We start from the raw sequence: 122,364 nt of genomic DNA on the forward strand, positions 1-122,364 counted from the left end.
CTTGACTTTCTCTCTCATTCAGCTTCTATTTCTTGAATCTAACTTGATATTCTAGCTCGCCATTGTCTCCTTATTATTTTTCTCTCTTGGAAACTATGGAAATTCTTTTGATTTCTAAGTGAAAATAGTAAATTTTTGGAAAAAGGACCAAATTGTAAAGAAAAGAAAGTTTCTTTCTTTCTTTTCTCCCCATACGTTGGAATGCATGGGAGGTTGATGATGATTCTTCATCTTCCTTTTCTTATATATATAGTAAATAAAATAAAAATAAAATAATAATATATTATTTAAAAATCAATTTAAAATATTAATAAACTAATATTTATTTACTTAATTAATCTAAAATATCTCCAACATCATCATTATCTTCTAGATTTCTCTCTCTTCTAATTGACCATTTTGCCCTTATGATCTTTTAAAATTCCATCATTGAGTCATCACCTAATTTGGTAAAACTGCGATTAGTCCCTCAAAATTTTTCACCTTTTTCAATTTGGTCCTAATCCATCCATTTTCCTTAGTTTCTAGATCATTCCACCCTTAAAATATTTACACCATTGGTCCTTCAAATTTTTCATATTTACACTTCCCTCAAATTTTGAGTATTTACTCTTGGGCAACAAAACTTTTCTTACTTTTACAATTTAATCCTTTCTTGAACTAATATGTCATAATATACTTCCCAATGTTGACATAACTCCAAAATTTCCCCCTTTTTGTCACTTATTTCCTTATATCAAAGATAATATCTTATTGTAAAAAAAAAATTTGGGTATTACACTCTATCTGGCACAGATAAAAGCTGTAGCAAACCAAGTTTGGCTACATTCCCACCTTACATTTTTGGCATGTGGTACATTCTTTAACCCATAGCTTGATGTCTCTAGTCATTCCTTTACAGTAAAGTAAAGAGGAAATATTTTTTCAAGTAGCTTGGCTACCTGAATGTCCTCCTATAGGGCTAGCATGAAAGTGTTGAAATACTTCTTGTCTGAGGCTTGCATCTTGTCCCACAACTATTTTTCCTTTCCTCCTTAAAAACCTTCTATCCCACACATACTTGGGATGTTTATTAGGTTGGATTTGAACTTCCTAACATGATCTGCTAAGCTTGCCATTAGTGTGATACAATGCTTGCACCTTACCTAACAGATATGGTACTATAGTACTTCCAAAAATCTGCCATAGTTGACCCTCAAAGAGTGTCCTATTTCTAGAGAGGGCATCAACTGCTACATTACAAGATCCTTTCCTGTATATGATTTCAAAGCTATATCCTAGCATTTTGCAACCCATTTCTATTGAAAAGGACTTATATCTTTTTGGTCTGACAGAAACCTCAAGCTTTGATGATCAGTCCTTATTTTGAAATGACTTCCCACTAAATAAGCATGTCACTTCCTCCCTGCTAGAAGCACTGCAAGCATCTCCTTATCATAAATTGATAGTGCTTAGTGGTTAACACCCAATCCCTTGTTGAAAAAGGCCACTAGTTGTCCTCTTTGCTAGAGGAAAACTCCCACGCAAAACTAGAAGCATTTGTATCAACAAAAAGTTCCAAGTTTCTGTAGCTTGATCATTCCAGAACCAAGAGTTCTTTTTGAATAGATTGATGAGGGGTCGAGCTAGGATGCCATAATTCCTGATGAAAAGCTTGTAATAGCCAGAGAAACCTAGAAATCCTCTCAATTCCTTAATATAAGTAGGCATTGGGCAGTTGGCTACACATTCAACTTTAGTGTGGTCCATGAGTATTATCCCTTTAGTGATCACATGGCCAAAATATTCTACTTGGTTAGTACCAAAAGAACATTTTCTATACTTAAAAAATAATTGATGCTGCCTCATAATTTGAAAAACGTTCCTCAAGTGCCTCAAATGTTATTACCAACTAGTAGAATACACCAGAGTGTCATAAAAAAAAGACTAAGACTGATCTCCTTAACAAAGTTTTAAATATGGCATTCATAAGGGCCTGAAAACGGGAGAGTGCATTGGTGAGACCAAAGGGCATCACCTAAATTTCGTAATGCCCTACATGTGTGCAATGACCTAGCTTCCAGTGATGCTAGAAATGATGGCTTCAAAACCCCTCTCTCCGATGGTCGAGTCCATAAATATTATTAAATAATATTTATAAGATAGATATAGTGTTATTGTGAATTTTGATTTTATAGATTTTATTAATTGGTCAGTTAGTCAAGGTACAAATGATTTGTACTGAAAGTCAATGGTTTTAAAAAATGAGGTATCGAGATCTCATTTTCATAAACTGAGCTAGTAAATATTTTTATTAAATAATTACAGATTTTTTATATAGGTAAATTGAAGTTTGGTTTAGAAATTTTGATGATTTAATTGTTAATTAAGGAAAATGACTAAATTATAAAGGTAAAAAAAAGTTAATCACTAAGGGATTTTAATTAATTAAGGGACCAATTGAACAATTGGACCCCTCGATATGTGAAAAACGGTAGTGGTGGATAGCTAGGATCCACTAAAAGATGTTAATTGTGATTAAAATTGATTAATTAAGATTATAATAATTAATTAAGTTAATTATAAACTAATGAAAGTATAAAAGGTAAAATAAAAGAAAAAAGAATAAGACATTTATATCATCTTCTTCTACCTCACTATTTTAAGAAGAAAATGTGGGGATTGAAACGACTAAGCTTTGGTCCTTAATTTCTAAGGTAAATTGTCATTTTCTTGTAATTTTTATGTTTTTTAGATCGTTGTAACTTAATCTAGCTAGCCCAAGGACTATTTTGAAATATTGTTAAAGCTTTGAAAAGTAACCATTGAGGTTTTTGAAGCTTTTTAGATGTTAATGGTTAAGTTTGAAGTTCGGTGTTGAAATAGGACTATTTTGTAAGGTGGATTTTGATAGTTTTAAGTTTAGGGATTAAATCGAAAGTACGTTAAATTTGACATGGATTTCTTCTAAAATTTTAGTACTTGAGGGTTGTATAAGGATGATAATGAATTCGAAAATATGGTTTTGGGCTTAATTATGAAAAATAAACTTATTTTAGTTTTAGGGACTAAATTGAATAAAATGCAAATCTTTAGAGAAATTGTGAAAATGTTAATATGAGATCATATGCATCAAATTAAATGTTATAAGGCAATTGGGACTGATAATTGAAATAAATTCATGTATAAATCAAGAACCGATAGATAATAGTGGAAAAGGAAATTTTCAAATTAGTCTCGATACTTCTATCCTTGTTGTTTGTTCTTGGTAAGTTAAATACGAGACTTACTTTATTAATTGATGATATATTTGTGCTATGTTGTTTTGTTTTATAGTTGAATTGTTATTATATAATGTTTTTGGCATCAAAAGGATTAAATCAAAAATATTAAATATCTATATGTGAAATTGATATTAACTAAGTAGTAATTGATTAATGGTATAAAGTGAAAATGTTAATATGAGATCATATGCATCAAATTAAATGTTATAAGGCAATTGGGACTGATAATTGAAATAAATTCATGTATAAATCAAGAACCGATAGATAATAGTGGAAAAAGAAATTTTCAAATTAGTCCCGATACTTCTATCCTTGTTGTTTGTTCTGGTAAGTTCGTACGAGACTTACTTTATTAATTGATGATATATTTGTTGTATGTTGTTTTGTTTTATAGTTGAATTGTTATTATACAATGTTTTTGGCATCAAAAGGATTAAATCGAAAAATATTAAATATCTATATGTGAAATTGATATTAACTAAGTAGTAATTGATTAATGGTATAAAGTAAATACTATGGAATTGAATGTAAATTAGTTGATGCTGACCTTGATTATGAAATTGATATGTATATAATGACATTACATAGTTAAATGTATATGCATAGTTTGAAGCTTACAGTTTATAACTTCATAAATTAATTCATTTAAATGTATATGTATTATTCATTTAAAGTAAGTTGAAAATAATTGATGGGAAATAGTGTATTTGGTGCAAGTATGGAATTGACCTTGTATTAGATTGAAAAATGTTGTTATGAGATGACTTGTTGAATTTTGTTATAAATTTTGGTTGTCGGGATATAATTGAAAATTTTATGGAAAATTCGTTACTTAGTGAATGTAAAGTAATGATTTGGTTTACCCGATGAGGTATTGGGAGCCAATTAAATCGATGAGCGTTGGGCACAATTGGATTACTTTAATTTGTCTGATGAGGCACTAGGTGCCAAATGTATCGATGAGCATCAGGAGTAAATTCTTCATTTTGAAAGACTGGTATGAAATTAGGATATCGTATGCTATTACGATAAAAATAATACATGGTATAATGTTATGTTTAAATAAAACCTTGAAATTCTCTTAAAATATTCTCATATTGATATTGTTTATAGTGATGTCTTTGTATGGATTACCCAACCTTTAGTTGTTTTCATGCACAAGTTAGACTAAGTACATGATACTGTACATCGACTTCAACATCATTTTATTGGTGAAATTTTGTTTAGCTTAATGGCATGTACCTAGGAGAGTTATGTGGTTGTATATGTTATGTTTTGGATGAATATAGCATTTTGAATGTTATGTGAATATGTATAAAACTATAAGTTTGGTTGTGATCTTAGTATTTGGTAATCGTTGTCTATGGTTTAGGTATGTATGTTATAATGCTTATGTGGTGATAAGGTAATATGTTAGAAACATGCTAGGAAATCAATGTGTTAAAGATTTAACATCGGAGTGACTAAAAAACAAATTTAAAAGTTCAATGATTAAATTGAATTTTTAATAGTTGGATAACCAAAAAAAACACTGAAGTTTGAGTGATTAATTAGGTAGTTTACCCCCAAAAATATAATATTTATTTATCCATAAAACATCTATACTATTAATAAAACCCTAACGAGTTGTGTCATGAGTTAACTGGGTCCCAACTCGGTTAATAAATTATGAAAATGCCCTTTCATAATTAAAATAAGTCATATTATTCAAGAGTATTTTAGTCTTTTCTTTTTAACAAAAACCAATAAAAATATACGATGAGATTTAAACCCACGCCAATCAATTAAAAATATTAAATTTACTACTCAACCAAAATTTTGTTTTAATATTTTTATACATCTTTTAATATGCACAATTTATCATTTCCACAGTTATATATATATATATATATATATATATATATATATATATTAATAATGTTAATTGTGTTAGTGTCACAAGTCAACTTGACATTAACTCACAGTTCATGACAAAACTATGATAAATAATTGTATTCCATTTAGTATTGTTTATCTCATGTATTTATGTATTTAAATTTCTTTTTACTCATAATTTATTCTATTTTTTAATATCGTATATATTTCATGTGTTATTATGATTAGTTAGTTTCAAACCATACATTTCATTATTTATTGTATGTTATTTTTAAATACATATGTGTTTTAAATCTGTGATTTCCAAACACATGATAAGATATCTATTAATATATTACATTTTGAGTTTATTTTTAGGCTCCGTTTGTTTCATTGAAAATTGCTTCCGAAAAATGATTTCTGGAAAATGACTTACTTTTTTGAAAAAGCTAATATTTTCTGGTGTTTGGATGAATCTGTGTAAAATATTTTCTTTTGTTTGGCAAGTTCTTTAAAAATATTTCATAAAAGTCGTTTTCAATTAAACAAACATACATTTGAGATTTTTTTTATTTTCATTGTTTAATTAAGTTTATTTTATATCTATAATTTTATATTTTACATTGTTTTTACATATATTAAAAATATTTTGTTAAATTTAGGTTCATTGCAACGATTATTTTTAGTTACATGACTACCAACTGAGTATTTTTTATTTAAAATGTGACATTAACAAAATTGACAAAAAAATCAATAATGTCGTGATTGGACTTGATTTTCAAATGGAAAGTAGAGGACTAAATTCTTGAAAATAAAAGTAAAGAAACTAAATTATAAATTTGTGAAGAGTATATACACTTATAACATATTTTAACATTTATACTACAAAACATTTATTATTAATATATTTATAATTGTAATAAATATTTAGTATTAAAATATTAATATTGGTATTTTCAATAAATAATATTATTTTAAATTATTATTTTAAAATTTACTATTAAAATAGAATTTAAATATTAAATAATTTGTTAAAAATAATAAATTATATTAATAATTTATTATATGACTAAATATAAATAATTAAATACGTATGTTTAATAATATTAAAAATATAATATTTTATATTAATATTTTAAATATTTTTAAAAATAAAAATAAAATTTATTATCAATATAATAATATTAAACTTGATTTAAGTTAATTTTTATATAAAAGTAAAATTATCTTTTGAGGAACTCTTTTCCGGAAAATGACTTACGCTTTTCAAAAGGGTCAGTCATTTTACAAGGAAAAAGGTTTATTTTCCGTTGACCTGTAAGTCATTTTTCATTGACCAAGCTGTTTTCTGTGAAACAAACACAGGAAAATGCAGAAAACATTTTCCGTAAAACCTTTTACATGTAAACAAATAGACCCATAGTTGCTAATTACCACAAAATTATTTTATTCTTTTTATAATATTTTCTATATCAGAAGCATAATGACTCCATGGCCCAATGGATAAGGCGCTGGTCTACGGAACCAGAGATTCTGGGTTCGATCCCCAGTGGAGTCGCTCCATTTCTTTTAGAATCCGTAAACCAAATTCTAGTTTTCCTTTTCCTTTTTTGTATATTTGAATTATATACTGTTTTTATGAATTAATAATATTGTAAAATAAAAAGATAAAATAATTTTAATAAATATATTTGTTTCATACATGAAATCAGATTCCATTTGAAATAAGAAGTACAATTTCATCCCACTTTTGCTATTTTACTTACCAAATTAATCAACTGTAAATATCTTAAATTTATTATATATATATATATATATATATATATATCACATTGATAATGTGGATAAAAATATATAATAATAATTTATTAATAGTTTGTATAAGAACTAAATGAAGCTTTGGCTAAAATATAGGTATAAATATTATTAAAACTATACATGAACTATGATTTTAATGTACAATTGTACACATAAACTTTGATTTTATGCAATTTTATATATGAAATTTTGATTTAATCAAATTCTTGTTAATTATTAATACCATTATTGATAGGACATCATTTTATGTTTATATCTTGCATACATAAATAATTGTATTTATTCAACATAAAATAAATTGATGTATTTATTTCTTTAAATGCATATGTTTAAATCAAAATTAAAGTTTCAAGTATACATTTGAACCACAATTAGAATTTCACGTGTATAATTACACCAAATTAAAGTTCGTGTATGATTTTGAGATTTATTCCTAAAATATAAAGCTGTAAGTTTTAAATTTATGGGTTTAAGTTCAAATTTCATTATATGGATTTTTATTGATTTTATATAAAATATAAACAAATATTTTCATAATAATATAACTTATTTTGTAAAAAGAATTGTATTTTAGTATTTCTCAATTAAATTAGTGCTCAGTTAACTCGTGACACAAATTTAATTGGAGGTTTTATGTATATTATAGATAGATTATAACATGATTGGTTTAATAAACAAGAACATGTGGATTGAACTACAAATGGAGCCGTGGCAAAAGATTTGTGTTTAAGGGTATATTTATTTTCTTGAAAACAACTTTCAAAAATGATTTTCAAAATATGAATTGATTTTTCTAAAAAAATATATTTTATGGTGTTTAGATGCTTCTACATAAACTACTTTTCGTTGTTTGACAAGTTTTATTGAATTTAATTCCTAAGGCTCAAGTTTGGCCCAACCTATTTTTAAGTTTGTAATGTTTTATATTATGCAATTTATAACATATAAAAATTAAATCTATAGTGATATATAATGCTATCATAATGTAAACATTAAAAAATTTAATATGACTATATATAAAACTATAACAAAATAAAAATGTATTAAATTATTAAATATTATATTAAAATAAATATAAATATATTTTTTAAAAAATTAAAAATAATAATATGGGCGGCCTAAAAATGGGCTTGGGCTAGCCATTTATAAATATAGGCGGGCTTGAGCAAAACTTGAGGCTCATATTTTGAATCGGGTTGAACTTGGGTAAGCATAAAGCGTGTTAATATCATGTTTAAACCCAATCTAGATTCGACCCATGAACATCTCTTTGTTTGTGTGTTATATATACACATTTAATATTTTTATATATTCTTTACAAAGTTGTTCATGAACCGGGTTGGGTTGGGCCTAAGCATGATAGTAACATACTTTATGTTTACCTAAGCTTGGTTTGACCTGAAATATGGACCTAAAATTTTTCCCAAACCCGCTGATATTTGCAAGAGACTAACCCAAATCCATTTTAGACTTGCCCATATTATTTTTTTTTATTTTTTAAAAAATATTTATATTATATTATTTTAATATTTAATAATTTTATACATTTTTTATTTACTAAACTTTTTTATAGTCATCTTAATATTATTTTAATATTTACATCAGAGTAATATTATATATTTAGTATAGTTTTTTTTAATAATGTGTTCTAAATTACATAATAAATAAAAATAACATAATATAAAGTATTATAAACTTAAAAATGGGTCGGGACAAGCTTGGTATTGAATGTTCAAGCCCGAGCCAATGCTCATATTTTAAACGGGCCTAACTATTTTTGTCTAAGCCCATTTTTCAGACCTAATATTTTCTCCCAAATCCTCCCAAATTTGGGCAGGTAGCTCAGCCCAGCCAAAAAGTGGAAGCGTTTGGGCAAAAATATAAGCTTGTTTAGAAAACAGGTCGGGTCTTAGGTAAGTTTTTTGGGCCAAACCCAACCCTTCCAACCCGAATTTTTAATAATAAAACACCTAGGGGTGTGCATTCGGTTAACCGACCAGAAATAGCTATAACCGAATTAACCGACCTTCCAAAATTTTTAACTGTTAATCGAACCGAATTCTTTTAAAAAAAATTAACCGAACCGAAATTTTTTCAGTTAATTAGGTCGGTTAACCGAATTAACCGAAAATTGTATGGTTTTTATTTTTGGTTAAAAATTAACCAAATTAACCGAATTACCCGAATTGAATCACTACATAATTAAAAATATTACATAAGTCTTCGAATCACTACATAATTAAAAACATTATATAATTCTTGAAATTAACACATAATTGAAATGCAAGTCTTTAATATTCTCCATTTATATCCATTTCTTCTCTCCAAAAAATCTCCATTTGCATTAAACCTAAAAAAATAAAAACATGTGTAATTGGGTAGATACTTAAGAGTTAGACTTTAGTTTTATTTTTATTGGGTTAGTAATTGGGTAGACTTTAGTTTTAGTTTTATTGGGTTGGATAATTGGGTTGGGTTGGATAATTTTATTTATTAATTTTTTTGGTTAACCGAAAAAATTGGGTTAACCGATCGATTTCGAACCGAATTAACAGTTAACCAAAAAATTATAAAAAAATTAACCGATCCTCGACTGAAAAATTCGGTTAACCGACCGATTAACTGAATTCGATCAGTTAACTGAATTTCTTTCGGTTTTACCTGAATTATGCACACCCCTAAAAACACCCATAGAACCAAATTTTTAACTACACTAAATCAATTCACATAGCGAAAATTTCACAAGAAAATCTAGCTTAATTTAATTTATTTTCAATTAAATCTCTAAACTTAAAATCATACAAAATTATTTAAGAAAATATTTATATTCAACACCTAAGTATAGTAATTCACCATTAAACTTCAAGAACACACTAAACTCATCAATGGCATCTTCCAAAACATTTAACAATTTTATAAATTGATCCCGAATTAATTAAATAGAGTTAAAATGATCTCAAAAACATAAAATTTCGTAAAAAAAAAAAAAGGTGAAACATGGAGTTACAAGTCCATGCAATGGAATGAGCAAGGCCGAAACTTTTTCTTCACTTAACAATGGTGTTTCGGTTCAACCAAAACAAAATGAAGAAGAAGATGGCATCTTACCATTTTCTTTTGTTTAATTATTATGTTAAATTTCAAAAATGCCGCCAACTGCCCTATTTTAATCCAATTTCTCGCACATATTGACCACTAAATAAAGAGATGACTTAATTGTCATATTAAACCATTCTATTTTACTTAATCACCCAATTAGTACTATAACACTAATAACAATTGACTTTCACACTTTTTACAATTTAATCCATTTTCTTATATTAACTATCTAAACGTTAAATTTACTAGACTAAAATTTAATATAACACTCAGATAACTTCATAAATATTAAATAATTAATATTTACAGACTAACATGTCGAAGCTGTGGTTCCCAAGCCACTGAAAAATGGGCTATTACAGGATGATTCTACGTAAATATTAATATTTTAAAATGATTTTTGAAATATGAATTGATTTTTCTAAAAAAAACTTACATTTTATGGTATTTCGATGCGTCTACGTAAACTACTTTTCAGTATTTGACAAGTTTTCCTAAATTTAATTTCTAAGGCTCAAGTTTGGCCTAACTTATTTTTTAAGTTTGTAATGTTTTATATTATGTAATTTATAACATATAAAAATTAAATCTATAGTAATATATAATACTACTATAATTTAAACATTAAAAAATTTAATATGACTATATATAAAACTATAACAAAATAAAAATATATTAAATTATTAAATATTATATTAAAATAAATATAAATATATTTTTAAAAAATTAAAAATAATAATATGGGCGGCACAAAAATGGTCTTGAGCTAGCCATTTACAAATATAGGCTGGCTTGAGCAGAATTTAAGGCTCATATTTTGGATCGGGTTGGGCTTAGGCAAGCATAAAACGTGTTAATATCATGCTTAAGCCCAATCTAGACTCGACCCATGAACACCTCTATGTTTTGTATTATATATTCACATTTAATATTTTTATACATTCTTTATAGAGGTGCTCATGGGTCGGGCCTAATCATGATATTATCATAATTTATATTTGCTCAAGCCCGACCCAGCCCGAAATATGGGCCTAAAATTTTTCCTAAATCCGCTCATATTTGCAAGAGACTAACCCAAGTTCATTTTAGACACAACCATATTATTTTTTTATTTTTTAAATATTTATTTTATTTTATTTTAATATTTAATAATTTTATATATTTTTTATTTATTGAAAATTTTTATATTCATCTTAACATTATTTTAATGTTTACATTAGAGTAGTATTATATATTTAATATAGGTTTATTTTTTTAATGTGTTCTAAATTACATAATATATAAAAATAACATAATATAAAGTATTATAAACTTAAAAATAAATCGGGATGGGCTTGACTTTGCATGTTTAAGCCCGATCCATATTTTAAATGAACCTAATTTTTTTTGTCCAGATCCATTTTTCGGGCCTAATATTTTTATCCAAATCTGGGCGGCTGGCCTGGTTCAATCTGAAGGCCGTTTAAAAAATGGAAATGTTTGGGCAAAAATATAGGCTCGAAAAATGTGCTTGGGTAAAAAAATTGTCGGGTCGGGTCTTAGGTATTTTTTTTTTTGCCATAGCCCAACTCAGCCGAATTTTTAATAATAAAAAAACCCTTCTTGTTTTAACTGTTGTTTTTTCATGTGTTATTGTTGTTTTCCCACTTTTTGCCACAGTTTTACTACTATTTCACTATTATATTGTTACTATTTTGTTAATATTTGGATATTGTATAATACTTGTTTTATTGTTAATTTTACTACTATTTTAGAGACATTTGCTCGTTAAGATGCACTTATCTTAGTGTCATTTAAGTATAAAGACTTTTTAAAAATTTATTTTCAATTTGTTGAGAAATATTTATCTTAATATTTTTAGTGTATTTTTTGTATTATATTTTTAAATTTTTATATAAAAATAAAATTAAAAAAATCAATACAGGTCGAGCCTGAGTTTTAGCATTTTTATCCATTCCAAACTTGGGCAAAAATCTAAGCCCATTTTTCAGGCTGAATTGGGCCCAAGCCTATCAACTGGGCCTAAAATTTTATTAGTGTTAGACCTGAACCTACCCGATCCGACTCATGGACAACTCTAATCCCAAAGATTTCATTTCTAAACAATTTGCGTAAGTAAACTCATTTTTTTTCAATTACTCCTTAATTTAGTGTAAAATAAATTTATTTCCCCACAGTTTGAAAAAATCTACCTACACCCTAATATTTGAAAAGAATAACCAACCCCTTAGATCTATTAACAAAATTATATTAAAAAAATAGTTCTAACCTTGTTATTTACACTTATTTCCTACCTATTTTATTCCTCTTCCTCCATTATTAATTACAAAGTAATGGAAATTTAATTACTTTAAAATTATAATGAAGTAATCTAAAATTAAGGTGTATTTAATTCAAAAAATAATTATTTTAGACTTATATTTAATTGAATTGTATATTAATCCTAAGAAAATTTTATTAAATTATTTTTATTTAAATTTAATTAATTATCATTTCTTAAAAGTTTTAACATAGAATAATTTGATTAGAATATAAAGGCAAATGAAAATTATATATTTCAATGAATTAAATTTTATTTAGAAAAGTGAATTAAAGTTAAAGTTAAATTTTTAACATGTATTTAGATTAAAATTTGTTTTAAAAATAGAAACAAAAGATAGGAATTCTATTTTATATAAGTCATGCTTAAACCCTAAATCCCTAAATATTAAACCCTAAATCTTAATTAACTCCCATTGCCTTCTGATTTCTAATTCCCCTCATTCGTATAAATCAAATTCCCACCCTCTATGTAAATATCAAGAGATGGAAAGGTTTGGGATGGAGAATGATTTTGAAGACGCGGGCAAATCCTTCTACAAAAAGCGCAAAGCAAAACAGACTCAGACAAGAGATGATGTTATTTACGGTGTTTTTGCATCTAATACCGACTCTGAAGACAATGGTTCTTCTTCATCAAGGAAGAGAAGGAAAGTATCTGGGAAAAAAGTCAACTTGACGAAGCTTGTCAACTTTTTTTTCTATAGCTATTGTAATGCCTACCCAAGAAATTTATAAGAGTTCTAAGGTAGAGAATGATAATAGTGTTCCTGATGAGCATGGGAATGATAGCAGGCTTGGACTGTCTGGCATGGGTTTTGGGTTTGGTGGCAATGATAGCTTGCCCAAAAGTGATGGTAAAGGTGTTGTTGATGAGGTTGATGGTTTTGGGAGAAAGATAAAGGAAGGGGCACAGAGGAGAGAGAAAGAGATGGAGATGTTGATAATGGAGAAGAAAAGCTTAAGAGGCAGAAGGGAGGTTGGAGGTGGTAATGAGGATGTTGGGTCTTTCGAGAAGCATACTAAAGGTATTGGGACAAAGTTGCTTGAGAAAATGGGGTATAAAGGAGGTGCTCTTGGAAAGAATGAGCAAGGAAGTGTTGCACCTATTGAGGCAAAGATGATGCCTAAGAATATGGGAATGGGATTTAATGATTTTAAGGATGCTAAGTTACCAGGGTTGCAGCAGTTGGAACAGAGGAAAAGTGTGAGTCAACAGCCTGTTGGGAAAGCAAATGAGAGGCTTCAGTCCAAGATTGCAAAGGGGAGGAAAGAGGAGGAGTATATTACAATGGAAGAGTTGTTAGCAAAGAAGCAAGAAGAGGGTGTTGAGATTGTTCAGAAGGTAATTGATATGAGGGGGCCACAAGTTAGAGTTTTGACCAACTTGGAGAATTTAGATGCCGAAGAGAAGGCAAGAGAGAACGATGTTCCTGTTGGAAAATATGAGTTTGGAAAACACAGAAAAAAATAAATTTAAAGAAAATAGAGTTTTAAAATTTTTCCCAAACAAAATCTTAATTGTGATATCTAGAGTAATAAACATATAATTAAAATTGCACGTTTCTGATTCGTCTAGGATAAGCGCTTCGACCAAGTAGTCTTCTCCGTTATCTTCAAGCTCACATTTGTCGAGTGTGGGCTCATTTCGAATCAGAAAAATTTTCACAAAAATTACTAGTCGGGTACTTTCACAATTTCTCTAAACTTTTGGGTCAAGTTGTAAATCAAAAAAAATATCTCTAGAAATTTTCTCAAATAATTTCTTCAGAGAATTTTCTCTCTACAACTTTCTCTTGAATTCAAGTGTATGAAAAATAATGACCCAAAGCTCTCTTTATATAGGGAGAGTTTAGAGAGTTCAACTATGATTAAACTTAATTACTTTAATATTTAATTAATAAAATACTATTTAGATAAGTATTAAATTAAATTTAATATTAAACTATTAAAATAATATTATTTTTAGAATATTTAATCCGAAATCAATTTTTCTGGTAGAGTCTCAGTAGGAGTGTAACTCTTCCACTACTCAACCACCAAAGATCAACTGCTACCGGCCACCATCATAGTTGTCAGCACCGTCGTGTTTGGTGATGCAGGTGCGACACCTTTACGACACTCAAGCCGATTCGGTTACTGTCAGTTCAGTCTAGGTCAGTGATGACTCGACTGGTCCAGTCCAGCCACCGATTAGACCATTGGCCTGATTTGACCAGTTTTTGGGTTTGGGTCTCGGTTTTGGGGTCTCAGGCCCAATTTACGATCTTAAGTTCAATATTCATATTTAATTACTCATTGGGTCAATTATCTGACTTGAAAATTAATTTCCAAAAATATCATATTAATTTTAATTAATTTGATTAATTTAATTTCATTTGACCAAAATTAATTTTCACAAAAATCACTTAGATTTTCCAAATTAATTTTTTAAGAAAATTCTTTAATAAAATTCTCTAGTTGAACAATTCTCACGACCACCTAATTTAATTCCACATCGAATAAATCGACTTAATTAAATTATTTTCAAATTCATAAAATTTTCTTCTTATTCAAATACAGTCCAATCGAGCTTTTGTTGAGCTAGCAGAGGGACCAATCGAACATATACAATTAGGCTCTAGTAATTACAATTATGTCAAAATTTATTATTCCAATAATTCGCAATTACTTAATCATGGAGTCAGTCCACAAGAAGTACCTTGATTGAAAACTCCTTATCGTATACTTTTTGCGAAAGCAATTCATCCAACTGCTTTGTCCAATGAACTCGTTATGTGTGTGTTACCCTCATATGATATCCTTAATTCCTGTGAGTTGAATCCGTTCACTCAATACAATCATATTTTATCTCATTGTCACCATTGTGTCTTCTTAATGATTAATATGATCACTGTCAACAAATGACTGTGATAAATTGCTCGTTCGAGAACAAACAACCCGTGGTCACATTCCATACTTATCAATCCACATAATGCCAATGAGAGGATTTCATTAACTCTTTAATTGAGTTATGAATTCCACTGTTGCTAGTAAAGCCATGCCATACACAAGTCATGTACCCAACATACCGACTATGGACTCGATCATCTTTGAGTATAAGCATCCACTTATATCAAAGCACATGAGTTGCATATGCATGATCAGTGACTAACTCAGGATTTAGGTAAATCACACCATGAACGTCACAAGTGAATTAATTCACAAACGGATTCATAATTAATTCATCTTGGGTCAAGTCCAATGAATACATCTATATCTCTACCTTTGGAGTCAACTGCTCCGATAGTAAAGACTAGCCATCTCCCCAATTTGAATTGTAGATGACATAATAATCCTTCTTAGTATTTGAATCAAATGGTCACTTTGATTCTTTTACGGGATTACAGACTTATTTAGATTATCTATTGAATTAAGTCGTCTTTCTCACAATGTAAACGTTCTTACAATGCCACTTATCTTCAGTTTGAACTTAGATAATCAATGAGCTAATATTTACTTGTCAGAATTTTTCTATGCATGCAGAATATAAAAGACAGAAATACAAAAGACATAATAGTGAAATGTGAAATTAACTTAATTTATTTATTCATCGTTCAAATAAATAGAAAATATTTACATTTTTACTACAATCACTACACCAAAACAGGCTTTTAGCGGCGCTTTTTTAGGCCTTTAGCGGCGCTTTTTAGCGCCGCAAAAACTTTTAGCGGCGCTTTAATAAGCGCCGCAACAGAAGCCGCTAAAGATTGCGCCGCTAAAGACCCTAGTCTATAGCGGCGCTTATATCACAAACGCCGCTGAAGAGTAAGAGCTTTCTCGGCGCTTTAGTAGAAGCACCATGAAGAGTAATACCTTTAGCGGCGTTTTTGGTATAAGCGCCGCTATAGACTAGGTCTTTTATGCTTTTTGGTAAAAGCGCCGCTATAGATCGAGGTCTTTAGTGGCGTTTGTGACCAAACGCCGCTATAGATCGTGGTCTTTAGCGGCATTTTTCCCATAAACGCCATAATAGATACGATCTATAGCGGCGCTCGGTCACAAACGCCACTAAAGACTCGATCTATAGCGGCGCTTTTACCAAAACGCCACTAAAGACCTAGTCTATAGCGGCGCTTATACCAAAAACGCCGCTAAAGACTAACACCTTTAGTGGCGTTTTTTAAAACGCCACTAAATTTGGCGATTTGTAAAATAAATTTTACATATTTTCATCCTCCGTAAAAAACAAATCAAGAAATCATATCTAAACCAAATTAAAAGTAATAAATCTATATATTAAACAAATAATATAATAAATATCAATAAATATTATAAAATTCAGATTATTCGTACAAAATGTTAAAAGTTAAAATGATAATTCAAAGTAAAATTGAAGTATATTTACACGATAGTCTAAGACAATGGCGGGTTGCATTCTTGAAACATCTTCATCATACTCTGAGTCAGTCATTGAGTTCATCGAACTTTGACGCGCTCGCTTCCTCGCCGCAGACCTCTACTTCCCTCGCTTTAGCCTCTGCTTCCCTCTTAGCACTGTACTTCTCTCTTGCCGCCTCTTCTTTTCTTTGCCGATTCGCTCTAAGTCTCATCGAGTTCTTCATACTTTCGTTGAACCTCGGCTTCTCTCACTGATCTGCTTTAAGTTGTAGCTGGAGTTCTTCATATCTTCTTTGAACATCAGCTTCTCTCGATGTTGCCTCCGCTTTAAGTTGTGTAATTTGCTCAGCTGTTGTCGCTTGCATCTGAGCCATATGGTCTCTTAACCTCTGAACTTCAGCTTCAGCTCGACTCCCCGAAGGCATATATTGTTAAGAGCTAGATCTAAAATATTGGGATGGGTTAACAAAAGATCCTTGAAATCGAACCCGACCATACCTTTCAGAACCCAAAACTTCAGTGATAATCCGGTTATCAATGTCGTCAATATGAACAGAACTATCACCGAAGCAATCGCCAGTATCGCTTTTTATCCTTCAATTTTTCCTAAAAAATAAATCACATAGTTAGGAACGCAATATATATTAAAAAACCGAATGCAACATAACTTAACAATATTTGCATTACAATAAATGAAATAAATAATTAGTAAGTAAACACTATAAATAATTAAAACAAGTGAAATTGTATTAAGCAAACGTACCATAATTTCTGCGACTTCAGGAGTCACAGGGTTACCATCTTTCTTCCTATAGTAATGTCAAAAAGTTGAAGTCGTCCAACTTTTTGACCGGATGACAGTTCCTACAATACAATAGTAAAAATATTAATTGATAGAAAGTATTAAATATCTGCCAATATTAAAAAATTCAAAATACCTCTGCATGAGCTACACACGCAAAACTTTTCGACCCAGCTGTGTGAGTGAATTTTTGTTGATGCCTACTTTGTTTTCCAACTTTTTCACAATCCTACATTATGAAATTATTAGTACGTTAATTAGGAAATACTATACACCAAAATAATTACAAAATTTTATAAGTTACACATATCTCTCCTTTCTTCGAAGTCCAAAATCTAACGACCTCTTCCCACTGGTACCTCAGCATTCCCGGCGGGACATTTTGTAATCTCTCGTCGAGTGTTGTTTTTGTCTTAAAATATTCTTTCTTTAAAGTGCTCTTATGGTCTCTCCATCTTTTTCCCAATGCCTTCTTTACATAAGCATCGGAGACCTCTAGAGCAAATCTCACCTACAAAAAACACAATTTAAGAAAGTAAATGTAAATGAAACTTAAACCCAAGTATTATAAATGACATACACGTTTTGTTACCTTAATGTTATCGAGAGCTTGGTTCTTGTTACTCTCGGGCACTTTATGCCATGACTCGAAGTTAATTGGCAACATATTTGCATTCCGTGCTAGAATGCCCATGTATCCTGCTAAAAGGCCGGCTTCTGATCCAACAGGCTGACCAAAACTATTACTGGATACTTGGACACGCTCGACTGGATCTAGGTCGTATAAATCGCTCAGTACTGTACGTCCACGAACTCTCCGAGTCCCACCAGTTTCATCTGAAAAATAAAAGTATTGTAATATACGAAATTTAAAAAAAACAAAGAAGAAGTCAACACACATGTAAATTAAATGTTAATTACTTTGATCTTCTATAGGTTCCTCGTGTAACCGAACATTCAAGATCCAATAGCGCTTGTTGTTCGGTCTTTGTTTGTTTCATTGAGTTTGGAGTACCTTGAACAATGCGGTGCGATCGCACTTTTCTTCTAGGCATTTTATCGCAATACAAATAAATTAGTTGAAAACATAGTATACAATTACAACAATAATATCACATATAAAATAGTTGAAATATCATCATTCGTAAATATATACATACATAATCGTAAAAGCTTACTACATTATAATTAGTAAATATCTTCATCCGTATCTGGCGGACCCATCCAAATTGTGTACTAGTACTAGGGATGTTTTCGTTTAAGTTCGCTCGAAATGGTAAAGTTTGTGTTCGTCGTCAATGTCATCTCTACTTCCACGCCCATGTCAAACAAGTCTCTAGGGATGTTACGAGTACAACGTACCAACCCTCATCGCTTGGATCTTTTGAGTAAAAACTTGTTTGACTTGAGAAGGAAATACATACTACTCATCAATCAATTGTTGTCTGTGTGAATCAATCGAGCGAAGTTTACCATTGTGAAACCAAACCGATCTTGCTTGATTCCACGTGCAGATAACATCGCCCAATCACCTCGAAATAAGACAACTTTCCATTTGCCGTAGTAATCCAACTCAATTATGTCAGTAAGAAGTCCAAAATATTCCACATTTCCCTCCACAGGATTATTGTCCCTAGCACTAGCATAACTTGTAATTGAGGAATTAACAACTATTCCACAATTTTGCGTTCTCCTCAATCTCTCGCGATATTTTGTATGAAATCTGAATCCGTTTATGAGGAACGCACTATATCTTTTAACCACCCGATTTGGACCTTGGGAAAGCCATTTAACTTCGTCGGTGACGTTCTTCCCACTCCAAACCTATTGAATGGAAAGTAAACTGAGTAATTAAAAATGTTTTGAACAAATATTATTATTTGTCGGTGAAAGCTCCAATTACATACCATTTGGCTTAACCATTCATGAAAAGATTCTGTAAACAACTTATTGATATCTCGATGTTGTGTTCTTCGGGAGCGCGAACGAGATCTCAATATTTGTTTGTACTCACTATGTTAAAAAAATGTTCAATTTGTTAGACTATAAACAATTTTTAAATGATGAATATTTATCAAATTTCTAGAACTTACTTGCGTAAAGGTTCCATTGATTCGTGGTGAAACAGAACATATCGATGTGCTTGTACCCACGATAAATCATCTAATTCTGCAATTTCAACTTTACCGATTGGTTCTCCAAAACTTTGGAACAAATAATTGTCGGCAAAATTATGATCCGTGAGTCCAGCATTTCTATTAGGTCTGTTCAACCGTGTTTAAACATCTTCCAAATATCTTGAACAGAAGGTCATACATTCCTCTGCCAAGTAGCCTTCAGCAATCGATCCTTCTGGGTAACGCTTGTTGCGGCAATAAGACTTTAATTTGGACAGGAACCTAAACACGATATACAACATTATCAAAAGTTGTAACTAAAGTCATAGGTGAACAAAGGAAAATTTTAAAAATTGTAATTAACACCTTTCTATGGGATACATCCATCGATAGAAAACGGGTCCGCCAAGAATTGCTTCACGCGGGAGATGGATTATCAAGTGAACCATAATAGTGAAGAAGGAAGGTGGGAAGATTTTCTCCATGTTGCATAAAGTTAAAGCGGCTCGATCCTGTACCTTCTGAAGTTCTTGAACATCCAAAACTTTGCCACAAATGGCTTTCATTATATTGGATAGTTCAATTATACAAGACGTCACCTTCTTGGAAATACAACATCGTAGAGCAACTGGCAGTAAATCTTGCATCAAGATGTGATAGTCATGTGATTTTAGCGAATATAGTCTTCGATCTTTAACACTAACACATCGAGATATATTTGATGCATACGCATCTGGAACCTTTATATCCTTCAACACCATGCAGAACACTTCTTTCTCTGTCTTCGACATTGAGAAAATAGAAGGTGGCAACTGATATTTACCATTCGGAAGTGGATTCGGATAAAGATCAGGTCGAATTCCCATCTGAACTAAATCAAGTCGACTCTGAAGATTGTCTTTTGATTTTCCGTCTACATTCAAAATTGTACAGACAATGTTCTCGCAGATATTTTTCTCAATATGCATAACATCAAGATTGTGTCGTAAAAGGTGGTGCTCCCAATAAGGCAACTCAAAAAAAATACTTCTTTTCTTCCACAAGTCCGCCTCATTAGGATCATCCTCATCATCGGAGTTATCATCAGCTTCATCATTTGATCTTCTATTTCTTTGCGTGTTTGCCGGTTGATTCATCTTCCCATAACTGAAATTCATATCTTCCAACATTAACAAGATTTTAGATCCACTTGTCTGCGAAGGAGCTTCTCTGAACTCTTCAGTACCGTCAAATGCCGAACTCTGAAATCTAAATCTATGATTTTCCGGTAACCACCGACGATGCCCCATGTAAGAGAACTTCTTCCCATTGTATAACCATTGCGAACATGTTTGTGCAGACAACAAGGGCACGATAACGACCCTTGGTACTCCAACCGGATAAATTGGCATAAGCGGGAAGTCATTAATGGTCCACATCAAAGCGCACATAAATTAAAGTTCTCCTTTCTCAAGACATCGTATGTCTCGACACCACCCATAATTGTTTTAACTCTTCAATAAGTGGTGTAAATAAATGTCGATATCATTCCGGACTCTTTCTCTCCAGGGATAATCATAGATAAGATAAGGGAATATTGCTTCATGCAAATCCACGGAGGCGATTGTAAGGAACAATCACTATCGGCAAAATCGTATGCAAGACTCATGATCTTGTAAGGATTAAATCCATCAGATGCTAGGCCAAGCCTCACACTCCTAGGATCGCTTGCAAAGCTTGGAAATTTATTGTCAAATGATTTCCAAGCTAAAGAATCTGCCGGATGCCTTAATAGTCCATCATCGGTTCGTCCTTCATGGTGCCACGTCATTGACTCCGCTGTCTTCGACGACATGAATAGCCTTTGAAGCCTTGGTATCAGCGAAAAATACCGCAAAATCTTGACCGGCTTCTTTCTTGGCTGTGCATCATTTTCATCGCTGTTCACATCTTCTGTGTTTTTATTCATCCAACGGGATTCGCCGCATACATGACAGCACTGTTGGTTTATCCGATCGCCCCAGTACAACATGCAATCATTCGGGCAACTATGGATTTTGTTGTACCCAAGACCTAAGTCTTTTATCATTTTCTTCATATCTTTGCATGATCGAGGATTTTTGCAAACGAAACATTTCTCTCAAAAACTCTAACAAAGATTGTCAATGAGTTCGGTCCACCCTCCCAAACATTTTAACTGGAAAAGACGAATGCAAAAAGACATTTTTGAAAATTTTGATCCCTCATATAGTTCTTCGTTCATCTCATTAAGTAGCGCGTAGAACTTTGCCGCTTCTCCATTCGGCTCTTCATGATGTACACTTCTTCCGGGTTCGGTAAAAGCATTTCCACCGAGATTACAGTCATTAGATGGCACAAAGTTGGGTGGGAACGTCTGTAAACCATGACTGTGAATATTAAATGCTTCCTGCAACATCCCTTCAATGTTATCCCCTCTAACAGACTGATGGTAAGTAGTACTATCATAAGATACATCCATCCTTGAAGAGGAAGTACTAGGCGGGCATTCTCCATGAAAAAAACCATTGTTTATAACCACGAACAAACCCATCAACAATTAGATGCTCATATACAACTTCACGATAATGCCAGTTTATGTTGACACACTTCTTACACGGGCAAAGAATCATGTTCTCTTGGCTTGCATATTGAAATGCAAAATTTAGAAATGTTTGTACTCCATTTCGATAACCGTCGCTTACCATTGACAAATTCATCCAAGACCGGTCTATTTCTTATTTCTTGAAGCCTAATCTTGACAATAAATTGCACGGGTAAGTTATGTATTGTGTAAGCTATGTAAGTTGTGTATTATGTAAGTTATTATTATGCTTTAAGTTATGTAAGTAATGTATTATGTAAGTTGTGTATAATGTTAGTTATGTAAGTTATGTAAGTTATGTAAGTAAGTTATGTAAGTTATCAAAGTAATGTATGTTATGTAAGTTGTAAGTTATTATGTATTATGTAAGTTAAGATGGATTACGTAAGTTATGTAAGTTATCAAAGTAATGTATGTTATGTAAGTTGTAAGTTATTATGTATTATGTAAGTTAAGATGAATTACGTAAGTTATGTAAGTTAAATGTATTATGTAAGTTGTAAGTTAGATGTATTATGTAAGTTGTAAGTTAGATGTATTATGTAAGTTGTAAGTTATTATGTATTATGTAAGTTATGTAAGTTAAATGTATTATGAAGGTTATGTAAGTTGTGTAAGAGATTTAAGTTATGTGAGTTTTGTATTATGTAAGTTATGTAGGTTATTTAGGTTATGTAAGTTTTGAGTTGTTCAGTGGTAGGTTATTGTTATTAAATATTAATATCTATTATTGTTAAATATTTTTAATAAAAATAAAAATAATTAATTTAATTATATTTTAACATAATTATTGTTAAGTACAATTTAATAAAATAATATATAATTTAATAACATTACTAATATAATTATTAATAATATTTAATAATAATTTTAATATAATTTTATTATTAAGAATATTTCATTGCCTAATATCATTTGCTTCAATCTAGCATCTCACTTGTTCTCTTAAGTCAAAATAGCCAATATTAAAATGAGTTTAACATACTGTATGATAATCCAATAATAACATTTTATTTTAATAGTCAATTTTAATAGAAAACATATATTTTTATATTTTATATTTTATTTTATCTTTTATGATAACATGATAACAAAAATTAATTATAAGGTATACTCTTTATTAAATTATTTATTTATAACCCGAATTGGTGAAATAAAACCTTCAAAATGTCAAAAAATTACCCCATTGTTTATAACATTAGTTCTTTTCATATGTGAAATAAAAATCAAAAGTCATAGTCCTATGTTTTTAAAAAACTCATAGTTCTTTTCAATTAATTATATGATTGCGTTTTTTGCACGAAGCTGCTGCAGAAAAAAACATGATAAATGGAAAATTCTATGTTCATAATCCTTTCTAAGCTAAAAGAACTGTTACCAATCGAAGTTAATTGATTTTCAACAAAGAAAACTGAACACATGAGAATTCAAATGGAGATCAAATATAGTAAGATCACATTATACTTATTCTTCTATCATATTAAATATTCATGACAACTTCAAACAAACAAAAAAGAGGTCTCCTCAAGATTCTTTTGCCTATTACATTGATATGGCCATCAATCCCTGTAGTTTAACAATATTCAAGATTTAGTCCCTACATTTAAATTTAAATAAAGGCTTCTAGCAAAAGTGGAATTACATTGCTTATGAAATCACAATGTTTGACCATTCCAATTACATTGCTTAATGAAATCACAATATTTTATCTTCTTGTAATTTAATTCTAGAATAATATTTTTTATTATAATGTAAGCGTTAGAAAATATGTTAATTTATCTATGTTTAAAACTTTAATGAAATAAAAATATAAACAATTATTAAATATCAAACTAAAATACCATAAAATATTTTTAAAATATGGATAAATCTAAAACGAGCTTAAATTAACCATTTACGATATAAGTATACTTAAACAAACATAAAAATTATTAAACCATACAGAGCTTATTGTACCTTTTAAAGCATGACAAGTATTTTATGGTTTTCTAGCTTATTGTACCTTAAAGCTTGGAGTTAGCCTTCTTCTTGCTCAACATAACTGTTGTCTTGAACTATTGTTTTCGTTTTATTTTGATTATTAAATTTTCTTCTCTTCTTTCTTTTAAATTTATTCATTAATCTCTTCAAAATTGAATATTTCGATCATTCTCTCATTAGTTGCGTTAGATAAGTGACAATAAGTTGATGTCAACTTTTTATTAGTCTAATAATAAATTTAACCTCAAATATTTATACATTCTATCAATTTAATCCTAAATAGAAAATATTTAACAAATTCAGTTATTACTATTTACAAAATTTTGATGAAAGTTCAAACCGTATTACTTTTTCACTATGAAAAGAATGGTGATATTTCCATAAATAAAGTAGTAAAGACATGAGGCAACATCTATTGAACAAAAAAATTCCCAGCCCAGGTGATAACATGAGAAGTGCTACAATTTTGTTTCTATTTATTTTGTTTCTATAATTAGTCTTAACGCAAAAATTATGTTGATATTTAGAGTTTATTTCATTTTATAAGAGGCTGAACGAGGAACTCAATAATAGGATAATTGAATGGAGAAAGAATTAGATGGAAAACGGGCATTAGAAATGGAACTTCAAAGAACTAAGAAAGAGATTGACAGCTTTGAAGCGAGTTGAGGCAAGTATTAAGAAGTTGAGAGAAATGGATATTAAACTTGCATTTTCATCAGCTTTTACTCCAAACCAATGAAAGCATTCCCAGTATAAAAGAAGTGAAAGCTATAGTGTACCTTCAAGAACGATGAAGAAAAATGAAACGATTGAAAACCCTATACACAGAGAAGACGATTTCAAGACATTTCAGGGTCATCAACAAATAACAAACAAAAAAATTAAGCTAGACAAGAAAACCCAATGTTTAAATGCGCAGAATCGGGAAATCTTACCTTAAATACTATTTCCCCCGACGACAGAATCCGAATGTTTGCCCACCTTCTCCGTCTTCTTTGACTGGTTTATGTGAGTTAGCAAGAATCCGAAACAATGAAGGTAAATAATCCTTATAAATTTGCAAGAAACCGAACAACGGAAAACTGAAGCTTTTCAATTGAAGAATCGCATGTAAGAAATTGCGATAGAAAAAGGATTAGGATTTGACAGATTGGGGATTTGGTGTCAGGCGGGATTTAGTTGAAAATCGAAATATGTTTAAAACGACACCGTTGTCGATTCCAACTTTTACGGCGCTTACAATCAAACGCCACTAATTTTACAACATTTACGGCGTTTTGAGAATAAACGCCACTAATATTTAATTAAATCAATGAAACGGTATTGTTTCGTTCAATTTATATTAAAGATACTGCAGCGTTTATTCGCAAAACGACACTAATATTTAGATTGTGTGGCGTTTTTCAAAAAACGCCACTAATTATTCACTTTTAAAAATATATTAATAAGTTTATAAGTTTTCAAATTATTTTTCAGCAGGTACATTGTTATGACTTTGTTAATATTATTTCAATAACATTATATAAAAATATGTTACATATTTAATACATTAATTTTAAATGTTAAAATTTAATAAATTTTATAAATCATCTGATTTCATTTCATGAAACAACTCGCTTTTATTCAATTTATGGATATTATTCATATTTATGGCGTTTTAGTAGAAAACGCCACTAAAATTTCATGTACGTAATCGACGGTGCCGTTTTATTAAAACATAAGTAAACTTTCGGCGTTTTCATAAAAACGCCACAAATGATTAATGAAGTTTAAAGATAATTTTCTGCGTTTTAAAAACGCCACAAATAAAAATGCCATAAATATTTGCTAAAATTTGAATAAATTTTATTATTTATTTATTTATCTCTTGTATATTTAATTTAAATTTTACATAAATAATTGTTAAAATTTTAAGTAATATTTAAAAGTATTTAATATAAAAATTAATAACCCCTAATTCCCAAATTCCTAACCCATAACCCCTAAACCCTTAAAGCATAAACCATAAACCCCTAAATCTCCCTAACCCCTAAAGCATAACCCCTAAACCATTCCAATTATATAATTTTACTATTTAAATTTTACGTGAATAAATATTAAAATTTTATCAACATTCGAATTTATAAATTATTGATATTATTCAAATAATGTATTACAATTTAAAATTTATGCTCTATTTTTAAGTTAAATTAGGTTGATGGAGATATGCCAGGATTCATTTCATGAAGCGCGCTAAAGAAAACGCCACTAATCTTACAAATTTTGAGGGTCAATCGAACTTGTCAATGAAACGGCTCCGTTTTATTCAATTTTTCAAATATTATTTGCGGTTTTTCACAAAACGCCACTAAATTATTTATATTTATTTATAAGTATTTATGGATATTATTCATATTTGCGGCGTTTTAGTAGAAAACGCCACTAAAATTTCATGTCTGTAATCGACGGTGCCGCTTTTATTAAAACATAAGTAAACTTTCTGGTGTTTTCATAAAAAACGCCACAAATGATTAACTGAAACAACGCCGTTTTGAGTTTAAAGATAATTTACGGCGTTTTTCTAAAAACGCCACAAATAAAAATGCAATCGAGATATATTTGCTAAAATTTGAATAAATTTTGTTATTTATTTATTTATCTCTTGTACATTTAATTTAAATTTTACATAAATACTTGTTAAAATTTTAAGTAATATTTAAAAGTATTTAATATAAAAATTAATTAATAACCCCTAATTCCCAAATTCCTAACCCATATATAACCCCTAAATCCCCTTTAACCCTTAAAGCATAAACCCTAAACTCCTCTAACCCCTAAACCATAACCCCTAAAAAATTTTATTATATAATTTTACTATTTAAATTTTACGTAAATAAATATTATTTAAAAATATTAAGTAATATTTAAAAGTATTTGATACATGTATCAATATCTACATGCATAAAGTGATCGATCATCTATCTATTATATATCTCTTAAATAATATAAACTATATACTCATAATTTAAATTCATCCAAATTTCTTATTAACTTAAATAACATATTTGATATAAAAATTAATAAAAACTATTTAATCTAAACTTAAACTCTAACCTTACCGTTCAAACCCTAAACCAGAAATTGCTAAACCCCTAAACCCTAAATCTTAACTCTTAACTCCCCCTAACCCCAAAAGTATAACACCTAATCCTTAAACCCTAAATTCATACCCTGACCTACTCCTTAAACTCTAAACCATATACTATAATGATAATTAATTCAATATTTTAAATTTAATACTACCTCTTTTACGATTATATAAGAAATTATTTAATATATAAACTAAAAAAATCAGTAATGTATCCAAAAAACTTTAAAAATATTTTAAATAATAGTTTTTTAATTTTTCAATTTTTAAGAAATACTTTAAATTATTTTAAATCCCTGATCATTAGCGGCGCTTTTCTAAAAACGCCGCAAAATCCCTCAAAAGCACAGAAAACGACGACGTTGCGCTTAGTTTTTTTTGCGGCGCTTTCCAAAAAACGCCGCTAAAGACTGAACATTAGCGGCGCTTTAACAAAAACGCCGCTAAAATCCCCGAAAGCCAGAAAACGGCGTCGTTGGGCTTAGGTTTTTTGCGGCGCTTTAACAAAAACGCCGCTAAAGACTTCAGCATTAGCGGCGCTTTCTGTAAAAGCGCCGCTCAATCCCTGAAAGCTCGGGAGACGACGTCGTTGCGCTAGTTTTAAGTAGCGGCGCTTTTCCAGAAACGCTGCTAAAGACCTAACCATTAGCGGCGCTTTATAGAAAGCGCCGCTAAATCCCTGAAAGCTCGGGAAACGACATCGTTGGGCTTAGTTATTTTGCGGCGCTTTTAGAAACGCCGCTAAAGCCTTGAGCATTAGCGGCGATTACTGAAAAACGCCGCTAAATCACCGAATGCTGGGGAAACGGCGTCGTTGCGCTAGGTTTTTTGCGGCGCTTTCTCAAAAACGCCGGGAATGATTATTTTCAGCGGCGTTTTTTATAATGCGCCGCTAATGATTGATCTTTAGCGGCGTTTGTTATCCAAACGCCGCGAAAAACGACGCTAAAAGCCTGTTTTGGTGTAGTGAATATGGGCACATTTCCCAATAGTTTCGATGCTCAAGATGCAACATAACTTGAAGTTAATTGTTGACTTGGCAGAGCTTGATACTCAAAAGATTGAGGTTGAGGTTTCACATTAGAAGAAACTTTAGGCTAATAAGGAGCAAATTGTTAGTGTGCTTGTCCAGATTGTTATATATCTTAAAGTGCGTGAGCAGAGGCAATTTGAGGCTCAGCAGAGAGCATGATTTCACCTATGATTATGCTTAATCAACCAACTAAAATTAGATTTTTTTTCTATTTATAGAGTTTGACAAATTCACAATCTGACTTTTTTAATCAACCACTGATTCTGTAATTTTTCAATATGACCCCTTTCCTTACTTTTTGTTCCAGTTCAGTCCCTTTTGCTTGATTTTGAATTTCGATACTTCAATTTCATCCCTGACAAAACTAAAACAAGAAACACAACCTTAGTAACATTCTATTCAAGGTTTGACCACAAATAACTATATTAAACACACAAAATTAGCTTGCTATCACTTATAATATCATCTCGATATTATAATCTTAATTAACCCCACTATGTCGGGGTTTTCCATTTTTTATTTTATAAATTATATATAATAATAATAAAATTTAATTTTCATACAATTTAATAACTTAATTCTTTTATTAATTTTAAAATTTAAATTTACTATTTATTTACAATTTATCGGATGCAAATATATAATTTTAAAATAAATAAAAATTTTAACAAATGAAAGTACATAACAATTTTAATAACTCATTTTAAACTTCTTTCTTTCCAAATCCAACAACAACACTTAATTAGAGATCGAGTCGAATTATTGTTAGAGACAAATTCTAATATTAAGATCTTTTTAATAAATGTATTTACCCTTATTCTCAAATCACCAAATTAATTCCTATTTTCAACAAAAATCTACACCATTGTGCCGCTCACCAACCGCTACTCGTTGACAGCCATCTCCATTCCGGATATAGCTATCTCTAAACCTCCATTATGTGGGATAATTTTGAGCCAATGCATGAATTTTTTTTTTCTTTTTATGTTTTTAGATGAACCTTTTTCTCACTCTCATACATTTGGAAGTATTAGTTCAATTGAAAAAAATATATGTTTCGTAATTTTATAATATAATTTTTCAATTTAATTTATAATATAATTGTATAATTTAATTGGTCATTAAATTTAAATCACAAAATATATATATTTTTATTGGAGAGTAAAGGAATAATCGTTTTACAAATAAATTTTTGTTGAGAAGATAAATTAAGTTGAGAGTTCCTTGAACTTTAAGAGATTCTCTTAAATAAAATGAATCATACTTTTACTGCAAAATTATATCCATTACTCAATTGAATAGAGGAATTGGGAATAATTAAGATGTGATTACAAGAAAGAGGCATAAAATATCTTGAAAATGAGAGTATATATTGTAGCAACCTAAAAATTTGGGCACGGGTGCTAGTCGAAGTGATTATTGAAAAGTTGAAAGTAGAATCTCGATTTTATTTTAAAAAGGAGTCGCCACCGATCTTTTTTCTAGGTGTGATCGGACACCTAATAAATTCTCCTTTTTAAAGGAAAAAATATTTTTCAAATTTTCTAAAAAAAGAGTCAATTTTAGGTCCACGTCAAATTCCAGAGAAAATTAGGGTTTGGGAGTCGGTTACGCGCGAGGAAGGTATTAGCACCCTCGCGACGCCCAAAATTGGTATCTTGTTAAACGTGTGTTGTCTTAATTTTCAAAAATACGAGTTCAATTTAATATTTAATCGTGATCCGATTGAAACACGAGAATTTCTTATTTTGAAAACACGAGAATTTTGAGACAATATTTTTTTGAAAATACAAATTTTTTTTTGAAACACGAGAATTTTTTTTAAAACACGGAAAATTTTTGAAATACGAGAATTTTAGAAACACGAAAACTTTTGAAAACCCGAAAATTCTTAAAACACAAAAATTTGCGAAACACGAGAATTTTTGAAACACGAGAATTTTTTTGAGAACACGAAAATTTTAAAACACGAGAATTTTTTTTAAAACACACAATTTTAAAAATTTTAGAGGTCAAAATATAATTTTTATTTTTATATTTTTTAAATTTAAAAAAAAACACGAAATAGAGCCGGACAAAATTCAATGATTACATATATAATAAAATAAGATACAGAAACAAATTAAGAAATAATGTAAGTAGCATCACAAGATTACAATAAGTGGACACATTTTATGACTTAACACCTTATCTTTTATACTTTAGTATAATTGTTGAGCCACATCTTAATCAATAAATAATATTTCATTTAATTTAAAATAAATATAAATATTTTCTTTATATTTAAAATAACTTTCTCAAATTTGAAACCAGTTTTATTTACAATGCATTTAAGGTTTTTCTTAAAATAAGAAATTTTATTAATGATTAAAATTATCTTTAAACTTTTAAAAACTTGGTTTTTCTTAAATTAACTTGTTTCTAATTTAATTAGAATATCTCATATTCATAACTTATTTTTATAAATTGTTACAAAACTTTTAAATTGTTAAAATAAATTAAAAACATTATAATTAACTAGAAACTCTATCAAATGTGTATGTGTGTGGAAACCACATATTTAAATTATAGACATATGTTTAAAAACAACATACAACAAATAATTAAACATAAAATTGGAAACTAATAATAATAACACATAAGATATGTATGAAATTAAAATAAAAATAATTTAAATGGAGTAGTGGCAAAATATTTGTGTTTAATGGTATATTTATTTCATTGAAAATAACTTTTAGAAAATGATTTTTGAAATATGAATTGATTTTTCTAAAAATTTTATATTTTATGGTGTTTGGATGCTTATCGTAATCTACTTTTCATTATTTGACAAATTTTCCTAAACTTAATTTCCAAGGCACAAGCTTGACCCAATCTATTTTTAAGTTTGCAATATTTTATATTATGTAATTTATAACATATAAAAATTAAATCTATAGTTATATATAATGCTACTATAATGTAAATATTAAAATTTTAATATGACTATATATAAAACTATAACAAAATAAAAATATATTAAATTATTAAATATTATATTAAAATAAATATAAATATATTTTTAAAAAAATTAAAAATAATAATATGTGTGGCCTAAAAATGAGCTTGAGCTAGCCACTTACAAAAATAGGCAGACTTGAGCAAAATTTAAGGCTCATTTTTTGGATCGGGTTGGGCTTGGGCAATCATAAAGCGTGTTAATATCATGCTTAAGCCCAATCTAAACTCGACTCATGAACACCTCTATGTTTGTGTATTATATATACACATTTAATATTTTTATATATTCTTTATAGAGGTGCTCATCGGTCGGCCCAGGTCGAGCCTAAGCATGATATTAACATAATTTATATTTGCCCAAGCTTGGTCCAACCCGAAAATATGGGCCTAAAATTTTGTCCAAATCTGCCCATATTTGCAAGAGACAAACCCAAGTCCATTTTAGGCCCGCCATTTTATTTTTAAATTTTTTTAATAATATTTATTTTATTTTATATTTAATAATTTTATACATTTTTTTATTTATTGAAAATTTTTATAGTCATCTTAACATTATTTTAACGTTTACATTATAGTAGTATTATATATTTAGTATATATTTATTTTTTAATGTGATCTAAATTATATAATATATAAAAATGGCATAATATAAAGTATTATAGACTTAAATTTGGGTTGGGTCGAACTTGGGCCTTGAATGTTCGAGCCTGAGCCCAACCCATATTTTAAATGGGCCTTGTTTTTTGTCCATACCCATTTTTTGGGCCTAATAGTTTTGCCTAAACCCTCCCAAACGTGACAGGTAGTCCAGCCCGGCCCAAAGACCTACCCAAAATTTGGGAGGGTTTGGGAAAAAATATAAACTCGAAAAATGGGCTTAGACAAAAAAAAAGGCCCATTTAGAAAATGAATTGAGTCTCAGGTAAGGTTTTTTTGCCTGAGCTCGACCCAGCCTAGCCCAAATTTTTAATAATGATAAAAAACCCTTGCTATTTTTGTTGTTGTTTTTACATGTTTTCATGTTGTTTTCCCACTTTTAGCCATTGTTTTACTACTATTTAACTATTATGTTGCTACTATTTTATTGTTAATATTTGGATATTATATAACACTTGTTTTATTGTTAATTTTACTAATATTTTAAAGGCATTTGCTTGTTAAGTTGCACTTATGTTAGTGTTATTTAAGTATAAATTTTTTTAATTTATTTTCAATTTGTTGGGAAATATTTATTTTAATATTTTTAGATCTATTTTAATTTATTATATAACATTTATTTTAAGTATAAAGAATTACCTACCCCCTTAGATCATGGGGAGCTGCTTGGATTTTTGGAATCATGGTAAAAGTTGCTTCCGTCACCTATTCTTCAGACCATATTGGATGCTGTGGTAATGCCGAAATTGTCAAGAGTAGTTGACTCATGGAATCCCCGTAAGGAAACTGTTCCAATCCATGCTTAGGTTCATCCACCAATGTTGGGGCCAAAGTTGGAGGATTTGTATCAAACCATACATATGAAGTTGAGTAATGTTTTTTATGCTTGGCACCCAAGTGATCCATCTACTTATGCTATACCATCACCTTGGGAGACTGTATTTGATTCAGTGAGTTAGGGACAACTTATGCACCAATATATAATCCTCAAGTTACAGATTGCTCTGCAGGAGTTCCAAATAAACCTTGCAGATCAGAAGGTTGATTAGTTTTAATGGGTTACTGTTGAAAGTTGGCAACAATGCAGCAGCATACAAATGTCCAATGTGCAATTTGGTTGTTAAAACTTTTTGTAACATGTGACTTATTTTTAGTATGATTGTAACTTTTGTTTTGCTAAGGTTAGTTATGTACTTAGCTGATTTAGTAACTCTTAACTTACCATTAAGTTGATTTTACAGCTTAGATACTAGCACAAGCAATGTTTTGTTTTCTTCCAATGTAATGAAGCTACTTATGTATATTGTAATGTTGCTTATTGTAGTAATTAAGAGTTGTCAATTTTTCTCTCAACCAACTTGTGTTTTTGCTTCTGTTTTTCATCTTTCAAACATAAATTTTCTTTGTTTTGATATTTGAGTGTTGATATAACTCAACAAATGGTATCAAGAGCCTGTCATCTTTGAGGGTCTTTTGCTGTGTGTTGTTCATTTGTGTGTTCTGTGCTTGAAAGAAAAGAAACAGAAGTTGTTTTGTTGGTTTTTTGGTTGCTGCAAAAGAATAAAGTTTCTCTCAACCACCATCACATATTTTTGCTGGTGAAAACTACAACATTTGGGATGTGAAAATGAAAACATACTTGCAGGCTCATGATCTGTAGAGTGTTGTTCAAACTGACACGGAGCCACCACCTTTGAGAGTTAATCCTACCATAGCTCAGATTAGGCAGCACAATGAGGACTGTTCCAAAAAGTATAAGGCTATGTCATGCCTTCAAAATGGAGTTCCAGATGTAATTTTCACAAGGATAATGGCTTGTGACTCTACAAAGTAGGCCTGGGACAAACTCAAAGAAGAGTTTTAAGGGTCAAAGAAAACCAGACAACAGCAGTTGATTAACTTGAGGAGGGACTTTAAGAAGCTGAAGATGAAAGAGACTGAATCCGTTAAGTAGTACTCTGATAGGATAATGGCTACAGTTAATAACATTAGGCTTTTTGGGGATTAATTTAGTGATAAAAATATAGTTGAAAAGTTCATTACAACCCTTCTGAAGAAATATGAGTAAAAAATTTCTTCCTTGGAGGACTCTAGAGACTTGTCAACCATATCCTTGACAGAGCCGATAAATGTTCTTTATGCATAAGAGCAGAGAAGGGCAAACAGGATAGATGAGCATTCTTAAGGAACCTTTTAGGCTAGAAGTAAAGAAAGCTCAAGCTCGAGCTTAAGCTCAAGCTACAAGGGAAAAAAACCTTGGTTTGAAAAGAAAGAGAAGCCAAAGAAGGATGCTAGAAAAAGAAAGTTTCCACCATGCACTCATTACAAAAAATCCACTCATTTGGAAAAATATTGTTGGTATAGGCCTAATATTCAATGTAGAAGTTGCAACCAACTTGGTCACATAGAAAAAGTTTGTAAAAACAAAGCAAAAACACAACCACAATAGCAGAATCAAGCTCAAGCTGTTGAGGATGTTCAAGCTCAAGAGGAGCATGTTTTTACTACTTCTTGTTTTGCAAGTTCGCTCAAGGTCAGAAAGAATTGGTTGATTTATAGTGGCTGCACTTATCATATGGCATCAAATGAAGGCATGTTTAGGGAACTGGATACTAGCTTTGTGTCCAACGTCAAAATTGGAAATGGTGAGTTCATTGAGGCCAAAGGCAAAGGTAAAGTTGTGATATGCACTCAATCAGGTAACAAAACAATTTCAGAAGTTCTTTTTGTACCTGGTATTGACCATAATTTACTTAGTATTAGTCAGTTGTTAGAAAATGGTTACTCCCTTATCTTTGAAGATAAAACTTGTGTGATTAAGGATCTTTATGGTCAAGAGCTAGTGACAGTAGCTATGCATGACAGATCATTTACTTTAAATGTGAATTAGTAAGAAGTAAAGGCATATACTGCTCTGACTGATGAATCATGTTTATGGCACAAGAGGTTGGGGCATGTGAACTACAAGTCACTTAGCTTGCTGCATAAGATGAGTCTAGTTGAAAACATGTCTAAGATTGAACCTAAAAATTAAGTATGTGAAGTCTGTTAGCTTGGCAAGCAGACCAGACTACCTTTTCCAGTTAACAAAGCTTGGATAGCTTAAGAGAGGCTTCAACTGGTCCATACTGATATTTGTGGACCTATGAAGACCTCTTCATTGAATGGCAGCAAGTATTTTGTGTTGTTCATTGATGATTGCACCAGATTTTGTTAGGTGATTTTTTGAAACAAAAGTCAAAAGTGGCTAATTTTTTTTTTGTAAGTTTAAGGCCTTAGCTAAGAATCAAGAAAGTTGTATGCTGAAGGTATTGAGGTCAAACAATGGGACTAAATATGTGTCTCAAAAGTTTTAGAAGATTTGTGATGAAGCTGGACTTTAGCATCAGTTAACCACCATCTACACACTATAGCAAAATGGTGTTTGTGAGAGAAAGAACAAAACTGTCCTTGATATGGCCAGGTGTTTATTGTTTGAAGGGAAAATGCCTAATATTTTTTGGGCAGAGGCAGTAAATACTTCAGTGTATTTACTCAACAGAATGCCAACAAATGCAGTCAAAGGCAAAACACCATTTGAAGCTTGGTTTGGACACAAGCCTACTGTCTCACACTTGAAGGTGTTTGGTTGTATATGCTACACACTTGTGCCAACTGAAAAAAGAACCAAGTTAGAAAGAAGGTTCATGCCTGGAGTTTTTGTTGGCTATAGCAACACAAAGAAAGGGTATAGGGTTTTTAATCCATCCACTAAAAGGATTGTTGTAAGTAGAGATGTGAAATTTAATGAGGGTAGCTGTTAGAAATAGGATGGAACATATGCAAGCTTGTCTGAGCAAGACCAACGAGATCTTGATTTGTAGCATGTTGAGAATGAAGCTAAAATTGAGGGAGAATATGATGATGTACCTATCAAAGGCACAAGAACTATCACAAACAGTTACCAAAGATGTTATATGACATTTTTTAGCCTTCTAACTTTGATGGGGCCGTAAAAGAGGACTGCTGGAAAGAAGTAATGGAGGCAGAAATGGAAATGACTCATAAGAATGGTACATTTGAGCTGGTTGATAGGCCAGCACACATAAAATTATTGGTGTGAAATGGGTGTTCAAGACCAAGCACAATGCAGATAGGTCCCTAAAAAAGCATAAAGCAAGGCTAGTTGTGAAGGGGTATAGCCAACAGTATGGCATTGATTTTTTAGAAACCTTTGCACCAGTTGCAAGGTTGGGCACCATAAGGCTGCTATTTGCCTTAGATGCTCAAAAGCTGCAAAAAGTGCACCAGCTGGATGTCAAATCTACTTTCTTGAATGGATTTCTCAAAGAAGAAATCTTTGTTGAGAAGCCAGATGGTTTCAAGGTATGGGGTGAAGAACATAAGGTTTACAAGCTTAAAAAGGCCTTGTATGGCTTAAAGCAAGCTCCAAGGGCCTGGTATGACAAAATTGACACATATCTGTCAAAGCTTGACTTTGAGAAAAGTGTCAGTAAATCTACTCTTTATGTCAAAAAGGATGAGAATGAGACCTTATTGATTGTATTATTATATGTGGATGATTTTCTAGTTATTGGTAGCAAAAGTAAACTGATTGAAGAGTTTAAAAAATAGATGCAAGATGTTTTTGAGATAACTGATCTAGGCTTGATGACTTACTTTCTTGGCATGAAAGTGAATCAGAATGAGCATGGCATTTTTATAAGTCAACAACCATTTGCATTGAAGATTCTAAGCAAATTTTGCATGACAATTTGCAAACCTGCTAGCACTCCTGTGGCACAAGGAGAAAAATTTTCCAGCAAAAGTGACCATGAACGAGTAGATGACAAGGGATATAGAAGTCTTGTAGGTTGTTTGGTTTATTTGACAGCAACAAGACCAGACATCATGTATGGAGTGAACTTTCTATCAAGGTTTATGCATTGCAGCAGTACTGCTCACTTCAAAGCAGCTAAGAGAGTTCTAAGATATGTCAAAAGAACTCTAAACTTTAGAGTGAAATTTAAGAAGGCTGAAGAATTGAAACTGCTTGGTTACTCAGACAGTGATTGGGCAAGATAAGTTGATGATATGAAAAGCACATCGGGGTATTTTTCACTCTAGGTTCAGGGGTCTTTTGTTGGAATTCTAAGAAACAACAAATAGTAGCACAATCCACTGAGAAACAGGGTATATTACAGCTGCTACTGCTGTTAATCACGCCATTTGGTTTAGAAAACTTTTGAGTGACTTGAATGTTGATCAAAAGGAAGCAACAGAGATCAAGGTGGACAACCAGTCAGCTTTTGCTATTGCCAAAAATCCTGGGTTTCATGGCAAGACCAAGCACTTCAAGATCAAGTGTCATTTTGTAAGGGAGGTAGAACTATCAAGGGAAGTCAATTTGATTCATTGCAGTTCTGAGGTTCAGTTTGTAGACATTCTAACTAAGCCACTCGCTAATGCAAGGTTTGAATATTTGAGAAAAACTATTGGTGTCTGCTACTTAATAGCCAATGAGGAGTGTTGAAAGTTGGCAACAATGCAGCAGCATGCAAATGTCCAATGTGCAATTTGGTTGTTAAAACTTTTTGTAACATGTGACTTATTTTTAGTTTGATTGTAATTTTTGTTTAGCTAAGGTTAGTTATGTACTTAGCTGATTTAGTAGCCTCTTAGCTTATCATTAAGATGATTTTACAGCTTGGATACTAGCACAAGCAATGTTTTGTTTTCTTCAATGTAATGAAGCTGCTTATGTATATGGTAATGTTGCTTATTGTAGTAATTAAGAGTTGTCAATTTTTCTCTCAACCAACTTGTGTTTTTGCTTCTATTTTTCATCTTTCAAACATAAATTTTTCTTTGTTTTGATCTTTGAGTGCTAATATAACTCAACAGTTATGTATTGGGCCTCTGTAATTCACAGTCATCTCATGGTTGATTTGTTAGAGAAAATTTTCTTTGTAAAGTGGTTGCAGGTTTTGCATCATTGGTTGTGTTCAAAACCCAACTTTGAGGAGATAAAAACTTGGTACATGGGTTGGAAGGGACTTCTGCCATAGGAGCTTTTGGCTAATGAAAGCATCCGTAATCAACTTTACTGTGGTCTTGAGATGATGGTTCAGGTTGCTGACCATGTACCAGTAATGCAGCCTGGTTTGAGAGAGAATGTTACATATCTTAAGGTGCGTGAGCAGAGGCAGTTTGAGGCTCAGCAGAGAGCAGCTGCACATGCACAACAGCCAGCTGCAGCCCCGGTGGATGGTGTTCTCGAGATGAGTTTGAATGAGGTAGTTGAGGCCTATGCACATCATTATGAGTTAGTATTCAATCCCAAGCTTGGAAGGATACCTAATGGTCAACAGGTTTATGGCTTGGGTAACATAAGTGTAATAGTTGATTCATTTCACCAAAAAGTTTTTGCGTGAAAGGATAATGGTTGGTCCCCGGTCTCACTTGATGATTTGTTGGAAATGCACTATAATTATCTTGCAAGGAGACGTTGAGTTTTAGGTAGTTTACTAGGAAAGATGCTGCAGTGAGAAGTGTTTTTGAGTTTTAAACTGTCCTTTGAAAGGAGGTCGGTCGTTTTTTTGGTTATGGAGGTCTAATGTATTGAACTATAATTCAATAGAAAATCATCGTACAAATATAAATCGATTCATAAAATTCTTTAATTTGAAATCTTTTATTTATTTCCTTTGTAAAGAATGTATTGAACTATAATGCACTTTAATTTATAATACTTCAATATAACTTTTAAAGTAATTAAATTTTCATTACTAAGTCAAAATTATATATAAAAGAACGAATCATTAAAAATAATGATTCTTGAAAGAAATGTCAAATCATTTTGAACAACAACGACAATAGAAATATAAAATTATTTTAATGCTAATGAGTTTATTCAATATGATGATTTAAAAAAAGAAGAAAATTTTATGTTATTTATACTACGTGAAGCATGCACTCCTAAAATCATTTTTATCTACTTGTTATTTGTTTCATGTAAGTAAAACATATTTTGTGAATTTATTTTGAAAAGGAAGTTAAATTTCAACAATTATTTTTAATTATTTTTACTAATATAATTAAAATCTCAAAGTAACGAGTGTCGCATTAAAACTAATGTTTTAAAAAGTGAAATTTAATGTATTTTTATAATACTTAATATTAAACTAATTTTTTATTTGATATAAATTCATAACATATAAACAAATTTATTCAAACTTAATTTTCTTTTGGCAAAAAAAAATTCATTTTTAAGAGTCACATCTAGGACCATTCCAAAAGTGGGAGAGTTTAGATAAAAAAAAAAGCCCAAAAAATGAGTTTGGGTAAAAAAATAAAGCCGTTTAAAAATGGGTCTTGCCTCGGGTAAAGCTTTTTTGGCTCAAGCCCGGCCCAAATTTGCAAAAAAATTATTTTTTGGCTTTTTCTTACTGTTTTGCTGCTATTTTCTTGTTGTTTTCTTACTATTTTGTCACCATTTCACTATTATATTGTTATTGTTTGGATATTGTATAACTATTGTTTTATTGTAAATTTTGTTATTATTTTAGAGACATTTGTTTGTTAAGTTGCACCTATTTTAGTGTTATTTAAGTATACATATTCTTTTTAATTTGTTTTCAATTTGTTGAGAAACATTTATTTTAATGTTTTTAGTATTTTTTATGCATTTATTTTTTTTAAAATTATATAAAAATAATATATATTTTTTAATACAGGGGGCTGGACCAAGCTCAAGTTTTAACATTTTTATCTTGATCGGATTCGAACAAAATTTTAGGCCTATTTTAGGGCTAGACCCAAACCTAACAAACGGATCTAAAATTTTAGTTAGACCTGGCCCAGCCAATGGATACCTCTAATCACATCATCAACTGCCAACTCAAAGTCATCCTCTTCGAATCCAAAATCAGTATTATTGCTTTTAGAATTGTATATAAACATGTCTTTGAAAGAAGCTTTAGGTTCCTCCTCCTCTACCATCTCAAGGTCATTGGTAGGTCAAATCATCACCCTTTTTATTCTGTCGCTCGTTCAAGCTCCATGGGGATAGGTGAGCCAGGGCGGTCATGGTTGGGAGGTGAGAGAAAAAGATTCTCCCTTTGTTAATCATTGCATTTGTTTTCCTAAAAATTCTAAGGTGCATTTAGCACATGTTTTCCTAAAAATGGAGGCTTCATTACATAAAATCCTCCAAAAAGAAGAAAAACCTTAAGACTAAATAAATGTTATAACATGAAATATCCAACACGACAACAGGCAAGGAACATTAGTGTTATTCTTAGGTCTCACCAGTTTAGCAGTGACTGAAACCTCTTAACCTGTGTTGCAATGTCACCAACCACCGTCACAACTCTCCCCGCAATACTTTTCAGTCGATCCTATCTCTCATCCGAAAAATATCAGGTTGTTTCGAAGACGGGAAAGTATCAAACTTTTCGTCCAATTCATCGGCTATTACAGATCCGACAACCGATAGGTTCCCATCGATATGAGTTGGATGCCTCGGTCACTTACTCCATTGGAGGATCATAACTCGATACTATATAAAGTCATTGTTGGCAATAATCAAATCTGGTTTAAGAACTATAATGCAATAGATCGCAAAGACTAAAACGGTTGCTGTCAAATTATTCCATTTGCAGATTTCATTGAACCAATGCTGAGCATCGAAAAAGCACTTCAAAGTGGCCAAAACTCTTTGAAAAATAGGGCTATTTTACCCATCTAACCCCAAAAAAATTTAATATTCACAAAAATGACCCTGGTTCAAAAATATTTACCAAAATGACCTAAAATGAACAATAAATTTGGGTTTTGGGAACCCAAAGGTCGGCACCACATTATGTTTTGGCCCAATCATTACCTAATGATTGTGTCAGGTTTTAAAAAAATGAATTTTTTGAGTTTGGGACATGAATGGCCGGCACCAGGGTATTTTTTTAAATCGTATCATACTGGTATACAAAAATACTAATATTTGAAAAGCAAAGATTTTTTGGCTCTGCCCATGTAATGGCCGGCACCAGAGTCATTTAAAAAAAATTTTGGGTGCTGGCCAGTAGACGGTCGGCACCAAGTATATGTTTCGGGTCCCAATGCACTTTTTTTTTTACTTTGGGACACTGATGGCCGGCACAAGTGTCATTTAAAAAAATTGGATGCTGGTCAGTAGATGGCCGGCACCAAGTACATTTTTCAGGTCCCAAGGTACTTTTTTTTTTACTTTGGGACATTGATGGCCGACGCACTTTTTCGAGTCCTAAATTTTTTTTTTTTGGTTTTGGGACACTGATGGCCGACACCAACTTTATCAGATTAAAAAAATTAGTTTTCTTAATTTTAGGAATCAGAGGCCGGCACCAAATTTATCATATATATAGGTATTTTGTCTTCCATTTGAGTTTTTATTTGCTTTATTAGTTGAAAATCGAGATTAAAAATATCAATTTTTTTTTTGTTGAGAAGGAAGCAAAAATTTTTTAAGATGGGTTTCCAGATTTTTTTTGTTTATGTTTATTTCAATGGAGAAATGATAAATACAACTGAAGAAGGCTGTGTATTTCAAAGTCGGAAAAAAATAGGAATGAGATTCAACAAGCATGTTTCACTGGCGGATTTAAAACAAAAAATCAGTATAAAGATAGCAACCCATTGCAGGAAGCAAATGTTGAGACTGTTTTACAAATTTTCAGTTTCAACAGATTCGCTCAAGTTCTCAAAAATGGAGCTTGAAGATGATGACGATCTAGCGACAATGATAGCAATTTATTGCCCCCTTGAGATGGATAATCCCAGCCTGGTTGAGTTGTTCGCAGAAATAGCTAAACTAGATCCCATTCAAGTTGTAATTCCAGCAAGCTAGCGTTCTAAAATTGATTTTGATATTAACGTCTCCTAGGAAGATCAGTCGGGTTGTGGACGGTCAATGCCAACTCCTAAAAATCCAAACACCAAGGGATGTTCGTATAACATCTCAAACTCGTGTACTCGTCTAGAGATCCATCTAGAGGTGTTGGCCACAATAGAAGATGGTGATGAAGGGTCCGATAATGATGATCAGTCTCACCGTGATCCCAATGATAATTTCAGTAGCCCCGATTTGGATGACATCCCTAAAGACATAAACGAGGAAGGCCTGGTGGAGGGTGAAAATACAAACCCCTATTAGGCCAAGAACATTGGCCCTGGTATAGTTATAAGAAATAATCTAGGGCCCTTCATGACCGACGTAGATCTTGATGCTGCTCTTGCACGCGAGTTCCTGGAATATACAAACATTGTGCCGGCTCACCTACTTGATGATGAATTTCACGATGAAGAGTTGTTCTTAGGACAACAATTCAATAACAAGAAAGACTATTTATATGCTATAAAACAACTTAGCTTGAAATTAGGTGTGGATTATAAAGTAACGAAGTTGACGCAGTCTTTGAACGTAGAAGAATGTTGGAAAGCCTCAAGTGGGTGTAATTGGCGTGTTCGGCCGTGTTAATGCAGCGGACATAAATGTGGATGATAAGGAAACTAGAAGGTCCACACACATGTACGTCTGCTCGTATGTCGCAAGACCATCGAAAGTTAGGTGCAAAAAGTATATGCAACTGCATCATCCCTTCGGTGAAAAAGTCGTCCACCATTCAGGTGTCAGTCCTTATTGCAGACATGCAAGCTCGATTCAAGTATAAAGTGTCGTACCAAAAGGTATGGTGGGCAAAGCAAATGGCGATGCAAGAGTTGTATGGTGACTGAGATGCATCATACAACGAGCTTTAAGGGTGGATAGCCAAGATGCAGAAGTATATGCCCGGGACGATAGCTGATTTGCAAACACTGCCATATAAAAGCCCGGATTGGGAGATATAATGAGGGAAACAAGTTTTTCACTGATTGTTTTGGACGTTCAAATCGTATGTTAGAGCCTTCCTTCACAACAAGCCAATGGTGCAGGTGGACGGGACCTGGTTGTATGGTAAATACACGTAAATACATCTGATTAATGTTGCACAAGACAACAACTAAAATGTACTCCTAATCACTTTTTCCATTGTGGAGCATGAGTGCTTCGAGTCTTGAGAATTTTTCCTCAGAAATCTGCGGAGGCACATTGTCAAAGAAGATAACATTTACCTTATATCAGATAGATCAAAATGACTACTTGCTACGATAACGCGATCGGGGGTTTTGTGGAGGTCTGTTTATTATATTCGGTACATCGCGGCAAACTTTCACAGAGATTATAAGAATAAATAATGGAAAAAAGAACTCGTGAACATGGGTAAAAAATATTGTTTGTATTTATTTCAAAAATTCCTTTTCAAATTTTATCAGCCTGTAAGTTTTTAAAATACTGATTTCAAATTGCATATGCAGCTCATGACTTAGAACCGTGAAGATTCAGGCAGAGGTTCACGAGGCTTGAATATTAGATGTCATCTTTACCAACAGATCTCAGATGTCAATGGACTCAAAGTTACGATGAGAGGTTTCGGTATGGGCAGATGACGATCAACCTGGTAGAAGCGATTAACTCTGTATTGAGGCGCACACGTCATCTGCAAATTTCTACTGTTTCTCGGTAACATTCTATAGGTTGGTCATATTGATGCCTAGGAGAGGTTGAGACAAGGTAAGCAAATCGAGGTCGGGAACGTGTACGTTGAGGCCGTCCAAAATGCCTTGGCGGTAAATAGTCGAAGGGCACAAACAATGAACGCAAAATTGTATTCGCGAAACTTGAAGACTTTTCGAGTTCAAGAATACATCAGCCATCGCGCGAGTCTTCCACCTAGGTCGTACGCAGTTGATCTGCGAAACAGGCGTTGCAAGTGCGGGATATTTTAGACTCTCTGATATCTGTGTGCGCATGTTCATACATCGTGTGCAAGAGCAAACTTAAATGTTGAACAATTCATAAACGAGATCTACACGTTGCAACGCACATTGCGTATATAGGGGAACGAATTTCCTGTAATCCCCGATGTCTCAAACTGGGAAGTTCCACCATCTGCTTTCGAGATAGTGCCTAACCGTAGTCTCCATAGACATCCTAAAGGTCGACCACAATCGACGAGAATTCGAAATGACATGGACGTCAAGGAGACGGGCGAACCCAAACTGTGTACTGCGTGTCGAACATCCGGACACAACCGATCAACTTGCCCATATCGTGTCTATGTTTCCAGTCAATCATCTCGTAATGATATATTATTGACCGCATGTTCTTGTAAAAACATTGTAAAAATATGAAAAATTATACAAATGATATACTTTATTAAAATTATACAATTGATTAAATATAATAATTAATACATGTTTTTTCTTATTCCTAATTTAAAACACGTTAAATTATAATACAATATACATGCATATTTAATTTAAAACACATTAAATTATAATACAATATACATACATATTTAATTTAAAACACATTAAATTATAATACAATATACATACATGTTTATTTTAAAACACATTAAATATATTAATTCAACTGAAAATCAAATAAAGTAAAAAGTGAAATAAAAATTAAATTAAATTAGGGAATGAAATGAAATAAAATTCAAATTTAATAGAAATTAAAGAAGGAAAAAAGAGATTGATTTGAGGTGACAAGCCTACCAAAAAAATTTTTGAATGGCCGGCACCAAGGCCTGCCAGGGATGGTCTTACATTGGCCGGCACCAAGCCTGCCACAGATGGCCTTACATTGGTCGGCACCAAGCTGAAGCCCGTTTACCAAGGCCTGACATGAGAAAAAGATAAAATATATAAATTAAATTTAAGTTTTTAATTAAAATGTGAATAAAGTGAAATGAATATGAAATGAAATGAATTTGAAATGAAAATAAAATATTAAATGAAATATGAAATGAAATGAAATATGAAATATGAAATGAAAATAAAGTATAAATTGAAATGAAATAAATTACAATCAGCCAAAAATTAATATGAAAAAAATGCAAATTAAAATGGAAATGAAATAAATTTAAATGGAAAAAAAAAATTTTAGATGAAATGAAATGAGAAATGAAAGTGAAATGAATTTAGAAATGAAAGTTGAAAATTCAAAATTGAAATGAAAAAAGAAAATTTTTACAAGACATGATAGTGCAGGCCTATGTCAGGCTTGCGGCAGGCCTAGCAAATAAGCTTTCAGTGGCTAGCACCAGTAGACGGCTTGGCCAATAGGTCAAGCCTATTGTATAGTTCCATTTTGCCATCTGTTTTTTAATTGTATAGTATAATATACTCATTTTTGTATAGAAAAAATAATTTGATGATTTAATTTTTTTTTAGATGGGTAACTGTATCAGGAATTGGGCGATCGTTCACCGTACCCATGTACCATATGATGATCGAAACTCATTCTGGGATGGCGTAAAATACACTTCTGAATCTTTCTTTTTTAAATATAATAATTACACAAAAAATAACTAATAACGTGTTGTCTATATTATGCAGTTTCTATGGATGCCATATGTCGAGGAAGGGATCACGACGCTCATACCATCATGGGTCACCGAGCAGCAACAACTAATTGTGTCAAATGTCCTGTTGATTCATTTCCATATGGTGGAGTGACACAATGGAGGTTGGGTATTCAGGCAATTCAGTTGCGTACAACCTATCTCAAACCCTCCCGTCGACATCAAAGAAATCCACAGAATGAACAAAAAGGGTTCGGGTCGGGACGCTTTAAATTAGGCGGAAAAACATGAACCGTATATCTTTCTATGGAATGATTGACATTCGAGGCGCCCTCCATTGTATGTCTTAAAGGGAGGGTTCTCTCCTACGCGCAAGTGTCACGGGCCGCAGTTCAAAACCCGTGACCATCGCACCAAATGCATCCAATGGGGGTCTATTGCTTAGATAGGGATCATTTGGCCCACGAGAACTGGCCCGATTCAAAGAGCTACTTGATAAGCCTGTCAGATTGAAGCCTGGTTGGCCCGATAACAAGGAGATGGCAACTTAGGCTAATATGGTAACTAATCTTAGAAGATAGAGGGAATCATATCTTGTAAAGATTAGATTAGATTTGATATGGCATATCTTGTAAATCTCTAAAATAAAGGGATATGGTTAATCTCGTACGTCGATGTATTTGTATCTTAACCGTCGGTTTTAAGGGAGCTCAACTATAAATAGAGAGCCTCCCTCTCATTGTACTCACTCCTGAATTGTTTCATTATTCTTTGTGAATAAGAATTGAGAGCATTTACTCAAACACTTTGCGAGCACTCTTTCTGTTGTTCTTTGGCTTAGCTTCTTTTGGCACAATCGCTTCTGCTATACAAGTTGGTGCCTTGGAGGAATTCTAAGGAATCCTCACTTTTGGGCGTAAAGGCTGACTTAGGCGAGTTTGGAGCAAACGGATCGCCTAAGGCCGCACGGTTTGCGAGACGAAAGGTCTAGCCCCGTGACAAGTGGTATCCGAGCCAAGGTTTGAACTAAGTAATATTCGAGTTGTTGGTTCAAAGGCACCGTTAGAATGTCAAAAGAAGAGTTCGAACAAAGGTGGGCGAGGAAGTCTTTGAGGGAGACATTATCGGCAGTAGAGGAATATGTGGGAAAACTCGAGGGATCCATGTAGGATGTAAATGAGGCACTCGATGGGGTCGAGAATCCTATAGCAAACTGGAAGGAGCAGTCCAGAGACTATGTAAAGATGTCTCTTGGTTCCACCATGGATAAGGTAAACGAGTTGTTTAATTTACACAGGGATAAGCTGTCGGATAGGAACGATGCTCTCGAGGCCATGATGATGGCTTTGAAGGAGGAAACAATGGCCACGACGAGGGCTCTGAGCACAAGAATAGAGGAGCTCGAGGGAGAGCTGGCCTTGTGTCGAGCAGCCGTGGGGAAAAGAGTGGCAAATGCAGCACTCAGTAACGAGGATGTCCCGAAGCCGAAAGAGTTTGTGGGGAAAAGGTCTGCATGTGAGGTGGACAATTTCTTATGGAGGATGGAAAACTACTTCCGTACCAAAGGCATCATGGAGGATGCGGTTAAGGTAAACACTGCTTCAATGTTTCTTACTGACATTGCGCTTTTATGGTGGCGAGGTAGGACCACAGATAAAAGGCATGGTGAGATTGGGAAGTGGCAAGAGTTCCAATGCGAATTGAAGGGACAGTTTTACCCAGAGTTTGCCGAGGAAGAAGCTCGGGCAAAGTTGCAAGGGATAACGCAACGGGGCACAGTGGGGGAGTATGTTCGAGAGTTCAAGGAACTCATGCTCCAAGTTTCAGATGTGGCCAATGAAGAAGCATTGCTTGCTTTTCAAAAGGGATTGAAGCCGTGGGTCAGACAGGAGGTGGAACAAAGAGGTGTCCAAAAGCTGTCGGAAGCCATGACGGTAGTTGAGTCCGTGGGCAAGCTTGGTCTAGGGAAAGACAAGCTTGGGTCTTCCAAGTCCGAGAAAAGGGGCGTATGTGAAATGGATCACAAGGAAGACATTTTTGATGGCAATGACAACGGTGTCAATGGTGGTAATGGGAAACCACGAGTTGGGAAGAAGAAACCCAAGAGGAAAAGGGACAAGCTGAAATGCTTTCTCTGCGACGGTCCACACTTGTTAAAGAAATGTCCAAAGAAATTCACGCTTAAGGAGAAGCCGGTGGGTAAGGCCTTGGTACTTGGTTCGAGCGCAAGGGGTGTCGAAGCTAAGGAGGCCGAAAGCGAGAAGAAGCCAGTGGAGTGCTTCTTGTGTCAGGGTCCGCATAGGTTGCAGAAGTGTACGATAAAGTCTGTCATTGAGGGGAACGATGGAGCAGACAAGGAGCCCAATAAGCTTGGTTCGAGCAAGGGAAAAGCCGAAGCCAAGAGGGCAAAGAGGAGCAAAAAGAAGCTAGTAAAGTGCTTCTTGTGCCGTGGTCCGCATGAGTTGCGGAACTGTCCAAAGTAAGCCGGAGTCAAAAGAAAGGGAACGTCTGAGCTTGGTGAGTCGTCGGAGGGACTTCCACCCAAGGAAGAGGTGAGTTTGTCATCGAACTTAGTGGAGAAAGTTGCGATGAAAACAGTGAAGTTGGGACCAATGAGGCTCAAGTTGAGTGAAGCGTCAGAGTTGGCCGAGTCATCGACAAGGCTTCCACCTATGGGAGAGGTGGGTGATGCATCGGACTTCAAGGGAAAAGAAGTGATGCATGAGGGACAGTTGACCAGAGTAAATGCGAAGGTACATTCCGAACACTGTGATAGTGTTTTGCATTCTAACTTGTTGACTTGGCGAAAACGTAGGGGCCCTTTCGAAGTTCTTGAGCAAAGAGGCCGAGAGACTATGGGCAAAGCGAAGCCAAGTGTGGCGAATCAAGAGGATTCTGTTCGAGCAAAGTTAGAATGTGGGCAAGAGAGCGACATAGCTTCTTGTCATTGAGATGTACAAACGAGTAGGACGAATCGAGTTAAGAAGCGACGTAAGCTGAGGCAAAAGTCCCGAAAGAAGGGAAAGGCTAAGGCGTTGAGACGAGACCGAGGTGAATCCAGTCAGTGCCATTCGGAAGTCGCAACGAGAACGTTGCAAGAATGGATGGGGGAGAATGTCACGGGCCGCAGTTCAAAGCCCGTGACCATCGCACCAAATGCATCCAATGGGGGTCTATTGCTTAGATGGGGATCATTTGGCCCACGAGAACTGGCCCGATTCAAAGAGCTACTTGATAAGCCTGTCAGATTGAAGCCTGGTTGGCCCGATAACGAGGAGATGGCAACTTAGGCTAATATGGTAACTAATATTAGAAGATAGAGGGAATCATATCTTGTAAAGATTAGATTAGATTTGATATGGCATATCTTGTAAATCCCTAAAATAAAGGGATATGGTTAATCTCGTCCATCGATGTATTTGTATCTTAACCGTCGGTTTTGGGGGAGCTCAACTATAAATAGAGAGCCTCCCCCTCATTTGTACTCACTCCTGAATTGTTTCATTATTCTTTGTGAATAAGAATTGAGAGCATTTACTCAAACACTTTGCGAGCACTCTTTCTGTTGTTCTTTGGCTTAGCTTCTTTTGGCACAATCGCTTCCGCTATACAAGTTGGTGCCTTGGAGGAATTCTAAGGAATCCTCACTTTTGGGCGTAAAGGCTGACTTAGGCGAGTTTGGAGCAAACGGATCGCCTAAGGCCGCACGGTTTGCGAGACGAAAGGTCTAGCCCCGTGACACAAGTACGTAGAATGGTATATGGTACACGGGAAACCATTTATATTCTAAGGTCGTTATATGCTGATCTTGGAAGACGCACAACCGAAATCTTTTCGATGGCAATAGAGGAATGCATAACCGTGCCGTAACCGAGTTCCGCCATTTGGGAACACCGAAACTAATTCTGCCTCAAACCTCGATCCTGAGCCCCAATATGAAGCATCCGGCTTGTCATCATACCACTCGGAGCCCGAGCCCGAACCTCAATTTTCTCCATCGTTCAAGGATATTTTTAGTGACGACTCTGAGCCTCAACATTCAACACGATCCAGATCATCCTCATACCACCCGGAGCTCGATCGGGAAGCACATACACCTACTACTGAGGATATTTTTCCATCGGCACCTCCGGTCACGCAATACCCCTTAACTCCCGATTATGGTATATATAATTATACTACTTTTCTAAGTACACCGGACGGGACACCAGAGGCCGGACCAACCAACTATCAAATGCCTCAACAAGGTGGACGGCATCGCCGACAGAGGCAACCGGATCGTTCCACGCCAACATTGAGGACGTCACCGAGATCACGACAATTTTGATTTTTATCTGTAAATATTTACTTTATTTTGTAATTATTATGTTTTTAATATTAATTTAATTTGTCTAAAATAATTATTTGTTTGAATAATTGACTTTGAAATATTTAATAAAAAATATAATTCGTATAAGTAGTACACAACAAATTAAATTTACAAATACAATAAAATACAAGCATTCTAGAATATTAGTACACAAAATATAAAATTCAAAAAAATAATATGAGACTAAATTAAATTTAAACACCCAACAAACTACAAACAGATGGGTAAAATTAATACACAAAAATTTTAAATTTAAACACTCATCAAACTACAAATAGATGGGTAAAATTAATGTAAGAAAATTTTAAATTCAAACTATATATAATACAAAATAAATTAAATTTAAACACCCAACAAACTACAAGCAGATAGGTAAAATTAATACACAAAATTTTAAATTCAAACTACATATAATCTGAGACTAAATTAAATTTACAGATACAAAAAATATAAACATTCTAAGAAATTAATACACGAAAATATAAAAATGAAACCTTAAACCTTAAACAACTATATTAAATTTACAGATATAAAAAAATACAAACATTCTAAAGAAATAATACAATTATTTTAAATAGTAACTTCTTCACAATTAGTCGTCTTCTGCTTGAATCAGGTATATATTGCATCAGTACCCCACTTATAAGTCGCGGAATAAACGCGCTTGCACCATAGATAATGTCCATCTGCGTTGGACATCTCGGTTAGCCATCTATGGCGCAAAAAGTCATCCTACCATTAATGACATAACCTTTACGGTTGACATGACAGTATATAATTCAACTCCATTAAAACATGACAGTATATAATTCAACCCCAAAATTCGGTTGTACACTACAAAAAACTCCTATCTGCAATCCACTACAAAAAAGAAACTCATTTGATGATACACTACAAAACACTCTCATTTTGATGGCTCTCTCAAAAAAAAATTATCATCCATTTACACTATCAGAACCCAAACCACCCCCTATATATAGAGTGAGGGGAGGTTCCAACCATCTAATTCCAAAATTAAGAAAACTAATTTTTTAATACTTGGTGCTGGTCAACAGTATTCTAAGATAAAAAAGATAATTTTTTTAATCTAATAAAGTTTGTGCCGTCTATTGGTGACCCAAAACCAAAATATATATATTTTCGGGACCCAAAAAAGGTGGTGCCAGCCATCAGTGTCTCAAAGTAAAAAAAATGCATTGGGACCCAAAAAATGTACTTGGTGCAGGTCATTACATGGGCAGAACCAAATTTTTTTTTCAAATACTAGTATTTTTGTATACCAGTATGATACGATTTAAAAAAAATTCCCTGATGCTAGCCATTCATGTCCCAAACTCAAAAATTTCATTTTTTTAAAGCTTGACACAATCATCAGGTAATGATGGGGCCAAAACACAAGGTGGTGCCGGCCATTGGGTTCCCAAAACCCAAATTTGATGCTCATTTCAGGTCACTTTGGTAAATGTTTTTGAACCAGGGTTAATTTTGTAAATATTAAATTTTTTAGGTTAGATAGGTAAAATAGCCGAAAAATAGCTTTGGCTTTCCTTAGGCTCCACATTTGGGAACCTCCATCCAACATGTACTCCACAACTTCTTGCCTTAATGGTGGTTCAGTCCAGCATAGACTCGAACAAAGAATACTAATGACTTGTTTCCTTAAAATAGCGAGTTGATATATCGAAATAGGGTAAATATGATGCATGTGAGGCAACAAAGGATTAATGGTGTAAACCAGAAATAAATTCAAGTAAGATGAGCAAGTAAATCTTATTGCTAGCCGAAGTTCCCTCATTTTTTTCGCTCCTTTAGGTTGCAACACAAAAAATGGGATAAGAATATGTGTAAAGTCAAATTTGTACCTTTCTGAGACTCGTATCTTTTCCATCTCCAACTGCATCACCACCATGCAAGAGACAATAATCAAAAACTCCTATGGTAAGCACGGTATACGGATCATAAACATCCCAACTATACTGTTTGTTCCATTTCGGATCAAAACTGTCAACAACCGTTCGAGTCCTGACCCACTTAGGCCCATATTTGGCCACGCAATAAGCATCACGTTTCACGACCATCTCTTAATTTAATTGGTAGGCCTATTCTTGACATTTTTGGGCCCTAGACAAAACAATAAATCGGACCCTTTTAAAAATTATAAAATGTAAAAAAATAAAATAAAACCATATACTAATAATTTCATTAAAATAATACGTTTTATGACATTAAGTGAATAATATATTTTTCTAACAAAATTTAAAAAAAACATTTTCATTCAATCTACTCCTATGTCAACAATTACAAAACACAAAAATCATTAAAAAATGAGTTTTACGAGCATTTTGAGATGCAAAATCATTAATGATAACATCAACATCAATGTTTTCCAAAAATCATTCTCGATTTTTGTTTTAAAATTAGTTACTACTAATAAAGGGACAAAACTCAAAATTACGCATTTAATTTTGGTCTAATGTATAATGTTATATGACTATTAAGTGAGTATCTTTTTATTTTAAAATATCATATTAGTGAACTTATTAGAAAAATTGGACGGAGTTAACAATTAAACCCGAATTTTAAAACATGAAATATAAAAGGATTAAATTTCAAATATGCAAAAGTATAAGGATTTAAAAGTATATTTTAAGCTATTATATATATAGTATCTATTTTAGTTACACCTAGGTCATCGTTGTACAAATCCGTAGATTAGATTTTTATATAAAAACCAATTATGAGTGGATATGTCGTGATGGTTATCACAATAAATCATAATCTTGATTTTAATGCATCAAAAAACATAAATTTTGTATTCAAGTAAGAAGAAAATATCTATTCGTACTATTATTATTTAAGAATTTTATTTAACTATACGATGAATTAATCCAACCTCAAGTTAATTGTGAATTTATTAAAAAGATACTTATTTTCTATATTGTTCTTGGAGTAAAAAAATCTATCTAGATTGATATCATTTGTTTTAGAGTATAATAAAATAATAATTAAAAACACTTGGCATTAGTTTAGACATGCTTGTTGAGTTTTTTTACTCCATTAATATTGGACAGAATAATTACCCTACTAAAATCTATTATTTGTAGCAAACAACAAATAATATTTAAGAATCTTTTTATCTGAAATAAATATTAATTTTAAAGATATTTTTATCTTTTGGGCCCCTTTTATCTTTGGGACCTAGGCAGCTGCACCTCAAATTATCCCCCAGGGTTGGCCCTGTTCATTGGTTTCAAACCGGAAGCGTTTATGATCCCTAACTCCAAAACTTCGATCATAGTTTTCCACAACACTTTTGTTGTAAGCCGATAATCGCTTCCAATGGGAATAGATTCATCGAACACATGATATCCGCCTTCAAGACTCACACTCATGTTAAGCTTACTAAAGAAATTCACCTTTTTCTCCATTCCTTCTTCAAATACAATTTTACCAAGATTGTACCACAACGGGTCAGCTGGTAATGGTAGCATCCTTTGTTCGATATGGAATAAATGAATTACGCACTTCCTTAAACATTGGTCCTACTTTCGAGTCTATCCTCGACTATTACAACCAAAGGATTGGAAAATGGCTCAACAACAACGAACATCAAATCTTCATTCCATTTAGGATTCACATTCTTATCTGGAGAAACTCTAGTCCTCAATATCACATCCTCAACGATAGCCTTAACATAAACTTTAAGATTTCGATCCTTACTCTAGGGACTAAATCTCATGCTTGAATTGCGTTAACTCGAAGGTACCAAAGTCTCAGTAAAATATATGCCTTTGAATAAGTATTCAAAAGGCTTTCACCGTTTACAATTGCCGAATCCGAATGCCAAGCATCGGGACACATGATCAGCTTGTGTGTTATACCACATAGCCAACATCAATTCACCTTTTCTTAAATTGAAATCATTTTTATCCTTCAATATATCATTTTGAAGCAAGGGTGTCATACCCCTAACCCGAATCCATCTCTGGAATAGGGTTACAGAGCATTACCATACAAACAGAACATTTAAACATACAATTCATACATTATCATAAACATATTAATAAACATTCATTCACATACATATTGTCCCTATATCAAGCCCTTGAGGCCTTAATTATACTTTAGAAAAAAATTGGGATTAAATTGAAATCATTTGGAAAGTCTAGGAAAAAGATACAAAAATTTAGATATAGGGGTCACATGGCCGTGTCCCAACTCGTGTCCTTACTAGTGTAACTTGCTGAATAAGGTCACACGACTGTGTCACATGCCCGTGTGCTAGGTCGTGTAACTCTCAGAATTACCTCATACGCCTGTGTGCCAGTCCGTGTAACTCACTGACTTGCATGCAAAGGACCCTTCAGGAGACATATGACCGTGTCGCCAAGCCGTGTGTCACACACGGCTGAGTTACACGCCCGTGTCTCAGGCCGTGTGGGTCTAAAATTTGCCTAAAATTGAGTCATTCCCAACACCAATTCATGCATAATCCTTAAAGCCTTTTGTACATCTAATCAAGGCATCAAAACCCTATTACAACATACATATAATAACCAATTCAAAAGTCCTAAATCAATTAAACAATATGTCATTCAAGGAACCTCAAATGCAATCATCAAGACCTACCTAAACATGAATATTTTACCACTTATCAATCATCAATTACTAGTTCCAAAAACTTACTAAATATACCTCAATTTGACCATTACTAAACCATCACAAAACATGTCATTTGAGCCATTCAAAATATACAACATGAGGTAGCTCAATGAAACAAACCATCAAATGATACTAATAAATCATTCTCATCTATTATCAAAAGTGACCAAAAGTACTTTCTAAAGTAAGCATTATAACCTATTATGCATACATAACACCAAAACACAAACACATTTAGCTACTATTTACATATTCATCAAATACCATTTTAAAACATTCTATACATTTCAAACATAAATTCATCTACATAAGTCTATACATGCCACTACCCTAGGAGACACAAAAATTACCAGCATTGATGGATGTGTGAGTCGTTTGATTGATCCATCCAAAATGTCAGCAACAAAGATCTACAAAACAATCCACATGAATTGATAAGCTTTTAGAGGTTAGTAAAAACACAATATAGCATTTAATCTATAAATAATTAAATACGATTCATATACTATTTGATTCCAAGTTACTGAAGTGTAAACAAGGGCATGAAAGTGCATTCAGGAGTACCGAAGTACAAACAGGGGCACGCATGTGCAATTTACAATATTCTTCTAAAAACATAATACTTAAAGCATCATAATATAAGTACACAAGTAAAAATTCATTTACATATTGAAATACTATGAACTTACCTTGACGACTAGGGCGTAGAAATATGATCGAGTTAATCCGTAACTTTTGCTTTTCCTCGATTTAAATCCAGTTGAAGTTTATCTTGATCTAAATAAATAATTATATTCAATTAATTATTTCAATTAATCATAAACATTCAATTCAATCCATAATTCACATTTATGCATAATTACCATTTTTCCCTTAATGTTTTTAACTTTTTACAATTTAGTCCTTAAACTCATAAATTGAAATTTAAACATTTTAATCCTCCATTCAAGCTAATCGAAACTATAAGGGTCTTATATTAACTCATACAAAACCATCATTTAAAAAATTTAACATGAAATTTTACTATTTTTACTAATTAATCCCTATATGTAAATTTCATCAAAAATCACTTTATAGAACTTGTTTATTTAACAACAAAGATCCATAATCTACCATTAAACATCAAGAACCATTTAAAAACATTCATGGAATAACCCTCAACCTTTAAAATTTTTGCAAATTGACCCTCGAGATAGCTAGATTAAGCTAAAACGACCTCAAAAACATAAAAATCATTAAAAACGAGATTCAAATCACATACCATGCAAATGGATGAGCTAGCCGAAACTTCAAAGAGAATAAATGGAGTCTTCCTTCTCTAATTTCAGGGGGAGAAATGCATCCAAGAAGATGATACTAAATTTTTACCTTATTTTACTTTACTTAATTATTAAATTACCTTTTAAACCTTACTTATTAACCTTAAAAACCACTTAAATTACGTCCATAGTTGTCCACTAACCTTATGAATGGTAAAATTACGATTTAAGTCCACCCACTTTAAAGTTTCATAGCCATATGACCCTCTTAGCAATTAAAACTCCACTTTTACACTTTATACAATTTAGTCCTTTTTACTTAATTAATCATGCAAACATCAAAATTTCTTAACGAAATTTTAATACGACCTTACTAACATACCATAGACATTAAAATAATAATAAAATAGAAAATTTACTCGTCGGATTTGTAGTCCTGAAACTACTGTTCCAATTTCACTGAAAATGGGTTGTTACAAAGGGGACTTGTACAAGCCCAATAATGCCCGGGCCCAAGCAAACAAATATGCCCGGGCCCAAATTAATATACAAAACCCAACAACCCGTATGGCCCAATAAAAATTAACCCTAGCCTAATAGCCAAATCAGCCCAAAACTAAAAAACAAGAAACAGAAACCCTAATCTTCATTTTAGTCAGACGACAATGACCTTCAAGACTTGCCTCCGCAACAAGATAGCGCCATTCACGCTGAAGTTGCGCCTCCACGCATCGCGCGCACTCAACAGCCCCCACACCTGCGAAAAAGAAGCATATGGCGCAGCAATAGCAGAGTAGTAGCAAAAATCGCAACTAATATTGAAGGGAGATATGATTTTGTTGCTTACTTTATTGTTATTTTCGGGCTATATAAAGCCGCTTGATTTTGTAAAAAGGGTGGGGGGATTTTTTCAGTGTAAAAGACATACAAATATAGAGAGAAAAATATACTGAGACTAAGATATTTTTCGAAGGTGAATCGTTTTTAGTTTTTCTATTCTTTTATTTATTTTTCATTTAAAATAAAAAAGAAAAAGAAGGGAAACTTACCTCACCCTCAGGTCTGCTCCAAAAGGGGGTTGAAAACCCAGTTCTCCGGCCACTAGTTGCGTCGAAACCATGGCGGATGAACGGCGGCGGCGAGGGGGGCGCGAAACCCTAGCAGAGAGCAAAAAGGGGGGCAACATTGTTTGTATTTTTAAAAATGGGTTATAAAATTTTAAAAGGGAAGTTTTGGTTTTTATTGAAATTGCGAAACGGCGCCGTTTTAAGAGAGCAGGATCCGCGCGTCGACCCGGCCCGACCCGAGGGATCCGCGTGTTCCGTCGAATTTGGAAATTTGCGCAATAGATCCCTCGCTTTTGCAGCGCACTCCAATTAGACATGTTTTACCTTTTTTAAATTCGGCCGCATATTCTTTTTGTGTTTTGATTTGGTCCTTCAATACACAGCGTTTTGGAGGGTGGGATTATTTTCCCTTTTAGTTCCCCATTGTTGCTCGCGCGTTTAATTTGGTCCTTTTTTGTTTTATTGCGAATTCGCCCCCTTTTTTTCCGTTTTAATTCAATTTAGTCTTTTTTATATTATTTTTATCATTATTTTTCTTATTATTATTGTCATTGTTTTTATATATATGCATGCATCGTCTATATATGTATATATATGTTGTTTTATATATAGACATGTATACTTGTACGTATATTGTACATAGTTTTGTATTTTTAACTTTTTTAAATACATATATATATTTTATATATTCAATTTTTTATTTCATAAATATGTATATACATGAGATCTTTATATATATATTTTTAAAACATGCATATATGTAAGCATACACATTTTAAAATCCACATGTTTCCCATATATATACATATTTTGAGTCCTTTTAAGCAGCTTTTTTATATACTCCCATGCATATTTTTAGAAATTATTGCAAGTTGGTTTTATATGTTTCCTTGCTTTCCTTTTATATATACACTTGTATTTATGTATTAAGCATACGCATACTCATATTTGCAAATTTACTTGTATATTGTACTTATATATATATATATATATATGTAGTTGTAAATATTTATTCATATTTGTCTTAAAGTAAAGTTTTGTATCATATTATACATTAACTTTTAACATACCTTGTGGAAAATATATTTTGATTTTGTCAAAGTATTTAAATCATCCTATTTTATAAATTCTTAAATATTTGGCATCCATGATTCTCGAGAAAGATCGTGTCCTAACTTACTGGATTGTGATTATTTTCAATGAACTTAGAGAGCCAAGTATTTATTTTTCAATAAAATCACACAAATTTCAAATAAAAGCTAGTTCTTCGGAATCTAAAAATGTTGGGTCCTAACTTACTGGTCCTGATATTTTGACTCCTCGAGATAAGAATTTTCAAAAGCAAAAGGCAATATTCGGGTATTTTGAAGATTTAAAAACATTGTGCCCTAACTCACTGGGTGTGGTGTTTTATTTCTTTGAAATAAGAATGTCTTATTATTTTGATGCATTCATGAGATAAAAAGTTTCCTTTTAAAATCTTTTCAAACTTTCGACACCTAGACATTAAAGAATCAATTTGGTACCGATTTTGGGCGTTACGAGGGTGCTAATCCTTCCTCGTGCGTAACTGACTCCCGGACTCATTTTCTTAAATTTCGTAGACCAAAATCATTTTAAGGTGAGCCGATCACACCTTAATAAAGGATCGGTGGCGACTCCAGTTTTGTTTTTAAAGTCGACAACTAAAATTTTTGTTTTTCAAAAACGGTTTCGACAGGACTATCAGGAGGAAGAGAAGTAGAAACCTCATGCAAAGCAACAGTGGTTTTTCCAATCATATTGTCATCAATCATATAGGTGGGCTTGAGCAAAATTTAAGGCTCATATTTTGGATCGAGTTGGAGTTGAGCAAGTATAAAGCGTGTTGATATCATGCTTAAGCCCAATCTAGACTCGACCCATAAACGGATAAGTGATTTAGAATAAATTGTCAAATGTTGACAGTTTTCTTAAGGAAACGTATAAGTGATTTCTAGTGACATTTTTTAAGTACTACTTAATCTTGGACTGATAATATGGTTTATAGTTTATGGTTTACGACTTAACAGAATAGGTCATAGGTTAAATATTAACTTGGTGATTAATGAAACTCTGAAAAATAGTTGTTCAAATAAGAAATCGCTGGTATTTTTTAAACTCTAAAATGTTCAAATTTAGAATAAAGTTGACCGTTTTCTAAAGGAAACAACATAAATGGTCTTTGGTGACCTTTTTTAGGGTTCAAGAATTAAAATAACAATATTCAACATCAGACTAATAATATGTCATAGGTTAAATGTGAACCTGGTGATTGATGAATCTATGAATAATTGTTCGAATAAGAAATCACTTACTATTTTCAAAAACTAAAATGTTCAAATTTAGAATAAAATTGTTGACAATTTTCTTAATGAAACATATAAGTGATTTTAGTGACTTATTTAGAGTTTAGAGTTTAGGAATTAACATAACATAATTTAACAACAGAGGTTAAATATTAACTGGGTGATTAAATTCGAATAGGAAATCATTTGTTATTTTCGAAATTCAAAAGGTTCTAACTTAGAACAAAATTATGAAATGTTGATAGTTTTCTTAATGAAATGTATAAGTCGACGAATTTCACCTAAATTTGATCAAGATACAACCCCAATTTGATCCCTTAAATCTTAATAATAATAAAAACCTATTTTGTCTTGCTCCCAACCACAATATTAAAAAAAAAATTGTTGTCTAAATTGGTGCAGACTGGTTGAGTTAAGAATTGATCAAAATATCAATTGATTAATTTATAGATAATTGAATTGAATTAAAAAATCTATTTAACTCATTACTATTATATTTTAATTTTTTAAATAATTTATTTACTTGAAACCTCCCCACCGATTAAACAATTAATCAAAAACCGATTAATTCCACCATCAGTTATAAAACATGGAAAAGGATGTCCTCACCAAGTATTCATCGATTCTTTTCTACCAAACCTAAACCCAAAGCTCGCCAAAGCATGGGTTAAACTAGTGGGATCTAATACTCCTATTCGGATTTTATTTATTTTATGAAAAAAAAATTAAATTAAAGATGCGTAGAGAAAAGATAGTATGAAACACAAATATTATTTGTAATTTTATCTTGAATTTTAAATCTTTTATTTAAATTTAATTTTTATGTAACATTAAACCATGAATAATTTTTCTCGCCGACTTTCCATTTCATTTCAAAATCATAAATATCTATTTTTTTAATAATGCCTACGTGTGCGTAGAACCCACAGATAAATTTCCCTCCTCTCCACGTTTATTTTCAACCTTTAAAAACAAAATAAAAAACATTAAAAAAGGACTCTCTTTTTCCTTTGTATTTTCTCGAGAAATTGCTCTCTCCCTTCCAATCCAATTCCCAAACCCAAACCCAAACACACGCACTCTCACTCTCTCTAATTTTAAATTCTCCGGCCCCATTTCTGTCATATTTTCCCTTAAAAATCTAAAAATGGAAAAGAAAAAAAAGGAACGTTCGTCCATTTATTTTTAAAATTTTACCATTTTCTTCCTCTCTTGATTTCGGACCGTCTCCTCTTGTATTTGTTCTCTTCTTTATTCAAATGGGTTTTTGAGTTTGAATTCAAGGTAGGTTTTCTGAGTTTTCATTTCTTTCTTTTTTCTCGGGTGTTTTTTGGGATTTTCTTCGGTTGGTTATAAAGTTCCCTTTTTTAGAACATTCTAGATCCTTCTTGATTCCTTTTAGGAGTTTTATTTTTGGGAATTTTAAAATTTTCTTTTCTCTTTTTTAGGGTTTCTTTTGATGTTTATTTTAGTAAACAAATTGTCCATTATTTCCACCTACATTGTCGTAATTTGTAACAGTTATGATTTATTTAGTTGGATATTTTCGAAAACAAACGTTTTTAACTGAATATCTGTTCCCTTTTTGGATGATTAGGAGGAATTCGGAGCCAGTCGGTGAATTTAAGAGAGAAAGGGAGAAAGGATTGGGAGTTTAAAAGATTTGGGTGGTAAGAACATTTATCCCGTATGATTATTATTTTTTTCTGAGTTATGGTAATTTTCTTTATCAGTATTTTTTCTTCTTCTTTTAATTGTATATTAATCTTGACGATATGCATTGAGGGATAAGTTGGTTTAATTCAAATAATCAAATTGTCTAATTACATTTATGTTGTTGATTCATTCATGACTTGTTAAATAGTAAACGTAGCCGTTGATCTTTGTGTTTTCGGGGATTGCATCAGACAGTTGCTATGGATGATCAAATATTTGTTCAATCATATGCTTTTTGAAGGAAGAACACTTGTTTTTAGTTTTACCTATTAGTTGTAAATAGTGGAATAGTGTTTCATTAGGGTTTAGTCATAATGGATGGAAAAATTAAGCTGAAGTATTAGAAGTATGTTTACTTGTTGGCATTTAAATGAAAGTATTACTTTCCAATTATCAATTCTGACTAACCATTTAAGATGATAGAATCTCTTGAAATTCGATTCAGATAAAACATTTTTATAGCAAGCATAATTTGAACGGATTTTGTGCTGTTTTTGTTTGGCTTTTCAGTTTAAATCGTGCGTGGATACTAGCATGGCATCTGGGAATCCTTTTTTTGATGACTTGCGGAGCAAGCCTGAGGTTATTGATCTTCCACAGAACGAAGACCATTTGGATAGTGAGTCCGTGAATGAACCTACTCAAACTGCAACAAAACCAAATTTGATTGTGTCTAGCAATGTTCGTGAGCTGTTGGAATGCCCTGTTTGCTTAAATGCAATGTACCCACCAATTCATCAGGTTTGTTCATATGACTCCTTATAGTTGATGAAACCTTCAAGAAATTGTTTGACTTGTACATACTATTATTTGTGTCCGGGGGAGTGTCAGATATGGGTATGCATCTGACATGGGTATGGTTAGATTTTTCTGTGTTTCTCTATGTATTTGGACGATTCGTTGAGGTCATATACCCTTATCCATTTGTCAAGAAAAATGAAGAGTCCAAGCATCATAGCACAGTTGTACTTGTCATTATAGATATCTTTAGCCAACCCTGTATATGTACTAGATTAATCTATTTAGCACGTACTTGCCATTGAGCATATTCACACCTTAACTGGTCACAAGGGCTGAATGTATTGTGTTTTGATTATCTTGTGTGCTTGATCTTTTTGTTGTTTTACTTCTAGTTATTGATTATTACTTTACCTTTAAGCTATTTGTAGTTTTGAATCATGTAATTAATCTGTTTAGATAAATGTCTAAAATGTAGTTTCTGTTGATTTGATATGAAAAAGGGAAAGGGAAATTTCAATCAATGTTGATGTTAATACTCACTGAAAATCAAAGCTTCACACTGGAGCATGATGCTATATTGCATGTTTGAAATTACTGTATTAGCATGCTCTTTTTGGTTGTAAATATATATATATATATATATATATCATATTCTGTTGTTTTTAGGTAGTGAACATGAACACTGTAAACTTACTGTTGGTTTCCTTGCTTGGTGCAGTGCCTAAATGGGCACACGTTGTGTTCTGGTTGCAAGCCAAGAGTGCACAATCGGTGCCCCACATGCAGGCATGAGCTTGGGAATATTAGATGTCTTGCATTGGAGAAGGTCGCTGCATCTCTTGAGCTTCCCTGTAAATATCAAAGTTATGGGTGCGTAGGCATATATCCCTATTACAGCAAACTAAAACATGAGTCCCAGTGTTCATATAGACCATATAGTTGCCCTTACGCTGGGTCAGAATGCACAGTCGTTGGTGATATTCCTTTTCTTGTGGCTCACCTGAAAGATGATCACAAAGTTGACATGCACAGTGGCAGCACCTTCAACCATCGTTATGTCAAATCAAATCCGCATGAGGTTGAAAATGCTACATGGATGTTGACGGTATTATTACTTTCTTCTTGCTTCGTACTTCTTGTCATATTTCATTTCTCTCAGAACCTTCTAGAAGAGGAATTATTCTACCATTTCTGCAAAGACAAGAACTGGAAATTTGTTCTCTGCATGTCCATACAGTTCATAAAGGATGAAGGATTTTCTAATGTTCATTACCAATGTGTTGTCATATTGTTCAACCATTGAAAACAGTTATAGAGGGGATCCGAAGCTACCAAAGCGGCTTCGATATACAAAATTGAAGATTGTTATGACATTGATTTCCACTTTGAATGGCCATGATTTTTTCAATAGACTGAATGTTGTTATTTAGAAGATTTGATTTAACGATTTTGTGAGAGGTAGGGGACTGATTTTTGGATATCTTCTCGATTTTCAGGTTTTCAGTTGCTTTGGTCAGTACTTTTGCCTGCATTTCGAAGCCTTCCAACTTGGGATGGCTCCTGTTTATATAGCATTCTTGCGGTTTATGGGTGATGATAACGAGGCAAAGAACTACAGCTACAGCCTTGAGGTGGGTGGGAATGGGAGGAAGTTGATTTGGCAAGGGGTTCCAAGGAGCATACGAGACAGTCATCGAAAGGTTCGTGACAGTTTCGATGGTCTCATCATCCAACGCAACATGGCATTGTTCTTCTCGGGAGGAGACAGAAAGGAGTTGAAGCTTAGAGTAACAGGAAGGATATGGAAAGAGCAGTGATTGGGGTTGTTTCCTTGATTCTATTTTGTGGTGATAGCCAGTAGATCGGTTACCTTGGGTACGTTTTACGGGTCTTCTGGTCATGTATTTCTTTTTTGGGGGCAAGCTCTCTTTGCTTATCCATGCATCAAATACATGAATTGAAAGATGTTAAGTTTAATGCCTGAAAATCTAGTTTCTACCTACAATCAATTTAGAGATTAGAAATTGCAGATTCACATCTTACAAAGTGCCTTCTTTCTTTATACCTCTTGTTATTATGGAATTTCTGATTATTTAATTCAACTATCGGTGATCAACGCTCACAAATATCCATCGTTTTGTTACATAATCGCAGCTTTCTTATGATTCTGGAAAGATTTGGGTAGTTGTTTGAGCTAAGCCACAAATTATTCAGTTATGCTTTTTTTCTATAAAAAAAATCCTATTGGCTGAAAGTCTTCACAAAACCCTTAAATTAGCTAAAAATAACTAATTATTCAGTTTTAGCTGAATTAACCTCTGAAATAAAATTTAATTCGCTTTAACTGATTAATAAAAAATTTTCTGGTTTGATTAATGGTAAAAATAAATAAATTACACCCGTAGTCATTCAACTTTGATTAAAATAACAAAACAGCCATTAACGTTATCAAAAAATAACAAATTAATCATCCACTAACATAGAGAGAAATTTTTTAAAGGAACGTTGGAAACTTAGGATCAAGAAATTAAAATGAGAAAAAGGAAATAAAACCAAGATACGGACTTGCTTGGCAGATTCGATCTTCATCAATTTATGACAAACCCGTTATTTAAACAAAGCAAAATAGAAACAAATTCTTATGACCAACATCACAATTTCCCAGCAAATCACAAGAATAAACTAGACAATATTTTTTTCAAAATTTCCTTTCCCTTCCTTCTAGAAAATTAAACACAGAAAATCAACAGAATATACCCACACATATGAATGCACAAAGAAAAGGGAAAAGAGAACACTATTTCTGGGAGTGAGTTAAGGTTTTTCTTTTGGGATTTGAATATTGTTGTCAAATTTGAGAATTTTCTAAGCTTACTGACAATTGTGAACAGTGATTGTCGCAATGGACCGCTGAAGCTACAATGACATAATCACTGTCGACATCTTCATTTCTTCTCTTCTTCTTTTACTGCTCAGCCCAGCTCAGCTAGGGTTCTTAAACTGGGGCCGTTTACACCGTGAGATGATAGGTCAGCTTTCCGTTACAGACGTAACCAAAATGGTAATTAGTTACAGGTTTGTTATTTTTCTAAAGTTTGGTGATTGAATTGTAACTTTTCAAAGTTTAATGTCTGTTTTGTTATTTTAATCAAAGTTGACTTTACCCTAAAAAAATTATAAAAGGTTAAATTACTAAAACAAACCATATATATAAGCCCACATGAACTTAACATGTAATAAAAAAGCTTTCTAAAAAAATAAAAGCCCATTTAGGTATGAATTTAAAAAAAAAGAGGTTAACTTGGATATAAGTTGAAGTTAAGAATTTATTAAAGTAAAAATTAAAATATTAAAGGTTTACGGCAAATTTTAAAAATTATCTAAATAAAATAATAAAGTTTAGGAATTTTTAGTATATAAAAAATATATTATGTAAAATTTTCTACCATTGGTTAATTCAATGGTAGAAGAATCAGCTTAACCCAAATCCCCAAATCCCCAAAGGCCCAGCCCATATTATAAGCCCTAATTTGATTTTAATTTCGCTCTCTTGTAAATAAAGTTTCTCCCCAGAAAACTGAAAAATCCCAATTTCAAACGCTCTCCAAAATCCCCCCAATTTCCTCTTCTCTGAAAATTAAAAATAAAATAAAAATTGAAGTGCAGTGCAGTGCTGTTAAGTGACACACTTCCAATTCATCAAAGAAGAAGACGAGTGAAAACGAAAGACACATGCTTTAAAATGGCAGCCTCATCGCCATCGGCGTCGAAAAGCACCTCCGACGCAACCATCACCACGACAACTACGACTGCTGCAGCGACGACTCCGCTGCCTCATCCTCCTCCGCCGTTTCAGCGTATGGATACGCTGCCTAAGACACAACGTGGGCTTAATAAGCCTAAATGTATTCAATGTGGCAATGTTGCCCGTTCCAGGTAAAAGGAGAAAATATCTTTCGTTCTCCTTTTATTTCTTTGTTTAAAATTTATCTTCATGTGTAGTTATGGGATTTCGTTCTTTTTTGTTTCATTTCTTTTTGTGGCAAATTTCCCCCCAAAAGAACAAATGTTATAATTATCCAAGAAATAGCAGGATACATTTAGTTCGAATTTAGACTCCAAATTTATTATAATTTGCATGTCAATTGTTGTTATCTGGTTTTTGTTTGGTCAAAAGTTCCCGGGAAATATATGCTATAAACCGTGGTAAATTTTGTAAACTCTGTAAATAAGTTTAGATATTTGATTAGTTTAATCCATTTGAGGAAGTTCTAAAAACTTCATTGCTGGTGTTTGAAAACAGTACTTCCTTTTAGTGGTTCATTGAGCTTGAAAAGTTCTCCCATCAAATCAATCTTATTATTTTGATTTCTTATGCAGGTGCCCCTATCGTTCGTGCAAGAGTTGTTGCTCAAAAGCGCAAAATCCGTGTCATATTCATGGTATGCCGAGCAAACTTGAAAGATGAGAGTTTATTTCAGTTAAATGTTAGTCGTTTTGGTAATCAAATGATATCCCATTTTGTGGTTACTTATAAAGAAGTGGGAGTTTTAATGTGGGTGATATAAACTAAATTTCATGTTGGACTTGGCTAGAATGGATTTTATCTTGAAAATGAGTTTTGCTCTGGTTATTGTCGAAAATGTCAGTCATTTTAGTAATAGAGTGATATTTGATTTTGTGGTCACTTACAAAGAAGTGAAAGTTTTAATATCATTGGGTGATATAAAGTAAAAATGTATAATTCATGTTGGACATGTTTAGAATGGAATTTATCTTGAAAATGAGCTTAATTTGGTTATTGTTAAATGTCAGTCATTTTGGTAACCGGATGATAACCCTTTTTGTAATTACTTATAAAGAAGAAACTAGAGTTTTAAGGTTAGTGGGTAATATGAAGTAAATTTCATGTTGGACATGTTTAGAATGGATATGATCTCGAAAATGGGCTTACTTTGGCTATTGTCAAATGTCAGTCATTTGAGTAACCAGATGATACCTGGATTTGTGGTTACTTGTAAAGAAGAGTTTTAAGGCCAGTGGGTGATTTTTAAGTAAATTTCATGTTGGACATGTTTACTACGGATATGATCTTGAAAACGAGTCTACTTTGGTTATCGTCAAATTTCAGTTATTTTGGTAACCTGACGATATCTAATTTTGTGGTTACGTATAAAGAAGTGGAAGTTTTAATGTCAATGGGTGATATAAAGTAAATTTTATGTTGGCCATAGTTAGAATGGACATCATCTTGAAACACATTATAAAGATCTCAGGATTCTCGGTAATCGTGTAGTTGATTCACTCCTTTTGGGCATGTTGCGATTCCAGGTGGTGACTTTCAGTATTATGAGTTGCTTATTTCACAAGATAAAATGTTTTAATTTTGTTGGAATGGTTATTTATTCTATTGAAAGGTTAACAATATGCTGAGCTTAGGTTTAAGTTTGTTCTAGAAGCATGCTTAGTTAAGGTGTTCATTGACCAGATCATGAAACCCAGTCCATAACTTAAAAGGAAAATGGAATATTTTTTATGTGGGAATTGTCACTGAAGGGGTTTAGTAGTTTCCTTTGATCGGGATAAAAACGCAGAATTTGTTCTCAATACTTGAGAGTATGTATTGTTAAGGAATGAAGCAATGAACAAAATAAATGACTCAATTCCTGATTTATATTGTAATTGCAGTTTTAAAGTCAAATTCAGCCTTTCCAGAGAAGTCACCAACTTCAAGCACTCCTTCATCAGACCAGAAGTCAACACAGGCGTCTTCTCAAGTGTAAGTTGCAAAAATCAGATGTTCAAAATGTGCATTTCCTTTTGTATCTGTCTGGACAACTTCAGTTTCCATGCGAAACTGTCACTGCAAGGAAGCCTACAGTTCCTGAACTTTGGTATTGCATGCATGTAATATTCCTTGCAGGAAAACGTGGCTGTGTCATGTTGGTCAAAATGAGCCTAGCTGGAGATATATTCTCATGTTTTATGTATTGCTATTCTACCATCCCAACACTGTTTTGAGAATTTTTAACTAGCATAAGTTCTTAAAACCAACTGATAATTGATTATTTAAGGCCCCTTGGAAATCAAATTGGCTCTAGAATTCCTTTTGTTTCCTATCCATTCAAAACCTTTTCATTTTTGTTTTCCTAAAATATTCAGGGTTCCCACTTTGTTTCATTTGACTTGTTGCTGATTCCTTCCCTGTTGAATATTATTCAGGACTCCCTTAAGGGTTCCCTCATTTAAGCAGCTTTCAAATGCTTTCGCACAATTTGACAATCTGCAGGTCCGATCAAAGAAACACCTGACCCGAAAGGTACAAGTTTAGTTCACAGTAAACAGATACTCTTGTTCAAGTTTCTGTTCATTACCGTATAAGCCTTAACAGGTATGCCATTTCAGGATGCTATAGCCTTAAACGACTGGAGGTTTTCCAAGTTGAAGGAATTCAAGGATAGAAATATCAGAATTGAAAATGATGCTTTTGATCGGTACATACAGAATATTAGTTTACTTGAGGAAGTCTTTTCTATAAAATCTATAGATGAAGGGTCTGAAGAGGATGAAGGATCTAAGCCTAGCTCAACTTTGAAGGAAGATGAGACTTCGGTGATGATTTCAGGTCTGAAGTTGACACTAAAATCTGATCCGGTGAGAACTGATAATGCCAGAAAGAGGATAAAACAAATTGTTGATCAGGGAATAGAAAAGCTTCATAAAGCTGAAGCAAATGATGATGATAATGATCCAGATGACCAAAATAAACTCGACAGTAGGTTGAACAAGGTAAAAAGCTCACGGATTGAAAGAGCTTTAGTTTTATGTGATATTGTTGACAAGTTGAGCAAAGCTCGAAATGAAGAGGATCTAAAATCATGTTTGGAACTGAAAGCGCAGCTTTATAACCAGAGCATTATGTCCACCGATACAGAAATAGAAGATCCCGGAGCATTAAACAAAGAAAGTACAGGGACTACGATAATTTCCAGGCAAGTAGCTTATCATCCATCGCCAAAAATGCTTACACAAATTGAAATTGATCAAGAAACACTCAACAAAATTGAGGCACATTTCACCTCCCAAGAGCAAATTGAAGATTTATAACTGTTAGCTGGATTACGGCGGTGGTTCAAATTCCCCCTCCCCTTTTTTCGGCTTAGTAACAGTGGCTAAAATTTATTGTTGGAAGTTATCCTTTGCTGTTTGGGTTATGGCCTTATTCAAACACAATTTTTTTAGGAAAAATGAAGAATCCTGGTACCATAATAGCTTAGTTGATTTCAGTTACTCGAATGTTAACATAAAAATTCATTACCTGCATTCATTTTGTTCAATTTTGTTCTATTCGCTTTATCATCAAGTAGTTTTTCTGGAGGAAAAGACTGATCAGAGTTTTCAGAAGGATAAAAACTACAAACATGTTATCAAGTTTTAGGAGCCAAATTAACGAATAAAAGTGTAACCGAGTCAAGCTGAGCTTATATCATGTTCTTAGTAGGAGTATAGATTTAATATTTCGATCAGGGAGACAAAAGTGATCGGTTCACAGCAAACTGAAGTTGCCCTAAACTTCAAGTATCTGTGTCCAACACATTTGGGCAGGGTATGAGGATATAATCCCATGAATGTATGTAAAAACTAGCAAAAAAAGAATGTGTCAGAAAAATATGTCTCCGACGCTTGGGCAATATATACTTGCAAATTTTGCAAGTTACTACTTAAAATCACCACCCACCGATCAAGCAATATCTGTAGAACATTGAACGGACATGCCTACTTGCATATAGAACATTGAACGGGCCGTTAAGAAAAGTGGATTGTAAACTACTTAAAATCACCACCCACCGATCAAGCAATATCTATTACACTAATTCTTATCAATTTCGAAACAGCAGAGATGGGACAATTGGTAGGGCAGGACATGTATGTAAATCCTGCTCATGAAATAACATGCGACTCAAGAATCATGTTATAAAAAGTTTAACCAATCCTCAGAACCTTGTTCTTCCACAACAAGTTTTCCATACAAAAGAACCAACAAAAATTTGAATCCAAAACATTTTCACTACATTCCACCCTTAGTCATATGGAATTTGGATGTATGCAGCATCACAGGCAAAAGGAATGTCGGCATACATACCAGCAAGAGCACACCGAATACACTCCAAAACAGTAAATAAGTAGGCGAATGCCACAGCTGTCCAAAAGTGCATACCAATCTTACCCCAGTATATTGCAAGTGGCATCCAGCGGCTCACAGTCCCAATCACCTGTAAGGCAATTTCCAATAGCATTCCCATCACCACATGAAATCTGAAAAAGTGAGGCCACTCCTTTCTCCTTACCACTCCAAGATATGCAACAAAGAAATATGCCATCAAGAACCAGCTTGGCAACCTCCCAATGGCACCAAGGAACGGGTACGTCAAAAACTCAAAGTCTTCCAAGAAAGGGTGTAAATGATATGCTGTCTCTGCATACATCCATGTTTCATGGAGAGGCATTAAATAAGGGAGACATGCTAAACTCCTCCACCACCATTTAGGCTTCTTAGTCATAGGGGGATAGCGGAAACTGTATGGCACATCCTTTGATGCTCGAGGCACCAAAGAAGAGCTCCTACGCCTAGGAAACGAGGGTACTGTAAGAGCCAAACCACCTAAATCCCCACTTAATAGAGGGGTTGATGCAGCAGAAAGGTGCAAGGGAGGCAAACCTATAAATCAAAGATCACAAATTAGACAAATAACAAATCATTTTGAGGCAATTCTGAAGCAAACTAGCATCAACCATACATATATGCTGAGTTTTGTAGGAAAACATTGTTTGGTTTTGCCATAAGTGATGATCACGTACCTTTAACTTGCCAGGACTTTGAATCCTGATCTTGCTTCCAAGAACTCCGGGTATATAATGCATCTGTTATAGAAAAACGAGGAATTGATGCAAAAACAGAAGTACATGGAAAAGGCTTAGACAACCTTGAACTCATCGAAACACCCCCAAAGGGCATGCAGGATCCATGCAGAATCATGGCCAGCTACATTTAAGAATAATGTAGGAAATTGATTAATGTCGAGCAAGGGAAAAACAAAATGGCAAATCATCCTGGGAACTAAGCAGGTACTCTGTTTCTCACACTATTACATGAATAAATTTCAGTTTACAAGCTTTTTTTTAAGTTCAGCTGATGCAACATCAAAACCAGAATTAGTGGGAAAAAGCCCTTAGACAATCATGCGACTTTTTCTCCTTATGATTAGAACGATGGAAGCAACAGGCTAATATCAGTGAAATAATAAACCAAGACATCCTAAGAAAGAAAAGATATCTATCTCGCCTATATTATATTTGCCCGAAAATGGGAGGTCCTCTGGCTCACTCTGCCAACATCAAGATTCTTGAGACCTCCAACATGAAATTTCAAGTTTCAAAATAAGGGACAAATGTGCTCTTAGTATATGGACAAGTCCATCTTTTATTTTCTTTAGATTTTCAAAGCCTTCGTTATTTGGACTCAAAAGGGAGTGTCAAATATTGGTATGCTATCTTCATATATTTGGAGGATCATACCCCCATATCCGAATGTGTGTCACACACAGAAAGTGTACTTTAGACCCGAGTAACATGGTTCAAAATATAGGCTAGAAATTACAGCTAGACAGTTTTCTAAAGAGCATCATCAATAAACAATTCCAACATAACTACTTCAAAACCATCAGAAATATTGAGCTTAAAGGAATTGCCGTAACCCACTAATTATTACTAAGCATTTCCTTACTTAAGGCTGTGTTTCCTTGGTTGATAGTCTTGCTATTAGCATATCGATTCCTAAAAGAACAAATAATTAAAAATAAATAAAAACTGTACATGTAAATAAAAGTTAGAACTTTTTTAATCATTTTAAAACTTTATAGTGCCAATTTTGAATTATTAAAAAATATCATAACTTAACCAAACTACACCATTGTTCTTGCTTTCTTGGTTCCTAAATTAAAAAAAAAAAAAACAGTTTAAAAAACAATGAAAGGACTCTGAAAATAATGATAAGAACAGGAAAAGAATTGCATAAACTAAACCATACTTTTTTGTTTCACCTGATGATTTTCCGAAAGAAAGGCAAACCCACCTGGCGGCGGAACGCGCCCTAGAGGCCCACCGTGCTACGGAGGTCCTTCCTCTACGAGATTGCCCGGCGACTCAAAAGGCAGTTGTTCGAAAGGGATAAAAAGAGAGGAGAAAGGGAAGAGATCAATTTGGGGAATTTGGGTTTAGAGGGTTTTGCCGTCTTTTGAAATTAGAATAACCAGCGTTAACCTTACAATTTTTTGCAATAATTTATTTAATTTAATAATAATTAATTTTAAATTATTATTCTAAGTAATTATTTTTGGAATAATATTACTAATATATTACATTTTTAATTATAAAAAAATTAAATTTATTTTAAATGAAACTTTAAAGAGACTTACAAAAGAAATATTAATTTTTTGAAAACTGTAAACAAATTATGTATAAATTAAAAATATTACTACTAATATTATTATATTTTGTTAATTGTTAAAATTAAATTTATGATAGTTTATAAAATTGCAAACAAATGTAAAATACTTGTTTCTGTATATTATCTTTTACACATTGGACAAAAAAATGCACGTACTAAATTAAAAAATGTTAAACTCCATAATAAATTATATATTAAGCCATTAAAAGGTTAATAATTAATTAAAATATATATTTTATATTTTAATATTGTATGTAGATAATTCAAAATTATATAATAAATTTTGCAAAAATATGAAATAAATTGACATATGAAGGAATTAAAAATGACACTATGTTGAATGTGTAGATAAAACCATTTAAATAACATGATTTAATATTAAAATTAAAATAATTAAGTAATATATTTGTTTTAAATTTTAATTACTAAGATGCCAATTGAGTTTTAATTTGTTGGCATTGACGTTATTGTCAATGTAAGAATTAGTGGATTTGAGTGTAAAATATATTCATCTTCCTATTTAGGGTTAGGGAGAAATATGAATAATTTTAGGTTTTGTATAAAAATTTAATTACTAAAATAAATTATTTAAATAATTTAAGATCAAATCATTATAAGTGACAAACACGAACGAAATAACTTTTCTTTAAATTAAATCAGGATAACATATTAAATGAAATGTTAATTAATACATACCTTAAACACAACTCTTAATAGATAAAAGAAATCATATATATTATATAAAAGAATTTATGAGAGTATACATAAACACTTTTTTTTTTGAGTTCTAGATAAAATTTCACAATATTTATTTTAATTATTTAAAGGGGTCTCAAATTAAGTTTAAATATTATTTTATTGACATTAATAATAATAATTTAAATCATAAATAATTTTAAAATTGTGCATTAAATTATAATTAAAATGTAAAATTAAAATTTCAATATATTTGCCCGTGAATTTTATATATTTAATAACATATTTAAATACTTAAAATTAAAATTATTATATTTGTTTCTATAATAGGTTTTAAACCAATAAAAATATTGTTATAAATTTAAAACAAAATAAATAAATCGAAATAATTAAGAATATCACTAACCCATACAATCATAAAATTTATTCATATTATTTATAAAATTTATTGAAAATATAAAATATTTTAATATATTTTAATTTACACGTGCAAATAATCTTATGCATCGCACCAATTAAAAAACTTAATTGTATATATAAAACAATAAATTTATAATATTTTAAACCTATTAAATATAATACAAAATATTTTTCTTTTCTTTTTTTTTCCTTCTTTTTCTCTCTCCTTCCCTCACCCAAAGTCCCAACACAACTAGACATTCTCTTTAAGTAAAGATGAATATCAAGATTATTTACGCAATTCAACTTCAATCTATATTTGCGGGGTCTTGCCCAGAACTCATAAATTATTTAAGTCCTAACACTGGTCTAGAATTCACCAATTTAGCAACCTCACTATTGTACAAAGACTATATCATTCTTCCATTAAGCTTCCCCCTTGAAACCTTAGTTTTGCAATTCAATAGACTCCCTTGATTGCTTACAAAAACAATCACATATACGTTTCTAACTTTAACAAATTTATGCTCTCTCAAGTTCTAAGTCTCTCAGTTACTTTAAACTAAACAAAACTTAAGTTTAATACTACTTAAGTTTTGCTTACATAAGAGTCATCGGCTAATCACTTTTCTTAGAAAGTAAAGTTAAATATCAGTATAGGATAATAATTCCATAACATCACAGTCTAATTATTTTTCTTATAAAGTAAAGTTAAAATCAACATATGATAATAATTCCATAAGAGTCTTGATCTAATCGACTTAATTGAAAGAAATCAATCATGAAGTCTTCAATTTCAACTCAATCGATTTTATTCTTCATACATTTTATGATCTATATTTAGAGTTTATAACTGTCACTTTTAATAAAGTCGTGTCTAATATTTGAATTTTTAACTTTTAATTTTAGTTGAAGAACTTTTCATACATAAATTTAAATTAAATAATCTTTCTTTTTTAAAAGGAAAATTAAATAATCTTTATCATTCTATTAAAAATTTGTTTTTTAAAAAGCAAGCCTTAATTATTTGATTTTATTCCTACATAGGCTATTATTTCAAGTGAAATAGTGATATATGTTAAAGATTTATTAAGATATAAATTAAAGGTTAAGATTTTCAGACATGGAGTGGGGTTATGCGCATAAGGGTTGAAGTGCTGGCTGCTGGTTTCAAGTTCAAACGACCAAATGAATCGCTATGAGAGGCTCATAGAATTTTGCTACAGATGTGGAAGATTGGACTGTACTGTATCTTCAGAGACGTCAAGACTCCCTTGGCTTAGGGCCGATGGAGGATCCAAAGGTGATGATCCCTCTTCCAATTTCACTATTAGAGGGATTGGTTTTCGATCTTCTTTTGGTGCTTGGGATGCCTCTTTGTTATTTTGCCACCATGATGTTCTTTTCAGTGTTGTACTGCTGGACATTTTGTATCTTGCAATGACAAAAGAAAAAGAGTTTTGAATCCACACATAAACAGATTCATAATTACTTATACATCACATCACATTCAAAAGAGATGAACAAGAGACTTGAATCTGCACATAAACAAATTCATAATTATTTATACTTCACATTACATTCAAAGAGAAAAGACCCAACCTCGACTCTGGTGCCAACATATAAATTATAGCCATCGAACGAATAGCTTGTTGGCATTATTCATATAATTAATATATATATGAGGGATAGACTTAATGGTAGATATTAAAAAACTAAACAAGTTTTATGTAATTAGCACCATCATGACTGAAATTGTATTTCACAGCATCCGTCCCTCCAGCACCACCAGGTAAAAAGATGTAGGCAGTTTCCTTATTGCAAGTTCTACTCCCCACCCAATTGGGGCAATCCATAGCTTCGTTTATGTTGTTTCTCTTGTTTCTGTAACAGAAACGAATTTCCCGCAACTGACTTTCGCTGTTACATACAATTTGAGGCACTTTATACTTATTGTCCCGCAGATTTTTCAGAATGTCGCCCACTTTGCTACGAGGTTTAAATCCCAAATCTGGTTGGAGGCCCAAAAACCAAACCTCTAATCACTAATCTCTTTTAATTTGAGGGTAAACTATCAAAATAGTTTTTTTTTACTCGGGTTATAGTTTAGTCACTTATGTTTAAAGTGGTCACTTATGTTATCGTGTTGCAACATTTTAGTCAACGAAAATTTTAGGTTAAATTATTGGTCTCTATTTTTTTTTGAACAATTTAATTTTTTTCTTTTATGTTCTTTTAACTTTTTTTTCATTCTCTTCTGTTTCCTCCTCTATTTTTCTCCTTTCTTCATTTTTTTAGCGTAGTTTTTCTATATTTTCCATTTGTTAAAACTAGTCCACAAGCTTATCTCAATTGAAAAAAATTAAATTGTTCAAAAAAATAAAAAAAAATAAGGACTAGTTTTAACAAATGAAAAACATAAAAAAAAACTACGTTAAAGGAAATAGAGAAGGAAGAAAAATAGAGGAAGAAGCAGAAGATAATGTAAACTAAAGAAAAAAAAAAGGAAAGTTAGAAAAACATAAAAGAAAAAAATTAAATTGTTCGAAACGAAAAAAATATGAAGATCGGTTGCATAAATTAACCTAAAATTTTTGTTTGAAATGATTATTTATCATGCCACGTCAGCTTACCGTTACACCGTTAATGGCAATTAACGACTCAGTAACTAAAATATTACAACACGATTACGTAAATTACTAAAACGTAACATTTCACACACAAATAACTAAAAAGTAACTTAAAGTATTTTGATTACCTCGTCTTAAATTCTTGAAATTTGGTAGGAGAGTTAAGGTATCCTTGAAAATGAAATACTCATAAGGCTTGTTGGCATCATCCGAACACATTCCATGTTTTCTCCATTCGTATTTCCAAAATTCCAAATTATCCTCTTCTTTTTTTATTTGCCTTGCATAAAGATTTGGCCAATCCTTCATTAACTCTTTTTTCAATGGGCTGTCCTTCAATATTTTCTACAAGTTCAATTATGAATTTAAAAATTAAAAAAAGGGGGTCAAATACGAAAACATGCATGTTTATAAATTCATTTAAGTGAATCTTTAACCAAAAAAAAAAAAATCAAACAATGTATACAAGTATTTCAAAATTGGATTATAATTAGACTTGATTATGGGTCGGGTTGATGTCAAATTTTAGGTCCAAACCTAGTTCAACTTGACCCCGACCCGGACGGCCCGTATTAATTTTTTTATATTATTTCTTTTATTAAAAATAAATTTTAAAAAATATAATACATAAAATACACTAAAAACATTAAAATAAATATTTCCCAACAAATTAAAAATACATTAAGTAAAGTCTTACTACAATTCTAATATTTAATATGTCAAAAAACTTAACTAAAATAATTCGATATTCAATTAAGCTTTCAACTGAAAATAGCATTCAACTCTTAATTGAAAAAAAAATTAATTAAGCCATCAAAAAATTAATTTTCATGTAATTCTTGGCTAATTTACCAAAAAAAGCCACTTTTTTTCAAAAATTACCGAAATGGGCCAGTTTTTTAATTATTTACCGGAATGGGTCATTTTCCCCGAAATCGCGTCCACGTCGGTAGCGATGTCGAGTGCGTGATGAGACATCGCGTCCACGCCCGTGAGCCGCGACCGACGTGGACGCGATGTCCGTCACGCACTCGACATCGCTACCGACGTGACGCGATTTTGACGCTGATTTTACGTTTGGGTTTTATGGCTTTTAGGGTTTAGGGTGCAGGCTTTTTAGGGGTTAGGGGTGTCGGAAAATTTTTTTTCGAGTTGACGTATCTGGTCAAATAGTGGGAAATCGCTTCTACCAGGATGCTATTTGAGAAAAAATTGTGAAATAGTGGCCTCGTGGATGCGATTTCGCTACAGTGGTCATGTAAGAAATAATTTTTTTTTGACTTTTACTGAGCAAATAGTATAAAATCGCCGATACCGAGGATGCTATATGAGAAGAATTGTGAAATCGCCTACCGTGGACGCGATATCGCTTCTGATTGGTCATGTAGGAAATAATTTTTTGACGTTTCGAGCAAATAGTGTCAAATTGCCCTCGTGGACGCGATTTTGCTACAGTAGCAAGTTTGGGCTGAGGCTATAAATTAGACAGAAAATGTTCTTAGAATGCATAACTCACAGCAGAAACATTTTAGAGAGGCTAAGAAAGTTAGAGTTTCAAAATGAGTGAACGTATTAGTGCTGTTATTTACTACGATGGTGAGGTTTGCCACACCGAGAATGGTGTTGTTTTTTTGTCGGAGAATACGGTGCGACTGTCATTTAGCCAAAACATAGATTTGACAGAACTCCGTAAAAGAATTAGGCGTCAAATCTTCGGAACCACGTCAATGAAAGTTCTGTCAATGACGTATCGATTTTGTTCTTCTGTTGATCCGGTGACATATGACTCGTTCGACATAAAAGGTGCTCGTAGCTTGGAGGCAATGGTGCAGACTCATCTTGCTAGCGGAGCAACTTCTATTGAGTTATATGTACAATTTACGTCGCCAACTGATGTACTTCCGTCCGGTGTTCGAGATGTATACACGACCCCTGACCGACACTCGGTTAGCGTGTTACAAAATACGGAACAGCCCATGTTCGGTAGCGGTGTCGAATGCACATCCCCCCAAGACACTCTGTTGGTGGATAGGACATGTACGTCGGTGGCTCGACGTTTGACGCTGGAAATACGAGCTGGAGAACTGCATCAAGTTCTACTGGATGGCAATCTACATCCAATTGGGGACGTTATCAAATGCCCAGAAGAAGGGATGACGTACTACCTACGACATCAATCGGTGAGGGGACGTCGACGCAGCTGCAGATGATTGTGGGTTAGAAGGTGACTCCGATGTGGATCCACCTCGAGAGCCCGGTCCGGATGGTGCAGAGGTGGGATTATTTTCTGAACCAGAGCCTATTCCAACAGAAGGTAAAGATGGTGATATGAGTGCAGATGATGAAGAAAATCCACGATTCAGAGTATACTCACCTCCAGCCCACATGCATAATGTCGATCTGTCAGCAGATGATGCATTAGAGTTTCCAGATCTACCACACCGGGTGCGCGATCGTACAAGTTCGGGGGTAGATCTCGGTGAACTTGAAGTTGGTAATCAGTTTACCAATAAGGATAGTTTTATTGGTGCTTTGAAACAGCATAGCATCAAAAACGGCGTTAATTACCACGTCGTTAAATCAAAATCTGATAAGTTTGAGGCGAAGTGTGCGGTGCAAGACGGCACATGTTCATGGAAAATCGTTGCCTCGTTAAGGAAGAGGACAGGGTTGTGGGAGATCAAAAAGTACAAAGGTCCACATACATGTGCTGCAGGTACAGTATTGAATGTGTCTGAATAATATTTTTATTTTCCAATGTTGCATTACTTAATGTACTCCCTCCCTCTGTAGGTGTTTCAGAAGATCATCCGAAAATGGATTCAGCTATGTTGGCTAGCTTGATACTGCCCACGATAAAAGCAGATCCTCGGACTTCAGTGCCGGTGATAATTGCCAATATCCGTAGCCAAATGGGGTACACGCCCTCTTACCGCAAGGCTTGGATAGCTAAGCAAAAGGCATTGGAGAAGATGCATAGTGGGTGGGACGCCTCATATAATGAAATATGCCAATGGTGTCAGGTGCTAGAGAGATACGTCCCAAGTGCCATTACAGACCTTGAAACAGAACATGCGTACGACAACGACCGATTGCTACGTGGATGACAAGTGTTCAAACGCCTATTTTGGACTTTTAAGCAATGCCGAGACGCATTTCCGTACTGCAAGCCGTTGGTACAAATTGACGGTACCTTCATGTTTGGTAGGTACACTCATCGGCTATTGGTTGCAGTGGCACAGGACGACGGTGGGAGAATTCTTCCAATTGCATATGCAATAACACCGGGGGAGTCGTCTGATGACTGGGATTTCTTTCTCTCTAGGTTAAGGAGGCATGTGTGCCCCCAACCTGATATCTGTGTTATTTTAGATCGGGGCGCCGGTATACTAGCTGCATTTGATCGAGAGGGAAGCTTGTGGCAGTGTACACACCATAGATATTGCCTGAGACACGTTGCTTCGAACTACTACAGGCAATATCCATCTAAGACGGAACGACGACAAGTGACCAACATGGGTACTTACTGTATAACTGTATTATTTCGTTTGTCAAATTGAATTAGTTTTATTGGTAGAAGGGGTATAAAATATTCGCTATGTTATTATATTGGTAGGGTATGAAATGAATAAAGATCGTTTTCACGAGATGTTGGCAATCTTGCGATCCCAAAATGGAGAAGGGGCGGACTACCTATGCAACATACGTTTCGAACAGTGGGCACAAGCATACGACGGAGGCCTACGATATGGCCATATGACGTCGAACCTGACAGAATGCATAAATTCTGTTTAAAGGAACGCGCCATCTACCGATAATGGTGCGTGCGAGACATATTTCCGTTTGGCGGCGCTATTTCCAAAGCGAGCAACAACTTATGCAGCGATGCGTGGTGGGCATGTATGGTGCGAAGAAGATAGTTCAAGAAATTAACAAGCGGCGAGGGCAAATATCATACACGCTGTGTGTCACGATCGAGACAATCTATGGTTTCGCGTGACGGAGTTCGACATACCGCACTAAGGCGTTCTTTGGCGGGCAATATCGTGTACACTTGAGAAACAGGACTTGTGGTGTGGGAAGTTCGATGCACCGTTATCCATGCGCTCATGTTATTGCGACTGTCGAAACTTCGTGCGGATCCGCCGAGTTATGTGGACGAAGTGTACAAATTAGAAAACATGTACAACGATGGAGACACGTTTTCCCACCGGTCCCAGATGAACGAATCGCCACCAGATCTGTTGCTCCTTTTAAGTCATTATGGATAGAGAATTGCGTCATGGCAGGAAGGGTCGACCTTTCTCCACTAAAATACGGAACAATATGGATATCCAGAAACAAACGATCAACGAAATTGTGCGGATGGTGTAGGAACCCGAGCCATACAAGTCGATCATGCCCTAATCGCAATAGTTGAATGTAATTATAGAAGAAATTACCTTTTATTCAATTATTAATTGATAATTGTATTAATTGTTGGTAAAATTATCAAATTACTACAATTTCTTAAATGTTACTACCAGTCAAAACATTTTACTTAAATCTAACATTATGTAAAACTACAATTTCTTAAATGGTTAGTAAGATTGTCAAATCCATTGAGTTATGTTGGTAAAATTATTACATTAATTCAAATAGGTTAGGGTTGGGGTTTTAATTAAATTAGGTTAGCTTAGGGATTTCAATTAAGTTAGGTTACGGTTTTTAATTAAGTTAGGTTAGGGTTTTTAATTAAAATATGTTAGGGTTAGGGTTTTCATGTAAAATAGGTTAGGGTTAGGGTTTTAATTAAATTAAGTTAGGTTAGGGTTTTAATTAAATTAAGTTAAGTTAGGGTTTTAATTAAATTAGGTTAGGGTTAGGGTTTTAATTAAATTAAATTAGGGTAGGGTTTTTAATTAAATTAGGTTAGGGTTAGGGTTTTAATTAAATTAAATAAGATTAGGGTTTTTAATTAAATTAGGTTAGGGTTTTTAATTAAATTAGGTTAGGTTAGGTTTTTAATTAAATTAAATTAGGTTAGGGTTTTTAATTAAATTAGGTTAGGGTTAGGGTTTTAATTAAATTAAATAAGGTTAGGGTTTTTAATTAAATTAGGTTAGGTTTTTAATTAAATTAGGTTAGGGTTAGGTTTTTAATTAAATTAAATTAGGTAGGGTTTTTAATTAAATTAGGTTAGGTTAGGTTTTTAATTAAATTAGGTTAGGGTTTTAATTAAATTAGGTTAGGGTTAGGTTTTTAATTAAATTAAATTAGGGTAGAGTTTTTAATTAAATTAGGTTAGGTTAGGGTTTTAATTAAATTAGGTTAGGGTTTTAATTAAATTAGGTTAGGGTTAGGGTTTTTAATTAAATTAGGTTAGGATTAGGGTTTTAATTAAATTAAATTAGGTTAGGGTTTTTAATTAAATTAGGTTAGGGTTAGGGTTTTAATTAAATTAAATTAGGTTAGGGTTTTTAATTAAATTAGGTTAGGTTAGGGTTTTAATTAAATTAAGTTAGGTTAGGTTAGGGTTTTAATTAAATTAAATTAGGTTAGGTTTTTAATTAAATTAGGTTAGGGTTAGGGTTTTAATTAAATTAAGTTAGGTTAGGGTTTTAATTAAATTAAGTTAGGTTAGGGTTTTAATTAAATTAGGTTAGGTTAGGGTTTTAATCAAATAATGTCAAAATAACTCGGAAAAATTTCTATGTGTATTACATCGTCATAAACTTCTATTTCATTACATCAAAGGATAATTTTTAATACGGTAATCAATGTCTATGACCGGGGGATTCGGTTCCACATGGCGGCCGTCGACGGTTACGCGCTGGATTCCTCCTTCCTCTAGCTTCCGGCGGCGGTTGTTCTTCCTCGGGTGGTGATTGTTGCTCTTCCGGTTCGGCATCTGCTTGTCGGACTTGGGACGATGATCCACCTTCAAAGAATAGTGTATGTGGAGGTGTTTGCATCATGAACGGCGACGGAGTTTGAAAGCCATGTGTTACTGGCGATTGGTAAAAATGAGAGCTCCCCGACGGCCCCCCTTGGGACCCCTCCTGCGCCGATAGCCTACTTATCGGTGGTCCGCTCGGCATTACAGGAAATGGAGCTGATCCGGGCATTTGGCTTCAACCTGCCATAGGATTCGGAAAAGGATACATGTACGGGTTAGGGTACATATAAGGGCTAGGAAACATATCTGGCATCATAGGGAAAGGTGAATGCGTGGGTATCATCTGTTGAATTGCTGCGTCAGGTGACTGCGTCGGTGCTCTCGTTGGGGACGGTGATTGCATGGCCGCTGATGATGAACCGGGTGAATGTTTGGGCCTCGTTGGGGGGCTGGCCTCGTGGTCTTGTCCCCTTGGATTTAGAGGCCCGCGCCTTTCCCTTCCAACACGTAATTGCCGCTGCCTCTCCTCCAGCGTAAGTAAATACGGCTTCCCATTGGCCCTAAACCATGTCATGTATTCTGGAACGCACGCTAACTTGGGAACGATGATTGGTTCCCGAGTAGGTAGATATTCATTACGATTTTCCCACATTTCCATGTACACTGACCAGTATCTACGCCAATCCGTACCTAACAACCGAAGGTCGATTTTGTGGTGCTCGTCAAACTCCTCAGGGTCCGCAGGGATCGGTTGTCTACATCCAAACTGTCGTAGGACTCTGTCTGTCTGGTGGGGCTCCACGGTTGCATAGTTGATCAACACCACTTTCACGTGCCAAGCGTTCGGATTTTGTAAAAACTCTTCCGGGATTACTGCCCGGACTGCCGGATCCTCGTATGGTGTCCATTGAAACTACATGAACATGATAGAAATATTACATATATACATAATACTAAATACTAAATATCAATTCACTAGCGAATGGATGGAAATATCTATTTGCAATAATACTTACTTCTGCTTCCGACCGTTGCTCCAATAGAAGCCGTATATCTTCAAGTTCAGTCGGTAATCCACGATAACTTCCCGGATGGTTCCACCTAATTAAATAAATTTTTAGCATACTTTTATTCTTACAAAATCTACATAACAATTTCAAAATGTAATATAAAATTTACCTCGTTACGAGTGGGAATGTATATGGGTGGTTCACTCGAGGACGTAGAAATGGAAAGCGAAACCGTGCCCATGATTGCAGTAGTGACAGGCAACCTCCGATTTTTGCTTTCCTCGATTTGGTCACCCCGCACATCTCCCGATATAATGTTGCCAAGACGGCAGACCCCCAACTAAATTCACCGGCTGCTCTAAAATCAACGAGTTTTAGCAGCCACCTTAGATGTACACGGCTCCGTGACGTGTCGGCCATGAGATAGCCTCCAATTATTTGAAGAATGTATGCTCGAGCATATCGGATTCTTTCAATTTCGGTTGAATTTTGATTCAGACCGGGGAAGGTGGCACGTAACCAACCCATCTCCACCTTACCTCCATTCATTTTATCCGGAACGGCACCCAAAAGCTCGTAGCACACCGCCTCCCAATTGCTAGATTGGGCAGACCCGGTCACTGGGTGCCCGTCCACCGGCAATCCCAAATGCAGATGGACATCTTCTAGAGTGATAGTGCACTCTCCACATGGAAGATGAAATGTGTGCGTCTCAGGTCTCCACCTCTCGATCAACGCACTGATCAGTTTCGGCTCCAACTTGCATCCCCGGCCTACCATCGCCACGTGCCAAAATCCCGCTTCCCGCAAGTAGTTCTCTACTAACGGTGATGGAGGAGCATGCATATTCCGAATATTGCATGTCAATACCCGATCTTCAGCCTTTTATAACAAAAAATAAATTAATAAATATCTAAAAATACATAAATAAAAATATCTTAAATAAAATTTAAAATTTAAATTTAATACTTACCATGTTCATTTGCTCCACCGATATGTGATTCCTATCAAGACGAATCAATGATCCGCCATTGTTGAAAATATTAAAATTTTAAAATTATTTTAAAAAATAAAAATTTTAAAATTTTCTTAAAAATGAAATTTAATGGGAAAAATTTTAATATGGATTTGGAGATTTTTGAAGGAAATTGAGAGGATTTTGGAAGGAATTTGAGAGTTTGAAAGAATTTTGGAAGAAAATTGAGAGAATTTTTGAAGGGAATTGAGAGAATTTGTGAAGGAAATTGATATTGAATTTGTTTGTGAAAATAAAAGGGGTTGGGGGTTTATATAGTAAAAAAAAAATTTTACCGTTGGGGGGGCAACGGTCAATTTTTTGACCGTTGAGCACTGTTCACGCTCGCGACCACATCACGTCACGTCGGTAGCGACTGCCGACGTGGAGGGAAATCGCTTCCTCAAGGACGCGATTTCCCTCCACGCCGCCAGTCGCTACCGACGTGACGCGATGTCCTGTCACGTTCCCTAACATCGCGCTGACGTGGACACGATTTCGGGAAAAATGACCCATTCCGGTAAATAATTAAAAAACCGGCCCATTTCGATAATTTTTTAAAAAAAGTGGCTTTTTTTGGTAAATTAACCGTAATTCTTTACCACAATTTAAGTTAATCACTTGGTTCATTAAGATTATGTTATGTGGCGAAATTAAGTAAATTCATAAAAAGATTTATAATTTTCACAAAATTAAAAAGATTAGAATTTTAAAATTCTAAAGAAATTGTCAAAAAAATGGTAACACCTTTGGTCCAATTAAAAAAATAAATATTTAATAAAACATATATTTTATTAAATTGTACAAATTTTTATATAGATTCAAATTGTTATAATTTAATAATTTACAAAACTAAAAGAAAATTTAATAATTGAAAATAGCAACTTTAACTCAAATTAGTTGAAAATATCCAAAGCTTAATATAAATATGCAACATGAACAGATCCATTATTTTATTTATATATATATTACATGTCATTCAAATAAAGGGAGACATGAATCTCCACACAAATTATAACAAAATTATAATTCGATATTCAATTGAGCTTTCACATCATCCGTCCCTCCAGCACCACCAGGTAAAAAGATGTCGGCAGTTTCTTTATTGCAAGTTTTACTCCCCACCCAATTGGGGCAGTCAATAGCTATGTTTCTGTAACAGAAACGAATCTCCAGCAGCTGACTATTACTGTTACATACAATTTGAGGCACTTTATAGTTTTTGTCCCGCAGATTTTTCAGAATGTCGCCCACTTTGCTACGAGGTTTAAATCCCAAATCTGGTTGGAGGCCCAAAAACCAAACCTCTAATCACTTGTTCGACTCGGGTTATATTTTAGTCACTTATGTTATCATGTTGTAACATTTTAGTCAACGATAATTTTAGGTTAAATTATTGGTCCCTATTTTTTTTCATTTTGAACAATTTAAATTTTTTCTTTTATGTTCTTTTAACTTTCTTTTTTTTTTCATTCTCTTTTGCTTCCTCCTCTATTTTTTTCCATTCTTCATTTCTTTTAACGTAGTTTTTCTATATTTTCCATTTGTTAAAACTAGTCCACAAGCTTATCTCACTCGAAAAAATTAAATTGTTCAAAATAATAATAATGATAAATAGAGACTAGTTTTAACAAATAGCACAAAAAAACTACGTTAAAAGAAATAGAGAATGGAGAAAAATTGAGGGAGAAGCGAAGATAATGTAAACTAAAGAAAAAAAAAAGAAAAGTTAGAAAAACATAAGAGAAAAAAATTAAATTGCTCGAAACGAAAAAAATATGAAGATCGATTATATAAATTAATCTAAAATTTTTATTTGAAATGATTATTTATCATGCCACGTCAGCTTACCGTTACACCGTTAATAGCAATTAACGACTAAGTGACTAAAATGTTACAACGCGATTACGTAAATGACTAAAACGTAACATTTCAAACATAAATAACTAAAAAGTAACTTAAAGTAAACAAAAGTGATTATTTTGATAGTTTACCTTAACGAAATTGAAACATTGTATATGGTAAGTAATTACCTTGTTTTAGATTCTTGAAATTTGGTAGGAGAGTTAAGGAATTCCTGAAATACTCAGAAGGCTTGTTGGCGTCATCCGAACACATTCCATGTTTTCTCCATTCGTATTTCCAGAATTCCAAATTATCCTCTTCTTTTCTTCTTTGCCTTGCATAAAGATTTGGCCAATCCTTCATTAAGTCTTTTTTCAATGGGCTCTTCTCCAATATTCCCTACGAGTTTAATTATGAATTAAAAAAAAAAAGGTGTCAAATACGAAAACATGCATGTTTATAAATTCATTTAAGTGAATGTTTAACCAAAAAAAATAAAAAATCAAACAATGTATAAAAGTATTTCAAAATTGGATTATAATTAGACCTCATTATGGGTCGGGTTGATGTCAAATTTTAGGTCCAGACCTAGTCCAACTTAAAAATAAATTTAACATTTTGTCCAAGTCCGATCCAGATAGAAAATGTTAAACTTGACCCCGACCCGGACGACCAATATTAATTTTTTTATATTATTTGTTTTATGTAAAAATAAATTTAAAAATATATAATACATAAAATACACTAAAAACATTAAAATAAATATTTTTCAACAAATTAAAAATACATTAAATAAAGTCTTTATACTAAAATAACATTAAGATAGTTGCAACTTAACAAGCAAATGTCTCCAAAATAGTAGCAAAATTAACAATAAAACAAAAGTTATATAATATCCAAACAATAACAAGATAATAGTATCAAAACACAATAAAATGATAGCAAAACAATAGCAAGAGAAAAGATTTCTAGGCAAATTCTGGTCAGGCCGAACTCGAGTAAAAAAATCTTAATTGAGATCTGCTTTGTTTAAAAATGGGTTTTAATTTTTATCCAAACCCATTTTTTGAGCTTATATATTTGCTCAAATCCTCAGGTCTATTTATAATACAATAAAAATATAAAATGCACGAATTGTCAATCTAAGCTCCAAGCGTTGGTTTATGAGTTTGAGTGAATTGCCTACTTGTGCATAATATAGTAATATAATATTATCGAGGGTGCAGGGACGAATCCAAAATTCTTTATAGGATAATCAAAATAAAATTATAAATTTGTAAGAGTTGAAAATATAATTTTATTATGTATTAATTTACTAGAGAAATTAATTTTTTATTATAAATTTTAAACATTTTGAAGGGCCTGCATAACAATTTTTACTATTTTTGGGACCCCTACTTCCCCCTTAAATTCGTCCTCGAGTTGCAAAAAGTTATATCTCTGTATCCGACACTCGTGTGTAAAAAATCAAGAAATCGAAAGCAAAATGGGTTGCTTACCACAACATCATTTGCTGAAGTAGGTTTGGTGTTGGTGCATCTAAGATCATCACAGTACGGAGGCACCGGTGTATCCTTATTATATTGTGGCCAATAACCATGGATGGTAAACCTCGCTTCGTGTCTCACTTCACACTTCTTTCCCGGAGGAGGCAGCGTGCAAGCAGATGGTGGCCATTGCAGACTGTATTTGTAGAAATCCAAGGGTTTCACATCCTCGTCTGAAACTACCAAGCTTACTCCGGCTAACACTACAACTACCACCAATATTTGCCTCTTTTGCATTTTCTCCTACTTTTGCTAATGACTTCTCAAGTTTTTTCTTCTTGTATTTGTTTCGTATTCATGCAAGGGTTTTTATAGGAAATTTGGAGTTTTTGTCTTGTAATGCCACTTTTCTTTTTCTTTTTCTTTTTTAAAATAACCGAATTAATTGAGGAGCTAGAGCCAAATATGTTTATTTTCTTCGCAAGTTGAAAAGACACCCAATTTTTTTTACAAAAAAAAATCTTACTACAATACTAATATTTAATATGTCAAAAACTTCACTAAAATAATTTGATATTCAATTCAGCTTTCAACCGAAAATACCATTCAGCTCTTAATTGAAAAAAATCAATTTCCACACCATTTAAGTTTGTCACTTAGTTCATTAAGATTATGTTATGTGACGAAATTAAGTAAATTCTTTTAAAATATTTAAAAATTCAAAAAGATTTATAATTTTACAAAATTAAAAAGATTAGAATTTTAAAATTACAAAGAAATTGTCTAAAAAATTGGTAACACCTTCATTTATTGGTCCAATTAAAATAATAAATATTTAATAAAACATATATTTTATTAAATTGTACAATTTTTTATATAGATTCAAATTGTTATATTTTAATAATTTACTAAAACTAAAAGAAAAGTTAATAATTAAAATAGCTACTTTAACTCAAATTAGTTGAAAATATTCAAAGCTTTGCAACATAAATTGGTCCATAATTATTTAAATGTTACATTACATTCAAAAGTAAGAGGAACCTAAACCTTATGTCAACATAACTTATACCAATACTAACATATATTCGGATTACTTTGATGTAATTAGGGTCATAACTCTTGGAGAAGAAGGGAAAGTAATTTGATCATTTTCTTTGTTACAATAATTATTACCCTCCAGTTTGTTGGGGCAGTCTTTGTAGAAAGCATATCCTTCAAGAAAGAAGCAGAAACGGATCTCCTGTAGCTCATGCTTTTGGTTGCATGCAATTTGAGGATATACTCCATAGTTTTTCAACTTTGTAAGGACATCGCCTACTCGATACTTAGAGTTTCCGGATGTAATTCCAATATCTATAGATACTATAGCGATACTGTAACATAAAATAAAAAATAAGCTAAACATACCGCACCGTCCATCTAAACCCACACTAAATTAATTACCTCTCTATATATCACGAAACAATTTGCACTACACCAAAACAGGTCTTTAGCGGCATTTTTTTAGACCTTTAGCGGCGCTTTTTAACGCCACTAAAGGTATTTGCGGCGCTTCCACAAGCGCCGCAAAAAAGGCCACTAACGAAAACGTCGCAAACATTTGCAGCTTTTACAAACAAAAACGCCGCTAAAGACCATGTTCTGTAGCGGCGCTTAGAAAAAAACGCTAAAGACCATGTTCTTTAGAGGCGCTTAGAAAACGCTAAAGATCATGTTCTTTAGCGGCGTTTTTTAAGCTACCGCTAAAGAACATGGTCTTTAGCGGCATTTTTTTCTAAGCTCCTCTAAAGAACATGGTCTTTAGCGGCGTTTCTTTCTAAGCGCCGCTAAAGACGTTCTTTAGCGGTGTTTTTTTCTAAGCGTCGCTAAAGAACATTATCTTTAGCTGCGTTTTTTCTAAGCGCCGCTAAAGAACATGCTCTTTAGCGGCGCTTTTATACAAAAACGCCACTATTTTTGGGATTTTTTTATACTAATTTTTTCATTTTTCAGCCCTCCTGTAGCAACAAATCAAAAGCAACCAGATCTAAACCAGCCAAAAGCAATAAATTTATATAATATTTCAAATTAAACGAATAAAATAATATTAATATCAATAAATAAAAGTGAATTCATATTATTTTTGCAAAAATGTTAAATGTTAAAATGATAAAAATATTTATGCAATACACTATGACGGCGGAAGTTACGACTGAAACATCTTCATCATAGTCTGAAGCTGCTGCTGGAGTTCGTCGTACTATTTGCTCTGCTCTGCTTCTCTCGCTGCAGCCTCTGCTTCCCTCGCCGCAGCTGCTACTTCCCTCGCTGCCGTCTCTGCTTTAAGTTGTAGCTGGAGTTCTTCATATTTCCTTTGAACTTCAACTGTGGTCGCTTGCATCTGAGCCATCTGGTCTTTTAACCTTTGAACTTTAGCTTGAGCCTGACTCCCCGAAGCCATGTATTGTCATGAAATGGATCCAAAATATTGGGTTGGGCTAACAAAAGATCCTTGAAATCGAACCCGACCATACCTTTCAGGACCCAAAACTTCAGTAATAATCCGGTTATCAAAGTCTTCAAGATGAACAGAACTATCACTAGAAGCAATCGCTTCATACTCTGCCTTTTTATCCTTTAGTTTTTCCTAATAAATAAATCACATAGTTAGGAACACAATATATATTAAAAAAACATATGCGACATAACAATAGTCGCATTACAAGCAATGAATTAAACCATTAGAAAATAAACCCTATAAATAATAAAAACAAGTCAAATCGTATTAAGTAAACGTACCATTATTTCACCAGCTTCAGGAGTCATGGGAGATCCATCTTTCTTCCTATGTGTAATTTCAAAAAGTTGAAGGCATCCAACTTTTTGACCGGACGACAGTTCCTACAATATAATAGTAAAAATATTATTTAATGGAAAGTTATACATATTTGACAATATTAAAAAATTAAAAATACCTCCACCTCAGCTATACATGCAAAACTTCTAACCCTTTTGTGTGAGTAAATTTTGTTTCACTTTCTTTTTTTTCCAATTTGTTCACGATCCTACGTTATGAAATTTTTAGTACGTAAATAGCAAATACTATAAACCAAAATAATTACAATAGTTTGGAAGTACGTCATACCTCGCCTTTCTTCAAATGCCAAAATCTAACTGCATCTTCCCATTGGTACCTCAACATACCCGGCGGGACATTTTGCAATTTCTCATCAAGGGTTGTTTTTGTCTTATAATAATTTTTCTTCAAAGTACTTTTATTGTCTCTCCATCTTTTTCCCAATGCCTTCTTTACATAAGCATCCGAGACCTCTAAAGCAAACCTCGCCTACAAAAAACACAAGTTAATAAAGTAAATATAAATGAAACTATTTCCCAAGCATTACAGATGACATTAAGTAGCGCGTTACCTTAATATTATCGAGGGCTTGGTTTTTGTTGCTATCGGGCATTTGATGCCATGACTCGTAGTTGATAGGCAATATATTCGTATTTCGTGCTAAAATGCCCATGTATCCCGCTAAAAGTCGAGCTTCGATCCAACAGTGACCAAAACTGTTTCGTCCAACTTTGACACGCCGATTGAATCTAACTCAGATAACTCTCTAAGCAACAGACGTTCTCGACCTCTGCGCGTCCCACCATTTTTAGCTACAAATGGTATACTATAATATAAGAATTTGAAAAATAAATCAATTATAAGTCAACACGCAAGTAAATTAAATGTAAAATTACTTTGAACTTCTCTAGGATCCTCAGGTGTAATCGAACATTCAAGATCCAATTGTCATTCGTTGTTTAGTACTATTTGTTTCTATCGAGTTTGGATCATTTTGAACAATGCTTCCCTTAGAATTTTTCTTCTAGGCATTTTATCTGCAATACACATAAAATAGTTGAAAACTTAACAACTAATTACAACAACAACAGCACATATAAAATAGTTGAAATATATAATGAGACCAAGATTTAAATTATGATATTACATATAATTAAACAATCGTAAAATCTTACTACATCATTATTCGTAAATATCTTCATCCGTATCCTGACGAACCCATTGAAATTGTGCACTAGTATTAGGGATATTATCGTTTAAGTTTTGTTCTGGAAAGGGCAAAGTTTCTGATCTGTTGTCGATGTTATCTCTACTTCCACTGCCCATGTCAAACAAGTCTCTAGGGATGTTACGGAGTACAACGTACCAACCCTCATCAGTTGGATCTTTTAAGTAAAAAACTTGTTTGACTTGATATGAGAATACATACGGCTCATCTATCAGTTGTTGTCCTGTGTGAATCAATCGGTCAAAGTTCACCATTGTAAAACCAAATTGATCTTGCTTAATTCCACGAGCTGTATTAACATCGGCCCAATCACCTCGAAATAAGACAACTTTCCATTTGCCGTAGTAATCCAACTCAATTATGTCAGTAAGATGTCCGAAATATTCCACATTTCCCTCGACAGGATTATTGTCCCTAGCACTAACATAACTTGTAATTGCAGAATTAACAATTATTCCACAATTTTGCGTTCTCCTCAACCTCTCGCGATATTTTGTATGAAATCTGAATCCGTTGATGAGGAACACACTATATCTTTTAACCACTCGATTTGGACCTTGGGAGAGCCATTTAACTTCGTCGTGTTCTTTCCACTCCAAACCTATTGAATGGAAAGTAAACTGAGTAATTGAAAATGTTATGAGAAAACATTATTTGTAAGCGGAAGCTCCAATTTAAAATAATTTGACAAAAAATACAAATTTAAGGAATAATTATTTTTGTCATTCCTTGAAACTTCATTGAAATAAAAACTAAGAAAAAGAACATTATCATTATATTTTCAATTAACCGACTGGAAATTAAGTCGTTGAAAAAAAAATTCTATCCGATAATGGTTAAGAAATCTAAAATTTCAATTAATTGTAGTTTAGTTCGAGTAAACACTCCTAGAAATATGATTATGGTTGCAATTTCTTCCTATGATCATATTGTAATTAGTAAGCAGCAGTCCAAAAAATAATCATGATAAGTGACCATCAAATATCAATGAATTGCCCTAATAAATAATGATGATGACGAAGAATTACTGAAATCTGAGGCAAGGTAACCAAATCACAATCAAAGGCAGCAATTCAGTCAACAAACTCGAAATTACTCCAACCTAAAACCAATCCGATTATAAACATGTAATAACTTGAATTTAATAATTGAACTCGTAACAATTTGAAAAACTCCAAATCCACCCAATAGATACCTTTAAACATCTACAAATCTAGAATCCCAGATTAGTTTAAAGCTCTAAAAGCATCTATAAGTTTAAAGGAGCTAATCAAAGGTATCCATAGCTTGTGAAAGGGAAGGCCATAAGCTATAAATGAACAACTTTGAAACAAACCTGGTATAGTTTGTTAAAAGCATCCCAATCCTACTTTTTTTTTTTTGCTTCCCTAATGGAGCCTTATTCCACAAAGTCCAGGAAGCACACTAAACATCTGAGATAATTTATCATCACATTTGTTCTGTCATTGCATGTTCAAATGAATCAAAGCAAACAACACTTGCACTAGGATGTAAAGTAGCCATAACCAAAGCACAGAATTTGGCAATAAATTAATGATAGAAGATTTTGCTGCCCTGAAAACCAGAGGGCGCTAGTATTTTCTATTTTGGACTAGTTCCAGTTCAATAAAATAGCATGTTTAAAAGGTCTGTTGAGTTAGAATGAAAAAAAGGACACCAGATGCAGGCATGACCCTGAAATTGTTACAGTTGATATACATACCAGGCTATGCTTCATTTTCATACATATAATTTTTCATTCGTACATGGACTAAACATATTCAACATTCAAAGGTCTTTTTAGTTGTGTTATCAAAATCATCGATTTTAGTAAAGTATATATTCCAGCAAGTGGAATATATTCCAGCAAGTATATATTTGGCCATATATTCCAGCAAGTATATTCCAGCAAGTATATATTTCAAAGTTATAAGTAATTATTTTGATCCCTTTGCAGTGTTTAACAATGATATTTAATATTTAGTTTAATCTACTAATTGAGGCAGGAAGAAGAAGAAGCAAGTACGGACGGAGATTGTTGCAGCAGAGGATATCACGAAAACTTGCCGATTGTTGCGACAGAGGAGACTGACGAACGAAGACGGTGATACGACAGAGGAAACGGCAACGTTGCAAGAGGTCGGGTTTGGGGAAATCTGGATTAGGGGAAATTTTAGGGATTTGGGGGAGAATAGGATTTTGGGGGATAAGTCACGATAGTTGGGGATTTGGGGGAGAATGGGAATTTTGGGATAAGTTTCGGTAATATGTATGAGAAAAAAACGACGACGTTTTTTTATGAAAATGAAATCATTTGCGGCACTTATAAATAAGCGCCACTAATATCAGTACAAACGCAGCCGTTTTACACACATTAAGCTAAAACTTGTGGCGCTTAGAGCAAAAATGTCATAAATACCATGGACAAAACGACACCGTTATTAGATAACCATAAACATTTTTACGGCGTTTTATCAAAAGCGCCACTAAAAAAAATAGGAAACGGCGTCGTTACCTTAACCACTAATAAATATTTGTGACGTTTGCAGTAAAAACGCCACTAATAACATGGACAAAACGACACTGTTATCAGATAACCTTAAACATTTTTGCGGCGCTTTAGCTGAAGCGCCACTAATAAAAGTTGGAAACAGCGCCGTTTCCTCAACTCGTAGTAAATATTTACGGCCTTTTTAAAATTCGCCACTAAAAGAAAACAAAAAACGGCACCGTCTTTGTTACACTTAAAGGAAATTTGCGGCGTTTCTTCATTAAACGCCGGTAATACATCACCTTTCGCGGCGTTTTTGCTAAAGCGCCGCTAATGCCTTCCTCCAAGATTGAAGTCAAATTGATCCAAAATTAAAACAAAATTTATAAAATGAAATTATTAATTAATAAAAAATGGGAGAATAATGCATTTTTAAAAATTAATTTCATGTTCTATAAAAAATTTTACATCAATATATTTTTATATTGAATAAATATAAATATAAATATTTATGTATGCAATATATAAATGAAAATTGATGTTAATTATATCAATAATTGTGTTAATATTTTACAAGATTTAGATCAAATTAAAGTTCATGTATACAATTGAACATTAAACCGTTGTTCATGTACGCTTTTGGGATTTAACCCTAAACCTTAAACCCCTAAACCCTAAAATCCTAAGCCACTAAACTCGTAAACCCTAAATCTTAAATCTTAAAACCAACAACCAAACCCCAAAATCTAACCACCAATATACCATAAACCTTAAATCATAATTCCTAAACCCCAAACCTGAAACTCTAAACTCTAAACCGTAAACCCCAAACCGTAATCCTAACGCCACTAATATTAAGGTTTTTTATATATTTTATACATTGTTCTAGACATTATTTTTATTGATACATTAAAATTATGACATTATTAATATTATAAATAATAATTAAAAAACAATACGTATTTGTCATTTTTTTGAAATTGGCACCAAAAAAGTCATTAAACCTTAAATTGCCCAAACCTCAAAACCATGCATTGTAAACCTTAAATTATAAACTGCAAACTTTAACCACAAGCATCAAGCCCTAAAACACTAATTAACCTCTTAACATGACTAAAGCGGCCTAAACCCCAAACCCTAAACCCAAAAACTTAAACCCCAAACTCTTAACCCCTAAACCCAAAACACCAAAACCTACATCATAAACCCTAAACTCAAAACTCTAATATTCACAAAATAATAAACATTATATAATGATTAACCCTAAAACCTTAAACTATATACGATAAACTTTTTAACTTATAATAATCACTGAACCTTAATCACCAAACTCTCAAACCCTAAACCGAAAACACTAAACCTACATCGTAAGCTTGAAACCTTAAACTGTAATCCAAAAATACTAAACATTATATAATGAACCCTAATACCCTAAACCTAAACCAAATATGATAAACTAAATATATAATAACCTACATTATATAATGCATGGTTAAGACCAAAACTCTGTTAAGATATTTTGCGGCGCTTTCAAAACAGCGCCGCTAACAATATGCTTTCGCGGCGGTTTCCCGTAAGCGCCACAAATTTTAGTATACATCAAGACTAAAACGCTGCGTTTTGGTTAAGGTATTTTGCGGCGCTAGCCACAAATTACCGCTAACACTATGCTTTAGCGGCGTTTCACTGTAAGCGCCAATAATTCAAGTATACATCCAGACCAAAACGCTGCGTTTTGGTTCAGATATTTTGCGGCGCATCTAAAAAGTGCCGCTAATACTATCCTTTAGCAGCGTTTTCCAATAAGCGCCACTAACGCTAACGTACCTCAAGACAAAAACTCTGCGTTTTGGTTAAGATATTTTTCGGTGCTTTTACCAAAGCGCCGCTAATACTATCCTTTAACGGAGTTTTACTATAAGCGCCACTAATTCTAGTATACATCAAGACCAAAACGCTGTGTTTTGGTTAAGATATTTTGCGGCGCCAACCACAACTCCCCGCTAATACTATGCTTTAGCGACGTTTTCGGTAAACACCACTAATTCTAGTATAAGCAAGACCAAAATGATGTGTTTTGGTTTAGATATTTCGCGGTGCTTTTAAAAAGCGCCGCTAATACTATCTATTTGCGGCGTTTTCCTATAAGCGCCACTAATTCTAACATACCTCAAGACCAAACTCTGCGTTTTGGTTAAGATATTTTGCGGCGCTATGCTTTAACGACATTTTCCCTTAAGCGCCACTAATTCTAGGATACATCAAGACCAAAACGATGCGTTTCGGTTAAGATATTTTTGCGGCGCATTTCGCAAAACGCCGCTAATACGCTTTAGCGGCGTTTTCTCATAATCGCCACTAATTCTAGTATACATTAAGACAAAAACGCTGCGTTTTGGTTAAGAGATTTTGCGGCGCTTTGTGGTAAACGCAGCTAATTATGTTCTTTTACGGCATTTATTTTGAAAACGCCACTGTTTGCCCGACTTTTAGCGGCATTTTTCGAGAAGCGCCGCTATTGCTAGATCTTTAGCGGCGTTTAGTTCTTTGCGCCGCTAATGCTCGATTTTTAGCGGCATTTGTAGTCCAAACGCCACAAAATATGCCGCTAAAAGCCTGTTTTGGTGTAGTGTTGTAGAGAATCATGTTAGCCCCGAAATAGAAATGAGGATATATAATTGGGAATGGTATACATTCCATGCATGTTGTTTCTATATATGTTTCCAGAATTCCAAATGGTTGGGGATTTCTTCATTTTTCTTCACATAAAGGTTGGGCCAATTCTTCGTTAAATTGTCTTTGATGTCCTTCAATTCACCCTACCAGTTTAATTAAAAAAAAAGTCGTCAAAAAAACATGCTGTGGGGATATCATGTATACATGATGAAGCAATTGAAGAAAAGCAATATTTGGTTTCCTCAAGTAGATTAGCTGAAGTAGGCTTGATTTCGGTGCATGTAAAATCATCACAGTAGGGGCTGACCGGCTTGTCATCGGGAAGATGTGGCGATACAGTACGAATGGTGAACCTTTCTGGTATGTCTTTACACTCCATTCCGGGCGGCGGAGCATTACAAGCAGAAGGTGGCCATTGGAGGGAACAGTATAAAAACCATTACACTAAAACAGTCCATCATTCCAAGTAGTCAATATCCGACTTGAGTAATTTTTTTTGCTAAAATTGGAACTTTAGTAAAAACATGCATCTCATTATAATTTGAATTTACAATTTTAACCATATGATCAACAATTTTATTGTGACCCTTAAAAATATGTCGAAAACGTACTTTCAATAACCACTCAAGAAATATTATCTTTTATTTTACTAATGCTACATACATCAAATATATCATATTTAATGTTTCATTTCTATATATGTATCATGCATGTTAAGTTTGACATAAATTAAAATTTTCTAACTATTAATTTTAGGTAAAAAAAAGCTTTATAACGGTGTAAAACTTAAGTAATTTTACATTGTTCTATAACTTTTATACAATTAATATTTTAACAATCCAACTGTTAAATATATATTAATTGGAAGGATCCACTTATACCGATGTAAAACATAAGTAATTTTACATTGTTCGTAACTTTTATACAATTAATATTTTAACAATCTAACCATTGAATTTATCAAGATATTTGTAATTGTCATGAGTGTAAATTTTAATCAATATGATATCTCTATCATATCTATCTAAAATATTATTTATATTAATATATATTTAATGGTTGAAAGTTTTTTACCCAAAAAATAGTTAGAATTTTTAATTTATACTAAACTTAACATGTATGATCTACATGAATGGAGAATAAAATATGACAGTTAGATTGTTAAAATGTTAATATCGTATAAAAGTTATGAAAGAGTATAAAACTACTAAAGTTTTTATACCGTGTAAGTGGTTCCTTCCCCTATATTAGTATAGACAATATTTAATATCAATATGATAGAGATATTGGATCAATTCAAAAATTTGCACACATGACTAGGAGTGAGCAAAACTCGATTCGATTCGAAAAAATAAAAAAATTCGAGTTAATCGAATCAAGTTATTCAAGTCAACTCGAATAAGTAATTCGAGTTTCGAGTTCGAGTTGAGTTGAATTTTACAATTCGAATAACTCGAATAATTCAAATAGTTTCAATAACAGATTGATGTAAATACCCTTTTGGTCCCTGTTAATTTTGAAAATGATCAAATTGGTCTCTCTCTCAATAAAAGTTACAAAATAATTCAAAATAATTTTTAAAATTAAAAATATTTATAAAAATTCCAAAATTTATATTTATAAAATTCTAAAATTCTAAAAATATATATAAAACTTAAAATTTAAAAAAATTAAAATAATAATTTTGGGAGCTAAATAAGTTAATTAGTTATCCAAGTTTATCATACTAAAGTATCATTTTATCATTATTTTACTTTGTAAAAGTTTTCAAATATATATGGTTTCAAATTTATATACTCTAATATAAAATTATTTATAGTGTAACAATATGTTAATTTGACGTATTTAATTTTTAATTTAACTTGAACAATTTCACTCGATTTGATTCAACTCAATTTTATTTCACTAGACTAAATTAGAAAAAAATTCAAATCGAGTTAGGATGATAAAATAAGACTCGTCAACTCGATTAACTTGAAATTTTTTCACTCGATTTGATATGCATGACAAATACAAATATCTTGATAAATTTAATGGTTGAATTGTTAAAATATTTATCATATAAAAAATTACGAAAGAATATAAAATCATTTAAATTTTACAGATAAATTCTTTTCCTTTTATTATATTAAATAAAAGATGTCATATTGTGAAAATAGAAAAAAAATAGATGTAGTCATGTAGATATTGAAATTATGATTTTTCTTTGGCCTAATTAAATTGTGCATATTTATAATTTGAACACCAGATACTCGTTATCAGATTAATCTATAACACAATCCTTATATTGTTCACTTTCAACCTACTTAACAACTTAAAGAAAAAAAACTGTGTCGATTGAGTCTCAGCTCGATTGACATTAGTATTGTTACTAGTACCGGAGGATATGGGTTAGAGTCTACTGAAACTTATTTAAGAGTTGAGTAGGGGTTATAATAAGATTGTTAAAAAAGAAGAAGCATAAAAGTAATTTATTTACCACAACAATATGTCTATAATTATATTTAACTCCTTGACTGAATTTGAACTCGAGTTAACAGGGCATTAATTCAATTGGAAATTACTAAAAGACCTTTTTATATATAAAAGCAAGTATGGATGTGTTTTTGCCTTTTATATTTTAATATAAAATCAATAAAATTAATCATGATAATATTTGAATATAATAGATAATGAATTTTAACATTTAACTTGATAAAATGATAAAAGCTAACATTATGATAAGTGAAAACTAAGATATCTTAAGTTCAAATTTCATAATTCTTATTATGTGGCTGTATTTTTATTTTTATTTGAATAATTTCATTATAAATTTTGATCATATCTGCTATTTGTTGACACAATGTTTAGAACTACCCATAGTTCCTCCCAACCCATAAATAGGAGAATAATGCACTTCAACGCACTCTAACTTACATCCCCCTACATTGGCAACAAAAAAAATGTTTTGAGAATATTTATTCTTTTATAAAAGAAATAATCTTTTAATAATTTCATATTAAATTAGAATCTGGTGAATGATAACTCAATTAAAATTTTAATAATAGTCTAAATCAAACCTTTAATAATAACTACATATAAAAGATAAGGCATCCGTCTGTCTTCATCTCCCACGTGATTCTCGTTGGGCCTCACTCCACGTCCTATCCATATCAAAGGAAAAACGAAAAGTTCTATATAATTATATCACTGTAAGAGACAAATAAATTATAAAAATTAATCTAAAAAAGAAAATAATTTTGTTTGTTTTAGGTTTGTAGACTTGTGAAGAAACTATTACACTGAAATGCAAATTAAGGGTCAGCGTTTGATCGAATCAAGTGTAAAAAATTTATTGACGAGTCATATTTTATCATCCTAATTTGATTCGAATTTTTTTTCGAATCCACTCACCCCTTTTTGCATCCATTTTACGTGAAACAAATCGATTCAAAATCCACCTTACGATTTGGACTTTACCATCCCTAATTGAAAAAGTTTTATTTGCATCTATTTTCAATTCAAACAAAATTAAATTCAAACCATAAAATCAATCAACATATAAAAAAAACTTAAATTCAAACCATAAAATCAATCGACATATAAAAAAAATTAAATTCAACCTTGAAATAAGAAAATGAAAAACAAAACAAATAAGCGGGCATGGGTAGGCATGGAAGGGAGGAGGAGAACCAGACAAAGGGGGACGAGACTCGCAAGGAGGATAAGGACGAAAACAGAAGGCGGTAGACTTTTTTTGTCTTTAAGGAAGGAAGATGGTAGACTTATCTCATGGGTTGTTAGGGAACAAGTGTATAGAACATATGTGGTAGCTGGTTTTACACTATAAAATCAAATTATTTTAGATTAGTTACTACACATTTAAGACGTGGGAAAAAAGTTAGGTATCAACTATTATTTCTTAATTAAAATTATTTCTTAAGTTTTGGGTCGAAATTAAATTATATACTTTTACGATAATATAAATACAATTTTATTATTTTAATAGTTTATATTTTTATAATTTATAAAAAAATTAAATTAAATTTTTATCATTTTCTAGGAGGTCAAAGTACAAATTTACTATTATTAATTTAAAATTTTATAAACTACAAAAGAGCCTAAATAAAAAATTTTCCATAAGAGAGAAACCCCTACCAGTTCCTCAAATGCGCCTCTGATACTATCAGATTGTGGCATGGTGAAAACATTCATGAAATATATATTTTTAAAAAGTTAATATAAAAATTAAATATAATTTTGATTGAAATAATAATATTGTGATGGGTGAAAAGTATATTAACTTGAGATCAAATCCTTCCTTTTCTGTGAATTAATTACTCAATGCATTAATAAAATTTGAAAGGACTAAACAGGTACCCTAATACCTTGCACTGTGTCCATCCGTCACTCATCCAACGCTTGGGATGGGTGGTGCCTCGGGGACCCTAATCACATTTACACAACTTTTAGGGGGGACTGAAATGAAATTTGAATTTTTAATAGTCTATATTTTTATAGTTTTTAATGGATCAAATCAAATTTTTATAATTTTAAGGGGGCAAAGTGCACTTTTACATTTACTAATTTAAATTTTTAAAAATTTCTAAATGACCTAAATAGTAATTTTTCATTTTAGGGGGGCTGGGGCCCTTGCCAGGCCTCCTGATTCGCCTCTGCCTGAAGGGGCAATACCTTCCATTATTGAGGAATCGAGTCAGCGTCCCCAAAGACAATATTACGAAGACTTTTTCCGGAGGTGTTGATCCCTCCTCAACAATATTAAAAACATTTTTTTTTTAAATTCATCAAACTTTTATTAAATTTATCACAAATAATTTTATTAGGTATAGATTGTCTTAAATTAAATTATATTTATAAAATTTATTATTTATTTTAAATTTGATTCTTTATTTTATAATATTATTAGTTAGTCCAAGTAATCAAGATGTTGAGATATTTTTTTAAAACCCATTCCAACTTATTAGATTAAAATAGATTTTTATTAGAAAATTATTTTTAAAAATTCAGATTAACAGAATAATTAAAAATTAACTAATATTATTGTAAAAAGAAATGACTAAATTATGCAAATTAAAATATAAAAATAAAATCAGAAATGTTAACCTAATAAAAGAATTAAACTTTTTCTTATAACGAGTAAAACAAGTAAACTTGATAGGTTAGGGCCTGCCATTTTATATACATAACTGTAGACTTTGTCCCCATATGTATAGCTATCTAAAACGGTTATTGCTTGAATTGCTGAGGAAGGGCTTATGGTCAATTAATTGATATATAAAAACTTTAATTAAATGTATAAATTAATAGGTGAATTATCATAATCCACACCTAATAACATCATAAACTTTTATTAAGTATGTAATTTAATACAGGATGACCAATTTTAATCAAAAGAATTTAAATTTAAAAAACTCTAGCTCAAATTCAATATATTTTCTTTTTTAACATTTGAACTAACATTGTTGAAAATAGGGATAGGAATGGAGCGGCTTAAAGGTGGATATTGTTAAATCCACCATCACTCCACGTTTGACATGCTTTGCTTCACCACTCGTTTCGCTCCACTATAAATGTATAATCTTGAAATTTACTACCACCTCCATGGATGTTAGATGCATTCATCCCCGCCCCGCCCCACCCCAATCCATTTCCGTTTAATTTTACTATTTATCTTTAATATTTCTAATATTTTTAAAGTCAATTAGATATTTAAATATAATTCAATTCAAACAAATATTTAAGCATAAAATATATGAAATTTTTCTACAATGCATTATTACATTTTTACTCTTTTAATAATTATATATATACAAAAACAAAATGGTAATTTTATATAGTAGAGCAGGGCAAGGTAAGATAAGTAATTACCATAACCGCACTATACCCACTATGCAAAAGAAAAAAATCCACCCACCCCTCTTTGCATCCACTTTATGTAAAACAAATCGATTCAAAATCCACCTCACGATTTGGACTTTACCATCCCTAATTGAAAAAGTTTTATTTGCATATATTTTCAGTTCAAACAAAATTAAATTCAAATCATAAAATCAATCAACATATAAAAAAAATTAAATTCAATCTTGAAAGAAGAAAATGAAAAACAAAACAAATAAGCGGGCATGTGTAGTGTAGACATGGAAGGGAGGAGGAGAACCAGACAAAGGGGGGAGACACTCACAAGGAGGATAAGGACGAAAACAGAAGGCGGTAGACTTTTTTTTGTTTTTAAGGAAGGAAAGTGGTAGACTTATCTCATGGGTTGTTAGGGAACAAGTGTATAGAACATATGTGGTAGTTGGTTTTACACTATCAAATCAAATTATTTTAGATTAGATTACTACACATTTAAGACGTGGGAAAAAGTTAGGTACCAACTATTATTTCTTAATTAAAATTATTTTTTAAGTTTTAGGTCGAAATTAAATTATATATTTTACGATAATATAAATATAATTTTATTATTTTAATAGTTTATATTTTTATAATTTATAAATAATTAAATCAAATTTTTATCATTTTCTAAGAGATCAAAATATAAATTTACTATTATTGATTTAAAATTTTATAAACTACAAAAAAACCTAAATAAAAAATTATATTTTAAGGAGACGAGACCTCTACCAGTTCCTTGGGATTGAAATAATAATATTGGGATTGGTGAAAAGCATATTAACTTGGGATCAAATCCTTCTTCTTCTTTTTTTGAATTAATTACTCAATGCATTAATAAAATTTGAAAGGACTAAACAGGTACCCTAATACCTTGCACTGTGTCCATCTGTCACTCACCCAACGTTTGGGATGGGTGGTGCCTCGGGGACCCAAATCACTTTTACATAACTTTTCCTAAAAGCTAAAACAAACAGGCTATTGAAAAAAGAAAGAAAATCTTAAGAGATAGATAACCCTAGTGAACAGTTTAGTCCTCCCCTAATCGTCATTTTCCTCTGCATCAGAAACTGCTAAGGTGAGATCTCGGTATCCTCAAACCGGTTCTATCTATTTTTCTATCAAATCTGTAAGCTTCACACAATACATGAACTCATAACAGAATTTCACATATATAAAAATACTTCTAAACAAATTTATTATAACATAACATGACAAAAATACACCAATATGAATTGTAAACCTAACAATTATCTTGTTGAATATATGCTCGTATCTAACACTCGTAAAAGGAAGATAACTTCCTTTAGTAGGGTTAGTTTTGGTGCATGAAGGATCTTTTGCGTAGGCTTTGACTGGGAGTTGTGGCCATAATGTTACAATTAGAAGGCGGCCATTGGAGACTGAGTTTGTAGAAACTAAAGCATGGCTGACCTGAAACTACAATGCTTACTGTCGAAACTATTTTTTTGTAAAAAGGGGTTGACTTTAATTTTGAAAATGAAAACGAACACGGGAGTCGCCATTGATAATTTTTATGAGGTGTGATCGGGTCACCTCATAATGATTTAATTTATTAAAATAACAATTTTGGTCTACAAAATTTAGAAAAACGGGTTCGGGAGTCGATTACGTGCTAGGAAGGATTAGCACCCTCATAACACCCAAAATTGGTACCTAATTGATTAATTAATGTCTTAATGTCGAAAATTAAAAATTAAAAATAATTTAAAATACGATCCCTCTTTTTATTAATGTTAATTTTACTTAAAAGAAAACCGCTTGAATAAATCGAAACAAACATTAAAGAACCTCTCGTCTCGAGATAACAAAATGTCACATCCTGTGAGTTAGGACACAACTTTTTGAAACCTCAAGAATACGCTTGCCTTTTAAGTTTTTTATACTTAACTTTCTTGTATTTAATTTTAAAAGGATATTTGGCTATTTAGGTTTATAGAGAAAATCGAAACCCCGTAAGTTAGGTTACAGTTTCTCGAATCTCCAAAATGCGAAATATTGCCTATTTTTAAAAGTTTTCTTTTTTGAATTTGGGTGAAAATTAACACAATATTAAAAATGATATACACGTATAAAAAGGTAAAATGTAAAAATATAACAATCTTTGAATATTAAAAAAAACAAGTTGTAAATAAATAAATAGTAGTAGTAAGAAAATAATATGAAAAACAAATATATAAATAAAGAAAATATAAACATTAAATATTTTAACATATATAAAGAGTATGAGATAACAAATAGATAAATAAACACAACACATAAAACATATATATATATAGGGTTGAAATTAAATAATTAAATAACCAAGGGTTAGATTGCAATTTAAACAAAACTTTGGGATAGATTTTAAAATAAAGAAAGGATAGGTCAGCTAGAAGGGTTGAAATAAAATGCGCAGAAAGGTGCAGGGACTAGATGGAAAATTAGTCCCAGTCTTCAGAGTGCACCGTTTCAATGTGGACCAAAATGAAACATAGATAAAATTATGCGGCAAAATTAAAAGAAAAAAAAAGAAAGAAAAAGAACTAAATTGCAACGTATTGCAAAAGCGAAAGGACCACACGCGCAAATAACCCATACATTAGAAAACATGCGGATCCTAGCCTTGCGGGTTAGGCTAGCCCGTTTCGCTTCAAAACGACGTCGTTTAGCGTCTGGGGGCATTAGTTCAAAACGACGTCATTTTGCTATGGCTATTTAAGTTAATTTTTTTAAAAAAAAATCATTCCAGCCCATCTTTTTAAAAAAAAAACTTTAAAACCTTTCAAAATTCTCTCCCCTCTTTCCTCTTCCAGCCAAGGGTCTGGCCATCGGCCTTCGTGCCGGCCACCGGTCACAGGCCACGGCGCCGCCGTCCGCGATGGCAAAAAAAAACCAAAAAATCTTGTTTTGCTATTTTGACCCTCTTAAACCTAAATTCGGGCCCGAAATTCCCAAAACCTTCACGAAACGACCCGAAAGTTAAAAAACCCTTCGATTTTCGGCCACTTTTCATCGGAAGTGACTACCTCAGCCGTTCCCGTCGACGAAGTGCGAAGGTTGGTTTGTTCTAACCCTTTTTTTATTTTTTTTACAAAATAAATTTATTCAAGAAATAAAGAAAAAAAGAGTCACCTTTTTCAAATTTCTATTCTGTTTTTTATTGATATTTTTGTGTCTGGAAAAATTACAAAGAAATTGGTGTGGCTTTTATTTTTGTTGTTGCATGTAGCAGGTGGTGGTAGTAATGCGCGTGGAGAGGGTGCTGACATGAGAGGAGCAACTACAGCTCTTAGGCTAGGGTTTCATCATTTTTTTTAAAGTTAAGGTTGTGGGCTAAATGGGCTTTAGGGTTTTTTATTATTGGGTCGTTTAGGCTCGTTTTATAATTGGATATTAGTAATTGGATTTTTGTTTTTTTTTTTGTTTTATATTTTGTATGTTTTGGGTTTGTTGGGCCTGGGCAAATTTGGGCTTTTACAGCTGCCCCTCTTTGCTCGTTGTCGTGTAACGAGAATAGAGCAAAGACTTTAAGAAAGATCAAATTTTCCCGGTCTCGCCGAATCTCAACTTCTTTGGTGCTTCTCTTATTGAAGTAGCCTCGTTCTAACCCACTACATCTTCAAGGGTATAGGGATTAGTGCTTTAATCTACTCCACTGTAACTTTAAGGAGATTAGACTCGCATCTACAATCTGCTCCACTGCAACTTTCGGGAGATAATATTTGAAATTCGTAGCTTTAATCTGTTTCACTGCAACTTTAAGGAAATAATATTCACATCTTCAATCTGCTCCACTGCAACTTCAAGGAGATTAGATTTGTAACTCGTAGCTTTGATCTGTTCCACTGCAACTTCAGGGAAATAAGATTCGCATATTCAATCTGCTACACTGCAACTTTAGGGAGATAAGACTTGTAACTTCAACCTGCCCCACTGTAACTTCAGGGATATAAGGTTTATAGCTTTAATCTGCTCTACTGCAACTTCAGAAAGATAAGATTTACTATCTTCAGTCTGCTCCACTGCAACTTCAAGGAGATAAGATTTGCCATAATGACTTCAATCTATCCCACTGCAACTTCAGGGGTATAGGATTTGTGATTTGTAGCTTTAATCTATTCCGCTGTAACTTCAGGGAAATGAGATTCGCATATTCAATCTGCTCCACTGAAACTTCAAGGAGATAAGATTTGTAACTTCAATCTGCCCCACTACAACTTCAGGAGGATCCGATTTGTAATTTGTAGCCTTAATATGTTCCACAACAACTTCAGGAAAATAAGATTCGCTATCTTCAGTCTGCTCCACTGTAACTTCAAGGAGATAAGATTTATAGCTTTAATCTACAACTTCAATCTGCTCCACTGTAACTTTAGGGAGATAAGATCTATAACTTCAATTTGCTCTACTGCAACTTCAAAGAAATAAGATTTGTGGCTTTAATCTGCTCCACTGTAACTTCAAAGAGATAAGATTCACCATGATGACTATAATCCATCCCACTGCAACTTCAGGGGTATAGGATTTGTGGTTTTACTGATTTGTTCTCTGGGGAACATGATCTGTAGAATCCATTTCACGGACCTATTTATGCCTAGTGATGAGGATGCCATGATCAGAATGAATTAAATGCTCCTAACTAGATGTGTATGAATGATATTTGCATGAATGTAGAATGTCATTTTTTGAAAATAATCCCTTTTTAATGCTTAGGTTGTCATTGCTCGTTGTTCGTCAAGGTTTTATCACTGATGTGTTACCATGCCTTCTTGTTCAGCTGGTATCTTTAACAGAAAATCCAAAGAAATAGTCATAATTTAGACTATTCTTTCTCAAATGTTTCCAACCCTTAAGTTTTGTTAGTTCTGAATAGTGGTTCTGTTTTCAGATCCTTGTACTATTTAAAAAACTTTTCAGAGCAATATGCAAAACTCCTTTTACTTGAATATTATTAGTCCATTAATCGTTATTTTAATGAAAAATACTTGAAAAAGATTGTAACAATAGAAAATATTGAAATTGATTAGGACCAGAGCTCGAAATGAATAAATTAATCAAAGATAAAAAAATACTGCTAAAATACAATATGAGTAAGATGAAAACTAGGTGCCCTAGATATCACAGCGTGAGCTTCTCTGCACAAACTTCTCAAGGACCATTTTGAGTTTGATATGTATCTAGGAGATCCAGAATATTTTGTTGATGCCCTAAGATGTGATGTTCCTCCTCCTTGTTAATTCTGAGAAGACAAGACTACCACATGCCCCATCTTCGATCAAAATTTGAATTGCCCTTTCTTGGATTTTCAACTCAAAACCCCTTTGGTCTCAAAACGCCTTTTGCGGGTTTTTGCCTTGGCCTCTCCTCTTTTTTTTAGGTGAAGTACTTCTTGTCTGAATCTGAATTCACAAGATTAGGCAAGTTTTTGTCATCCAGCTTAGTCAACATCAGCGCTTCTCTAGAAAAGGTCTTCTTTATCACATAAGGTCCTTCCCAATTTGGCATTCATTTCCCTCGGAAATCCTTTTGTATGAGCAGGATCTTTTTCAATACTAGGTCCCCCTCATGAAATTCTCTAGGGCGAACCTTTTTTTCATAAGTTCACATCATTCATTTTTGGTACATTTGACCATGACGGATAGCCCTTAGCCTCTTTTCTTCAATTAAGTTCAGCTGATCATATCGAGACCGGATCCATTCTGATTCATCTAACTTGAGTTCTGACAAAAACTCAGAGAGAGGGAATCTCAACCTTAATAAGCAAAACCGTCTCCATTCCATAAACCAAAGAGAAAGGCGTTGCCACGATGGAGGTTCTAACAGACGTTTGATAAGCATAAAGGGCAAATGGCAACTTCCCATGCGAATCTCTATAAGCCTCAGTCATTTTCCCTACGATCTCCTTAATATTATTATTAGTTGCTTCCACTGCACCATTCATTTTTGGGCGATATGGTGATGAGTTGTGGTGCTTGATCTTGATTTGGCTACAGACCTTCGTTATCGTGCTGTTGTTCAAATTCAATCCATTGTCAGATATAATCCTTTCTGGCATCCCATACCGATATATGATCTCTTTTTTTAAGAATTTGTTGACTGCCGACTTTGTGACGTTGGCATAAGAAGTGACTTCTACCCACTTGGTAAAGTAATCAAGTACTACGAAGATGAATCGATGCCCATTAGAAGCTTTTGGCGATATCGGTCTAATGACATCCATGCCTCACATGGAAAAAGGTCATGGAGAAGTCATGACATGAAGAGGTGAGGGAGGCACATGAGTTTTGTTTCCATAAATTTGGCACTTATGACATCTCTTGGCGTAACTAATACAATCTCCTTCTATGGTGGACCAATAATACCTGAATCTCATGATTTGCCTGGCCATTGTAAAACTATTAGCGTGTGTTCTGCAGACGCCCTCATAGACTTCTTCCAAGATTTACTTGCCTCAACAGCGTTCACACATCTTAATAGTACCTGATCCTTCATTCTTTTGTATAAGATCTCCCCATCTAAAACATAGTCACTGGCCAGTCTTCTCAACGTCCTCTTATCATTCTCGGTTGCTTGGTCAGGGTACTCACGATTCTTCACATATCGCAGTATATCGGGGTACCAAGGGAGGTTATCATTTTCCTTTTCTTCGATGTTGTAACAATGACCTGGAGCCTCATAAATGCTAATCTGGATAGGTTTCACATCCTCTTATTTGTTTACTATGATCATAGAAGCTAAAGTAGTCAAGGCGTCGGCCATCTGGTTTTTATCTCGCGGGAGGTAGCAGAAGGTGATGTCATCAAACTTCTAAATTAATTCGAGAACTAGCTTTCGATAACTGATCAATTTAGGGTATCTCGTCTCTCATTCACCTTTGAATTGATATATCACTAATGTCGAATCCCCATAAACCTTTAGTACTTTGATCTTGCGTTCTATGGCTACACAAATGCCCATGATGCATGCTTCGTATTCTGCCATGTTGTTTGTGTAATCAAAATCCAATTTACTAGTAAAAGGATAATGATCTCTATTTGGGGATACTAAGACTATCCCAATTCTGTTACCCACAGCGTTTGAGGCTCCGTCAAAGTTTAATTTCCAATGATGACCTTTTTGAGAGTTTTCTTCAGTGGTTGCCACATACATTAGGTCCTCATTTGGGAAATTAAGGTTCAAGGGCTCATAATCTTCTAGAACTCTGCTAGCCAGAAAATCGACTATTGCACTCCCTTTTATAGCTTTCTAATTCACATAGGCTATATCAAATTCAGAAAGTAGAATTTGCTATCGGGTCATCCTTCCATTCAAAGCAGTCGATTCCATCATGTACTTTAGAGTGTCCAGTTTCGAGATGAGCCAAGTTGTGTGGTACAACATGTATTGTCTCAATCTCCGAACAGTCCAGATTAAGGCACAACACAAATTTTCAATCGACGAATATCTTGTCTCGCGTTCAGTAAACTTCTTACTGAGGTAATATATCGCTCTTTCTTTTCTCCCTGACTCATTATATTAGCCCAGTATGCATCTCATAGAATTTTCAAATATTGCCAAGTACAGTATCAACGGCTTATCTGGGCTAAGTGGCATCAGTACTGGGGCATTGGGCAGGTAATGCTTGACCTTTTCAAAAGTTTTCTGGCACTCTTCATCCCATACACCTGGATTGTGTTATTTAAGGAGACGAAATATGATGTTACATTTCTCAGTTAGCTGTGAAATGAACTGGGTGATGTAATTTACTCTTCTTGGAAAACCTTGAACTTCTTTTTGAGTGCGCGGCAGAGACAATTCCTGTATAGCCTTGACTTTGTCTGGGTCAATCTCAATCCCCTTTCCACTGACTACGAATCCTAGCAGATTTCCTGACCTAGCCTCGAAAGTGCATTTTGTTAGATTGAGCTTTAGCTGGAACTTTCTTAACCTTAAGAACAATTTTCTCAGGACTTGCACATGCTCCTTTTCTGTTCTGGATTTTGCAATCATATTATTGATATAAACTTCGATTTCTTTATGCATCATATTATGGAACAGGGTTACCACGGCTCTCTGATATGTTGCTCCCACATTTTTCAGTCTAAATGACATTACTTTGTAGCAGAATGTTCCCCACATAGTTTCGAAGGTGGTCTTCTCCATATCTTCAGGATGTATCTTTATCTGATTATATCTCGAGAAGCCATCCATAAAGGAGAAAAGTGAGTAACCTATCGTGTTATCCACTAAAGTATCAATGTGAGGCAACGGGAACTTGTCGTTTGAGCTGGCTTTGTTCAAATCCCTGTAGTCCATGCCATTCGTACTTTCTCATCTTTCTTAGAAACGAGGACTATATTGGCTACCCATTCTAAATATTTAACCACTCGTAAGAAACCGGCATCGAATTGATTCTTGACCTCCTCTTTTATTTTCAACAAAACGTCGGGCCTCATCCTTCGAAGCTTCTGTTGAACTGGCTTGCACTCTTCTTTTATGGGGAGTCGGTATACCACGATATTAGTACTTAGACCAAGCATGTCTTGATATGACCATGCGAAGATATCTTTGAATTCTTGGAGTAACTCAATGAGGTCCCGCTTTGTCTCTATAGTAATGCAAGCTCCGATCTTCACTTCTTTCTTTTCTTGTCTGTTTCCCAAGTTCACAATTTCTACTCATTCTTTATGAGGTAGAATATGTTTCTCCTCTTGTTCTACCATCCTTAACAAATTAGGAGATAGGTTACAGTCTCTGTCATCTCCAAAGTCCTGAGGTTCCTCTAGATACATATTTCGCTCAAAAGGAGATTCTGAGTCAGTAGTAGCGTCGCTCATATCATTAATATCTGGAGACCTGTTATTGGGGTGAAGGAAGATCCAAAGAATAAAAAAATCTAAGAATAATTATATGTATAGTATGATTATGAATGGAATGGAAAGAATAAAAAAATATTTGCTCAAAATGATGCAGAAACATACATTTTTATTGAAATAAAGATATTAGACATATGTCTTTTCACAAAAAGATTCTTATTACTCCCAGGCTTGGAGCAATAAGTGTGTTTTGAACATTACTCTGAATTAGCTCTAAAAATTACAGGAATATCTTCTGCAGTCCAACTGTCCAAAACACTTCCAGGTTCATAAGGGCAAATGCCTGATAAATTCTCTTCTTCAATTCCTTCTTCGAATATGGCATTGAGGTTTAGGTTTCCTAACATTTCCTCCGCAGTTTCCCTCATTGACATCTTCTGTTCAGGGTAAATAGTTCCTCCTGATATGAATGTTCTAGATATATAAGGAAAGGTCATTGGTTCCCATTTGACCTGTTTTCCGCTCAGTCGCGCTCTTCTTCTTTCTTATTTTTTCTTCAACTCATTCTTTCTTTGTTTCTTATTTGGCTTAAATCTAAAGTCGAAGCGTCTCGTTTATCTTTCAGCATTGGTGCTTCAACCCTTCCTTGAAGGTATCTTCCGAGTCCTCTACGTGGTAAGGCTCATTTTTCGACCGTCAGTTGCAAGCCCATCCTTGTAGCTTTTGATACTTTGGGCATCAAGGTTTTGTTTCCCTCGATGATGAAAGTGGCATTCACAAATTCCAGCGATCGAAAGGAATATTTTATCGCTTCATCGTCCGTCCCTATATATGGCGCGTCACTGGTAACGAATGTAATAATGTCTTCTTCCGTGCTTATCGTTACTAGTCTACCCTCAGTTACCAACTTTAACTTTTGGTGCAATGATGATGATACTGCCCCTGCTGAGTGAATCCAAGGCCTTCCCAACAAGCAATTATAAGAAGGTTTGATGTCCATCACTAAAAAGTCTACTTCATACGTGTTTGAACCAATTAAATGAGGTATATCGATCCTTCCCATTACCTTCCTTTCCATACCGTCGACTGCTCTCACTATGTTTTGGCATGTTTTCATATGAGAGCTATCCACATGCAACCTATTCAGTGTGGATAGGGGTAAGATATTCAGGGTCAATCCATTATCAATTAACACCCCTGGCAATTTGTATCCTTTACAGCAGGTGGTAATGTGCAGAGCCTTTGTAGATCTCATACCCCTTAGCGGTATTTTATCATCATTAAAGAAGATGAAGTTGTCAGTAGTTATATTGTTAACTAGGCGATCGAGCTTGTTTACAGAGATATCGTTAGCGATATAAGTTTTGTTTAGTACTTTCATCAACGCACTACGATGTGTCTCCGAACTTAAGAGTAAAGTTAGCACTAAGATACGAGCCGATTACTTATGTAGCTATTCTACAATGCTGTACTCGCTATGCTTTAAGAATTTCAGGAATTCCCTAGCCTCGTTCTCAATTACTGGCTCGTTAACAGGCGATTCAAGTCTAACTGCCTTTTCTTTCTTTTGTTCAACCGCCAAGGCTTTTTCTTTTGCAGGCTCAACTTTTGTATTTGATGGGTCGTAGCACATCCCACTGTGCGTGTAGAAACCCACATCCTGGTCCTCTTTTGAAGCGCCAACTGGGTTCTCCACTCCCGGAATCGTCACGTTGCAATCATAATTCCAGGGAACCCTTTTGCTGTCTTTAAAAGAAAAGGCCGCAGGTTTGTGGATTATGACCATCGGTGTCATTTGTAATTCAACTTCATTGCTTATTGGTCGTGAAATAATGACCACTGGGTAGTTGACCTTCTGGACCTTCTCCGTCGATCCTTCTTCCGATGTGCACACATTTTCTTCTTCTGGGCATTTAACATCTTCATAAAATTCAATTTCTTTATTATCCATAGAGTTTTGCACTAGGGCCCTAAATATCTAAAGGTTTCGGCTAGGATTGTCGGGACGGGCATGACCCTTTTGTCAAGCTGATCGAATAAGTCTGAAACTGTCTCATCTATATGCTCTAGTGTTTTGGGGAAGACGACCAAACCATAAATGCTTAAAGCGAAAACATCAACCCTTTTCTTCATATCAGGATGTGCCAAGATCAAATCTCTCAAATTGTTCCAAGGTATGCATTTACTATCTCCTTTTTGCTTGATCTGGGTCACGACCCATTGCTCACTCATCCCCGTGATACTCATTAGCTTCTTTAAGAACGTCGGGACATTGATGGCTCTCGAATAGGCTTTGTCAGCTTGAATCTTCGGGCAACGAAGTAAGGTCGTGTACTCTTCTACGGTGGGTACCAAATCAACTTTCCCAAAGGTAAAGCAACTGTAGGCAGGATTCCAATACTGAGCGAGAGCTCGGAATAAGTGCTTGTCCACTTTCATATCGAGTAGATAGGGCAGGTCTCTATAGTTACAGTAAAATAGCTGCTTGATCTTGTCATCCCATTGGTCCCATATCTCTTTCAATTCTTGGAGATTATTCTGAGTCACGCTGATGCTTGTGAAGTCCCACAACTCTGACACATACCCCTCCGTAATACTATCGCTTTTCTCTTGTTGTATTTTCTCAAACCAAATTCGGACGGTCGCATTATCCTCCACTTTATCAAGAAACTCATTTTTCATGATAAGCTCTCTATTTACATACTAAACGTGAATCAACACCCTTTTATGATGAAAATACCATGCAATTAAATTCAAAGCAAAACACAGCAAGTCAGCATTATACACAAAGCTAGAATTCAAAGCATACGAGAAATAACAAATAAAGCACCTATTCGGGTAACCACTAGGGTTTGGTGTAGTTCTACCTAAGGTAGGCTCTTAGGGCTCATTATATTCGGTTTAGTTCTAAAGCAAAGGTACTTGAACCAGCAGATTCCTAGATCCTCACCCATTATAGGCTCATATGGACCGAGTTCAGTTCAGATGAATACATTTTCCTATGGCTATACGAAGAAGAAAATCTTACGAAGACATAGGTACGGATGTATCCCGAAAGCGATCCACTATCCTATACGGAGGTGAAGACCTCACGAAGGAATAGTTTCTCACTCCCACTTAAAAGGGTAAAATCGACTGATTTATGCAATGCAATATGCGGAGATATATCAAAAGGCTCAATCCAATAAATCAAACATATTATGACAAAGACCACAACAATGACAGATGAAATGTAACGAAATGATCATAAATTTAAATCGAACTTTTCAATTTTCGACAAAAAGACAGAAAATAATCAATTTACGGCTTGACTCTCTTATTAAGATTCCCCAGTGAAGTCGCTAAGCTGTCGAAACCTTTTTTTTTGTAAAAGGGGGTCGACTTTAATTTTGAAAATGAAAATGAACACGGGAGTCGCCACCGATCATTTTTATGTGTGATCGAGTCACCTCATAATGATTTAATTTATTAAAATAACAATTTTGGTCTACAAAATTCAGAAAAATGGGTTCGGGAGTTGGTTATGTACGAGGAAGGATTAGCACCCTCATAACTCCCAAAATTGGTACATAATTGATTAATTAATATCTTAATGTCGAAAATTGAAAAATAAAAAAAAATTAAAATACGATCCCTCTTTTTATTAATGTTAATTTTACTTAAAATAAAACCGCTTGAATAAATCGAAACAAACATTAAAGAACCTCTCGTCTCGAGATAACAAAATGTCACATCCCGTGAGTCATCCCGTGAGTTAGGACACAACTTTTTGAAACCTCAAGAATAAGCTTGCCTATTAATTTTTTTTATACTTAACTTTCATGTATTTTAATTTTAAAAGGATATTTGGCTATTTAGGTTTATAGAGAAAATCGAAACCTCGTAAGTTAGGGTATGATTTCTCGAATCTCCAAAATGCAAAATATTGTCTATTTTTTAAAGTTTTCATTTTGAATTTGGGTGAAAATTAACGTAATATTTAAAATGATATACACGTATAAAAAGGTAAATGTAAAATTATAAAAATCTTTCAACATAAAAAAAGACAAGTTGTAAATAAATAAATAAATAATATTAGTGAGAAAATAATACGAACAACAAATATTTAAATAAAGAAAATATAAACATTAAATCTTTTAACATATATAAAGAGTATGAGATAGCAAATAGATAAATAAACACAACACATAAAATATATATATAGGGTTGAAATTAAATAATTAAATAACCAAGGGTTAGATTGCAATTTAAACAAAACTTTAGGATAGATTTTGAAATAAAGAAAGGAAAGGTCAGCTTGAAGAGTTGAAATAAAACGCGCGTAAAGGTGCAGGGACTAGGTGGAAAATTATTCCCAGTCATCAGAATGCACCATTTCAATATGGACCAAAATGAAACAGAGATAAAATTATGCGGCAAAATTAAAAGAAAAAAAAAGAAAGAAAAATAACTAAATTGCAACGCGTTGCAAAAACTGAAGGACCGCACGCGCAAATAACCAATGCATTAGAAAACACGCGGATCGTAGCCTTGCGGGTTGGGTCAGCCCGTTTCGTGTCAAAACGATGCCATTTAGCGTCTGGGGGCATTAGTTCAAAACGACGTCGTTTTGCTATGGCTATTTAAGTTAAATTAAAAAAAAATCATTTCAACACATCTTTTTTTTTTAAACTTTAAAACCTTTCAAAACTCTCTCCCCTCTTTCCTCTTCTGGCCAAGGGTCCGGCCATCGGCCGTCATGCCGGCCACCGGTCACCGGTCACCGGCGACAGCGCCGCCATCCGCGATGGCCGAAAAACATCAAAAAACCCCGTTTTTCTATTTTGACCCTCCTAAACCTAAATTCGGGCTCGAAATTCCAGAAACCCTCACGAAAACAACTCGAGAGTTAAAAAAACCCTTCAGTTTCCGGCCATTTTTCATCGAAAGTGGCTACCTCAGTCGTTCCCGTCGACGAAGCACGAAGGTTGGTTTGTTCTAACCCTTTCTTTTGCTTTTTTTTCCTACAAAATAAATCTATTCGAGAAATAAAGAAAAAAAAGTCACCTTTTTCAAATTTCTATTTTGTTTTTTATTGATATTTTTGTGTCCGGAAAAAATTACAAAGAAATTGGTGTGGCTTTTATAGCCAATATTACAACTTTTAGTTTCTGTCTTTTTTGTTTTTTTCTTGGTTGTTCTGTTCTTTGTTGTCTTTTCTTGCTCTTTTTTTTTTCTTTTTTGCTGTTGCGTGTTGCAGGTGGTGGTAGCAGTGCACGTGGAGAGGGTTTCATCATATTTTTTTTTGAAAGTTAAGGTTGTGGGCTAAATGGGCTTGAGGATTTTTTTTATTATTGGGCTGTTTGGGCTCATTTTGTAATTGGATTTTTGTTTTTTTGGTTTTATATTTTGTATGTTCTGGGTTTGTTGGCCTGGACAAATTTGGGCTTTTACACTTACCATGGCTAACACCTACCAATATTTGTCTCATTTGCATTTTTGTACTAAGCTTTGCTATAATTATATTCTATCACAAAGTTTTGATATTAGTTTTCAGCTACACTTTGTGACATAATTTATTGTATAAAATAATACAATTATATGAAAAAAAAAATCTCATCGGAAGATTTTTTCCATTATTTATATCTAATTTTCTGCTTGAAGTATAACTTTTTTTTAAAGTACAGTAAAGAATATTAATATTTTTTTTATGGTAAACTACAAAAATAGTTAATTTTATTTGTTTCGGATTACATTTTAGTCAATTATGTTTGAAATTTTACGTTTGAATCACTTACATTATTGTTTTGTTACGAAGTGGTTACTCTACAGTTAAACTCCGTTACCTTTCTAACGGCAGTCCTACGTGGCAGTCCAAATGGGTTTTAAATGCCAACTTGAATGTCCTACGTGGCAGTCCAAATTAAATTTATTTAATTAAAAACCTATTTTTATTTCAACAACTAAACATCCAAGTTGTCATTTAAAATCTATTTGGCTTGCCACGTAAGACTGCTGTTAGGGAAGTAACGGAGTTTAACGATAGAGTGGCCACTTCGTAACAAAACGATAACGTAAGTGACTAAAATGTAATATTTTAAATATAAATTATTAAAATGTAACCTGAGGCAAATAAAAATAACTATTTTCATAGTTTACCCTAATTATTATTCCATAAGCAAAATTTTATTTTGATAATTTCAAGGTAATATCATTCTTGGCATAAACTTATTCCTAAACTTTATTTTTTTATATGAACGATTGAGAATATTTGTTTCATTTTCAACTTTCATATATGTATGTGTGTATGTATGTATTTTGAATCCATCATGTTTTGTGGACCTATCATTTGGTATCATGAACTTTGTTGAAATCTCTGTCTAACATGTTGAAAACTATTAATTTTTATTATTAAAATTGAAATAAGCTTAGGGTTCTTCAATTGATTTGGTGGATGTTTTGAATTTTCGATAATATTGTTATTGAGTTGTTTTATGTGATTATATGATTTTTTTAATGATTTTTCAGTATCATTAAGTATTTTTCCGGCTTTGAGTAATCGGAAAATTGCAAAAATTTGTGAAATTTCAGATTTTATGACCCATTTTCGTTTTAATTGGAAAACCCAATAAAAATTTGTCTATTTTATCAAAATTGATTCAAATAAATTAATTATTTACAAAAATAATTTAGATGCAAAATCTTGTACAAAAATGATATGTTTTCTACAATGCATGTTAGTGCTGACCATCTCACTGTCGGCACCACCCTCCATCATCCCCTAATGTAGGGGTGTGCATAATTCGGGTAAAACCGAAAAAATTTGGTTAACCGACCGAATTCGGTTAATCGGTCGGTTAACGAATTTTTCGTCGGGTCGGTTAATTTTTTATGATTTTTCGTTAACGGTTAATTGGTTCGAAACCGTCGTGAAAAAATTAATAAATAAAATTATCCAACCCAACAAACTCAATTACCCAACCCAATAAAACTAAAACTAAAGTTTACCCAATTACCCAATCCAATAAAACTAAAACTAAAAGACAACCCAATTTACTAAAGTCTAAAACCCAATTTACTTTAATAATTTATAAATTTTTTAAATTTTAAAAATAAAAAATAAAAAAAATTCGGGTAATTCGGGTATTTTTCGGTAATTCGGTTAATTCGGGTAATTCGGGTAATTTGGGTAATTCGGGTAATTCGGGTAATTTTTAACCAAAAATAAAAAATACATAATTTTCGGTTAATTCGGTTAACCGACCTTATTAACCGAAAAAATTTCGGTTCGGTTAAATTTTTTTTTAAAAAAATCGGTTCGGTTAACGGTTAAAATTTTTTGAAGGTCGGTTAATTCGGTTATAGTAATTTCGGGTCGGTTAACCGAATGAACACCCCTACCCTAATGACTGTCTGATCTATAAAAAATAATTTTTTTGTGTCGGCACTGTGTTTGCTAGTACCGGTATTTTTTTTTCAAATTCACTTTAAAAGTACTAGTATTTGAGGATTTAAAAAAATAATATTTTAATAGGTGTCAACATTCACATTGCCAACACCGATTTAAATTTTTTAAAAAATAAATTTTTGTTTTTTTGGTGTTGATGTTCTCATCGCCGGCACCGATGTGCTTTTCGAATTTTTTCCCTGACAATTCAAACTCTTCAATTCCTTAAACTTTACATCCCAAACAATTTTTTCCCTGAGAAAAAAAAAAGAATTTACTTCCTTGACACTGGTGCCAGCAACGAGAACACCGACATTCAAAAAGCAAAAAATTAATTTTTGAAAATTTAAACCGGTGCGGGCAACACAAATGCCGGCACCTATTAAAATATATATTTTTGAAGTTCCAAAATAGTAGTACTTTTAAAGTGTAATTAAAAAAATACATATCGGTATCAGCGAATACAATACCGGCACCAAAAATTCAGTGTAATCTGCTAGTGTTCAGCCGAGAATTAGTTATGTATTGTTAGACCTAATTTTTGCTGATACTCTAGCTGTTCTTGTATAAACATCAGACTTGGTTCCCTTTGGGATTATTAGAGCCAATTTAATAAAATAAGTAGACCTTTTGGGATTATTAGAGGAAGTTTAATCAAATAAGTAGACCTTTCTGTTATTTTCTTTCTGTTTCTTGCTGTTCGTTGGTTGATTTCAACGCAAAGTTTTTGTTTCTGAAGCAATTTAAAAACAGAGCATCATCAGGCAAAATCAAAATGAATTTTTTTGGTGAATTATAATAATAACATGACTCAAATTCAGGTCACGCTTAGAGCACATGAGGTTCAAAACCAAAAATAAAATTAAATTGAACATAACATGACATGTCTAGAAAATAAATAAATTGGAACTAAGTGTAAGAGATAAGGAAACCAAGAAAGCTCAATAACTGTTCCAATTATTACATAAAACAAAGGGGTAAGAACCTGGTAAGGTCGGGGGCAGGGAGGAGTAGAGCGTTGTGGTTTTCGAATTTAGGATGATTGACCGTAACGTCAACCAAAATGATGACTTTGGGAGGTGGAAGAAGCGTCTTGGAGCTGTCAACGTCGCCTACCACAGCATCCACTTCGGGTTTTAATGAAACTTGGAAAGAAAAACGGGAAAAAGGAAAAGGGAAAGATTGTAAAAAAGGAAAAGAGAAAAAAATATATTTTTAAATGATTTATTATTATTTTTAATATTTTCTTTTTAAAAATTAGATTTTTTATATTTAAAAAAATAAAGAAGTTACCATATTTTGCCACATGGCACAACCATAGCACGCCACGTGGCAAAGTTAATGTTGTTTAGGGGCTTCCACAAAAAGTGTCGATTCAATGGCTTAATTGATTGCTTAAGTTTGACTTGTGTTACTAAATTTGTTATTAGGCCAATAAAAAAGTCCAAATTAGACTTATGTTACTAAGTTAACAGCAATAGTGATTAAAATGTTTAATTTCGAAAAATTGAGTAAAGCACAAAAAAAATTAATAATTAGGTGACCAAAATAGAACGAACCATTTACTTGGGTGATTATTCTTGTATGTTACCCAAACTATAAATATCGAGTAACAAAAAAAGAAGAGTACTCAGTTGGTCACCCAACTTTCAAAGCGCTTTCATTTTGGTCACCCAAAATGAAATCCTTGCAACTTCGTCACCCAACTTTTAGAGTGCTTTTATTTTAGTCACCCAAGCATTAAATTTTTAACAACGATTAACTGCACACACCACATCATAGTTACACTTTCATTTTGGCCACCCAATACTTGTTCACTTTAATCCTTGATTTTTTTTTTACCTCAATCAATACTTAAAAAACAAATATGTTTTTGGGTGAACAAAATGAAAGTGTAAACATAATTTGGTGTGCATAATCAACCACAGTTAGAGATTTAACGCTTGGGTGATTAAAATGAAAATGGCCTAAAATATGTGTGACGAAATTGCAAGAATTTCATTTTAAGTGACCAAAATGAAAGGACTCTAAAACTTAAGTGACCAACTGAATTAATTACCAAACAAATTGAATAATCTTCCGTGTAAGTTACCCCATGATAGTGTAAAAGCTAACGCAACGTGACAAGAAGTTGTGAGCATGCAATTAGGTGATGTGGTGACATTGATGTGTAAAAATACTATTTATGAAATAAATATTATAATCACTTATAATAGGGAACCCATTCCTCACCCCAATAAATATTATAAATATATGTGATAAAAATATATTATGATGTAGGTATAAAATTTAGGTTAAATTCGACATAACTTTATTTCATCTTTAATTATTAAAAGAAAATTAGTTATCTCGAATTAGGGATGGATTGTGAAAACAATTGATTTTTAACTCGGCTCAATCTCTATTTTATTTTTATTTTATTTTTCAATAATTGAGAATAAGAACGAACTTATAACATAATATTCTTATCACTAAATGTATTTAAATGTTAAGTTTCATTGTGATTACTAATAAAATTTATGTTTTAAACTTTTATATAATTAAGAAATTAAAAGCTGAAATATATAAAGATGCTTAATAAAACATGTAAAAAGAAGTTATATAATTGAAAGATATTAGATTATGTTACCTGTGTGAACAATATTTTCTTTAAAATTTATTCATTGATAATTATAAATGGTTATACATGTCTGATGCTTCTATATATGATTGTTAAAGACAAAAGCACCATCTTGAGTATATTAATTTCTTTTCTCAATTACATTACGTTTAATAAATTAAAAAATTAAGTGTTGAAAAATTAAATATTGAAAAATTAAATGTTGAATTTAAGTTATACAAATTGTTTCGTGTAGGCTTGCCTATGAGTTGGGTCACTCAGCCCGGCCTAAAAGCCCGTCTGAAAAGTGAGAGAGTTTGGATAAAAATATAGTCCCGAAAAATGGGTTTAGACAAAAAAAATAAAGTTATTTTTTTGCAGAAAAATGAGCCTTGGAAGCTTTTATTGGCCTAGGCCTAACCAAATTTGTAAAAAAAACATTTGCTACTTTTTACTATTTTTTATTGTTTTACTATCATTTCGCTATTATATTGCTACTATTTTATTGTTTTTGTTTGGATATTGTATAACTCTTGTTTTATTATTAATTTTACTACTATTTTAGAGGTATTTGCTTGTTAAGTTACACTTATCTTAATGTTATTTAAGTATATATTTTTTTAATTTTTTCATTTCTTGGGAAACATTTATTTTGGTGTTTTTAGTGTATTTTATGTATTATATTTTATATAAAAATTAATATAAAAAATTTAATACGAGCGGGTCGAGCTCGAGTTTTAGCATTTTACTCGGTTCATGTTTGGGGTAAAATTTTAGGCCCATTTTCGGCCTGAGCTGGGCCTATAAAATGGGCCTAAAGTCCAAACTCGGCCCGGACCATGAACAACTCTACTTTGGTGTATTACTTAAAATTAAATACTTATTATAATTAGATTGTTTTATAAAAGATAATATAATCTTAATGAAATAGTTTAAAATAAAAAACAATTGAATTTATGGCTTTTTTATCTGTATAATACAACTAAAAAAATTAAATACTAAAATGGTATGTCTGTAATAGGCCAATTTATCCCGGGCTCACAAAAAAAATAATAAACCCAAAATAATAAAACAAAGTCCAAGTCCAGTCCAAAATTATATCATTTGTCTCGATTGGGATGACCCATTACTTGAAAAGGTTGAAGGTCCATCTACAAGCTTGACGCATATGGAAACATAGTCTTCAAGGATATGCAATCTTAGATATGATATGCAATCTTAGAAAATATGATTTTGTAATCTTAGAGATTTAATTTGTAGATACCCTTTAATCTTAGCCGTTGATGTAATTGATCTGTACCGTTGGATTTGGGGAGACTGAACTAT

General features: G+C 32.9%; 5 protein-coding genes, 1 non-coding gene and 1 pseudogene across 9 annotated transcripts; 4 read left to right on the forward strand and 3 right to left on the reverse strand.

Annotated features, from left to right (window-relative positions):
* The first annotated feature begins 6,602 nt into the window (after positions 1 to 6,602).
* TRNAR-ACG (transfer RNA arginine (anticodon ACG)) lies at positions 6,603 to 6,675 on the forward strand. The gene has a single exon. It is a non-coding gene; the product is annotated as a tRNA-Arg (tRNA).
* A 6,152-nt stretch (positions 6,676 to 12,827) lies between these two features.
* LOC105775563 (septin and tuftelin-interacting protein 1 homolog 1-like) lies at positions 12,828 to 38,545 on the forward strand (annotated as a pseudogene).
* Positions 38,546 to 60,163: 21,618 nt separating this feature from the next.
* On the forward strand, positions 60,164 to 63,535 carry LOC105777950 (E3 ubiquitin-protein ligase DIS1). The gene is made up of 5 exons (XM_012601484.2): positions 60,164 to 60,449; positions 60,763 to 60,835; positions 61,392 to 61,622; positions 62,341 to 62,727; positions 63,119 to 63,535. Exons 3-5 carry the CDS (start codon positions 61,416 to 61,418, stop codon positions 63,437 to 63,439), a joined length of 915 nt encoding a protein of 304 aa, XP_012456938.1. The 5' UTR covers positions 60,164 to 60,449; positions 60,763 to 60,835; positions 61,392 to 61,415; the 3' UTR covers positions 63,440 to 63,535.
* A 1,666-nt stretch (positions 63,536 to 65,201) lies between these two features.
* On the forward strand, positions 65,202 to 68,959 carry LOC105777265 (uncharacterized). Its single transcript, XM_012600421.2, has 5 exons — positions 65,202 to 65,558; positions 66,003 to 66,064; positions 67,311 to 67,401; positions 67,845 to 67,941; positions 68,028 to 68,959. The coding sequence occupies exons 1-5, from the start codon at positions 65,365 to 65,367 to the stop codon at positions 68,727 to 68,729; spliced, it is 1,146 nt and encodes a 381-aa protein (XP_012455875.1). The 5' UTR covers positions 65,202 to 65,364; the 3' UTR covers positions 68,730 to 68,959.
* Positions 68,960 to 69,566: 607 nt separating this feature from the next.
* Positions 69,567 to 71,933, reverse strand: LOC105777266 (protein TIC 20-I, chloroplastic). 3 transcript variants are annotated; one of them, XM_012600423.2, is made up of 3 exons: positions 71,755 to 71,933; positions 70,482 to 70,665; positions 69,567 to 70,341 (listed from the first exon to the last, which is right to left on the reverse strand). In XM_012600423.2, the coding sequence occupies exons 2-3, from the start codon at positions 70,657 to 70,659 to the stop codon at positions 69,704 to 69,706; spliced, it is 816 nt and encodes a 271-aa protein (XP_012455877.1). In that variant the 5' UTR covers positions 70,660 to 70,665; positions 71,755 to 71,933; the 3' UTR covers positions 69,567 to 69,703. The 3 variants fall into 3 exon arrangements, with proteins under 3 accessions (XP_012455877.1, XP_012455876.1, XP_052478235.1); XM_012600422.2 differs by having other exon boundaries at positions 71,723 to 71,933; XM_052622275.1 differs by having other exon boundaries at positions 71,710 to 71,933.
* Positions 71,934 to 81,528: 9,595 nt separating this feature from the next.
* Positions 81,529 to 83,764, reverse strand: LOC128033745 (protein MAINTENANCE OF MERISTEMS-like). Its single transcript, XM_052621788.1, has 4 exons — positions 83,716 to 83,764; positions 82,912 to 83,624; positions 82,749 to 82,833; positions 81,529 to 82,645 (listed from the first exon to the last, which is right to left on the reverse strand). Exons 1-4 carry the CDS (start codon positions 83,722 to 83,724, stop codon positions 81,968 to 81,970), a joined length of 1,485 nt encoding a protein of 494 aa, XP_052477748.1. The 5' UTR covers positions 83,725 to 83,764; the 3' UTR covers positions 81,529 to 81,967.
* Positions 83,765 to 84,686: 922 nt separating this feature from the next.
* On the reverse strand, positions 84,687 to 87,441 carry LOC105775097 (intracellular ribonuclease LX). Of its 2 annotated transcripts, none has more exons than XM_012597635.2 (3): positions 87,102 to 87,441; positions 85,791 to 86,001; positions 84,687 to 85,037 (listed from the first exon to the last, which is right to left on the reverse strand). In XM_012597635.2, exons 1-3 carry the CDS (start codon positions 87,384 to 87,386, stop codon positions 84,781 to 84,783), a joined length of 753 nt encoding a protein of 250 aa, XP_012453089.1. In that variant the 5' UTR covers positions 87,387 to 87,441; the 3' UTR covers positions 84,687 to 84,780. The 2 variants fall into 2 exon arrangements, with proteins under 2 accessions (XP_012453089.1, XP_052477749.1); XM_052621789.1 differs by having other exon boundaries at positions 84,687 to 84,946; positions 87,102 to 87,440.
* Positions 87,442 to 122,364: the final 34,923 nt, after the last annotated feature.

This window comes from Gossypium raimondii, chromosome 10 (assembly GCF_025698545.1).
Source record: "Gossypium raimondii isolate GPD5lz chromosome 10, ASM2569854v1, whole genome shotgun sequence".
Taxonomy (NCBI): Eukaryota; Viridiplantae; Streptophyta; class Magnoliopsida; order Malvales; family Malvaceae; genus Gossypium; species Gossypium raimondii.

Bases quoted from the DNA above. Each gene is read 5' to 3' on its own strand.
- LOC105775097 (XM_012597635.2), bottom strand. From the start codon at position 87,386: ATGCAAAAGAGGCAAATATTGGTGGTAGTTGTAGTGTTAGCCGGAGTA. The intron at 86,002-87,101 runs GTAAGCAACCCA...TTAAACTCGTAG, and splicing joins CTTCAGCAAATGATGTTGTG to GGAATATTGGAGAAGAGCCC. The intron at 85,038-85,790 runs GTAATTACTTAC...GCCTCCAACCAG, and splicing joins TTTCAAGAATCTAAAACAAG to ATTTGGGATTTAAACCTCGT.
- LOC105777266 (XM_012600423.2), bottom strand. From the start codon at position 70,659: ATGATTCTGCATGGATCCTGCATGCCCTTTGGGGGTGTTTCGATGAGT. The intron at 70,342-70,481 runs GTACGTGATCAT...TTTGATTTATAG, and splicing joins AAAGTCCTGGCAAGTTAAAG to GTTTGCCTCCCTTGCACCTT.
- LOC128033745 (XM_052621788.1), bottom strand. The intron at 82,834-82,911 runs GTAAATTTTATA...TTATTTAATTAG, and splicing joins ACATTCCCACTCGTAACGAG to GTGGAACCATCCGGGAAGTT. The intron at 82,646-82,748 runs GTAAGTATTATT...ATGTTCATGTAG, and splicing joins AGCAACGGTCGGAAGCAGAA to TTTCAATGGACACCATACGA.
- LOC105777265 (XM_012600421.2), top strand. From the start codon at position 65,365: ATGGCAGCCTCATCGCCATCGGCGTCGAAAAGCACCTCCGACGCAACC. The intron at 66,065-67,310 runs GTATGCCGAGCA...TTGTAATTGCAG, and splicing joins AAATCCGTGTCATATTCATG to TTTTAAAGTCAAATTCAGCC. The intron at 67,402-67,844 runs GTAAGTTGCAAA...AATATTATTCAG, and splicing joins ACACAGGCGTCTTCTCAAGT to GACTCCCTTAAGGGTTCCCT.
- LOC105777950 (XM_012601484.2), top strand. From the start codon at position 61,416: ATGGCATCTGGGAATCCTTTTTTTGATGACTTGCGGAGCAAGCCTGAG. The intron at 61,623-62,340 runs GTTTGTTCATAT...TGCTTGGTGCAG, and splicing joins TGTACCCACCAATTCATCAG to TGCCTAAATGGGCACACGTT. The intron at 62,728-63,118 runs GTATTATTACTT...CTCGATTTTCAG, and splicing joins ATGCTACATGGATGTTGACG to GTTTTCAGTTGCTTTGGTCA.